We start from the raw sequence: 124,395 nt of genomic DNA on the forward strand, positions 1-124,395 counted from the left end.
CCCCCCGACTGACCACTAAACGGTCAAGTGAAGTCATAACTACATAACTGCTAGCTCTGGTCAGGAGTGCTTGCAGTTAAAGGGACATTTGCAAAACCCAGGAGACCAGCAGGGCCACCCGGTGCTGCAAATGATGACGGCTCAGGGGGCCCAGTGTATTGCAGGAGCAGGCCATGGGGCCCCCTGATGCGGCGGGCCCCATAGCAGCCGCTATGGCTGCTATAGTGGTAGTTATGCCCCTGGTCTCCTCTTTCCTTCACTCATTACCTGTAGTAATGACACCTGTTTAAACTTGTTATCAGTATAAAAAGACACCTGTGCACACCCTCAAACAGTCAGACTCTAAACTCCACTATGGTGAAGACCAAAGAGCTGTCAAAGGACACCAGAAACAAAATTGTAGCCCTGCACCAGGCTGGGAAGACTGAATCTACAATAGGCAAAGCTTGGAGTGAAGAAATCAACTGTGGGAGCAATAATTAGAAAATGGAAGACTTACAAGACCACTGATAATCTCCCTCGATCTGGGGCTCCACGCAAAATCTCACCCCGTGGGGTCAAAATGATCACAAGAACGGTGAGCAAAAATCCCAGAACCACGCAGGGGGACCTAGTGAATGAACTGCAGAGAGCTGGGACCAATGTAACAAAGCCTACCATCAGTAACACACTACGCCGCCAGGGACTCAGATCCTGCAGTGCCAGACGTGTCTCACTGCTTAAGTCAGTACATGTCCGGGCCCGTCTGAAGTTTGCTGGAGAGCATTTGGATGATCCAGAAGAGTATTGGGAGAATGTCCTATGGTCTGATGAAACCAAAGTGGAACTGTTTGGTAGAAACACAACTTGTCGGGTTTGGAGAAAAAAGAATACTAAGTTGCATCCATCAAACACCATACCTACTGTAAAGCATGGGGTTGGAAACATCATGCTTTGGGGCTGTTTCTCTGCAAAGGGGCCAGGACGACTGATCCGAGTACATGAAAGAATGAATGGGGCCATGTATCGTGAGATTTTGAGTGCAAACCTCCTTCCATCAGCAAGGGCATTGAAGATGAAACGTGGCTGGGTCTTTCAACATGACAGTGATCCAAAGCACACCGCCAGGGCAACGAAGGAGTGGCTTGGTAAGAAGCATTTCAAGGTCCTGGAGTGGCCTAGCCAGTCTCCAGATCTCAACCCTATAGAAAACCTTTGGAGGGAGTTGAAAGTCCGTGTTGCCAAGCGACAGCCCCAAAACATCACTGCTCTAGAGGAGATCTGCATGGAGGAATGGGCCAACATACCAACAACAGTGTGTGCCAACCTTGTGAAAACTTACAGAAAACATTTGACCTCTGTCATTGCCAACAAAGGATATATAACAAAGTATTGAGATGAAATTTTGTTACTGACCAAATACTTATTTTCCACCATAATTTGCAAATACAGTAAATTCTTACAAAATCAGACAATGTGATTTTCTGGATTTGTTTTCTCATTTTGTCTCCCATAGTTGGGGTCTACATATGGTGTCAATTACAGGCCTCTCTCATCTTTTTAAGTAGTGGAACTTGCACTATAGGTGACTGACTAAATACTTTTTTTCCCCACTGTATGTATATATATATATATATATATATATATATATATATATAGCTAATATGGTAAAGCGAGTCCTTATATACAAGTCAGAAAGTCACTGAAAGCTGTAAATCACTTTCTTTGTAGATGGCGTGAGTGTTTTCAGGGTCCTATACAGATCCCAGGGTCCCAGGGTCAGAAAGTCACTGAAAGCTGTAAATCACTTTCTTTGTAGAGATGGCGTGAGTGTTTTCAGGGTCCTATACAGATCACACAGGGTCCCAGAAAAATAAAATTAAGCCGTCCTCACCTGGTGCCCAAAGGAGCAGCTCATTATGGTACAGGGAGAGAGCAGCACAGGACATGTAGTATCAGCGAGGGGATACTCGACAGCCAGTCACTGCATCCACTTCAATAATACTGGGGTTTTACCAGTAAAATGGGCACACTCATTGGTCGGTCATCTAGGTTTTTTTTTTTTTTTTATTCATATAAAAAAGACACATGCATATTTTGCACATCTTCCACAAAATTCATACATTACATTCCCTCCATCCTGGGGAGAAGAGACAAAAACAAAAACAAAAAACAACAAACAAAAACCTACCGGGTGTCGCAGCAGTGATCTAGTTTTTTACACATGCTGCAGATCCTGACTGTATGTTGAGTTAAACCTTAAGTTATGATGGTCCAAAAAGAAACATTTTATGTTGAAAATATTGTATCTTGAGGCCATTGTAAGTTGAGGGACCACTGTGTATATATATATATATATATATAAACCAACAAAACACAACAATCACTGAACTCAAGGAGAACAGTGAAAAATTCCAATGGAGTACTCATTTACGAGTCTCCATTGATTGTCCTATACAAAATTTAAATATGCAAAAAAGAAGTCCGTGGAGCCTCAGTTACGAGTCTCAAAACACGGGAATAGCCAGATATCCCTCTCTCCAGAGAAGGAAGCCCATTGCCAAGGGGTGCCTCCTAGTGGGGAGAGCACCAAACCACCCTGATACGTGGTCCTCACTCTGTTGCGAGCTTTAGGACCTAAATAGGGAAACACCAGGGTGGCACCTGTGAGTCAAAGTCTAACTCTGTGGCGAGTATAACGACATAAGACAAGGGTTACCAAGGCTAGACATCCATCCACAGACTGCAGTTTCGGGGTATTTGCCCCTCGTCAGTGTGGAGCAGGATTCTGGCTACTGGGGCAATGATAAATAGACCAACAAAACACAACAATCACTGAACTCAGGGAGAACAGTGAAAGGTCCTAAAGCTCGCAACAGAGTGAGGACCTGAGGGACTACGTATCAGGGTGGTTTGGTGCTCTCCCCACTAGGAGGCACCCCTTGGCAATGGGCTTCCTTCTCTGGAGAGAGGGATATCTGGCTATTCCCGTGTTTTGAGACTCGTAACTGAGGCTCCACGGACCCCTTTTTTGCATATATATATATATATATATATATATATATATATATATATATACATGTATTATGTGGGCTTCCCTCTGTGCATCAGTATACTAGTCAGGCTCCCCCCTATGCAAATCCCCCTCCAGGTAATAGTAAAAAAACAAAACAAAAAAAAACATACCTGCTTCCGTGCAGCCCCCAGACTTCTGTCCACATCCGTGCTCTGCAGAGAGCAGCCGCTAGAGTGATTGGTAGAGCTAGTAGTTGGTAGCTCCTCTTCGCTTTATCAGTCAGGGCCGCGGATAACACTCTGGTGATTTTTTTCTTCAAATCAACAGGTACTAGAAAAATGTATATAGAGTTGTAAATTACTTCTATTTAAGAATCTCAAGTCTTCCAGTACCTATCAGCTGCTGTATGTCCTGCAGGAAGTGTTGTATTCTTTCCACAGTTCTCTCTGCTGCCACCTCTGTCCATGACAGGAACTGTTCAAAACAGGAGAGGTTTTCTATAGGGATTTCTGGGCAGTTCCTGTCATGGACAAATGTGTCAGCAGAGAGCACTGTGTTAGACCTACAGCAGAGAGGATAAACTTTCAGAATAAGTGACTGCTGTCTCATATCATAAACTGCAGTCAGTGGTTTGTTTGCTTTTTACCACCAGATGAAATGTATCAAAATGAAGAAAAGAACTTGGCTCATTCTCATCAGAAAACAAGTATTCGCCATTGAATATTTTCCAGACAGCAAATAAAACATGGGATATAATATTAAATTACAGATAGAAGACCAATCAATGATTCCTTATGAATAATCCTAGTATCACTTCACAATAATGTTATTTGGGGTCAACAGCATATTCTGTTGCACACAAAGTAAGCTTAACGTGTCACTGTCAATGGTAAAAACTTTTGACGTCATTGAGACATCAGGCGGCATTTGCCTGATCATAGAATAGTCTATGGGGCCGACAGAACTTCAAGTGGGAGCACGCACAGAGTCTACTGGACATGTCAATTCTTTGGGCAGATTCTGCTAGAGGAGTCCTATAGAAGTCAATGGGGCTTGAATTCTGTTCCCATTCTGCCAGAGCTAAATAGGCAAGGAGTTTCAAGCAGAAACCTTTCCTCTTCAATTCCTCACCTATTCCTCAGTGCACACATACCTGAAGGGAGAGGTATGCATGCTGTGGTTCAGAATCACTTCTGTGGCACTTCAGCTTCCAAGGAAAAGTTCTTAACCCTGCAAATGGCCATCAGCAGATTCCCCATATTGTGTGCGTCGTGGATTCAATTTGAACAGCACCACACACATTAAAGTGCCAGCAGCCGGTACAATGAAAGGCAGCAGAAATCGCGCTGCTGTCAGATCTTAACCCATTGAATCAGGGCTGTGGAGTCGGTAAGCCGCAGCTCCGACTCCGACTCCTGAATTTTATCAGGACCGATCATATACCAGGGGAGTTGTTTATCACACTGGCTCAGCAGCTTCTCCCTAATGTCCTACATGATCCTGGGGCGACTTCTGAGGGAATAAAGGAATACTGTATATAAAGCAGCTTCTCCTGTGTGTGCAGTGGATGCAGCCAGTCTCCAGCCTCCATGTCCTGAACTACTCACTAGACTAGATGAAGCAGGTGGTCTTTTCCTGCTGACAGTCTTCTATGTTTCTAACTAAATATTCACCATGCACACAGAAACACTGCTAACAATGCCAGATACCTGTAATATAAAGGTCAGGCATAGTGATATACAGGGGTCACACATAGTGATATAGAGAGGGGTCCCACATAGTGATATAGAGAGGGGTCACACATAGTGATATAGAGAGGGGTCACACATAGTGATAACACCACACTGAGGACAGAGGTTACTGCTACACTACTTGTGTCTTCTCCTCCTCCTCTATATTACACAGGATATCTTCATATTACACTGCTGCTCATATACAGTCATCCAGCATCCAGGAAGAGAACAGCACAGATCCCCCCCCCCCCCACACACACACACACAATGGTCTCTTCCAGCTCAGAAACAAACTGCCAAATAGTGACCGACAACTTTTCCATGACCCCCCTTATGTAATACGGCCAGTGTCCTATTACTGATATATTTCCCGACCACCCTTATGCAATAGGGCCAGTGTCCTATTAGAATGTTGCTCATGATATACTGTATATCCATGAGCAAAACTTGTAAAATTCATATCAAAATTCATTTCTACATTTTTTAAAGATTTTTTTTAAAGCTGGATTCTTTTTTCTGGTACTTTTTTCCGACTCCAGCTAAAACTAGCTCCGACTCCACAGCCCTGCCTTGAATGCTGGGATCTTTAGCAATCATGGAACTTAAGAGTATCAGTGATAAAAGTGGTACCTGCTGCAGAAAGTGTAACTTGGTAGCTCCAGCATAGGTAACACACAGTAGCAAAGGGGTTTATCAGTAACCTCCCCCTCCACACACAGCTCCGCAGGTGCTCGCAAACCTGCTATTGCTAGTGCTGGCTGTCTGGAGCAGCTATCGGTGAAGGGGTTAATTCACAGGTCAGTAAGAAGCAGTGGTGGACAAGCACTGCAGGAGAGCTGGAAAGCATCCGACCACCAGCAGAGTTGATCAGTTAGCAGTGGGTTAAAATGAGAGGGCTACCTAGCCAGTACTGTATCAGTATGGGTACACAGGGGGCTTCTATTACCAAATCTTGCTTGTTTATCGAGTAACATTTATTTTTTAATGTTAGCTTGTTTTGCAAAACACTCTCAGGCCAAGTTACTTGTAATCCGAGGTTCCACTGTATTATATAATGTAAGAGACTGTTCTGTCATACAGTGACACCTTGTGGTTATATAATAAAATAGATCATTCTATTGCATTATAAACTGGCACAAGGGCATGCAAAACAGCAGTGTATAAATCTTTGCGAGACTATAATGATACAGCCGTGCAACTGTCAGTATAGTCCCTTGAAGAGTAAAACACTTTAGTCTCTCGTCGCATCATATTGACACATGATGCCGGGAGTTCAGATAATCCAATCCACTGCACACCCTCTGTATATACGACATGTGCAAGGAAGGTGGATATATCATTAGAAGTATGTGCAGGTTTGCAGCTAGCACATCATTTACTAGACACAAAACAACCAGAATGAAAAAAACAGCATAAAAAACAGTGACAACTACGCAGAGTATACAGAGTTTCTGGCTTTACTTCTACATGTATTTATTTTGGGGCTTAAAACTTGTAAAAAATAACACAACTGCATATATACCATAAATACCGATGTGTGATACCCTACCTGAGCAAGGTACGCCTGGAATTAATGGGATATATAGGTATTGAAATGGGGGCATATTCCATAGAAAAAGAGGTGTAGTTCTTTCCCCGTTCAAGATAGATGTGGAATGAACATTAGGCGTACCTTGCATCGGTAGGGTATCACACATCAGTATTTATGGTATATACGCTCACTCCACTGAGCACTACAGCAAAATGCTGTTCATTCCGGGTCTATCTCACTAATAAAACCAATTAAAACCATACTTTACATGTTTCCCCATAGGAAATAATGTTCATTCTATTTGTTCTTGCTTTTAAATATGTCCCCCTCGGGCATACCCTTCGTAATTGCCCCCCAAAATGTTTTAGCACTAGAGATGAGCGAACCTCGAGTCGATCCGAACCCGAACTTTCTGCATTTGAAGTTGGCTGCTGAAGTTGGATAAAGCCCTAAGGCTATGTGGAAATCATGAATATAGTCATTGGCTGTATCCATGTTTTCCAGACAACCTTAGAGCTTTATCCAAGTTCAGCAGCCCCAGCTAATCAAATACCGAACGTTCGGGTGGACTCAAACTCGAACCCGGTTCGCTCATCTCTAATTAGCACAGGAAAATTGTGCTATTTTTGAATTTCACTATGCATGTAAATTTTTCTCCAGTTTCACAGCACATTTTATGGAAAAATTGTGTCATAGCAAAGTACAATGTGTGTGCTAAAAAATTAGGGCTCATAAGATAAGATAGTCCCAGTGGCGTAGCCACCACGGTCACGGCGGTCGCCGCTGCGACCGGGCCCGCCGCGAAGGGGGGCCCGCGGGGCCCCCCCGATCAATCACTCTTGTGACCGCAAGCATTGTTTTGTTTGTGGTCACAAGAGTCCGGCTCCGTCTTCCCCCGGCTGCCGGGGGTGTCGCGTCTTATCCCCGGCAGCGCGCGCATCCCAGAGCTCCCTGCGCGCCTTGGGCCCTGACTTCCGGTTCCAGCGCCCAGGGAGCTCTGGGATGCGCGAGCTGCCGGGGATAAGACGCGACACCCCCGGCAGCAGCGGACAGACCAGGAGGAAAGAGGATCAACGTAGGAGCGCGTTGTCAGGTGAGTTAAGTTTTGTTATGTTTTGTTTGGGGGGGGGGGGGGGGAAGAGGGGGGCATCTATGAGGGTGGGGGGGGGAAGAGGGGGGCATCTATGAGGGTGGGGGGGAAAGAGGGGGGCATCTATGAGGGTGGGGGGGAAAGAGGGGGGCATCTATGAGGGTGGGGGGAAAGGGGACCATCTATGAGGGTGGGGGGGAAAGGGGACCATCTATGAGGGTGGGGGGGAAAGAGGGGGCATCTATGAGGGTGGGGGGGGAAGAGGGGGCCATCTATGAGGGTGGGGGGGGGGGAAGAGGGGGGCATCTATGAGGGTGGGGGGGAAAGAGGGGGGCATCTATGAGGGTGGGGGGGAAAGAGGGGGGCATCTATGAGGGTGGGGGGAAAGGGGACCATCTATGAGGGTGGGGGGGAAAGGGGACCATCTATGAGGGTGGGGGGGAAAGAGGGGGCATCTATGAGGGTGGGGGGGGGAAGAGGGGGCCATCTATGAGGGTGGGGGGGGGACCATCTATAAGGGAGGGGGGGAAAGGGGACCATCTATAAGGGAGGAGGGGGAAGGGGACCATCTATAAGGGAGGGGGGGAGGGGACCATCTATAAGGGAGGGGGGGGAGGGGACCATCTATAAGGGAGGGGGGGAGGGGACCATCTATAAGGGAGGGGGGGAGGGGACCATCTATAAGGGAGGGGACCATCTATAAGGGAGGGGACCATCTATAAGGGAGGGGGGGAGGGGACCATCTATAAGGGAGGGGGGGGAGGGGACCATCTATAAGGGAGGGGGGGAGGGGACCATCTATAAGGGAGGGTGGGGGGAGAGGGGGCCATCTATAAGGAGGGCAACATGGGGGGAGAGGAGCCATCTATTTGGGGGGGCAACATAGGGGGAGAGGGAATACACAGAGGGGGGCATATATTATTAGGGGGTCATAGAGTCAGGGCTACCCACTAAATGAGGGTGTAAAGGGGCCAATACAGATGTGCAGTGTGTATATAGATGAGGATGGTGACAGAGTGAGGAGACTAATGTGTCTGTCTGGCAGATTCTGTGGATTTGTGGCTCGGAGAAGTTCTCATAACGGCCCAGGACGGATGGAGAAGATGAAAAGGAAAGAACTCTGATCAGAAAAGACGTCTCCTGTGAGTCACCTGATATAACTGCAGTGTAATGTATATGGTGTATAGAGCCTGTGTAGAGCTGGGGCCACCTCTATATGACTGGATGAGGTGATTTAGTATTCTGGATTTGGTCAGTAACAATATGGTGGTGATGGTAGTGGTTGTGGTGTGGCGATAATGTTTCCTTCCTATATACTGGTATTACTGGTAATATTGGTCTCAGTATACAGGATTTGGTCGGTAACAGTATGGCGGTAATATGTACGGTGATAATACTTTCTCTTCCAATATGCTGGTGTTATTGGTAATATCTGTCTTGGTGTGTATGTGTGTGTATATATATATATATATATATATATATATATACACACACACACCAATAGCATCACTTGGTCGTGAAAGGAGGGGAGGGGGGGCAAGTTGGCCTCTCGCACCAGGGCCCAGGAGACATTAGCTACGCCCCTGGATAGTCCTATAACGTCCCACCATGGGGAAATTCAGTGTGTTGTCTGTAGGTGAAAGAAATGGAAGCGCTATGGCCACCGGGAGAAAAAACGAAAGCGCAAAGGCAAAAATTGTCTCGGTCCTTAATGGGTGAAAAAAAAACATGCAAAATATCAAACATACAAGTGAGAACCAGGGGTAATATTTGTGACCAATCACATCGCAGCTGCCATCTATACATGAGAAGCGCTCAGGACGGCTCTTTTCCCGTCTCCACACATCAGTGCCCGTCCCTGTTTCCTAACACCGGACACCCCCCGGTCACACGCCATCTCCCCACACCGGACACCCCCCGGTCACACGCCGTCTCCCCACACCGGACACCCCCCGGTCACACGCCATCTCCCCACACCGCACACCCCGGTCACACGTGAGGTGACCTGCCCGCTGTGTACGCCGGTTCCCCCTACCTCACAGCCGATTGGTTACACGCGCACATTAGGGGCGGGGCTAGTGGCGCGCCGCTTCCTGTGTGCAGTACTGCGGGCATGGCGGCCGCGGGTCCCGGGAAGAACCTGCTGCGCTTCATGAAGCTTGTGGGGCAGCTGAAGGTAAAACGGCGCCCAGCATAGAAGGGGCGCACGGGGGTGACTCTAATGTCGCATCCCACTGCACAGAATGCAGAGAGGGTGCAGCCTCCAGCACACAGCATGGTTCCCTGCTCTCAGTCACAGGATGTCCCTACACTCTGCATCACTGCTCTGTGGTGTATAATGCCCCTATACAGTCATGTGATCACATGGTGTCTGTACCTCAGTGGGGGCAGTAACTGACCACCATAATAGCAGGGTATGGGCAGCTAGGAGGTGCCCAGGGGGTGACACGGTTGGCTGCTGGCAGTGTGGGGTCGTGCACCTCTCTGCGCAGAAGAATGGACGTGTCCGCCACTTTTTGCTCCGTGTGAACGGAGTCTTAGTGTAAAATATTGAAGCTTATACATACTGCAGTATCTTCCTAGCTTCTCTGCGACATCAAAAGTTTTTTCTGAGAATCCTTAGGAGCATCACAGACCATATATTATGGTGGCACACATGGATGTAGGTACAAGGCCTAACATGCAGACTAGTGCTTGCAGTCCTGGTAATTCCAGACCTGAGTGGCCGCAACTCGTAGCTCTGCATGTACAAGCACCCTTAGGGTATGTTCACACTGAGTTCCGCGGCGGATCTCCTGCCGTGCTCAGTGTCCCGCTTTGAGTGAATGAGAGGGCGTGCACTCCTCCGCTGCCACCGCTCTCTGCTCAAAGAAGTGACACTGGGACTGTTTGACTGTGTGAACATTCCCTTAGGCCATGTTCCCTTATGCTGAAAAACACATTTGCTCCAGAAGAAAGGTACCCCAGTAGGTAATGTCCCTTGGTTGGTCCATCCCAGTAAAAGGTTGCTGGTATATGGGTTCGCACGTGATGTGAACGGATCCTGACTGATACCAATATTGTTAATTTGGATTTTAAATTTTTTTATTTTTGTTTTTGCAGAGGGTCCCAAGAACAGGGTGGGTATACCGCAAAGTGGAGAAGCCGGAGAGCGTGTCCGATCATATGTATAGGATGGCCGTTATGGCAATGTTAACAGAAGACAAGAAACTAAATAAGGATAGGTATGGTAATGTAATAGGTTTCACATAGGTTTTCCCGTTACTTTTAGCTGGGTTTAGGGACAGTTGTTTTGGCACACAACACTTTGGGGGAAATTTATCAAACTGGTGTAAAGTAGAATTGTCTTAGTTGCTCCTAGCAACCAATCAGATTCCTTTTTTCATTCCTTGGAAAATGAAAGGTGGAATCTGATTGGTTGTTAGGGGCAACTAAGACAATTATACTTTACACCAGTTTGATAAATCTCCCCCTCTGTGTCGAACTTTGCACCAAAAAAAAATTGCATTTAATTGGAAAAAAACAATTACCAGACACAATACAATTACATGGGGATTTTTGGAATCATTTTGGCACAAATAAGCACTTCGAAGCTGGAGGTTTACACTGCACTAAATAGGTGACAGCATGCTACACAAACAAACTTTGATAGACTTCATTTATCCCCCCTGGATGGACATCCATTACCATTGTATAAATAATACAGCTACAGTATATTGGCTGTTAAAACTTCCATTTATTTCTCAGTCCGACATGCATGGTTGGACGGAAAAAACAGGGTCACTTTTTTGTTTGGAGGAATCATTTGTTTTTCTTAGAGCTAAGTGGCATCACAGATATAAGGCAGCTGCTTATCCCTTGTTGTGTTAAGGCCCTATTTCACGGAACGATTATTGGCCGTTACATGTTGAAAGACAAGCGACTTATATAGCAGTGGTCTGCTGCCGTCGCTCCACAGAATAGGAGCGGCGACAGCAGACCACTGCTAAATCCTATGGGCTGACCGGACGATCAGCGATCACCTGGACAGCCCCCCCGCAGCTCCCCCGGAATCACCCGCTCGCTGCTGCCGCGTGCAATAGTTGCGGCAGCGAGCGGGGAACAAGGAGCAAACGAGTGCTAATAGCGCTTGTTTGCTCCTCACTGTCGGCCCGTGGTATAGGGCCTTTAGGGCTGTATTACATGGGCCCATGTGCAGTGTAAGCGAGCGCAGATCTGCTAGATTGGCGCTCGCTTATAGAGCCTATTACGCAGCTCGATAATCGTGCAGCACGGACTAAATATATATCTCTCAGAGGCTAGTGATTGGCTAAGTGGCCTTTTTAGAAGTGTCCGCATGAGCTGCACAGAGCAAGGAAAAGCCAGGAGGACACAGTGATAGCCTGGAGAGGTAAGTATAATCTTTATCATTTTCTATCACTTTCATGAGTTGTCGGCCGCACCATGGTGGACGATGAAACCTTCTGAAAAACAATGATCAGCCGATGATCGGCTCCTTATCATTATTACACAGGGTGGTATCTGCCCAAATTGGCCTGATTTGGCAGACAATCGCTCTTAAACTACCTTGTGTATACATTGCATATCAGTGGGGAGTCAGACACCAGGGGCCAAATTTTTACACAACTTTTATTTACAGGGTTTATCCTAGATTATCCGTTTATTCCCTTTTCTGCCAAAGGAAGTTTTACAAACCAGTTTATATGACAAAGAAGGTGAGGGACGGTCGATGGGAGAGTTTGAGGATGATATCAGCTAGGGCAATTATCAGCTGGACTGCTTGTTAACTGCCCTATGTAATAGACCACAGCTTTCAGTCAGCGAATAAGAAAGACTCCTTGGTTGACTGACCTTCAGGATTTATCTTTGCTGAAATATCTTCACTATCAATTACTGTCCCAACTAAATGGCTCTTTCAACAAGAGCAACATTTTAATAATTGATCGGGGGTTGTATTAAAAGGGTTATCCAGCGTTACAAAAACATGGCCACTTTTTCCCCTCTCTTGCCTCCAGATTGGGTGGGGTTTGGAACTCAGTTCCATTGAAGTAAATAGAGCTTAATTGCAAACCACACCTGAACTGGAGACGAGAGTGGGAAAAGTGGCCATGTTTTTGTAGGGCTGGATAACTCCTTTAAGCAGCCATGTGTCCATCTAATACAGCCCTAACCTTAGGATTTCCCTGATTTCAGGAGAAAAGGACTCTTCCTCTCCCTGTATGAATGCAAAACTATTGTGAACTGCAACACAGGTCAGTGGCAGAGAGTACACTGATCTTAGCTGTTTTCTCAAAATGTGGAGTCTGATTTATCTGAAACCACCACCTCCTACAGTCAGGAAGAAGCGCTGTTTGAGGTGAGGTGCTCACCTTTCCTCCTGAATGGTGCACCGCTTGCTGCATAGCTAATGAAGAGCACATCTATGGACATTGCTGTAGGAAAATTTCTAGGGAGTGATCCTCCTTATACAAAATGAATGGCTCATATCTAAAAAAAAAATAAATAAATACATAAATGAATACAAAATGCTGATAAGACTGTCACTAATATGTCTTACATATGTCATTGTGCGGAGAAAAATATTTTCTAGTTGGATGTTAGAAGTCTAGGTAGATGGCACACATTGGTTATTGATATATACAACATCATTCTAATTGCTGTCTTTCTTAGGTGTATAAAGCTTGCTCTTGTGCATGACATGGCTGAGTGCATTGTGGGTGACATAGCTCCTGCTGACAACGTCTCTAAGGAGGAAAAACACAGGCAAGAAAAGGTTAGTGTCTCTAGGGTTACCTAAAATATGGTTTGAATACAAATAAATGTATAGAGTAGATTTCTAGACAAGGCAGAGAATTTCTATACAGAGACCTGGCTTTGGGGGGAGTTACTGAGCATGTGTGTCCAACGTCAACCAGCTCAGTGGGAGAACGTACACATTGCTTTACACTATATGCACTAGATGGTGTCATACTATTTGTGATATTCGCCATTTCTAAAAGCGTCTTTATGTCTCCTTTGACGCCGGCTTATCCATGGAAAACAAAGGGGTCGTGAAAATACATCACACCTAACTCTTATCACCACCAACGTCATGTCTTTGGAGACTTGGGAGGGCCCACTACATTTAAACAAATTTTTGTTTGTAGTTTGATCATTGCTGCACTTACTCCAGAAGAACATCAATTAAATTCAAATGTTTTAACAATTAATTGCATGATAATCGACCCGAGTAAAAGGTCCTTTAAACTGAACCTGCAGCCCGATTTGATCTATAACAGAATCCGTTTGGTGCCACAAAACAGAGCCAAATGGTCCATTGAACAATAAATCCAGACAAATCCCAAGAGATCCGTCAGGTTCTCAGGTTTCCATTTATTCTGCAGGATATGAGTGGACAAAATTTAGGCTCCTTAACCTAGCTCCAGAAGAAAAAAATCTAAATTCTTGGCCACTAGGTGGCTTGCTTTCCAGCAATTTGCTGTTCACTGCCTGTTGTTAGTCTCAGTCTGTCTCTAGTAACAAAGAGAAAGACAGAAGTGGGGCAGGGCTTAGCTAGTGCCATATGCAAAATTGGTTGAGCCTGGGTTATGTACCTAAAATTTGTGAGCCATTCTGCCTCCTAAAGAGGATCCTTACTGTCCTTGAAAGCTGAATCAAGGCTGCTTTCACCTTTTACCACCCATATGTTCTATGCAGCTCTCCATTTTGTTCCTTCTGAGCACAGTTCTAAATGGAATCCCCACTCCCTATCTCACTAAAGCGTATCAGCAGCAGTTCACTGCTTGGAGTAAGTCCTTTACGCTGTAATGTTGGTGGCAGCAGAGAGGCCCATGTTGCCCCTTACTGCGACCAATCAAAATAAAATGGTGTATACATCATTCTAAAAAGTATACATTTATTCTAATGAAGTTAGATTACAAAGTAATATAGCTTTATGGTAGCAGTGTATTAAGAAAGAATGTTTGCTCTCTGGAGTTCCCCTTTAACAGTACTAATATCAACTAGTGACCACTCTGAAGGGTTAATCCACTGAAACCATGCAGTTAAAAAAAAAAAAAAGTTTTTGTTTTTTTTAATACCGCCAGTATTGAAGTATAGTGACAGATTTTTTGCTTTTTATTGCATCTGCACCTGACATATTTTTCTGTTCTGATAAGCAGATGCTTTACAATGTGGGAAGAGTGATTGTCAGGGACGAGGTGCAGAACATTGCCTCCTTATATAAAACTCTGTCTCTTTGGTGCTGCATGATACTTTTGTTAAAGAGAAACTATCATCAAGTTAGACAAATCTAACGTGCTGATAGCTCTCTAGTGGGCACAGGGCGATGATGATGAAGGTATGTCTCCTACCTTTATCCTCAGTGCTGTGCCCGGTAAGCTGTTTGGAGCACTGGGGGCTTAGCTACTGCCCCTCTGAGCACCGATCCGGTCGTCCACCCCATCAGAGGGGGATCGTTGGGGGGGCGTAGCCCCGCCCCGGGTTGGGGATTCTCCCCCCCCCCCCCCCCTCCCAATTGGTGCTTGCAGGGCCGGCCTTAAGGTAGATGGCGCCCTGTGCAAAACTTTTTTCCCGGCGACCCCCCCCCCCTCAAGGTAAATTAAAGCTCCTACAGCCTCCCAATCCTCCAGATCACATCCAACACCCATTACCTGACCCCCCCAGCCATGCACACAACTACTACTCACCCAGCTATACACACAAATACTGCCCCCACCAGCCATATATACAACTACTACTACCCCCTCCAGCCATTCACACAACTACTACCTTCCACAGCCATACACACAACTACTACCTTCCCCAGCCATACACACAACTACTACCTTCCCCAGCCATACACACAACTACTACCTGCCCCAGCCATACACACAACTGCTACCTTCCCCTTCAGCCATACACACAACTACTACTTCCCTCTCTAGCCATACATACAACTACTACCTCCACCAGCCATGTAGTACTTGTGTGTATGGCTGGAGGGGGAAGTAGTATCCAGTACACACACATGCACACCTACACATTGAATATACATTATATAACAGAACACACTAAAAGCACATTATATAACAGCTCACCCCCCCCCCATACACATTATATAGTTCACACATATTTAAACACACATTATGCATATATAAACCTCCAGTACACACACATGCACACCTACACATTAACTATACATTATATAACAGTATACACACCATGTAAATTCTATATACATATACTTGCACTTACATACATCTAGCTGGCAGCTGGTTGTGGATAACGCAGCAGCTAATGACTGGGCCCCTTCCTCGACCAAGCGATCCTATTGAAGGGGATATATATATATATAGACCAGTATTACCAATAATACCAGTATACAAGGGGGAAATATTACCGCCACACCACAACCATCACCACCACCACTGACCAAATCCAGTAAACTAAATCCAATAAAACACAGTACCAGATAACAAGCAACAAATAACACCGCCACATACTAACACCACTGCTGCTACTGAATAAAATCCACTGTACAGGGATCACTATCACCTCATCCAGTCATACAGAGATAGAGTCCGCCTTACACAGGTTCTATACTCCATATACATTACAGTGCAGTTATATCAAGTGGCTCACAGGGGACGACATCTATGATTAGAGTTGTTCCCTTTTCATTTTCTTCTTCTGTCCTGGGCCATTATGAGAACTTCTTCGAGCCACGCATCCACAGAATCTGCCAAACAAACATATTAGACTCCTCAATCCGGCACCATCCTCATCTCTATACTAACTGCACATCTGTATTGGCCCCTTTACACCCCTTATTTAGTGAGTAGGCTAACATGTCCCCCCATGTTGTCCCCTCTGCCCCTCTTACAAATGCCCTCCCCCCCCCTTCCCCGTTGTGTCCCCCTTATAAATGGCCCCATGTTATCCATTCCCTTATAAATGGCCCCCTTATGTTGTCCCCCTTTATAGATTGCCCCCTTATGTTGTTCCCCCCTAATAGATTGCCCCCCTTATGTAGTCTGTCCACTTATAGATTGCCCCCTTATGTTGTCTCCCCCTTATAGGTTGCCCCCTTATGTTGTCCCCCCCTTATAAATACTCTCCTTATGTTGCCCCCCCCCCCCCTTATAGATTGCCCCCTTATGTTGTCTGTCCCCTTATAGATTTGCCCCCTTATGTTGTCTGTCCCCTTATAGATTGCCCCCTTATGTTGTCTGCCCCCCCTTCTGTTGTCTGCCCCCCCTTATGTTGTCTGCCCCCCCTTATGTTGTCTGCCCCCCCTTATGTTGTCTGCCCCCCCTTATGTTGTCTGCCCCCCCTTATGTTGTCTGCCCCCCCCTTATGTTGTCTGCCCCCCCTTATGTTGTCTGCCCCCCCTTATGTTGTCTGCCCCCCCTTATGTTGTCTGCCCCCCCCTTATGTTGTCTGCCCCCCCCTTATGTTGTCTGCCCCCCCCTTATGTTGTCTGCCCCCCCTTATGTTGTCTGCCCCCCCTTATGTTGTCTGCCCCCCCTTATGTTGTCTGCCCCCCCTTATGTTGTCTGCCCCCCCTTATGTTGTCTGCCCCCCCTTATGTTGTCTGCCCCCCCTTATGTTGTCTGCCCCCCCTTATGTTGTCTGCCCCCCCTTATGTTGTCTGCCCCCCCTTATGTTGTCTGCCCCCCCTTATGTTGTCTGCCCCCCCTTATGTTGTCTGCCCCCCCTTATGTTGTCTGCCCCCCCTTATGTTGTCTGCCCCCCCTTATGTTGTCTGCCCCCCCTTATGTTGTCTGCCCCCCCTTATGTTGTCTGCCCCCCCTTATGTTGTCTGCCCCCCCTTATGTTGTCTGCCCCCCCTTATGTTGTCTGCCCCCCCTTATGTTGTCTGCCTCCCCTTATGTTGTCTGCCCCCCCTTATGTTGTCTGCCCCCTTATGCTGTCTGCCCCCCCCCCCCCCCCCCCATGTTGTCTGCAGATTGAGAAAAAACAAACACATAACTCACCTAACACCTCGCTCCCCCGCCACGGCTCTCGTCTTCTGCAGTGTCGCCCCCGGCCGATGCGCGCTCTCTGGGCACGTGTCCGGCACCGCATGCATCAGTGACCTCAGTGCGCCGGGGCTGGTACTTCCTCCATGTGCCGGAGTTACAAGGCCGCCGGCTGACGCTGAGGTCACTGATGCGTGCTCTGCTGGGGAATCCCCAGGGAGCATGCATCAGCCGTAGGCATACTGTCCTATCAATCTTGTGACCACAAGCAGCGGTCACAAGATTGATAGGACAATAAGCAGCACCTATGGGGAGAGGAGGCAGGGGGGAGCCCGGGAGGAACAGCCACAGGAGGAGGGTGCCGGGCGGCCAGCTAGGGGAGCGCTCTGCCTGTACAGGTCGCACAGACCAAAGGCCGGCCCTGGGTGCTTGGAGGGGAGGTAACCACAGCCCCAGTGCTCCCAACAGCTTACTGGGCACAACTAACAGCACAGGATTGGTGCTGAGGATTAAGGTAACAGACATACATTCATCCTAAGCAGGATGAAGGTATGTCTGTTAGATGAATCTAACCTGTTGATAGTTCCCCTTTAAAGCGGAACTCCAGCAAGCTCATAAAAACAATAAAATGTACAAAAAGCATATAGGGCCCACCTATCAACCCTCCACCTATTGTTTGACACCTTTTTTACTTGTCTACACTGCTTTTAAACACAGATTCAGACTTTTATAAATGATCCCTGTTGTACAGAATGGCATTCGGCCAGGAAACAACATCTCCCAGCATGCATTGGATCTCAGAGCCAACCGCCGGGTATCCGCCCCTGTCTTGTATTGTTTGTCCTCCACTGGCTTGATCATCTTCTGCTTTGCACAGTAGACACAGTGGGGGAGATTTATTAAACATGGTGTAAAATGAAACTGGCCCAGTTGCCCCTAGCAACCAATCAGATTCCACCTTTCATTCCTCACAGACTCTTTGGAAAATGTAAGGTGGCATTTGATTGGTTGCTAGGGGCAACTGAGCAAGTTTTACTTTACACCATGTTTGATAAATCCCCCCAGTGTCTATCTACCCTGTTTCTCCAAAAATAAGCTCTACTCTGAAAATAAGCCCTAGCTCAGAAACTCGGGACCTCAGGGTTTCCCTATGGTAGAAATATTAGTGGGCTGCTTGTGCCAGTAGCGGGTTACTAGTTTACCTTGATTGATGCAATCCTAAAACTCACAGTGGAACGATAGACTATATATGATTTAATCCCTTGATAGTTGTAATTGTTCATTAAGCAATTTATTTTTGTCTTCCTTTAGGATGCTATGAACTATTTATCAAATCTGTTACCAGATGATATGAAGAAGGAGGTGTATGAACTGTGGGAAGTAGGTGTGAAAAGGTCCCTTTTTTCTGTCTGCACACTTTGTTCTAAATTTTCAACTGATGTAATGTAATTTGTGAGCAATGACAGGGTGTAAAACCGCTACATAACTAACAGCTCAGATAAATACTCATTAACACACTTACAGTACAGTGCTCCCTCAACTTACAATGGCCTCTAGTTATGGGAAGGTCCTTCCTGAACCATTGTAACTTGAGACCAGACTCAACATACATTGTTACAGACAGTCCGGATCTGCGGCACATGTGGATAGGTAGATGATGGACCAATAAAACCCCCAGTATTAGTGAAGTGCATGCGCTGATTGGCTGTCAGGTAGCGCCTCCCTACAGTACAGTGTGATACTACATGTCCTGTGCTGCTCTTTACCTCCCTCTTTGCTCCTTTGGGCACCAGGTGAGGGCGGCTTCATTTTATTTTTCTTGGACCCTCTCGAAACTGTACAGGACCGAAGACACTTCTGTCTTCTGCACAAAGTAATTTACAGCTTCTAGTAGCTCTTTCTGACTTGTATGTAAGGACTTGCTTTATCTATATGAGTTATCGGCTTATTTTTCTTTAAATCACTATTTTTTCTCATTTTGGGATGATATTATGGGGGCTTCAGAACCAATTACCAGTTTTCCATAATTACTGTCTTAACATACAATGGTCCTCTCAAACAAATTACAGTGCTGCCTTGGATTACGAGCATAATTCGTTCTGGGACTGTGCTTGTAATCCAAATCCACTCTTAAACCAAAACAGATTTTCCCATAAGAAATCATTGAAATGCAGACCATTGGTTCCACACCCCAAAAAATGTTGTGTTTTTTTTAAATTCTGAACAACATGTAAAACAAATGAAACAAACATTCAGAAACAGCTGAATATTTCATATTATAAGCTACTGTATGGTAAAAGCAATCAGCATGTGGAGTACAATGTATAGCAAGTGGATAAACCTTAAAAAACAGCATCAGTTTGTCAGAGGTCTGTGTGGTCATATTACAGCAATGGGGAAGGGGTGTGTTCAGCATGAACCAATCAGGAATTGAGAATCAATGAGCTGTGCAGCCGGATAATGAAAAACCTTTCTATACAGCAGTGCGAATGGCTGAGTGTAAGTGCAGGCACGTTATAGCAGCAGTTTGTATAGCTGAGTGTGAGTTCAGGCACATTATAGCAGCAGTGTGTATAGCTGAGTGTGAGTGCAGGCACATTATAGCAGGAATGGAGAGGATGGGAAACACAAGGACTGACAGAAACTGCAGGAAGCACGATTCTACTATCGATTTTCGGGGCATATTTTCGGTTCGATACCAGGATTTCCTGGTATCCTGATACTTTATGATAAGCCGCGCAGATTATAATAAAGTACACAGCAGGAGACATGGCGGGCAGTGAGCTGAGTGCCTGTCATGTCCTCTGCGTATCCCCCCTGGTGTCTCCTCCTCAGCCCTCCGGCCCTCCCTCCCTCTCTCCGCTACAGCGGCGCTAGCTACAAATAGCTGGCACACAGCAATCGCATGTGCCGGCTGTGTAACTGTATAAATGCCGCTTTCACACTGACAGCGGCATTACCCCCCTCCTAACCTGCTCCCTATGCAGCAGGGGTCGGCTACTGTGTGTAGCAGACCCCCGCTACTAATTACTGCGGCCGGCAGTCATTTGACCTTTTAGTGCAAAGGTCAGAGCAGGGTCGGCGGCTGCAGAGGGAGAGTGGTGGGCGCTTTCTGAAGAGGGGACCGGGCGAAAAGGCTGGAGATGGGGGAGGCAGGAGGAGATGCGGCCACTACATCTGGCTGCAGAGGACTGTGAGGTAAGTGGGGGTGGGGGGCAGGCCTCTCCCGGGACAGACATCAGCAATGTAGGGGGTGAAGAGGGGGTCGGCCTGACTCTCACTGGGAAGGGGGGCTGCAGCCTGTAGAATACCCTGCTGCCCAAATCCAAGTCACCCTGCTGAGTCAGTGGTCACCATGCCCTGACAGCAGGAATAGTGCAAATACAGCCCCCATCATCCCCATGCTAGCTGATGTGTGTGTTACATGATTACAGCCCCATCCTCCCCCTGCTAGCTAGTGTGTGTGTTACATGACTACAGCCCCATCCTCCCCTGCTAGCTAGTGTGTGTGTGTTACAAGACTACAGCCCCCATCCTCCCCCTGCTAGCTAGTGTGTGTGTGTGTGTGTGTGTTACATGACTACAGCCCCCATCCTCCCCCTGCTAGCTAGTGTGTGTTACATGACTACAGCCCCCATCCTCCCCCTGCTAGCTAGTGTGTGTGTGTTACATGACTACAGCCCCAATTCTCCCCCTGCTAGCTAGTGTGTGTTACATGACTACAGCCCCCATCATCCCCCTGCTAGCTAGTGTGTGTGTGTGTTACATAACTACAGCCCCCATCCTCCCCCTGCTAGCTAGTGTGTGTGTGTTACATGACTACAGTCCCCATCATCCCCCTGCTAGCTGGTGTGTGTGTGTTACATAACTACAGCCCCCATCCGCCCCCTGCTAGCTGGTGTGTGTGTGTGTGTTACATGACTACAGCCCCCATCCTTCCCCTGATAGCTGAAGTGTTCCATGACTACAATCCCCATCAACCCCCTGATAGCTGGTGTGTATTCCATGACTACAACCATCATCATCCCCCTGATAACTGAAGTGTGTGTTACGTGACTACAACCCCCATCATCCCTGACAGCTGAAGTATTATTGTCCACACTACCTGTCACCTTCCTGATCACGCACGGTAAACAGAAAAAAACCCAGAAACCACCAAATTCAGTAACACACAAAAACAGGGTACTAAATAAAACTACAGATAATGGCGCAAAAATGCCCCTCACCCCCCAGCCAGACAGGCTGAGAGATAAAAAAAAAAAAAAAAAAAAAAAAAAAAGTGGTAGGAGTGAGAGAAGGGCAATTTATTCAAGCACATTTATTTTAAATAATGGAAGCTTTATTTTTAACGTAATAAAATGAAAGGAACATAAATTGGTTAATACTGACCTGACAGTCAGGTGGGGGGGGGGGCATTTCTATTCTTGTGTGTTTTTTTTTCTTTAATTAAGTATCGAATTGGTATCAAACATAAAAAAAAATGGTGGTATTGGTATCGAACTCAAAATTCTGGTATCGTGACATCACTAGAAGGAGCAGGGCATATGTGGTTACAGTATATCAGCACTCTCTGTCCAGGGGTTACAGCTATACGATTAAGCTATGAGCCAAGAGATAACCTCCACAGTCCTGTCCCCTGATGAAAGCCCCAGCCTCAAGTGGATCTTGGGTTGAGGTAGTCACAGCAGGGGCGGTCCTGGTCTCTTTCCTCTTCGCTGTCGTCCACAGCAGTGAATGAAAAAGAAAAAGGCTGCTGATGCACATGCGCACCAGCAATCTTTTCATTGGCTGGAGCGCATCACATGGCTTCCAGCTTGCTCAGCCCTGATTGGCATGCGCACCAGCAGCCTTTTCTCTACCATTCACTGCACCCGGACACGGAAGTGAGGACGATGGTGGGGACGCGGCCGGCGGGAAATTTGAACGGCGATGGTCACCGGAGGGATGGTAAGTATATATTCTGTTTGTGTCTGTGTTTTTTGTTTGCTTTTTCTAAATGACCAAGCCATTTTTTGGTTTTGCCTTTCAGTTTTTTCCTCTTTGTGTTTTAAAGGCAATACTGCTTTAATTTTTTCACCTACAGACCCACGTGAGGTTTTGTTTTTTGCAACACCAATTGTACTTTGTAATGACACTCTTAATTTTTCCATATGCATATCCAAATATGCAGCAAAATTGAAAAACAAACTATTTTTTAAAATTGGGGTGGGGTGGGGTTGTCTTTACACCATGTGATAAAACCGACGTTATCTCTATTCCTCAGGCCAGGTCATGATTACAACTTATATAACTTTTATTTTATTTTACTACATTAAAAAAAAAATTATAATTGTGCTTTAAATTGATCTATTCTGATCCTCATAATCTTATTTTTTGGTGTATGGGGTTATTTGAGGTGTAATTTATTTTGTACTATTTTCATTCATATTTATTAAAAAAAAAATTTAAATGTGGATGATGTTACCAAAAATCAGCAATTTTGTGTTTTAGCAGGTTTTTGCACTTATACTTACTGCATTTATCCATTATATCATTGATTACTTCAGTCTGCTGCAGAAAGGCTCGAGCCAAAGCAATCTCAGTAACTGAGCATGCATTGTTGAGCTTCAGTGTCTCCAGGCATGCACTGTAAGTGAGAGTGTTGCACTTGTGCCCGTGGCCATCTAAAGACTGGGAAGAGGTGTTGGAACCCAGAGCATTTCGGGGCCCTGACCTTGCCTCTTTAACTCTTTAAACAGGTCAGTCCTGTATATAGAGGCCGATACAGCTGCTGTTTTTGATCCACTAAATGTGCCCTTACAAACCATATGGTGTATATTCTGACTAAAAGCATAAACTGTCCCAGTGCATGGGGTGAGATAGAAAACAGCATAAACAAGCAAGGATTTTAATATTTATCTTTTAGACCTTACATTTTTTTTTTTTTTACTTCCAACTGGTCTCTAGAATGTATAAAGTGCCATTTGACATAAGGAATCATGACCCAATTCTCTGCACCAGATAACATGAATATAAAGTAAGGGGTAACTCACACACCACCAGAGAGCGCTGAACGTCTCCACAGGTCTCAGAATTGCCCCAAAGTAATTCCTCTTATGGAAGGATTGTTCAGTCTGTATGGCACTCATATATGATATTCTAATAATCTAGAGGCCACCATCTCCCCCGGCATTGTGGTGTACGAGGACAGAGTTGCAACCTGCAGCAGGTGAGTATGAATTTATTTTTTCCCTCTTCTGTTCTTACAGCCAGAAAACACTAATGATTTCCTGAAGCCTCCTGAAAAGCTTCCTCATCAGTGTTTCCATACTGTAAAATTGGTAAAAAGCTCCAGATAGGGACCAAGAATTTCCAAATGCAATCGTTCTGCTATTTATGGTTAGGCTGCGCAGAAGTGCAGACAGTAAAGCATTTCTGCAAGACCTGCCTCTCACACACATCCATATAGGATGGCCTGCCTCCAGCCAGTGTGTACAGCATTGGTGTTCACAGTGACTCTTGTGTCTGCTTAGTAAAGCAGGCTTCTCCTCAGTAGCTTTGCTATTTCTCTTTATCAGCCAACAGTTAATAGATTTTTCTGTTTGTTTGTTTTCGACATAATCTGTACTTTTGGTATTGTGCGTCCGATGCGACTTTTGTTCACTTTTTATTCAAATGTTTGTGGATGTGATGTGACCGAAAATCCTTCTTACCCCATTGAGCCTGAACACGACACCCTGAGCCTAAAGGCCCTATTCAACGGGCCGACTGACAGGAGCAAACGAGCGCTATTAGCGCTTGTTTGCTCCTCGTTCCCCGCTCGCTGCTGCCGCTATTCCACACAGCAGCAACAAGCGGGTGACTCTGGGGGGGAGTGACGGCAGCAGGTCATTGCTGTATCAGTCTTTGTCTTTCAACATGTTTGAAAGACAAACATTGCAACGATCAGCTGACATGAACGATGTCGGCTGATCGTTGCTGTCAATTCCATGGAACAATTATCGGCCGGATACGACCGATAATCGTTCTGTGGAATAGGGCCTTAAGAGAAAGTTTACGTGGCAGATAATGATGTACAGTTTCTTAGCATACATCACTGCCTACATAGCAAGGCCACTTCTATTTTTATGCTCTTTGCTCCACTCTGTTAGCATTTCGTTCACTGGCATTTTAAGTGTTCCGTGTATACACACTTCTCCAGCTTGATGAGTTAGCTACCTGTGACTGTCAGCAGCTTTGTCAAGAGAACAAAGATGTTCCCATTCCACTGTGCAGCATAATCTGCTTTTTATTCTGGAGAACATGTCATGGTTTCCAAGGTGACTCACTCTTCTTTTATGCCCGGATTCATAAAACTGTTCTTGCCTGCTGAGAAGACTAATCCTGGATTTCCATTTTTTTCAAGAAAAACGCCTTAAAGTGATACTGTCCCCTGACTCCATGTGTGGTTCTCTTGCACTGTCCACAAGCTTAGATTCTGCACATTGGATATATACAGTAATACCTCGGTTCCTGAACACCTCAGAGTTCGAACAATTCGAGATTCGAACTAAATTTCCCCCTGATGTTTTGCTCTGTACTCAAACATTGCTCGGTATCCGAACAAAATCAGGGGGATAACTGTCAGCTGAACTGATGTTCAGCTGCCAGAGGTGTTCGGAAACAGTGAGAGGCAGGAGCAGGCGGCTATTTAAACTTGCCGTCTTGCTCCTGCTCCTCTCAGCTGTGGGGGACACCCTGTAAAGAAGTGGGGATTCCCCTCATTTATGATGGGATTCCCCACTTCTTTACAGGGTGTCCCCCGCAGCTGAGAGGAGCAGGAGCACGGCGGCAAGTTAAAATAGCCGCCCGCTCCTGCCTCTCACTGCTGGGCGCCCTGTAAAGAAGTCAGTCGGCGGCCGCACTGCTCCCTGCACTGACCTGTCTCTCCACATCCCCCCCCCCCCTGGCCCGGAGCACTTTCTATACGCTTACCCAGCCTGTCCACTTCTATAACCTGTGGCGCGCCCATGCTGTTGTGCCCACGGCCCCGCTCACCAGCTTCTTAGCTTCTTGCTCCTGCTGCTCCCCGCCACCTCTGCAGACTCTCCTTCACACTGCAGAGGCTGTTTTGAGCAGCAGAAGCAAAAGGCTAAGAAGCTGGTGAGTGGGGCTACGGGCGCGCCGCAGGCTATAGAAGTGTATAGGAAGTGCTTCGGGCCGGCGGGGGGGGAGGGAATGTGGGGAGGAAGGTCAGTGCAGGGAGCAGTGCGGCTGCTCCCCGGCTTCTTTACAGGGCGTCCCAGCAGTGAGAGGCAGGAGCAGGCGGCTATTTAAACTTGCTGCCGTGCTCCTGCTCCTCTCAGCTGTGGGGGACACCCTGTAAAGATGTGGGGATTCCCCTCATTATGATGGGATTCCCCACTTCTTTACAGGGTGTCCCCCGCAGCTGAGAGGAGCAGGAGCACGGCGGCAAGTTTAAATAGCCGCCCGCTCCTGCCATTCGCTGTTGCGGGGAAAGTGGAGCGTTTTTAGGCTATGTGGGCCGGGTGCTCTGCACCTGACTCATGGAGTGTAAAAACCAATTAATCAGACTTGCATTGCTCCCTATGGGGATTTACAGCTCGGTTCTCGAGCTGCTTGGTTCTGGAACAGCCTTCTAGAACCGATTATGTTTGAGAACCGAGGTACCACTGTATCTGTCTTTTTTCTGCTGTAAAATCACTTCATTTAAATCTCCCGATAGAGAGATGGTCTAACTACCATGAAGATAAAAAGAAGCGATTTTAGAACAGAAAGAAGACACAGACAAGTTTTATGAATGTGGATGGTGCGGAGAACCACACATAGAGTAAGGGGGGGGGGGGGGTGGCAATATCACTTTAACTGTTAGAGAGTGTGTGTATACTATATATAATCAATAAAATGGGCTGTAGCCCACACATTCGTAAATTACCTGTTTCCTCAATGCACTGAAAATAAAGTGTTTGTACTGGATAACTCCTTCACCCGTGCTGTGGTCTGGCAACCATCTTCTGCTTTAAAAAGTAGCATTTGCCTTGGGCAATACTGGTGGTCAGGGAGACTAAAATTAAAGGGGTTGTCCGGTTAGGTAAAATACATTTTAAATCAACCCTCATGTTGGCCTAGCCTGTGAGATCTAAGGTGGTTACTCAAGGTTTGTTCAGCTGCAATCTTTTAGTCTCTGTACTGCAACTATTGGCATTTAGTCTCCGCTGCACATGCAAACAAGGGGAAATAAACTATAGATATATATATATTATTTATATATATATATATTATTTATTTTTATATATATATATATATATATATATATATTATTTATATATATAAAATAAAGCTTTCTAGACTGAAACATTACTGTGTTTCTTTGAAAATAAGACTTAGCTTCATTTTGCAGGCTTTTTGGAGTCTTGAAATATAAGCCCTAGTTAGTCATCTGACCACATCTCTGACACTGGGTGCTGAGCATCAGGCAGTCGGTGCCAGACTTGTTATGCTCCACCCCCACCTGCTCAACACAAGCTGCAGGGGAGGCAGTAAGAAGGTGCACAGTAGGGGGACGTTCAGTATGTGTGTGGGGTGGGGGTGCACAGGGTATGTGGTCCAACTACAGAGGTGGGAATTAATCGGTTCTGTCTTGCTGGGGCAGTATGGGGCAACAAATACTGGGGGGGGGGGGGGAGCTAGGTATGCAGGAGCATTATTGCTACTGCAGAAGGAGGATGTATACAGTATGGGGCAACAAATACTTAGGGGGATGGGAGCTAGGTATACAGGAGTGTTATTGCTACTGTAGAGGGGGGGATGTATACAGTATGGGGCAAAAAATACTGAGGGGGGGAGCTAGGTATACAGGAGCAGTACAGTATACATTAGAAGTATATGTATACAGTATGGGGGAAGAACTACAGAGGGGAGGGAGGTATACAGTATGGGGGACCTTACAGTATAGAAGCCTAACAACAGTGGGACATACAGTATGGCAGTTAGGGTAGGTTTACAGTGTAGGGGCATGCCATGCGTCTCCAATAAGATAAGTAAATAAATAAGATCTACATCGAAAATAAGCTCTAGCCCATTTTTTTTTCAAAGACCATATAAGACCCTATTTTATTTTCAGAGAAACACTGTATAGGAAAATAAATTTGCGGTACTAAATAAGTAGATCCTTGGCATGTAAGAACAGAATTAGTAAAAAAAATAGGCCATTATGTTCCATCCTTGAAGCTATATAGCCCAGATAAGCTGCCGCTGATACAGTGGTCCGTGTGGTCCTGATGACGAATAGCTGAGGTTTGTGACTAAGATTCTTTCCTTGATGTTACCAGCATGACAGGAGAAAGCCGGACTAAGTAATAGTGAAAAATTACATATAATTAGGTGGAAAAGGATTAATGCTGCCTAACCTTTGTAGTTTTTCTGTGTGAAATATTTTATGGTCAAGCAGCACTTAGGTTAGCTGAATTTCCATTGAAATAACTAGTCCATGTGATGTCTGACATCTGGATAATTTTCCCTTATACAGATAATCAAATTCACACTCCTTGTGTTCAAAGGGCCAAGACAGCAGTGTACCCCAAAGCTAGGAAGTGGTGTAAAAGCTCATGAGTGGGTTGTTCACTAGAATTGGGTATTTGTACTGTGGTGTATTGTAGGAGAGAGCTAAAAAAGACCAAAAATGAAGTAATAGGATAAAGTCATAGGGGAATATGATGCTAGCATCTAACTGTATGTGGTAGTGTTCATTGGTGTCTCTTGTGAGTATTAAAGGGGTTGGTCACTTTTAGAGTTGGCCTTAAACAAAATAATGTTGATGAATATGTTGCACACAGTGTTTCTAGGTCGTGGGGCCGTGACTTTACAGGCCCATCCAGCTAATCAGCTAATGAGACGGGACAGCGCTCCAGCTGCTGATTGGCTGAAAGTCACAGCCCCACGACTCCAAAGCGGATGAACGGCGAGACGGAGCACAAGGAAAGCAGCTGTGCTGGAGCCAGAGAGATAAGTGTTCTAAATCAACCCATCCTCGGGTATTTGTTAAAAAATGTCTCTTGCCCAGAGTATCCCTTTAAATAACAAAGCCCCACCACATTAGATAAATGGGGCCCATCCAAGGCTGCCAGGTAACCAGCCATGCCATCCCATCACAAAGCTGTAATTTCTTTATATAGCATATTATTCAGCCTGCTTTCAAAAGCGTTAAATAATAATGAAAACAAAAAACTAACTACCCAATTAAATGTGGGTGGAGTGCAAAGTAGGCAATGGCTCCAACAACTTGAAATAGAACAAGAATCTGAAAGGAATTACTGACGTAGCAGCAAGCATACAAGTGCCTGTCCCATCTTTGTAATTGCATTGAAAATTATGACAATAATAATTTACTCAGTAAAGTTGTAAGTGATGTAGGTCTGCTCCACATATGGTAAATCAGCTTGGTAAAGAAACCCATAAAGTTAAGGATAACCTATACTGTTCAGGAGCAGCACCAGGACCCAGTGGGCCGCTTCGGGACTGGTGATCCACTAAGGTCTAGGATAGAGTTGGACACTGTGGCATAAGGGACTCAAGATGTTTCATCTATAGGTATTATGGCGTTTTTCAGAATGCGCATCCTTTCCACTAAAAAGCTAATGGGGTGATGACAGCTTATGACGTAAACAGCAAAAGGAAACCCCTAATGGTAATGGATAGCAGCTCTCTAAAAGTCCGGCGGTGATCCTTGCAATGGATCAGGGTGGACAGAGCAACAGTACCATACCCCGAACCCCTGGAAGATGTGAGTTTCAAACTGCTGCCAGGATCCAGTCTCTGAACTCTTGATTGGGTCAGCCTGAGAAGAATTGTCCAGAACATCCACAATTTATTCATTTTTTTCCCTCTCAATTCCGCAACATATCAAAAGTTATGTTTGAGTGGAATACCCCTTTAACACTTTGTTACAATAAGAGATTAATTGTTTCATATCAATATAATCTGCAAAGAAACCAGGTAATTTCATCAACAAATAAGAATATGGTGCACCTGCTTACTTCCATCAGTGTTTGTCTGTTCTGAAGTGTTTCAGTCAGTGTTTAATTCTCTCCTGATATCTTCTATTCTTTAGCAAACAATCTGATGATGAAGCGTCACTAAAGAGTGTCTTAGATAAGCATTTTGCATCAGTCGTGCAGGATGTAATTTTATTGTATTGAAGTGGAATTAAAAACTTGCGCTCCATGCAGAAATGCAAGTTACAAAAAAAAAAAGTGTTGAATTTTGTAAAATGATTTAATTGGGGATTGTTTTAAGAAAACATTGTATTTGTATTATGTTGTTTATGCCACAATTTGTGTGTAAGATTTATATTTTAGTGTTGTGTAGACTATAACCATTTGTGCTTTGCACAGGAGTATGAGCATCAGTCCAGTCCTGAAGCAAAGTTTGTTAAAGAACTAGACCAGTGTGAAATGATCCTTCAGGCTCTTGAGTATGAAGAACTTGAAAAGAGACCAGGACAACTTCAGGAATTCTATGATTCGACTGCAGGTATGGATTATATAGCCAGTGGATTCAGCTTTTGTGGAATATATATTGCAGCTTGATTTTATTTTTACCCATAACTGTGCAGCAAAAGTGTCACTTTCGTTATAATGTTCAAAATCTAAATCAACAGTAATAGCAAGTTAGCAACATACAATCATTATTTTTGTTGTTGTTATCATACTGTAAAACAAAGCTGAACCAGAAATCCAGGTCCATTCTCCTGAAGGCAGATTTTCTGACTTGTTCTGGTTGAAAAAAACAGACTAAACACAGGAATTCTGGCCAGTACAGAGAGTCACGGCTCAATGTGTCCATCAATCACATGACTGTCTTCTCTCTGTAGGAGCTCAGATGGCCTGGGAAACACAGGACTCCCTGTTTTCTGAGAAAAAAACAGGAAGTGCTGTGTTTTCCATGATAACTAAAGAAAATAATGTAAATGGCAAACTTGCTATATATCACATCTACTGTTGATTTAGATTTTGAAATTTATAAGTAAAGTGACAGTTTAAAAACTACAATATATCCAACTGCATCAAATACAGTGGTACCTTGGTTTAAGAGTAACGTAGATTAAGAGCGTTTTGCAAAAAGAGTTCACAGTTTTTAAGAATTGTAACTTGGTTTAAGAGCATTGCTTTGGTTTAGGAGCTCCCTGTATTGGCTGGGAGGGGAAGCAGGGGAAGGGCATGGTCTGCACAGGGTAGTCTATAGCACTGTACTCTGACCCAGGAAGTCTCCCTCACCTTCCAAATCATAGCAGATCTTCTTCAGGCTGGGGCTTGTATCAGGGGACAGGACTGGAGGTAATCTCTTCATAGCTGTAACCCCTCTCTCCCCGGACAGGGAGTGCTGCATGTATGTGCCCCCATCTGTGAATATGCTGCATTGCTTAATCAGCTTTGCATCCCTTTCATTCTTATGGTACTTTTAGATTTAGATAATTTGCCCAATCGCATGATTATTTCGAAGTTACAATTTTTTTTTTAGACTGAACGATATATCGTACGGAAAAATCGTTTTGCGACCGCTTAAAGTGACACTGTCACCCCCTTTTTGCATTTTGACTGCTCTCCAGAGGTGTAAAGGGTAAATGTTACAGCTTTCATTGCTTATTTTATATTATACCTCATGGTGCTTGTTCTGGTAAAAAGTCGTTTTTATCACCTGTGGATTGGTATATGTGGGTGGGGCCTCGCGGCCTTTGTGCCACATCGCTCCACCTAGCGCCACTTAACCCCACCCCCATCCGTGCCATCCCATCACTGCATAGGCCCCGCCCCCTCAGAAGCCATTGGAAGGGCCAGCCTAAAGCGGCGATGACGTCACAGATGGGGCAGGGCTAAGTGGCGCTAGGGGCGGAGCGATGTGGCACAAAGGCTGCAAGGCCCCGCCCACATATACCAATCCACAGGTGATAAAAACAACTTACCAGAACAAGCACTATGAGGTGTGATATAAAATAAGTAATGAAAGCTGTAACATTTACCCTTTACACCTGTGGAGAGCAGTCAAAATGCAAAAAGGGGGTGACAGTGTCGCTTTAAGCCTTTCTCGCACATAGGTTAAATTGGTGAAAGACTGTTTACACGGAACGATCTACTCATTTTTTGCGAACGACCAACGTAGATTTGAGAACATGTTGAAAGATCAAAATGAACGATTTCTCGCTCGTCGTTTGATCGCTCGCTGCGTTTACACGTACGATTATCGTTTGAAATCGATCGTTATCTTGCAAATTCGAACAATAATCGTTCTGTGTAAAAGGACCATTAGAATCAGAGTGGGTCCTAGCTTTTTAACTGTTGTAATGCGATGGCATATCCTAGCAATGTGTCATCTCCTTGAGTTGGGAATACCCTAATTGTTATCTTTTTACCTTTAGGGTCCGTTCACACCTACAGGATCTGCAGCAGATTTGATGCTGTGTTCAGTTATTTAAATGAAATCTGCTCAGAAAATCAGCTGCAGATCCTGTAGGTGTGAACCCACCATTAATATACATTAAAACATGTATGTTATAAAATGTATTTAATTGCTCAGACGTAAGCATTGAAATTGATCAAAATGGTTATCTTTTTTGTTTTAGGAAAATTTAAACATCCGGAAATTGTTCAGTTGGTTTCAGCAATTTACGAAGAAAGAGACTGCAACATAGCGTCACAAGGAAGTAGCTCTCAGCTTTAATATATTTTATTTCAAGGCAAAAATAAACTATTTATCGTTTTATACCACAGAGTCTGTTTTTTATTTTAATTTTTTTATTTTGTTTGTTTTTGGGAACTTTTAGTTTTGGCTAGGTTAACACCATGTAAGAATGATGGCCGTCTTTCTTAACTGTTGTCATTGTTCAATTAATGTTCATTATCTAAAAAATTATGGACCTTACTTGCGCAATGGCGGCCCTGGTTATGAAAGATGGCATTCTTATATAATGTGAACCTAGCAATAAAGGGGTACTCCAGCGAAAACATTTTTCTTTCAAATTGACTGGTGTCAGAAAGTGCCAGATATTTGTAATTTACTTCTAATAAAAAAATCTTCAGTCTACCAGAACTTATCAGCTGCTGTATGTCCTGCAGGAAGTGGTGTATTCTTTCCAGACTGACACAGTGCTCTCTGCTACCACCTCTTTCTATGTCTGGATCTGTCCAGAACAGTAGCAAATCCCCATAGAAAACCTCTCCTGTTTTTTCCAGACTGGAATGTATACACCACTTCCTGCAGGACATACAGCAGTTGATAAGTACTGGAAGACTGGAGATTTTTTAATATAGTTTAATAACAAATCTCTTGCACCAGTTAATTTGAAAGTTGTTTTTTTTTGCTGGAGTACCCCTTTAAGTGTAAAGAGCTGGTGTTGTATGTGATGGCTGTATCAACTGATAAGTGTTATCTACACAGCAGGGAAAAGGTGTTTTTACTGCCAAATACAATATGAAGCGTTATCTAATAATTTGTAACCTTTCCACTAAAGCAAGGTTATCACAGAATCAAAAGTTATTTCTCATTCATTGGATAGCACCACTGTAGACGCATACATACTTATCTGTGCACATTAATGCATTAGAACTTTAAATCTAACCCAATCTTATTGGGCATTGGTTATAATGCTGGAGAAGAAAGTTGCTTTCATTCACTGAAAGAAAAAGCAATGAATGGCTTAAGGCCAATATATGAATTAAACAAAATATTGCTTAGTGATAGCACTCAAGGGTCGTAGAGTTATTACACTAATCCTCTTTGTACAAAACCATTCAAATCCTTTCTTTTTTTTTTAATCCCTAGAGGAAGAATATTTGAATTATGACAGCAAAATGCATCTATCAGAAACATTGTTTTAGGCCGCGTGCACACACAGCAAAAGCGGCGGAATGCCGCGAGCCTCCTTGTCGTAATGACACTCTATGGGAGGCTCGCGTGCCGCATCTCTCGGCGCTGAAGAATGAACATGTTCGTTTTTCGGCGTGGAGAGAGGAGCCTCCCATAGAGTGTCACTATGACAAGGAGGCTGGTGGCATTCCGCGGCGGACAATTCCACCGCTTTTGGTCTGTGTGCACGGCTCTGTGGCCTTAGAGTTGCATCTGGTGCTATCTTTTAAAACAGGTCACATAATCTCTCTCTTGCCAGGCAAGCTGTAAGGGTGGGTTCACACTGAGGAATACTCGCAGATTTTCAGGCGGATTCTGCACGGAATTCCGCCCGTAAAGAATGAACATTGTGAATGCACATTGGCTTTAATGGGCTTTCTGCTTATTTGTTCACACAGTAGAATTTCCACGCTGAAAATTCCGCCGCGGATCCGCTTTCCGCCTGAAGAATTCACATGTCAATTCTTTGGGCGGATTCCGCTAGAGGAATCCTATAGGAGTCAATGGGGATTTAATTCTGCTTGAAATTCTGCTCGAATTCCACTTACATTCCGCTCAAATTCTGCTCCTATTCTGCCAGAGCTGAATAGGTGAGGAATTTCAAGCAGAAAACTTTCCTCTACAATTCCTCGAGAATTCCTCAGTGTGAACCCACCCTTACACCTTATTTGTAACTGCCCACCGCTGACATCACACAGTGATCACCTGGCCAAGGGTGGGACACAACAGCTTCTCCTGAGAAGTATAGGGGAAATGAGACACTGTTTCATTTCAGTTTACTCTATCTAGGTAGATAAATACTCTTTATTGTGCAAATCAGAAATACAAGACAGCGGCGAGTACCTGGTAGTTGGCTCTGAGGAATATATATATGTAGCATCTCTATATCAGCAGGCCTTGTGCAGTATTCTTAGTGTACAGAGTTTAGTACCTACCAAAAGTAGTGCAAGGAAGGACAACAAAAGACATTGGTTGTGGGCATGCACTGAGAAATAAAAGGTAGCCTGTCTGGTACAATCCAATAGAAGTACTGTAGTACAAATTGCTGGAAAAGTTGCTAAAAGGAACCAAGGTTTAATAAAATAAGGTGGTTGCATGATCAGATGAATCACATTTTGTTTTACATTATATATGTGCATGGCTTACCTGGAGAAGAGACGGCACCAGACAAGCTGACAAAGGCAGGGTGATGCTTTGATCAATATTCTTAGGAACTTTGGGGACTTGTATTCATGTGGATGTTATGTTGCTACATACCACCTACCTTGACAGTGTTGCAAACCAAGTGCTTTCCATCATAGCAGCAGTATTCCCTAATGGCAGGGGTCACTATCAGGAGGATAGTGTGCCCTGCCACACTGCAAAAAAATGTACAGGAATTTTATACAATTACTTTTTTTTCCTCATTCAGCTGTGTAGCGGCGGCAGTGAAGTGAAGGGTAGCTGAGGCTGCAGTACACAGGTGCCGTTACACGGAACAACTCACTGTAGTGCATGTGAACTGCGGCTTATAAGTAATTTTTTTTCTTTTTTATAAAATAAATTTACAAATCTGTTTAACTATCTGACACCAGTTGATTTGAAAAAATGATAACCTTCTGAGTACCCTTCTAACCTCTTAAGGACCCATGACGTACCGGCACGTCATGGATCACTGTCACTTAAGGACCCATGACGTACCGGTACGTCCGCCCTTTAAATGGGCGCCGCGGCCGGCCGGGTCCCGATCGGGGGAGATAGCCTGCTATAATACATAGCAGGCCATCTCTCCCTGTCGGCATGGAGGGTTGTTAACCCCCCCCCATGCCGACGATCGCCGCTATTGGCTGATAAGCCCATAGCGGCGATCGGAACCTTTCCGGGCCATCGGTGGTCCGATGACCCGGAAAAAAATGGCGGTCGGTGCTGTCCGAGGACGGCACCAACCGCCATTACTGTAAAAAGTAATGGTGGTCACGGTACCACCGTCCCGATCGCCGTGAACGGCCAGCCGGCCGGCCGTTCGCGGCGATCAAAGTCCCCACAAGTAATAAATACCTGCTCCGGACCCCTCAGCTAGGTAGCTGAGGGGTCCAGAGCAGGTATTTGTACATTACTCACCTGTCCCGGGGTCCTGATCGTCGTCGTCCTCTTCATCTTGTCGGGACTTCGGCTTCTTCCGTGAGTCCCGATCGGCTTTTTCCGGCTCCAGCGTCGTCTTTTTTCGTATTTTTCCGGCTCCAGCGTCGTCTATTTTCGGATCTTGCGCTCTGCTGCCCCCTAGCGGCTGATAAGTGTAATACACGTATCAGCCACTACAGGGATGTTCAGAATGCAGTAAAAAAAAAATTTTTTTTCCCAAATTTTTTTTTTCTATTTTCCGCACCCTATCGCCGCTGAGTGTTGATCAGCATCGCACGAAAGTGCGCTGCTAATCAGCAACTCCTCCTTTTTGGCGTAGGGTGTTTTTTTTCTATATTCTACTGCCACGGTCTGCTGATAAGTGCTGAACATAAGTGCGGCATTTATCAGCAACACCATTTTTGGCGTAGGTTTTTTTTGTATACTTACTGTAAAAACCACGTAAAAAAACACTACATTACACCACACTACATTGAATAAAGTTTTACACTACACCACTACATACCCTATATACCAATCCCCATATAAAGATGGCCCCCAGGGTGTTTTCGGTATCGGACGCATACGTTATTATTGCCTCCGACACCGAAACAGCCAGTGAGGATGAATGGGGGGTCCTTTGTTCCTCCATTCATCCTCATCCTCCTCATCATCCAGTGACGTGTCTGGGAGTAGCGTAGCGTACGCTGCCCCCCAGACACGTCTTTTCTGCCAGTACCGTCCCAATAAGAGATGACGGTATGGCGTGAAATTCTACAAACTCTGTGAGAGTACCTCAGGGTACACTTACAGATTTAGGGTACGTGCACACTGCGGAATGGCGAAGGATAACCCTTCGTGCATTCCGCAGCTGGCACCCGCCGGCGGACTGATGCAGGGGCGCGTCTCCGCCCGTGTCATAGACTCTATCCTATGCACGGGCGGATTCCATCATCCGTCATTCCATCAACACGTTGGACGCAGAGCGGAATCCGCCCGTGCATAGAATGGAGTCTACGACACGGACGGAGACGTGCGCCTGCACCAGTCCGCCGGCGGGTGCCAGCTGCGGAATGCACAAAGGGTTATCCTTCGCCATTCCGCAGTGTGCACGTACCCTTAGAGTGTATGAAGGAAGGGACACTCGAATCCAGCCCCCAGATGCCCACTCCCCCCCCCCCCATCCTCGGAGTTAGTGGGGACATCGTCCGGGAACTGATCTTCCCACTGCTGGATAAAGGTCACCACCTGTATGGGGATAACTTTTATACCAGCACCCCCTCTTCCGGTCCCTCGCTGCCTGAGCTACTGTAGCTTGCGGCACGATCCGAACATATCAGAAGTAGTAATAGAGCCCTAATATTTAGCAGCCATGGAGCGGACCCAGCGCTTCTGGATATGTGGGACCCCGTATCGCACCAGGACAACATTTTCCAGGTGACGTCCCCCACACTGGAGAAAGGGAGACCCCAGAAGAAGTGCAGAGTGTGGGGTAACAGGGGGATCAGGAAGGACACCATTTTCCAGTGTGACACCTGTCCTGATCACCCCGGCCTCTGCATACTGGATCGCTCCAAGGCGCATCACACGTTATTGGGGTTCTACATTATCTAAATTCTGTCCCTTATTCCTATTTCAGGGGTCACGTTGATCCAGGGATTATTCTGATCGCCATTATGGAGTCGGGAAGGAATTTTTCCCCTGTGATGAGGCTACTGTCGTCTGCCTCACGAGGGGTTTTTGCCTTCCTCTGGATCAACACAGGTTGAGTTTGATGGACACCTGTCATTTTCAACCTTATTAACTAATAATTGGCCTAATACCCCCAAATAAATTAGAATTGTCCTTTTTCCCCAGCTAAGTAGGTATGGCCGCCATTCCCATTAGAGGATGCCATGATGCAATTACAAAGCCTCTGTGCGGCCAGGACAGTAGAAACCCCCCACAAGTGACCCCATTCTGGAAACTACACCCCATAAGGAATCTAACAAGTGGGGCAGCGGGTATATGGCCCCCTGGTGACGGCCACATTTGGGACGTGAAAATGAAAAAAATTGTATTTTTTATTTTCACGGCACATGTTCTACACATGTGCCCATCACTAGTGGGGTCCATATGCTCACTGCACCCCTTGTTAGATTCCTTATGGGGTGTAGTTTCCAGAATTGGGTCACTTGTGGGGGGTTTCTACTGTTCTGGCAGCACAGGAGCTTTGTAATTGCGACATGGCCTCCATCCCCCATTCCAGCCTCTAAATGGCGCTCTGTCCTTTTGGTGACTTGCCCTGTGCCCATATGGCAAATTATGTCCACATGTGGGGTATTTTCGTACTCAAGGGAAACTACCCTACACGTTTTGTGTTCATTTTCTTTTTTAACCCCTTGTGGAAATGGAAAAAAATCAAGGCTAGACCAACATTTAGTGTAATTTTTTTTTAATTTTTACTCTAAATCATTGATCTTGTCTTGATTTTTTCATTTTCACAAGGGGTTAAAAGATAAAAAAAAACACAATGTGTAGAGCAATTTCCCCTGAGTACGGAAATACCCCACATGTGGACATAAAGCGCCATGCGGGTGCAGGGTAAGCCTCCAAAGGGAAGGTGCGCCATTTGGTTTTTGAAGGCTGGATTTGGATGGAATGGATTTCGAGGGGCCATGTTGCATTCAAAAGGCCCCTGTGTTGCCAAGACAGTTAAACCCCCCACAAGTGACCCTATTATGGAAACTACACCCCTCAAGGAATGTAACAAGGGGTGTAGTCAGCATATGGACCCCACTGGTGACGGGCACAAATGTGGAACAATGTGGCGTGAAAATGAAATATTAAATTTTTTACACTATAATGTTGGTCTAGCCTTGAATTTATCATTTTCACAAGGGGTTAAAAGAGAAAAAAAAACACAAAATGTGTAGAGCAATTTCCCCCGAGTCCGTAAATACCCCACATGTGGACATAAAGCGCCATGTGGGCGCAGGGCAAGCCTCCGAAGGGAAAGAGCGCCATTTGGATTTTAGAGGTTGGATTTGGCTAGAATGGATGATGAACGCCATGTCGCATTTACAGAGCCCTTGTGCTGCCAAAACACTGTAAACCCCCCACAAGTGACCCCATTCTGGAAACTACACCCCTCAAGGAATCTAACAAGGGGTGCAGTGAGGATATGGACCCCTGGATGACGGGCACATTTGTGCCATGAAAGTGAAAAAATGAAAATTTTCACTTTCACGTCACATTTTTCCACATTTGTGCCCGTCACCAGTGGGGTCTATATGCTCACTGCACCCCTTGTTAGATTCCTTGAGGGGTGTAGTTTCCAGAATGGGGTCACTTGTGGGGGGTTTCCAGTGTCTTGGCAGCACGAGGGCTCTGTAAATGCGACATGGCCCTTGAAATCCATTCCAGTGAAATCCAGCTTCCAAAAGCCAATTGGCGCTCCTTCCCTTTGGAGGCTCGTCCTGCGCCCGCTTGGCACTTTATGTCCACATGTGGGCATTTCCGTACTCGGGAGAAACTGCGCTACATGTTTTGTGTTTTTTTTTTCCTTTTATCCCTTTGTGAAAATGAAAAATTGAAGGCTAGAACAACATTTTAGTGTAAAAAATACTTTAGTCTTTTTTCAAGCCATATTGTTTGGAAAATCTGTGAAGCACCTGTGGGGTCCAGATGCTCACCGCACCCCTTGTTACATTCCTTGAGGGGTGTAGTTTTCTAAATGGTGTCCCTTTAGGGGTGTTTTTTAGGTTTTGGCACCCCAGAGCCTCTGCCAACCTGAAGTGGTACAGTCAAAAATGACCAAAAATAACGGAGCCATTGAAATTCACTAGGCGCTCCCTTATATCTGAGGCTTGTGGTTGCGTCAAATAGCGCAATAGGGCCACATATAAGGGTATTTCTATAAACTGCAGAAACGGGGCAATCAATATTGGGGTGCATTTCTCTGGTAATAGGTTTATAATTATGAAAAATATTGGATTACAATAAAATCTCTGCACAGAAAATTAAAATTTTCAAATTTCTTACACACTTAGCTTTTATTTCTGTGACTTCCCTAAAGGGTTAAAAAACTTTCTGGATGTGCTTTTGCAGAGTTTAGGGGGTGCAGTTTCTGAAATGGGGTGCTTCGTGGGGCTTTCTAACACACAGTCCCCTCAAATACACTTTAAACCTGAACAGTTCCCTAAAAATATCTGATTTTGAAATTTTACAGAAAATTTGGAAATTTGCTGCTAATGTTTTAAGCTTCCTATTGTCTAAAAAAAATGAAATATAGTTTAATAAATGCCGCCAACATAAAGTAGACATGTTGCTAATGCTATTTAATATATAATTTATGTGGTATAACCACTTTCTGTATAAGCAGAAAAGTTTTAAAGTTGGAAAAATGCATTTTCTCACAATTTTTCACGCTATTTTGGGTTTTTTCATAAAGATTCGTTATAAGTATCGACTCCAATTTACAAGAAATGTGAAGTACAATATGTCACGAGAAAACAATCTCAGAATCAGCCGGATAGGTAAAAGCATCCCGAAGTTATTAATGAATAAAGTGACACTGGTCAAATTCATAAAATTTGCTCCGGTCCTTAAGGCCATTTCAGACCCGGTCCTTAAGGGGTTAATATCCTGTGTGAATGAAAGCTGCAGTCCTCCATCTGTCATATAACAAATCCCACTGATGATTAGTGCACCCCATTCTGGAGTACCCCTTTAAGGGTCATGCAAAAAGTCTCAATGAAAGCTAACATCTGACTAACGACTAGAAATGAGCAAACCGAGAGTACGCTTGGGTTCATCTAAACCTGAACTCTCTGCATTTGATTACCGGCGGCTGAAGAAGCTGGATGCAGTCCAGAAGCTGGATACAGACATAGGTCATAGGCTGTATCCATGTTTTCCCGGACTCCCTAGAGCTGCATCCAACTTTTTCAGCAACTAGTATTCAAATGCAGAGAACCGGAATGTGCTCGAAGTTCGCTCATCTATACTAACATCCCAATATAAATTATAACAAACTCAAAGATGACACACAGTGAAACCAAGAGATCTTTAATAAGAATATTCAATTTGTATACATAAAACTATTGACCTAGTAATTTGCTTGTCTATTTTATAAAATGCTTTTTTTTTTGTATCCACACTGACAAAACATAAGCATACTAAATGTCACGTGGTTCGATCAAGCAAAAACAACTCGGATCATTTTCAAGTAACTTGTATACAAACACGGTTTAGAAAGATCATTAACACAATTTCCATGTATATGAAGCGGTTTAAAAATGCTAAACTATATATGCTTTACATTATTTTGTCACATTTTTGCTTGTTTGGGACAGAAATATCCTATTAAGGGCCAGGTGAAGAAAATAAAAATTAAACACCCAAACTTTTAGAATATAATATCTTACATTTTATGGCAGGTTAAAGAGCTGTATTCATTGAAAAAGTAGTTTGCTAATAAATTCTGTACAGTACATAGTTGTGAAAATGTAAACTTGCTGACAATACATACTAATTTTGTATTTTTAAGCATAAAATTACACTGTCCATATTTCTAAATGTCCGATCAAGCTTGAAAACACTTTAAGAAAACTTTTTTTTAATGTAATTTAGTGTAATTTGTAATTTGGGCATTTTAAGCGTGGTGGTGACTTTGTTTCTGTATTGCTTTAATCTGTACTATTATTTTAGTGCAATTGCATTTAGAAATTGCATATTACATCCTGGCTGTGATTAGAAGAAATGCAAAGCGGCATATAGGGGGGAAAAGGTTGTTTCCAATAACAGGGAAAACTTTTGAAACGATGCCCAGTTGTGATAAGTTTTACAATGATGGCTGCAACCGAAATCTGCTGCCTTTTGAATTAGATGTTTTTTAATGATATCCCCGTGTGCTGTCCATGTGATCTGTGTGCCCCTTTTTCCTTAGCACTATATCTGGGTGGAAAGCTCAGTTGTGATCAAATGCTCACCAGACTACATTCCCCTACTACATGACCAGACTATATTTCAGTTAACAGAATGCGTTATTGTGTCCTTGGTCAGTGTATTCAGGCAAAAGGCTTTTACACAGGTCGAATATCGGCAACAAGCATTGTTAGAAACACTTATTCAGTCGATAGTCAGCCCATGTAAAAGTCTCAGCAATCTACTGAGGAGCGTGAAAATAGTTGCAGATCGGCTGATCGCATCTTTTGAGAAGCCATAAAAATCATTGTTTACCAGCCTGTGTAAACGGGATGTGCGACTAAAGTAGAAATGGACACACAAACGATACAGGGACCATTTGTGGGACCCAGACGATTAGAGATGAGTGAACCGGGTTCGGGTTCGAGTCTGTCTGAACGCGAACGATCGGCATTTGATTAGCGGGGGCTGCTGAACTTGGATAAAGCTCTAACGTCTGGAAAACATGGATATAGCCAATGACTATATCCATGTTTTCCACATAGCCTTAGGGCTTTATCCAACTTCAGCAGCCACCGCTAATCAAATGCCGAAAGTTCGGGTTCGGATGGACTCGAGCATGCTCCAGGTTCGCTCATCTCTACAGACGATCAATTTGCGTGTGCCATGTAATGACACTGTATGCGGGTGCTGATCTTGCTGTTCAGCTGTAGTCTGCAGCCACGGACGGCCAAAGATCTGCCAGTGTAAAAGCACCTTTATGGGCAATCCAGAACTCAATCTAGAGTGGACCAGGTGGCATGTTCTGAGGCATACACTGGGAGATCACATTCTGGGATCCTACTGTCATGTTTTTTAGCAACCAGTTGTAAACATGTAGTAAATGAAGACTGCAAATACTTTGATATAAAATAAGTTACTAGAGGGTTACTTGAGTAGCATTTGGAGTATCCCTTGCGGTCTGTATATTTCTTCCCAAAAATAGGAACAGAACTTTTCTGTTTTCATTTCTTAAAGGGAACCAATAATGCTAAAAATATTGTTACAGCTACTTATTATGTTTTGGGTGATGGTCACGTGATGACGATAATAGCCTCAGGTCAGGGGATAATGGGGGGAACTGACTACAGTTGTGGGCCATTATATATATATTGGATATAAATGTCCTGATCCCCGTATATGTTTGAATTTTTCATGTCTTATGCCTCTTTTGTGAAATGATATTGTACAAAAAAAAAATTGTTACAGCTCTAAATACACCCCTATATGCCCCCCAGCAGTATTCCCAGATATATAAGTACACACTGTGCCCACTACATATATGTCCCGAAAAACAACTTTGTAAAACTCCTATTTAGCCATGTGGGCATTTCAGAGCTCCTGGCAGCGTCACACAGGGGCCGTCCCTGAGTTCCAATGCTACCAGGGAAATGTGATTGCCGGTAAGATTTCCTGCCAGCCGTGACTACTTAAGAGCTCCGGAACACCCACACCACCAGATGGGTGAGTTTTACAAAGTCGTTTTTCGGGACAAATAAGTAACACGTTTACTTATATATCCAGGAACAGTGCTGGGGGGGTATATAGAGATGTATTTATAGCTTGAGATATAGCTAAGACATGGTATAAAATATATTATAGTAAATATTTTTTCTTTTCAACAAATAAAATTATATGCAGTGAATGAAAGTAATATATTCTTCGCTGGGAATGACTAAGCTGCTGTAGCTTTTTGTTAGACTACTATTTTTCTTAATTTTATTAAAAATGCTACACTACTTAAACGGTACGTATCGCTTTGTTAGCGTATCACAGTTTATCCTGCCACGCCAACAATATGATAGGTACCCAATAAAGAAATATCAGGTATTTTATTTGGAAATAGAATCTATTAAACCCTGACATTCTGACAAAAGTATACAAAATTAAAGAAGAACAATCACTATTCACAGTGTAAAAGGTGCCTCTTACCAGGCAGTGCCACCCACAACTGATCACCAAAAGAAAGATTACAATAATAAGACCTCTAATTTTTTGGCTGGGGGGAGTTTATAACCCACACATTTCACATATCTTCAACCACAATCAGTCTCTCATTATCTGAGGTCACAACCCCAAATACACTGTCAAAAATGGCCTGGTACTTTTTTTGTTAAATTTCTGGACACATCATGTGTAATATGAATGTGTGTTTGTTAGAGATGAGCGCAGCTTGAGCATGTTTGAGTCCTATCGTTCGGCATTTTAATACCGATGGCTGAAAAAGTTGGATCTAGCCCTAGGGAGCCTAAGGCTGTATCCATGTTATCCCGGACTCTTCTTCAGCCACCGGTATTTAAATGCTGATCGATTAGACTCGAGTGTGCTCCTGTTGTGCTAGTCTCTAGTGCTTTATTTCTGTATATATGTGGATTGAGATGTCATAAGTTGACAATGCGATAAGAAAAATCACAGGTGTAAACTGCAGCTCTGTTTCTAGCAGTAGAACATATTTAGTTTACAGTATGTAATTGTTCTTAAATGGGTTGTCCAGTCAGGCCAGTAAAAATAATAATAATTTTTTTTTTTTTTTAAGTGAGTTATTCCTCTGCCTGATCCCTTGCTACTGTTAATCTTGCATGATCTTCCTGGTCCCATTATGACACAAGGAAATTCCCTCTTAACCAATTCCCTAATCATTGCAGCAGGGACATAGTGAGCATTTTAATGGCAGCAGCAGGGCAGCAGCCAAAGAATTAACCCTTTTTTTATTAAACTAGTCCGACCCCAGCTTCCTGCTCTCCCAGGCAGCCAATTAGTGGCTGCGGCTAGGCAACACACTGATTGGATGGGCAGCAGAGCCGGAAGCCAGGACCCCATGCAGCAAGGAGACAGGTAATGTATGCAGACAGTGGGAGCCGGTTAAGGGAGCGGGTAAATTACTCGCAGCGGTCTGAAAGAGTATGTAGTCACAGGGACCTGCCAGGACCTTACCTCGTAGCGGATCTCGCTGCAAAACTCGCAGCGAGATTTCCACTGCGAGTCGTCCTGTGTGAAGGCACCCTTAAAGAAGGAATTTAAATGTCTCAGCCCACTAGAAAACGTAGCAAATTTCATCTCAGTCATGGATCTCACTTGCCAATTTTACATGGTCTACATTTAGAGTTTCTCATCTTAGGAAATAACATTTGCTTTTCCAGAACTTGGGATTTTACTAAGAACCATATGAAAGAAATCAGGAATATATATATTTTTTGTTGAGTGCTACATGAGAACTCTTTCTGTATAAGTAGACGTGAGCATCAGATGGTGGGAGGGCAGAAAAGAGCACTGGAGGGATGAGGAACACCCCCCTTCCCCCCCAGTGCAGCTAAGGAACTAATTTACAAATTTCTATCACAGAATTTTCAAGAATAGTCTACTTGAAACTAAATTAGCAAAGAGGCCTCTAGTTGTTTCTAGTCCATAATTGTGTATGATTTCAAAGTTATAATGGAATAACCTGATATAAATTATAGTTATAGCAGCAAGAAATGGGTTCTTTTGGATAGCAGTTTTATACAAGACAAACACCAACATCTAGTATTATTCCTTCTATTTAGTTAACAGCTATATGAAACTTGTATACACTGGCAATTCTTAGAAAGGAAGGATTGAATGTTTGTTCATTTTGCTTAAAAACTTGCATGTCTTACATACCTAGGCGTGAAAAGACAGAACAGATCCTAAAGGGGTTATCCAGTGCTACAAAAACATGGCCACTTTCCCCCTACTGTTGTATCCAGTTTGGGTGGGGTTTTGAAACTCAGTTTCATTGAAGTAAATGGAGCTCAATTGCAAACTGCACCTGAACTGGAGACAACAGTAGGGGGAAAAGTGGCCATGTTTTTGTAGCGCTGGATAACCCCTTTAAGGGAAACTATGAGCAGGTTCATGCTTACAAACCTGCGCATGTCTCCCAGTAGCCGCTTACCTCCTCTTTCCATTGTCGCTCTTCTTATTTCGGTAAGTCCCGTCGTCTTTGAGAATATTCTGCCCGACAGAAATATGTAAATTAGTTCCGTTGTTGCACTAGAGGTGATCATCGGTCCTCCAGTGCACCGTGCCCAGTGCTCACGTCTACGCCCCACTGTTTCTGCGCATGCGCCGTTCAAGGATAAAGACCCGTTTGCTTATACATTCTTGAATATGCATAAGTAGGTGTAAACATAGCAGGCGGTGGTCCGGTGGCAGAGCATTGGGGGCTGAGGAACAAAAGAGCTAATTTACATAGTTATGTTGGGTGGAATTCCTCAAAAACTGAGCGACATCCTGAGATAAGAAAAAACAGTCCCGGAAAAAAGAGTTAGGTGGCTTCTGGGAAATATCAGCAGGTTCGCATCCATAAACCTGATAGTTTCCCTTTAAAGGGGCTCCAATAACTAACATTTATCACTTTTCCACATGAGCAGTGAAAAATGCTAGATAAGTACCCATTTGTACCATTTTCCACTAGAGAGAGGAAGGAGTATGCAGTAAAGGTCAAGTAACCCTAAATGATATTTGTGGGAAAATCTTCAAAAAAATTAAAGATTATGACTCATTTCATGAGAAATCTTTTTGGTTTCGGGTTGGTCTATGTGTTTTACCTTGCATAACACAGAACTGGCTAGTCTGTATAATGTTGTTATATTGGGATTTCTGCTAGAATGAATGGAATCAATATTTTAATGAAGAGGCTTGGTTTCTGCTGGTAATTAGAGTGCTGACTCACCAAATGAACACCAGAGCTTTCATGAGTCATTGGGGATGTCTACAGATCACATTGCTTTCTGGATAATGACATTTATAAAACCATCCCCAATAAATGTGTGGACAAGTATTTGCCCCTTTTCAAGTGTCTGACATAATTTTATATTTGTCAGGGTGAGATGTGATATTGAACAATAGATACAGCTTAGGAACTATTACGGCATTCATTATAAGCAGATGTACAGGAGTGGTCTGAAAAATTATTTTTTTAATTTCTTATTGGACTTATCACAGCTACAGTATGATCTGTGAATTTTCTGCATAGTCTGAGGTCATATAAAATGTACCTACAAAATGCAGATTTTTCCCACTGCTGTTCTGCATCAGGTACAATTGCTTTAACATGACCCAAGGACAGATCATCGCAGGGAAGCCGATGCCACGGTCCATTTTTTGAACCGTGGCCTGGTTCCCGTGTACGGTGCCGCTCTATCCACGGGTACCGGGTCGGGCTGAAGCACTGGAGGCGGGCCAGGCCGCCCCCAGTGGGAGGAATCCCCCGCCCCTTTATGACACGGCTCCGTTAGAATCAATGGGTCATGTTAAAGTGAATGTACCTGATACATTTGCTTTAAGATAGATAAGTATTTGTTAGATATGTGATAGAGCTAGGTATATACTGTATTTAGATTGGTATGAGAGCTAGAATGATGGATACAAACATATAGATCAGTATTCCATTGACAGAAAGATAGATATGAGATAAACAAATGCTTAGATTGATGATATACATGGGATGGGATAGATTGATATCAAATTCAGAAAAAAAATATTTGTGATAGATAAAATAACTCAATAACTTGTTATGTATTTACTCAGGTTCCCATTATCTAATACTGGACTCTGTTTACTAAAAAAGGTTTCAGATCAGGAACCCTTCTGTGTGACTATTCTCTCCAATAATAAGGGTCATGTGGAAGGGGGCATTTTCTCGATCACATCACTGTTAGAGTTATTTTACAAGTTTCAGACTTAAATAGCAGCTCCGAGATTTGACATATTCATTTGGTTCATAACAAAGCAAACACCATTACCTTAACTGTAATAAAACAGAAACACTTGCTGTCTGACATAAACGTTTCATGACATGTTACTTTGCGTGAGGCGATGGGTTATGACCGAGCAGCTATTACTTTCCAGTAGGTTCCATCACTGTATCTCTTCCTCAGCTTCAGGCAGAAGGCTTCCAGCCAGTGAACTCTGGGCACTAGCGTGGGCGGTAGAGCTCAGCACCTCTTCAAAGCTTCCTTGAGTTTGATTTGTAGCTCCCACTTTAGCCTATAGTGTTGGTAAAAGATAGTGGGATTATCTAAAGATGAGGTGACCACAATCATTTATAAACCGATATATATATAGGTTGTAAAAATGTTCCCAAATCCCTCCCTGCTTTTCTGATCTCTGGGCAGTATCCTATCCTTGGCACTCTTTCAACTTTTCGTACTTGAACCCCTTAGTAATTGAGCCAATTTTCACTTTTGCAAGTTATTTCTTTCCTCTTTGTGTTTAAAAGTCCATAGCGCTTGTTTTCTTTTATCTACTGACCCATATAAGCTCTCATATTTTTGTAACACCAATTGTACTTTGCAGGCAGACTCTTTCCATAAAATATTATACCCCCCCCCCCCCCCCCCCAAAAAAAAAACAAAAAAAAACTATTTGCACACTTTTCATAGGGGTGGGGGGTGTTTGTCTCAATGCCGCTTGCCCTGTGGTAAAACTAACATGTTTTCTATCTTCCTCAAGTCAGTAAGATTACAACAATAGGACAACTATATAACTTATTTTTTATTTGACTGCTTTTAAAAACACTTTTTTTGTCCTTACGCCACTTACCGTGCTAGATTTTATCTTTTAATTTTATTAGTTTGGCCGATTCCGCAGACGGCCATAGCAAGGTAAGGTACTTTGAATTTTTATTATGAGTTGGAATTTTTTTTATTAATGAAAAGATTTTTCCTTTTTTTTTGTGTTTTTTTTTAACACTGATTTGTAGTCCCCAAATGGGTATCCTATAAGGAATACACTGATTGCTCATAGGGATCAATGCAGTACTGCATTGATCTATGTAATCAGCACTCGATTACTAGGGGCTGCTGAAGCCAGGACCAGTGTTGTTATGTCACTGAGGCCCCGCCCATTAAGTATAACAGATCAGCTTCTCATGATTGCATAGTGGGAAGCCAATATGCCACTAGATCACCATGGATCCCTTTTTAACTGCATTTAAATGCCACTGTCAGTTTTGGTTATTTAGCCAATGTGGCTGATCGGGCTGTGCCAGCCAATAGCCGTAATCCTTGGCTGTCGAAAGCAGCCAGAAGTGACATGGTACAGAGCGGGGTTATGTTGTAAGCCCTCTCTGCACCCCTTAGGGACGCCATGATGTACGGGTATATCATGGGTCCTTAAGGAGTGATGGTGTGTTTACACAGAAAGATTTATCTGATTTTTAAAGCCAAAGCCAGGTACAAACCATAGACAGGGAACAGGTCATAAAGCCACTCCTGGATTTGGCTTTAAAAACCTGTCAGATAAAACTGTCCGTGTAAACACACCATTAATGGAGTCCTTTGTTGCTCTAGTATTTTTGACAGCAAGATCTTTTTACATAATAAACGCATTGAACAAGAAAAATGTATGTATGTCGCTTGTTTCTCAAGCTCCCTGCCTAGTTAAATTTAGGAATACAAAGACTAATCACGGGTAAGTCATTGTGATATACAAATGCAAACATTGAAGGTGCATGCTATAGCTGGTGCTGCCGGGTGACAAAATAGAATCTTTTCATTACATTTCATGGTAGACGTAACAATTTATTGTGCAAAGAATCATTGTTTAAACCTAATTCTGTAGGAGCACTGGAAAATGTTTCCTAGGCAACATGGAAATCGTTACTGCTTTCACATTTGGTACTACTTTTTGTATTACATTTACGCTAAATTCATGCACATTTCCATACACCATCTGTCAGAAGATGAAGCATTTTACAGTCTGTACCTTTGGAGCTAATAGGGTTTACATAATTTATTTCCATGTGTTCTTTGAGATTCTGCAAAATTAAATTAAGAGACAAGAAAAGTCTAGTTAGAGTTGAGCGGAGAGGCCAAACTGTTCTGTTTCAGCAACGTTCTCCGAACCAGAATGCTGGGCATTTGACTCCTCGCGGCTGTAGAAGTTGGATGCATCCCTAGGAAGTCCATGTTTTCCAGGACTCTCTAGAGCTAAATCCAACTTCTGCAGCCTCGGGAAGTCAAATACCAAGAGTTCTGGTTCGGAGAACGTTGCTGAAACAGAACAGTTTGGCCTCTCCAGTCAACACTAATCTAGATGTATCGTCCTCTTTCCATGTGAAAGCATCTTCAATCCTGTGCTAGTAACTTAAAATATTACTTCACGTAACAGACTTAAAGGGATCTCTGCCACCTGGAGTTTAGACCCTACCCTATTCCTAAGGATTCCACCACAGAAGGGAATGAGATTGTTCTAGCTTGTTTGAATAAAGATTGCATCATTAAAACCAATAATCAAGTTTTTGTGCTAAACATATTTTTAAGAAGTGATATTGTTTAAATTTTTTTTATTTTACTAATTCCTTGCAGATTTCAGCCAAGACACTAAGCCTGATAAATAGACTAAAATTCCTTGTTCTGCAAAGAAATGTTTTCAGCAATCTTGTCATAATCATGACAGTCAGGGTACTATTACACCAAGCAATTTTCCGACGATTAACGATAAACGATCTTAAACGACCGCTAAGGCAAACGACCCGAAATCGTTCGCCCAAGTACACGAAACAATGATCGTTATTTATGATCATTCTTGCGGTCGTTTAGTCGTCGCTATTGGGTACGTTTCAGCTGTGAATTCTTATTCCACCGAACGATGTGCGAACGATGAGCGAACGATCAAACGATAAAAATAAGTCCGGATCTCTCGTTGGTCGTTTAATCGTTGCCTGCTATTACACAAAATGATTATCGTTCAAATCCGAACGATTTAACGATTTTTCGAACGATAATCATTCCGTGTAATACCACCCTCAGTGTGTAGAGAAGATGGACGGGATCAGATCGTTTGCGATAGGTGATGGTCACCACTCTTTCTTGTTCCCTGTCTGCACAATGACCTCTACACAAGTCACAGAGCAGTAAAATCCTAGGTGCATTGCTCCTTGGGAAATAGAAATATGCAAAAATGAGCCAGTGGAGCCTCATTTAAGACACGGAGCATGCCTACAAAAAGGGTTTCTGTACTTGCTGTAATAAATGTTGTTTACAGTGCAGGCAATATGGCTGCCCCAAAATAATGTACAGAAAATGATATAATAAAAAAAATAATAATTTAAATCTGGAAAATAACATATTTCAGTATCTGGCTCTAATCAATAAAAAAAATTTAAGACCTAGAATGTCAACAAGTAGGTAATCGATGCTCAGTTTTTAATAGGGAGAGTGTTATGTAGCTTTACCGAATCCATGGCAGGTGCCAGGGTCAGTTTTCTTCCCGGTGGTGGCATTCTAGTAAAACATATGTTTTATTCAGGCAGGGCCTAAAGCATCCTCTCTCTTCTTCATCAAGAAGAAAGATGCGCTGCAGGCCTAAGGCATGGATGCTTCAGGCCACGCCTCTTTGACACCACGCTGCCCGAATAAAATAACTTTTTTACTGGAATACTGGCACTGGAAACAAAATGGAGCCCAGCAGTACAGATTCGCTTTAAAAAATAAAACCCACTGTGATAAATGTTCTAGATTAAGTAACAACTGTTACTCATCTACTTAATCCTCTGCCACCTACCCAATGATGTTCTGGTGGTCCCCACTAATCTTTGTTTGTGTAGTGATGATGTCACATCTGCCTCCAACATCACCAATGAAGCCAATCTCTGGCCTCAACAATTGTGTGGCGTATGTGCATGCTATACAAGCAGGGAAGGAAAGCAAAGATGATGGAGACCACTAGAATATTGGGGCGGGTGCAGCAGGCAATTTGAATGAAGTAACCTTTGTTTGGTTTTTCTGCCCTGGGAAACCCCTTAAAAGGCCTTTCTAGATTCTAACCATAAAACAATGACGCTAATTTCTTACCTTCAATGTTGACACTGTACTCTCAACGCGTTCTTCAAAGGACTTGAATGTAGGAGAATTCCTGTATGGGCAAAAATAAAATTGAACAAAATAATATGTCAACCAAAAATATTTAGAAAAATATTGCTAACAATACTATTTGTGCACATATGTTTGTGTGGATTGTTTACAAGCCCCTTTATATTGGGAATCATGAAGCCTCTCTGTTGGTTAATACATTCCAATGTTCCCATGATGCTGGGTGGTGAGGCACATTCTGAGTTTATAATACAGTGGGTGGTCCCACTCAATGATTGACAGCTAACTGTGCATGTTTAGACCGAGAAGGCTGCCAATCACCGAGTAGAACTGCCTACCACATTGCTTCAGATCAGACATCGTGTTTATAGGGGTATTCTAGGGAGTAGTTGCTGATGAGTTATTCTCGGGCTGGTGCTCCCCCACCCTACCACTCTGATGGAGCCAAATCCTGCCTTGCAGTATTTCTGGTTTTGGTGCCAACACAAGGAATTGTCCCCTCAGCCAAACATTGGTTGAATCAGGACACTGCTCTGGCTAGTGATTGGATAAGCAGGCATCTGGACAGGGCTTATACAGAGCAGGGGCAGTGGGGGAGTAGGGAAGGTAAGTACAGTTTTTTTTTCTTTTTTACACCAGCATAATTATGAAAAAATACACCCCAAATACCCCTCGAACGTGACAATTTTCTTTTAACAGATTGATAGGACGCCCTAAAATAGATTACTGATTCTTTGCATAAAATTACATAATTGGAATATCATGATATAACTATTTATTTACTGTCATAATGTTATGACTCCTTAGTTCAGGTTGGATGTGCAGATTTCATATGTTTCTAATTGCAAGAAAACACAAAGCATGCCCACTATAAGGCCATAAAGTCAACTAAACAGTAATATCCAGACAAGAATGTGCAGAAAGTAATATTGATGCAAACATCCTTTGTGGTTACACCATTTTAGGCCCCCTTCACAAGGCTGTAAAATTTACCTGGATTTCTATGTTTCTAATCAGGAACCTATAGCATTCTATTGGGCATGGATACCCTTCAGGATTTTTTCTGAAGGGTGTCAATGCTGGAAAAGACAGGACATGTTTTGTCTGGAATTCTGGCACGGATGCCCTTATAGAACCCTATAGCCTGCTAAAAGGCTTCCTGATAAGTGTTTCCTGACCGTAAAAACGGCCACAGACATTTAAAGGGGGACTTGGTCTTAGTCTATTTCATTGCTAAATATAAAGCAGCATTCTTGTTTTTATGTTACCCCAGACCGCTATTATGTTGTCTAAAACTGTGGAGGTGAATGGTGTTATTACCATGTATTTCTGCTATCGCTGAAGCGGTGTTGCATAGTAATTGTCTGCATAGGGTTGTTTATAGAGTCACATTGTCTTTTTCAGCTGAGCTGTTTTTAGAAGATTGTGCGCCAGTGAGTTGCTGACATGTATTGAGGATTTACCTGTATGACTGAGCCAAATTACTTGTAACACATCACAACTGACCAGCAGGGTACAGAACACAATATTAAATGATGCTGTATATTCCTATATACAGACGCAATTACATAATCACCACTATATTCTGGTTGTGTTTTCTTTTAGTGTCTCACTTTCCAAATCAATGAACAGACATTTTCAGAAGACAGGAATATTTTTCATTCTTTAGGTTCAACTACAGCGCAAGTGGAATTGAAATGTTAATACGATAATCCTGGAGACATGGCAAATAAAGAAGAGATGATGTAATTACCTCATTGCTGGCATACTTATAGAGTGACGGATTGAATAGCTGCCATGTGAGGGCAATAGGGATAGAAACAGACAGAATGCACTCATAAATTTCACATTTTATGCCATTTCATTGAATCATGCAGCATGCAGATGTTCAAGGACATTTACAGTGCCTTGAAAAAGTATTAATTCTCCTTGTACATTTGCACATTTTTTCATGTTAAAGAGGCACTGTTATAATTAATTTACCTTTTAATCAACTGGGGTTGTGATCCCAAGCTGTTAAAGTGTCACTGTCGTGAAATTTTTTTTTGCAGAAATCAATAGTCCAGGCGATTTTAAGAAACTTTGTCATTGGGTTTATTATCCGAAAAATGCATTTTTATCATGAAAAAGCAGTTTGAAGCTCTCCCCCCTGTCTTCATGGTTCTCCTATGGAGAGAGCTAAAGAAAAGACCAAAACAGGACAACAAAGAGTTAATCTACAAATCCCTCACCCGTTATCTCTTCTGACCATCACCAGTGACCTGTCTGAGCTCAGATTACAGCTGTCACCCAGCTCCGTGCCTGTAATCCCCTGTTATCTGCTTTCTGCTGCCGGCTAACTCCCTCCTTCCTCCTCCCCCCTCCCCTCTCCCTAGAACAGACAGGGTAAAACTCCTGCAACAAGTCACAATTTTCAGATTTTTTGGAGTGGATGAAAAAGAGGAAGGAGGGGGGGACCTGGGAAAAGGCTTTTTACATGCAGATAATGGCAGATTTGGCTAATAAACCCAATTACAAAGTTTCTTAAAATCGCCTGGACTATTGATTTCTGCACAAAAAAAATAATATATATATATATATACGACAGTGACTCTGTTTTCTATGTTAAAATCAATACTATACATATGGCAACTAGGTGTCTCCCTTCACTGTGCATGTGTACAGCTGCTGCTCATCCACATTCAGTAGCAGATAATCCTGGGAGTGCTCACATTGTATGGTCAGCTCTCCTGCCACACAGCACCAAAACCTCTCCACCACACAGTGACATTATATTGACTGAATTGTTACATAAAAAAGAGCATTGTATCCTGGTAAGGTGATAATATAATTAGCAAAAGTTAATAATATAATTAGCCTAAGTTAAAGGAGAAGCCCGCGTCGAGCAGCCGGTAAGGGGGAATTTGATAACAAGTAAGAACTTACCTCACCCTGTGCCCACGGCGAGCTTCAGGACGCCCACTGGACTCCGGCCTGGCATCCGCTAGTGACTGGGACAGGGTGCTGCTCCAGTCACTGATTGGTTGAGCGGCCAGTCCATCAGCTGGGATAGGCATTTTCCCTTGAGTTGTGAAGTCATCATGACGCAGGGGAAAATGCCTTACGTCGGGGGTCCCGGGGCTGGTCCCACCACAGCAGGCACAGGGAAAGGTAGGTTCATACTTGTTATCGAATTCCCCCATGGCTCAAGAGTGTATAGTGACAAGAGAAAGCAAAAATTTTAAATTATGAACCACTGGGGATAGGAACTGTGAGTAAGTGATGCTCCTGAGCCCTAATGCAAATCTGGAAGGGAAACCCCCAGGTACTACCGTGTTTCTCGAAAGTAAAACAGTGTCTTATATTATTTTTTTGTCCGTAAAAAGGGCTAGGGCTTATTTTCAGGATAGGTCTTCCATGAATCCCATATCACATCATTATGCTCGAATCTTTTCCTGTATTTCATGGAGTAGCTTTTTCTTTTTGAATGTTGTCTTGGGGGCAAAAATGTACTATTACCCATAAAATATACCAGTTAGAGGCAAGCACGTCCATTCAAATGTTTGGCCCGAATCTGCAGACTTGGGATGCAGGAGGTGGCACTAGAGTGGTAGCTGGTAAGCGGTTTTTGCGCTGCCATGACAGGAGGTAGCAGGGCACTTGTCCAGGACAGTTGGGAGCTACGGTAAGCCTATTCTCCATGTCAGTGACATCACCCAGCGCCGGAGGTGCTGACTGTAACTATGGCTTATTTTTAGAGTAGGGCTTATATTTTAAGCCTACTCCAAATACCCTGCAAAACCAAGCTAGGGCCTATTTCCAGGACTGCTACTTTTTAAAGCCTCATTAGCTTTGCCCCTGAACCAAAAGTATGCTTGTGATGTGCCCCATAAACAATGGGTAAATAGATTGTTAGAAACAAGAGGTGGCATCTCAGTTAGGGCCCTATTCCACGGGACGATTATCGTTGGCATAATCGTTAACGATAAACGATCCAAATGACAGCTATTGCGAAAGACCTGAAATCGTTTACCCATTTACATGGAAAAATAATTGTTACTTATGATCGTTCTTGCGGTCGTTTTGTCGTTGCTATTGCGCTCGTCACTACTGCGAACGACCGAGCGACGTCTTATTTAATGCGAAAGATTTGCAAACGAGCAACGATAAAAATAGGTCCCGGTCTTATAAAACGATCAACGATTTCTCGTTCAGTCGTTAGTCGTTAACTGCTATTCAACCGAACAATTATCGTTTAGATTCGAACGATTTAACGATAATCTGAATGATAATCGTCCCGTGAAATAGGGCCCTTAGAGGTCTATAACTAATTCATATCTCTAACATTCGTGATTCTATATGTCTACGCAATCTTTCAGGAAGAAAAGAGTATTTACATGGAATACATTGACAGGTCCACAATAATATCAATTTGTGCTACTTTTTAAGATCTAACTTCTTTTTTTTTGTAACTTCTTACCTAATAGAGTGCGATCTGCAGCAAAGGAATAAAAAGCATTGAGTGTTATAAAAGTTAGGAGCCACAACACAAAGGAAATACACTTAATGGAAGCAGTGAGCATAAAGCCTTCAGGCTCAATCTTGCTTGATTCTTCATATTCACAATAGTTGAATTATGCAATCACATAAGTTCCCTGGGAGCTGATGGAGGAGTTTATTCTGAACTCTACATTCTGCAGTCACTTTACATTTTTTATGTAAATTGCTTGATATTCCAATAATTTTATTGGTATCTTTTAACATCGTTTAGAAAGGATGACATTGTTTTTTACACAATTAGAAAGGATTTTCTTTCAAATCAATTGGTGTCAGAAAGTTATATAGATTTGTAATTTACTTCAATTTAAAAATTTCCAATACTTATCAGGTGCTGTATGTCCTGCAGTAAGTTGTGTATTCTTTCCAGTCTGACACGGTGCTCTCTACTGCCACCTCTGTCTGTGACAGAAACTGTCCAGAGCAGGAAATGTTTTCTATGGGAATTTACTACTGCTCTGCACAGTTCCTGTCATGGACAGGGTGACAGCAGAGAGCACTGAGTCAAACTGGAAAGCATACACCACTTCCTGCAGGACATAAAGCAGCTGATAAGTACTGGAAGACTTAAGATTTTTAAAATAAAAGTAAATTACAAATCTATATAACTTTCTGAAACCAGTTGATTTTTCTGAAGAACCCCTTTAAATGGTTCAATATGACTTACTTCAAAATGAATGCGCAGCCATTGGCCTTTTTTCGGTAACAAAATGCATGACATATATAGAATGAGCAAAAAAATATGAGGCCTCTTGTTTAAACCTGCTACAATAGGAATAATATTTTTAAAGGGATGTAATAGATTGCTATTGTAGCTTGTAGTTAGAAATGTGCACATTGGAGAAAATAAATGGAAACTCTAATAAAGTCTGCTGGTGTATTTAGATGTACCCAAAAGTGTTGCACGCTGTCATTAATGCATTATAAACGTTTCCCTGCGCCAAAATTTCTCTCTTTCCAGCAGTGTAAAAGTGATGCGCCACTTTCGCACCAAAAAAATGCACCACTTATGTTTTAAGAATCCCCAGGTAATTTAACTCTGTTGGGTATGTGGGTCTTTTGATACAACTTCTGCCCTAAGTAGTATGGACCCAAAAAATAAAAAGCACAAAACACTGCAAAAAATACTGGTAAAAGTTACATTTACCCCCTCCCCATTATTTTAAATGTGGTTGGTTTACCATAACCACTTACATGGCCTTTTTTGCCGTAATAAAATGCTGATGCTGTACTGATGTAAGTACCTCATATCTCCTAATTTCTTGCCAATGGCACTTCCCACATTTGTTATTGCAGCAGAAGCTTTCATCCCAGCTTGGCTTAAGGTTTCTTGCGTCTTCTTGTATCTGTAATGAAATCGGTGTTAAAAAGAGTTCTGTAAAATCAATGGAGGTACCAGTGTGCACCTCTTTTACTATGGAAACATTATGTTTTTGAGCTTCTGCTTATAGTATATTGGATATCTTTTACATAGTTGGTACAGTTGAAAAAAGACCATCAAGTTAAAGCAAATAGGGGATGGATGGAGGGAAGGGGGATGGATGATTATACATTCTATATTTCTACATATGCATTAATGTTTTTTTTTGTCTAAGAACTTGTCTAAGCCGGTTTTGATGCCCTCTGTTTTCGCTGTGACCAGATGTTGGGGTAGATTGTTCTCATAGTGAAGATTTGTGGCCTCCGGAGACTGAACCTTTTATTCTCCAAGCAGAGGCAGTGCCCCCTTGTGTTTTAAGGGGGTTTTACCGGGAGCATTTCTTCCCCATATTTTTTGTATGAACCATATCTCCCCTTAAGGGTGCGTTCACACGTACAGGATCCGCGGCAGATCTGCAGCAGATTCCCAGCAAATTTGATGGTGCAGATTTGGTGCTGTGTTCAATTATTTGGATGAAATCCCCTGCGGATCTGGTACGTGTCACGTACCCTAAGGGTGCGTTCACACGTACAGGATCTGCAGCAGATTTGATGGCACAGATTTAGATCTGCAGCAGATCCGCAGCAGATTTCATGGACCAGATTTGATTCCTCTTCTGAATCTGCGCCATCAAATCTGCTGCAGATCCTGTACGTATGAACGCACCCTAAACGTCTCTTCAAGACTAAACACATTTAATTCTTTTAATCTTCCCTCATAACTAAGATGCTTCATTCTCCTTATTAGATTAGTTGCCCGTCTTTGTACCCTCTCCAGCTCTAGAACATCCTTTCTATGAATTGGGAGCCCAAAACTGGACAGCATGCTCCAGGTGAGGCTGCACCAAAGCTTTATAAAGCGGTAATATTATATCTGTCCCAAGAGTCCATGCCTGTCATATACATGACAATATCCTGCTGCTGTTCTGTAGTCTACACCCATGTCCTTCTCTACCAGTGACTTTCCCAGAGTGACTTTCTGACCTCGCTGATCGGCGCTCACTCGTGTCCTTCCACGGTCCCATATTGGGCTGTGTAAAAGGATCTTTATTCCTTTGTGTCTACCTTGTCCCTTTAAAACGGTGTAAAACCCTTAATATTGATAGCCCTGTCATGGAAGAGGAGTCTAGCCAGGTCTCAGTGACCTCAACTACGTCAATGTGTTCATCCAGAACCAATTTTTTTACTGCTCATATCCTCTCAGTAGCTGCCATTCTGTCATCTGTACAAGGTATATGGTATACAAGGTATACCATAAAGTATACAAGATATACAACAGTTCACCAACAAATGAGGCTGCAGGAGGCTGGCCACAGTCAGTGACCTTGTGATGCAGCACTGTGGGGACACAGGGACAGGTAAGTATAGATTCTTTATTATGTTCCCGCACCCCTCTGCCTGCAGCTGTTTTGTTTTATTTTGGACTGAATTACCCTTTATCTTACCCATTTTACTTCCAGTTATTCTCTTGATGTACAGAAACTCTTATAGCTGATTTTATAAGGTACACCTATACAGATCAGTCACTGGATTTATGAGTCCCTTCGTGCTTCTCAGATTATATATTTTAGACTATAAGCACATGGCATATAACATGCTACCTTTGCATAATAGCTAATATTAAAGTCTTTTAATAATGCATTTTCGTCAGTTTTTGATATTTTCTGTAGGAAATATTTACAGACCTTTATAATGCGAGAGATAGGAGAAAGCCTAGGGTCATCGTTTAGCAGAAAAAAAACTGTTCAGTTAGAAATGGATTTCTTTGTCTTTTGACCCCGAAAATTGCAGTGTAAAATTAAAATACTGATGCATCATGACAGTCCCAGAATACATCTAGAAAGGCATATTCAGCTTTTGTCAGTGTCCTTACTGTACATTACTGCACATGGCATATCCTATATGCTCCAAAGCAGTACGTCTCAACAACTTCAGGCAAATATTCTGGATTGACAATAAAAACAGTATTTATCGTAGAACAAAAGCTTAATTATATTCTGAAATAACTGGTTTAACTATATTTTACAGTCAGCGGCGTGCTATATACTAGTAGACTACTGAAATATAACTACAATTATTACCGTATTGCAATCAATTAACCAAATTTAGAATATGTCTGAAAATACTAGGAATACCAATCAAACAATAAGGGCCCCATTTTTTTGTGCCACTAAAATGTATCTCATATTGAAAGTTATGAGAGAGTGTGAGAGTGATAACACCAAATCTAGCACACCTGCTTTGCATTAACACCTGAGACCTTGTAACACTAGAGAGTCACATGACACCTGCGAGGGAAAATGGCTAATTGGCCACAACTTGGCCATTTTTACTTAGGGGTGTACTTACTTTTGTTGTTAGGGGTTGTAGATATTAGTAGGTGCTTGAAGTCTTCTATTCCTAGCGAAAATGGTAATGTCAGGACCCGCTGTCTAACATAGAAAGGTGGGGGCTGGGCTATGCGGTGGGATGGGAGCGTGAAGCAGGGCAACCTTCGGTAACAACTCTAGTGTGGGACAGGAGAGAGACCACCAGGACCATGTGACATGTAAATCAGCATCATCCCGGTGGTCTCTCTCTTATCCCTGCATCAGAGCTGTCATTATCTGTATTGTGTGGGCGGCCAGTAGATCTGGATAGACGACTCCTAGGGGAGCTGCACTTACCAGCTCTCCTCTTCTCCGTCAGACCTGTAAGCCCAGTGTCGGACTAGGGTTAGTGGGGCCAACCAGAGGAAATGATCCTTGGGGCCCACCAACATAGAACCAGTGAGACACGACATGCTGACCTGCTTCTTTCCTGGATTCATCTGTATCTGTGACAAATCCCTTTTGAACAACATTTTCAGTCGAACTAAAACTCTCAGAACCTCCTACATTTATAAAGCTCTCAGGGTATGCTGGGAGATGTAGTTTCTGAGAGGACAACACTATAATAAATCACTGTGTGCAGAGTCTCCTGGTGGCTGCAATCTGTGGGTGACAACCATCAGCCCTGAAGGTCCAGCAATACATCTGTCTACACTGTACTACAACTCCCAGCATATCCTCAGGGCTGCAGACTGTCAACTTGCCCCCCCCCCTTCCTCGACCAAGCGCATGCTATTGGTATATATATGGTATTACCAATAGCAAATATTACCGCCACACCACAACCATCACCACCATATTGTTACTGACTAAATCCTGTATACTAAATCCAATAAAACACAGTACCAGATTACAAGCAACAAATATTACCACCACATACTGACTAACACCACCACATACTAACTTACACCACCACCGCTGCTACTGACTAATCCACTGTACACAGATCACTATCACCTCATCCAGTCATATAGAGGTACCCAGCTCTACACAGGTTCTGTACACCAAATACATTACAGTGCAGTTGCATCAAGTGACTCACAAGGGAGTTCTTCCCTTTCATTTTCTTTTCCATTTGCCCTGGGCTGTTATGAGAAGTTCTCCGAGCCACGAGTCCACAGAATCTGCCAGACAGACATATTAGGCTCCTCACTCTCTATACAGACTGCACATCTGTATTGGCCCCTTATAGATAGCTCCCCCTGTATTGCCCCCTTATAGATAGATCCCCCTGTATTACCCCCTTATAGATGGCTCCCCCCTGTATTAACCCCTTATAGATGGCTCTCCCCTGTATTCCCCCCCATAGATGGCTCCCCCTGTATAACCCCCTTATTTATAGCTCCCCCTGTATTAACCCCTTATAGATGGCTCCCCCCTGTATTCTCCCCTTATAGATGGCTCCCACCTGTATTCCCCCCTTATAGAGGGCTCCCCCTGTATTACCCCCTTATAGATGGCTCCCCCCGGTATTACCCCCTTATAAATGGCTCCCCCTGTATTACCCCCTTATAGATGTCTCCCCCCCTTATAGATGTCTCCCCTTGTATTCCCCCCCCCTAATAGATGGTTCCTCCTGTATTCCCCCCTTATAGATGGCTCGCCCCCTGTATATTCCCCCTATACATGGCTCCCCCCTGTATTCCCTCTTTATAGATGGCTCCCCCTGTATTCCCCCTTATAGATGGCTCCCCCTTGTATATTCCTCCTATAGATGGCTCCCCTTGTATCCCCCTGTATAGATGGCTCCCCCTGTATTCACCCTTATAGATGGCTCCCCCTGTATTCCCCCCTTATAGATGGATCCCCCTGTATTCCCCCCTATAGATGGCTCCCCCTGTATTCCCCCCTTATAGGTGACTCCCCTGTATTCCCCCTTATAGATGGCTCCCCCTGTATTCTCCCCTTATAGATGTCTCCCCCCCTTATAGATGTCTCCCCTTGTATTCCCCCCCCCCAATAGATGGTTCCTCCTGTATTCCCCCCTTATAGATGGCTCGCCCCCTGTATATTCCCCCTATACATGGCTCCCCCCTGTATTCCCTCTTTATAGATGGTTCCTCCTGTATTCCCCCCTTATAGATGGCTCGCCCCCTGTATATTCCCCCTATACATGGCTCCCCCCTGTATTCCCTCTTTATAGATGGCTCCCCCTGTATTCCCCCTTATAGATGGCTCCCCCTTGTATATTCCTCCTATAGATGGCTCCCCTTGTATCCCCCTGTATAGATGGCTCCCCCTGTATTCACCCTTATAGATGGCTCCCCCTGTATTCCCCCCTTATAGATGGATCCCCCTGTATTCCCCCCTATAGATGGCTCCCCCTGTATTCCCCCCTTATAGGTGACTCCCCTGTATTCCCCCTTATAGATGGCTCCCCCTGTATTCTCCCCTTGGAGATGGCTCCCTCCTGTATTCTCCCCTTATAGATGGCTCCCCCCTGTATTCCCCACTTATAGATGGCTCCCCCTGTATTCCCCCCTTATAGATGGCTCCCCCCATCCCCCCCTTATAGATGGCTCCCCCCCATCCCCCCCTTATAGATGGCTCCCCCCCATCCCCCCCTTATAGATGGCTCCCCCCCATCCCCCCCTTATAGATGGCTCCCCCCATCCCCCCCTTATAGATGGCTCCCCCCCATCCCCCCTTATAGATGGCTCCCCCCTATTCCCCCCTTATAGATGGCTCCCCCTGTATTCCCCCCTTATAGAAGGCTCCCCCCCTGTATTCTCCCCTTATAGATGGCTCCCCCCTGTGTTACTGCCTTATAGATGGCCTCTTGCACAGCAGATTAAAAAAAATAAACACACAACTCACCTAACGAGCGCTCCCTTGTCACTGCTTCTTCTCCTCTTCTGCCCCCGGCTGATGAGTCGCTCCCTGGGGGATTTCCAGGGAGCCCACACATCTGGAAGCTCAGCGTGCGCCAAGGCCAGGATTTCCGGTACAGGAAGTCCCAGCGACGCACACTAAGGTTCCTGATGCGTGCGCTCCCTGGGAATCCCCCAGGGAGTGACGCATCAGCCGGGGGCTGGATTTTCTCTTGCGACCGCAAGTGGTGCTTGTGGTCGCAAGAGAGAGAGAAGGGGAAGGGGGGGGCGCGGCAGTGCAGGGGGCGTGCGCCGATGCGGAGCACAGCCCTTTTGTGGCTGGAGGCATAATACTGCCTCCGGCCACAAGAATGATTGACACCGCCAGGAGCCAATGGCTCCTGATGCTGTGTCAATCACATCTTGGCCCAGTAGGAACTGTATGCGCTCATTAGGAGTGCGAGCACATACAGTTCCGACCAGTTCTTCCGCCACCAGCTGTCAGGGCGGCCCAGCTGGGGCCACTGAGCCCAGCTGCCGGTCAGTTAGTGGGAGTGGGGAGGGCCCCCCCGGAGGATCCTCCGATCCTCCGGTGGCCCAGTCTGACACTGTGTAAGCCCGTGCTCTGTCCCTCCTGCCTGTGTAGCTGACCCCGAGTCTTGACCCTTCATTACTTCTCCCCGAAGTCATAGCGCTTTGTGCTTTGGGAGAGAGCAGGATGTGTCCTAGGCCCAGCCTGCTCTCTCCCTAAGCGCAGAGCAACATGGAAGGTCCGGACGGCGGGTTGGCTACACGGGCAGCAGGGACGGAGCTGACAGGTCTGATGGAGGAGAGAAAAGCTGGTGAGAGCAGCTCCCCCTAGCAGTCGTCTATCCAGGTTCACTGGCTGTCCACCCAATACAAATAATGACAGCTCTGGTGCAGAGATGGAAGAGAGACCACTGGGATGAGGGTTCACAAGTCACATGATCCCAGTGGTCTCTCTCCTGTCCTGCACTGGAGCTGTTACTTGAGGTTACCCTGCTTAACGCTCCTGTCCCTGCTGCTGCAGCACAGCCCAGCTCGCAGCTTTATGAGTAAGGGCCCTATTCTACGGGCCGATTATCGTTCGGATAGTCGTTATTGATAAACAATCTCAAAAGACCTCTATTGCGAACAACCTGAAATTGTTCACCCAATTGCACGAAACGATGATCGTTACTTATGATCGTTCTTGCGGTCGTCTTGTCATTGCTACTGCGAACGACCGAACAATGTCTTCTTCCATGCGAACAATTTGCTAACAAGCAACAATAAAAATAGGTCCAGGTCTCATTAAGCGATCAACGATTTCTCGTTCGTTGTTAAATCGTTAACCGCTATTCAACCGAATGATTATCCCTTAGTTCCGAACGATTTAACGACTATCCAAATGAAAATCGCCCCGTGGAATAGGGCCCTAAGACAGTGGGTTGTAACGTCACCATTTTTGCTAGGAATAGAAAACTTCAAGCTGTAGTAAATGAGGAATAAAGCACTATGGGGGAGATTTATTAAACATGGTGTAAAGTGAAACTGGCTCAGTTGCCCCTAGCAACCAATCAGATTCCATCTTTCATTTTCCAAAGAGTCTGTGAGGAATAAAAAGTGGAATCTGATTGGTTGCTAGGGGCAACTGAGCCTTTTCACTTTACACCATGTTTGTTAAATCTCCCCCTATATGTGCATTTCCCATAATTATGAAGAATTTGTATAATCTTTGTTGAGCAATAACATACTTTAATATATGTTTTGGTCGGAATTCTTCTTTAAACCTACATTATAGTTATAGTTGAATACAATATATTAGTATCATTGAAACTATTGTAAACCTTTATTTATTTAAGCCACCAAGATGGGAAATGATAGTTTGAGGGATGAATGAATAAACCACACATGTTCATTTCCATCTATTTCATGTTTCAGTTGCAATGAATTGCTGGCAAATGGAATACAATGTTGACTAATACCTCAACTGAGTTCTATAAATGTCTTTAGCGTATTCATAGTAGTTAGGAACCAATGATCCATTCTTTGACTTAATTATAGACATGTGATTCTGGCTGCCTTCCAGTGCTGTGTGCACATAGGTAGTTGTAGAACACAGGCGGCGGATAAGCCAGCTGTGGCATCCCAATACTTCATGCTCATTCTCTCAATCAATTAGCAAATTACAGGCTTCAATGATTTGTAGCCGTGATTTTCAAGGCAATTACCCTGGGGTTTAATATTTGTGTCATTACTCCTGTCTTTTTGTTTGGTTTATGAGTATATTGTGTAAATTTTTGAGTTTTGACGTAGTTTAGAAATACCAGTCCTCCATGTTGAATCACTTTTACTTAAATATTGAATAGGACCTATTAGATTTTTGTCTGGTCTATGCTATTTTTGTTCTGTTCTTCCTGGGGATAAGGCCCTCAATATCTGATCAGTGGTAGGATGACAACCAGCAGCCTCATCACTAGAACTCCTAGAAAACCCCTTTAAAATTTGGCTAATGCAAGGTGATAGGTTGAGGCTATGTTCCCACACAGTATTTTTTCTAAGTATTTTGCAACCAAAACCAGGTGTGGACTGACAACACAGAAAGGCTATGTTCACACACTGTTGAAATTGAGGGGATGGCCACTATTTAATGGCAAATAACAGTCGTTATTTCCAAACAATGCCCGGTGTTTTAAAATAGTGTGTGAACATAGCCTTTCTGTGTTTTCAGTCCACTCCTGGTTTTGGTTGCAAAGTACTGCACCATCAAACAATACTTCATCAATAAAGCCATAACAGCATAAAATCACAGCAGTCATACATTTTATTTTCTAGCTCTAGATGAGCGAATCTCAAGTGTGCTTGTGTCCGTCCAAACCCGGGCGTGCGGCACTTGATTACCGGTGGCTGCAGAAGTTGTAAGCAACCCTTAGGCTCCCTGAAAAACATGGATACAGCCATTGGCCACAGGCCATGTTTTACACAACTCCCTAGGGTTGCATCCAACTTCTGCAGCCGACCGTAATTAAAAAGGGGTTTGAGCATGCTCAAGATTCGCTCATCTTGAATTAGAACGATTCAAAATATGCGTAAAAAGTGTGAACCTTGTAAAAAATTAAATAAAATATATATATATATATATCACAATACATTAGAACCATTTTTTAAACAAACCTGTCCCTATGCATACTGTATTTATTAATAATTAAGTGAATTCTGTTCGAAATAAAGGAATGGCTGTTGTATCTTTACGAAGCAATGTTATAATTTCAACAAGGTATATATTAAACAGCAGGCCAGTCTTACTTATTGAGGTTGGATACTTACGCGGAATGGGTCTGCACATCGTGCCAGCTGCGACTGAAGTTCTGCTTCAGCTCATTCATCATGCTGACTCCCAGCTTATGCTTTATCTCTGCCAGGTGCTTCTCTTTGGCAGCTAACACCTGACGTAGAGTTACAATTTCATCTTCCAACTATACAAACACAGAAGTAAATAGGGTCAAAAGTAACAGAAACAGATTGATATCCAAATGTTGGTAACATATTGTGCCCATTAAGCAATATTAATTATATAAAGCTCATCTTGCATCTACCTTCAATGTTTTAACAATGCACTGTGTTGTAAGGCTATGTTCACACACAGGGGGACATTTATTAAGACCGTCATTTTTTGCACCCGGCTTAAAAAAGTCCCTGCAGCGCCGGTGGTTTGACGATTTCTGTAAAGGCAAAAGTGTGCGCATACAGGGAATCCTGGCGTAGTTTTCCTTATCATTTTTTCAATGGAAAAAATGATGAATTCAGCGGACCCTGGAGTCCCTGGTAGAAACTTATAATAATTAAAGGGATTATCTAGATTTAAAAAAAAAAAATTCCAAAATTTCCAAAATTTCTAATTCTGGAAAACCCCTTTAAATATTTTTAGGATCATTAATAATCCAATTGTAGTATAAGGATTGATCCAGAATGAGCACTACACCACTAATACCACCTGGGTATGTCAATAAAAAAATGGTAATGAATATACTCCATAGTGTTGTGATATCATGTGAATTCTTACATTTTATTCTGCTCCAATATACACATCAAACAGAGTTTGGAAGGAGCCATACAATGCAAGAATGTTGAAGGCCTCATACAGTCTTTGGAGTATAATAAAATGCTAATCCATTGTCCTTCGATATTTAACCAATGTTCTACCCCTATATACTTTACACACACACACACACATACAGTATATGTACCGTATTTTCTGGCGTAAAAGGCGACTGGGTGTATAAGACGACCCCTGACTTTTAAGAAGGTAGCCAGCGGTTTGCCTTATACGCAGGAAAATGTTAACCCCATCCTGACCGCAGCCCTGCTCCGGTCAGGCAGGGGTTAACTGCAGCTAAATAAATAAATTAAAAAAAAAACAGTAAACTTACTGTTCCTGGCACAGGCAGTGTGAGAGCTTTGGGAGAATGACAGAGGCTTCTGGTACTGTTCGGGAGAGCTTTGGGGGATCTCCGGTGCAGGCAGTGTACGTCACACTGCCTGTGTCGGGAACAGGCCCCAGGTCAGTTAAATGTTTTATTTTTTTTTAATAATAATCGCCCCTTACGGTGGGGATGCGGCCATTTTTGAGCCCCCCCCACCGTATGGGGCGACCATACCTGGCGTATATGACGACCCCCAGCTTTTTCGGGGTTAAATAGTCATCTTATACACCAGAAAATACGGTATATATGCCTACATATAGTTTTTATCATCTGTCATCTACATACAGTACTTACTAAAACAATAATCTCTAAACTCACTATTCAGTGATAGCAATAGTAAGCTTCGGATAATGATGCTGAATTGCAGTGATGATCTGGTAACTAAATTGCAAACATCTAACATTCGCAAGGGTCTGTCTGTCATAAGAAGATATAATAGTCTCTCTACAGCCCATTAAGAACAGCACACAGTAGCACACTCAAGATAATAACTTGAAAAGTGTATGAAGAATTCTACCCAATAACCATCCGTAGCAAACATAAATTTTCTTACACAAAGTTGAAAAAGGCTGAAAAAAAGTTGAAAAAAAAAAAAAAAAGTGTCACAGTCACCATGGATATAAGAAAGTGTTATGGTCTAATAATACCAAAGTTTAACTTTTTGTTCAAAATTCCAAAATGTATTTTTGGCTCAAAGCCAACACTCAGCATAACCAAAAGAACACCATACCCACAGTGAAGCATGAAGGAGGCGGCATTATGTTTTGGAGTTGTTTTTCTGCTAAAGGCTATGGGGATCAAACATAATGTAAAGTGAAACTGGCTCAGTTGCCCCTAGCAACCAATCAGATTTCACCTTTCATTTTCCAAAGAGTCTGTGAGGAATGAAAAGTTGAATCTGATTGGTTGCTAGGGGCAACTGAGCCAGTTTTACTTTACACCATGTTTGATAAATCTTCCCCTATGTTTCCACTGTGTTAAAATGAAGTCTACTTTTATTGGATGTCCCCCATTTAACAGCAAATGACGACTGTTATTTTTTAAAAAAACAGCCATTATTTATATAATAATGGCCGTTGTATAAAATAACAGCCGTTATGTGCCATGAAATGACTGCTGTCCAATAAAAATAGCTGTAATTTTGATAGCGTGTTAACATAACCTTAGTCTGCTTTAGTCAAAGAGGGAATTAGGAACTGTTCTGAATATCAGTCAATTTTGCCACAAAAACCTTCAGGCCATGTCTACAAATGCTGCAGATAAAGCGGAATTTCACTTTTCAGCAAAACAATAACCCAGTGCAAACCTCCACCAATGACCCAGCCAGAGCCCAAATTAAAAATCTGTGGGTGCCCCAAGTGCACTGAACTGTCTATTCTGCATATTAATAAAATACAAAAGTTAACGTAAACAGCTCTGTAGCTAAAGGGGAGAAATTTACATTCACCTCTCAACGTCCCTGGACCTATGAGAACATAACAGGAGGTTAGAGTCATTGCTACTCTGCACTATAAGAGTATGGAGCCAGGGCAATAGGGTAGTATGTAGAGAGGAGCGGCCCTCAAGCATGCTCGAGTCCATCCGAACCCGAACTTTCGGCATTTGATTAGCGGTGGCTGCTGAAGTTGGATAAAGCCCTAAGGCTATGTGGAAAACATGGATATAGTCATTGGCTGTATCTATGTTTTCCAGACAACCTTAGAGCTACAGTATAGCAAACTTTAGCAGCCCCGGCTAATCAAATGCCGAACTATCGGGTTCGGATGAACTCGAGCATGCTCGAGGTTCGCTCTTCTCTAGTAGTATGACATTAGCTCAGCGCTAATGACTGACATCAGGGATCATGCTGGTTTCAGTCATTTATCCATTTAAGTGCTGTGATCAAAGGCAATCACTGCATTTAAATGCTTCACTGACCTTTTCCATTTGTGTTCAGTGACTGATCGGCACCTACACTATGTGGTTGTATGGGCATATTTTCAGTACAATAAGGTCCTGGGAAGTCCTGGGTACAATAACGTCAATTGGAAGTTGGTTGGCAGTGCGTACACAGTATAGCAGGGATGGGAAACCTTTATCCCTCCAGCTGTTGCAAAACTATGGTTTTTATGACCTGCTTTTGCAAAATGTGTCTGTTTCTTTTATTTGTTTACATACTGTTTTATTTTCACTCTGAATTACAGGGGTATTTAGCTTTTATTGTGTGAACCTAGTTTAAGGCTATGTTCACACTACGTAAAATAACGGCCGTTGTTTTCAACGGACGGATTTTTGCAGCCAAAACTACGGCCGTAGAATTACGATCGTACGGGCTAGTTGTGAAACTACGGCCGTTGCTTAATTTTGATTCCTAGCATGATTATAAACGGAATGAAACAGGTCATTTACTTTAAATACTGTGCACGGCCCGAGAAACCACTCCGAATTTTTTTTACATCAAAATCAAGTTTAATTCGGCAGATATAAGTTTTACGTTTGCGGCCGCATTGAAATCCACAGCCGTTGTTGCAGTATTACCGGCCGGAAATAATTGACGTTTATTTTTCACGGGGCCGTATAAATAACGGCCGTTATCTGATACGTAGTGTGAATTCAACGGCCATAGTTACATTGCATTGCAGTCATTATATGGAACCTCAAAACAACGGCCGCAGTTTTGCGCCGCGGACAACGGCCATTATTTTATGTAGTGTGAACATAGCCTAAATGTGTGTATATAGATACAACCACATTAAATTATTTCTATTAGTGATGCGCAAATAGTGAAATATTCGATATTCATTTGAATATTTCCCCGATATTCGACTATTCGATTGAATATTCGATCCCATTAAAGTCTATGGGAACAAGTATTCGTTTATTGAAAAACATCTATTTGACCACTTGGAGGTCACCAAGTCCACAATGACACCTCAGGAAATGATGCCAACACCACTGGAATGCAACTGGGACAGCAGGGGAAGCATCTAGCACCCCCAAATCTCTGGTAATAAAGTCACAAGTCGATGTCATACAGGTAAATTACCTGGTTATTAAAGGGTGTATGAATATTTTATAGGTACAGCTGGTCGGCTGTATCATGTAGCACGTAGCACTTGGTAAACAGAGTGCCTTATAGTAGCACAGCAGCCTGCTTGTACCACCCTGTGTATTTATGAATGACGTAGCAGCACGTAGCACTGGATGAACACACGTACTACTCTTTTTTTTTAGATCTAGCAGTCTAGCATGTATCAGCAGCACAAAGCACTTGGTGAGCAGAGTGCTTGCACTACCCTTTGTATTTATGTATGATGTAGCAGCATGTAGCACTGGATGAACACACGTATATATGTTATTGGGTCATGTGACTATGCCATCCAATCATTGTTATTCTCATTTCTCGCGATGCTTTATACACCAAGGGGCTGTGGCAGCCTCCCTGCATGTTGATTGGCTAAAAAACAGGGAAGCTGGGGGATTTGAACGCTCATCAAATATTTATCGAATATTCAGCGAACTATTCGATAATATTCGATACAATCGAACACCTTACTATTCGATCGAATATCTATTCGATCGGACAGTATTTGCTCATCACTAATTTCTATTTATGTATTTGTCCACCCTCATATGTTCACACACTGTCAGACTGACCAACGTTCTTATTTGACAGCTGTCATTTAATGGTAAATAATGACCATTATTTTGTAATAACGGCAGTGTTCACCCATAGTAATAATATATTAATATTTGGTCATAAATTTGAGTAAAAATAAAACAATGTGGAAAAAAAAAACACTGTGTGTTGCAAAATCAGGTATTAAATAATGAGCATGTTCATTATTTTAAAGGGGAATTTTAAAAATGGAGCAGTGCTCCCGGCTGAAGATTATGTCAACTAGCAGCGCGGGACCAGCGCCGAGGAGGAATGTAAGAGACATACCTTACTCCTCAGCATCCCGGGTGCTATAGGGGGCTATCAGCAGGTTAGATTCGTCTAAAGTACTGATAGTTCTCTTTTAACGGTAGTAATTGAATACGGACATTATTCCATACTCTATATGCACTGCTATCCAATTTCTTGACTTATGACTATGTTTAGAGGATGTCTTTTTGGCAGGCCATCATTTTGAGGCAAAAGTACAGCTGTACTTTTACCTCAATAAAGACGAAAACAACGCTATGTAAACATAGCCTATAGGTTATATTACAGGAGTAGAAAGTAAAAGTATTCTTCTTGGTCTGATTTAGATTTTTTTTACATGCAAGAATTACTTGCATTGTAACAGGGGGGTGTAGACTTTCCACATCCACTGTGTTGGAAATATTCTAGATTTTACATTTGTTGTTTGCTTAAAGGGGTAGTTCAGCAAAAAAAAAAAAAAAATCTTTCAAATTAACTGGTGTCAGAAAGTGCCATAGATTTGTAATTTACTTCTATTAAAAAAATGTCATGTCTTCCAGTACTTATCAGCTGCTGTATGTCCTACAGGAAGTGGTGTATTCTTTCCAGTCTGACACAGTGCTCTCTGTTGCCACCTCTGTCCATGACAGGAACTGTCCAGAGCAGTAGCAACTCTCCACAGAAAACCTCTCCTGCTCTCCAGACTGGAAAGAATACACCACCTCCTGCAGGACATACAGCAGCTCATAATTACTGGAAGACTTGCGATTTCTGGCACCAGTTGATTTGAAAGAAAATTTAGTTTGCTGAACTACCCCTTTAATTTTAAGCAATCATTATGGGAAAACAGTTATACAATTTTAATCAAAGTAATATATTCCTACATTGGTTGCTTAGTAAGAATGAAAAATAAAATAATGTGAAAATTACCTTGACCAGTTCATTCTTTAGCTCTTCTTTCTCTTCCTCCGATATTATTTCTGTATAGTCAATGTCAGCTACAAGTTCCTCTTCTGTTTCCTGCAGTGGCTGAGTATCCAGGAGATCTGTAAAGATGTAAGCATACCAAAACCATTTAAAACCAGTAAAAATGAAGTGACACAATCACATGTTAATGGTTGCAGGAAAATATTCTTGTGAATAAATGCAAAGGAAAATGTGGAACATGAAAATCATATGCTGCCCTGTTGGTCCTCAATTATAAATAATAGCACATGCAAAAGATGACTGTACTGCACTTTACTGACCGACCAGATCTGTGCACCCACCACTAAACTTTTCATCAAATTTAGATGGACTTCTATAGCAGTATATGAGCCCATCTCCTGCAGCAAGGAGAGGGATGGGATGAATAGCACTAACAGATTTATCTGACAGATTATTGAAACCAAAGCCAGAAATGGATTTGAAAAGCAGAGAAATCTCAATCTTTCCTTTATGACCTGTTCTCTGTTTATAATCTGTTCCTGGCTTCGGCTTCAATAATCTGTCGGATATCTGTCAGATAAATTGGTCTGTGTAAACACACCATTAGCTTTGCACTTCTCCCATCTTGTTCTAGCAATTGGTGGGATCAAGCACTTAACTCAGACTCTGGTCAAACCTTTTGACTTGTCTTAGTTTTATTTTTATTTTTTTTATTTTTGAAATGACGGTGACAGTTTTGTTAAGATTTTTTCACAGTATTGGTTAATAAAGGGTGCCCTATCAGTTGCATGTTTGCATTCTTACAAGTACAGGTTTAAATCCACTATCAATGCAACATCAAAATCTGCTGTGAAGATGATTCACCCTCCTAATTCACACAGTTGTTTTATGTATACCTTATTACCGCTAGGGTGCTACGAGTGAATTTACAGAAATAATTTTATGTGCTTAGATGAAGTTTAAGTGCAGTTCAGAGCGGGTCTGCTGTCTTTTCTAAAGAAGTTTAGGTCGGTACCATATGTGAGTATAACCTCTGAGACAGAAGTCTGTAGTATGCAACTCCCGCCACTAGATGTCACTGTTCTACTGTACAGCTGACAGCTAAGAGTGTATAAGGGTTAAAGGGGTAGTGCGGCGCTAAACAATTATTCACTAAATACACACATTACAAAGTTATACAACTTTGTAATGTATGTCATGTTAGTGAATGGCCCCCTTCCCCGTGTTTCCCCCCACCCACGCTAGACCCGGAAGTGTAGTGCTCTATACTCACCTGAATCGTGTCGACCCCCGTCCGCCATCTTGTGACAAAGATGGAATTTTCGGGCGGCCGGCCGAACTGCTACGACCGGCCCTCGTGCCGGCCACCCTCTGCCGCGTCATCAGCTGCTCAGCCGCGATTGGCTGAGCATTACTGTGCTCAGCCAATCGCGGCTGAGCAGCTGATGACACGGCAGAGGGCGACCTGCACTAGGGGCGGTCGGAGCGGTTCGGCCGGCCGCCCGAAGATGATATTGTCACAAGATGGGTCGACACGAATCAGGTGAGTATAGAGCACTACACTTCCGGGTCTAACGTGAGTGGGGAGTAATACGGGGAAGGGGGCCATTCACTAACATAACATACATTACAAAGTTGTATAACTTTGTAATGTGTGTTAGTGAATAATTGCATACCGCCGCACTGCCCCTTTAGCTGATGTCTCTATTATTGATCGTGTATTTCCTGCCACTGAAATCTTCTGATTTCTAGTAACCAATCCCTAAGCTAGCTACCTCAGTAGTATTCATATATCACAGAGGTTATTCTATGCTTGTTCCCCAATCAGATACCCTCCTGTTGATATATATATGTAGCGGGGTGGGACTAATGGGTTAAGTTTTTAGTTTGTAGTGTTACCAGTGTATGAGAGAGAGTATCTTCACAGAGTTGCTGAGCATGTTCTTCCAGGCCCTGGCCTGCCACCAGGAGCCATGTGCAGGACCTTTGTTATTTCTTTCTTATTTCTGCGCGCAGAACTGTGGTGAAGGATGGGTCAAACCTATTCACACTGGGGGATAGAATTGTCTACTTCTGCTACTTCGGAAAGAATTTTAGAAGTAATTGAGGTACCACACTAGTCAGTAGTTTAGTTACAGTAAGTGCAAAGGCCGAGTCTCTACTGCAACTTGCTATGTCTCTCTTGGATCTCCCGGACAACTAGCTCTCCCACTAGGTGGGCCTAAACTCCCCGATCGTGTGTTGTTCGCACCCCACATGGTAGCGTAGGCAGATGTCTTTTCCTGTGGATTCAACACTTTTCTCTAACAGCCCCAGCCGAGCCACTGCGCCCAAATAGACCCCGGATCGATAGCCATCAGTATCCTAACTTAACCTTGCTACACAGCTACAGTCTGTCTCAACTAATGTTAAACCTATCTCATCTAACTGTCAGTATATTGTTAGGTCTATTCAACACATTTACTATATTCTCAAGTGTATCTAAATTCAACTTCAGTATTGTCTCAAGTATATTTCAAGCAGCTAGTCTATTACAAGTGGATTCCAGTATTACAAGCAATTATTGTCTTCTAAGGATTGTCAAGTTTTTATCAGTGTTTGTGGACTTTGTATCTCTGCCTAAAGTGTGTGAAAACACTAGCAGTGTACTACCTCCCCAAAGGAGTGATTTTTGCCTTGAACAAACAATTTTTTTGTGCTGTCCTTCAGAGAGTTATGCTGGGTTTACACACAGTGATAATTCGCTGATCGTACGATGAACGATTTCCAAGTAACAATTTTTTTTTATAACGATCAGAGTTTAGACGGAACGATATATCGTACGGAAAAATCGCTTTGCGATCGCTTAAGCCTATCTCGCACATAGGTTAAATCGTGAACGACTGTTTACACGGAATGATCTGCAAATATTTTGCGAACGACGATTTGAGAACATGTTGTAAGATCAAAATGAACAATTTCTTGCTCATTGTTTGATCGTTCCCTGCATTTACACGTACGATTATCGTTTGAATTTGATCGTTATCGTGCAAATTCGAACGATAATCCGTGTAAACGCAGCATTACAGTAAACTATTTTTCATCACTTGTTGAACACCTGCAGCTGTGCAAGACTCCCTACTCTACACTGAAACAGCAACTACAACTCCCAACAACGTGGTGGTTTCGAGCTAGCGTATCCAGGGGTGGCAAGCTTGTCCCACTCCTGGCTCACCGTGACAAGTGCCCATGTGGTCCTCCATCCTCCTCCACCATCCGCCCCCTGGGTCGCTGCACCTTCTTTGCTGCTGCATGTGTTGTATGGAAAGGATTCACCTTCCAGTGGGATTGGACCAGAGACATCAATTTGTTGTGGCACTTTAGTGCCAAAATGAGTCCTTGTCTTGACCACGTGTCAACAAAACAGGCCAGCCTTGCTTTGGGCAGCAATAATAATCAATATATAGGAAATAATTTCCTTACATGATAGATTCTGGCTCTGAACTCAAGCTGTGACCATATTTTCTTCATTAATTTCTAATTCAAGTGTAAGATAATGCATATTGAAGTGTTTTGCTCAACTTTACTGTTTAGATATGTTGTGCCCCCCACCCACAGTAGTATATTGAAGGACTAATGTAATTAGGAACAGAGGCTCCTAGTGTGTAAAAACACAAGCAACACAAAGAATATAAATGTCAAAACTAGAACTCTTCATGTTGAGATATTGCCATGTGTACATTCATTTACAAGCAATTTTACACAAATAATATTCTTAAGACATACTTAAAGGGCTTATATTCCACCTACTACCTAATTCCAGTAGAAAATCCACTAATCTAAGCAAATATGGGTAGCACCCTGCCTGTCCTTTTCTTAAGGACTAAGCCCCAAAAGTAAATCTGTACATAGAGTATAAATCTGCTCTCTATGCTATGTGTACATGCAATAGATTTTATGATCATCATAGGTAAATATGATGGTAAATAGGTAAATTAGAAAAATTCCAGAGACAATATGGACATTTCACCCAAGTGCCAGGACAAAAAGATTCAGTCTTCATGCTATAGCATCAGCGCTGTATAAATCTGTACATCCATGGAGGCTCTCACCTTTCACCCATTTGGCGGCGGTGACATAGGCGCCTACATCACTTCCGCCCTATGGTTGGAGGATTAGGGCTTCCATGGAGGTTCTGTTTAGGATCCAACAATAGTCAGATTTGAGTATGCCCGATTCGTGCCTATGTTGCGGAGTAACACCTGATTGCAGCCATTGCAAATGACAGTCAATCACCCCTAGCAGTGATATGAGGGACACTAGCAGCTCAATGATATGTGCAAAGCAAACTGCTGCCACATGTGCTGCCTCTCATGGCTTCCAACTGGCAAATGGCTTCCAACTTATTGTTACACTTTCTTGGCCTGCCCAGTTCGTCTGGGTTCACACTGCGTTTTTAGCATACGTTTAACAGATCTGTTTTTTTTTAACAGACAAAAAAATAGTGTCAGCAACGTTTTTGCGTCCGGCAAAAAAACGGATCCGTTTTGATCCGTTTTTTTTTTTATAATTGAAGTCAATGGAAAAACTGATCAAAACGGATGCACACAAATGCATCCATTTTTGCAATCCATTTTTCATCCGTTTTTTTAAAAAAACAGATGAAAAAAACGGATTGCAAAAACGCAGTGTGAACCCAGCCTTACCAGATTTATTGGCATTTGACTGGACAGGTAACCGTAATTTCTAGGGACGTAAGGTATAAATTATATTTCTGCAACGGTATATATTCCTAAATCACAGTACATACATGAACCCTATAAATTCTCACCATTGTATGTCTCCGGCTGAGCGCTGTTGCCCGTTTGTTTAAGAGATCATTAGGGTTTCAGCAACCAGACCCCCACAATCAAAACTTTTGTCACAAGTTTTTTAGAGACTGTTGCCAATGTCAACTACATAATTAAAGCTGCACAATTAATTATACTATGTAAGTGATGAACATTAAAAATGGAGGTTCCATTGTTAACCTTCATTTATACACACCCAACCTAATCTGCACCTTGCATGTGACCTAAAATAGTTTAGTTGTATCATGCCGACCTTGTTATCCATTCTTCTCACTGCCCGTCTCTGTACAGAGCCTCCTGCCAGAATAAATTCAGTAATTAGCATAATAACTCATCGAGCAAAACTCGTCCAAAACAGATTTTTCTATGCCCGCTGTTAATTTTAATCTTCAATTTGCTTCTATCCAGATACAAGAATTGTACAATTACAGTACAAATGCTTTTACTGTTGTAGTCATGACTTTAATTTGCTTTGCAATATGTGAAGCTCAAGCTGAAGAAGTCAAATTACTTGCAGCAATGCTTCAACACTTCTGATGTATCAGACATAACATGAGAATAGCTGATTTCTATTAAACATGTTCTTAAATTTTTTTTCTCATTTTTATGACTCAAAATAGAAATTGACATTGAAATCGCTTGCTAGGGAATAACTTTATGAGCAATTCTCTGTCATGAGGCTATTATCAGAATACAGACCACTTTAATCAATAGCTTATTTAGCTGCTACAAAATGTATCATGTTGCCTTTTATAATTAAAGGGATTCTGTCAGCACCCGGGCCCTATCTGAGGTGCTGTAGCTGGCAGTCTCCTAGTGAGCATGTTGCCTTTTGGTAATTTGTCAGTGCAGTGAATTATGTGCAATCTCTGGTCTTCTACTATATTGAGGAGTCAATGAGGAGTTGTGGCTCAGCGTTTGTGCTGCACTCTGGCACACCTCACCACTCCTTTCTCCTCCCTTTTCTTCATGAATAATCAATGCTGACGGGCCTTCTGCTTACTCACACTGTCATTCATTATTGGCCAACAGAGGACTGACCTACAATCAGATATATTTGAATCTCCTAGCCTGTGTTGGAGCTGTGGTCTAGGGGTAAATGACCTCTGTAGAGACCAGCAACAGTTATTTTCTTTGGTTCAATTCTCCTGATGGAAATGAAATATATATATATATATATATATATATATATTTTTTTTTTTTTATTCCCAATCGAACCTGGGGGGGAAATAATGATATTAGCCTTTAAGCAAGGGATTTACACCTAGAGCACAGATCCAACATAGCTTGGCTAGAAGATTAAACTATATCTGATTGCAGATCAGTCCTCTGTTGGCAGATACTTACAGATAGTATGAGTTTGCAGGAAGCTGGACAGCACTGAATATTTATGAAGGAGTCAAGTGTTCTTTGACTCTTCATTAAAGTTGGAGACTCAAGATTGAGCTTAATCCACTCCACAGACAAATTACCAAAAGGTAACATGCTCACAAGAGGACTGCCAACTATAGCACACTGTCAGTATCTCGGGCAGGGCCAGTGTGCTGATAAGAGTCCCTTTAAAGGAGAATTCTGGATAGGGACATTTCAAAACTGCTGGAGAGGGGTGGGTGAAAAAAAACAACATGCACTTACCTCCACGGCTCCAGCCCTTATGTCCGCTATCCTCTTCTCCAATCCCCTGGTCCTGGGATGCTTCCTGGTCTAGAGAGACCTGGGACATGACATTCCAGGCTCAATCAGCCAGTCAGCGGCTGTAGTGGTTTCCTGTCTCTGCCGCTGACTGGCTAGGCGGGCCTGACACATCACATCCCAGATTTCACTCAGGAAGCGGACAGACCAGGAAGCGGCCGGGGACCGTGGGATCGGGGCAGAGAACAGTGCATACTGCTTTTTTCACCTACCCCCCTTCCCGCCAGTTTTGAAAAAGTTCCCTGTCCAGAATTCTCTTAACTCTGACATACCAACGCTATGTTTTAATGCTTTTTTGCACAAAATTTTATAATGGCCACTTTGTCTGAAGAATCCCAGGTTATGGCTCTCCTCATTAGCAATATGACTGATATACCTGCAGTAGGGGTTATATAGCCTTGTAATATTGATGGCCAAGCCTCATGCTGCGTTTACACGGAACGATTATCGTGCGAATTTGCACTATAACGATCAAATTCGGACGATAATCGTACGTGTAAATGCAGCGAATGATCAAGCAACGATCTTTGAACATGTTTTCAAATCGTCGTTGGTTGTTCGCAAAAAAATTGCAGATTGTTCCATGTAAACAGTCGTTTACCGATTTAGCCTATGTGCGAGATAGACTTAAGCGATCGCGAAACGATCGCAAAACAATTTTTCCGTACGATATATCGTTCCGTCTAAACGCTGATCGTTATTAAAAAAAAATCGTTACTTCAAAATCGCTCCGTGTAAACCCAGCATCAGGGTAACCCATCAATAATAAACCGATGAAATTAAGAATCCTGGAACTCACTTCAGTTCCACATAATCTATTGAAAGGGAGTAGAGATGAGTGACACTCAAGCATGCTTGAGTCCAATCATTCCACATTTGATTACCGGTGGCTGAAGAAGTTGGATATAGCCCTAGGGAGTCCTGGAAAACATTGATACAGCCATTTGCCATAGACTGTATCCATGTTTTCCAGGTTTCCCTTGGGCTGCATCCAACTTCTTCAGCCACCGGTAATCAAATATCAAGCAACATTGCAACATTGCAGCAACATGTGACACCAGTACATAGAGGAGACAATAGCAGCTCCCTGTGGATTGATCTTTTCAAAAGGTCACAGAGCGCGCTCAGTAATTTTTCAAATTCACCTTAAGGGGACAGAGTCTGTCTATTGTCGTCTATGTCCACAAGTCTTGTCACTTGTCACAGTAAAGCATGTCACTAAATGCCTATAGTAACCGCCCAGGCAATATGGCAGCCCCCATAACAAAAAAAAATCAGAAAATAGAAACAGATTAGAATAAAATAACAAGATTTAGCATCTGATGCTAATCAGTGAAAGAAAATTTAGGTGACACATTTCCTTTAATTCTCAGACTATGACATCATGTTAGTGTTAAAGGGGTTTTCCATAATAGCAGTGGTGACCTGTAACTGTTGCTCAGCTCCTGTACACTTGAATGGAAGCTGAGCTACAGTTACTGGTCGCCATCGTTACACTGTGGATAGAGACAAACTCTATTTTCTACTTGTAGTCTAGGTGCCAAATTCGGTTGCTTATCAGGATAGCACTTAAGTCTATTTTGGCCTTAAAACCCCGTTATCTTTAAAAAAAAAACAATTGTAAACAGAAAACGTACAGAAAGTTCATAAGTCTCTGTAAGAAGAATCACAATTTATTCTGTACATAAATTAAAATGTAACAAAACAACCATAATAAATGAGCAATCTTATAGTCTCTATTTAGGCATGGCTTTTTTTATCAAATGGATTTAAATTCAATTAAAAATGCTATACCTAAACCCGGTTACAATTTGCTAGGGTTGAATGTATAGCTACAGATACTGGGGCAAGAGAGATAAAGATGCAGAAAATGTAATGCAGATTTCTGGACAGAGGATACCCCCAGAAGGTGTTAAACTATATCTAATAGGATGAGAAGTAGAAGGGAGGGCTAAACTCTATCCCTTATTCCTTTTGTTCAGAAATTCCAAATGAGCTTCAAGATTGAACAGCTAGTAATGATTATTCCTCTACTTCCTACAAAAAAAATGTATACCTAAACAATACACTTCAGAAAGTCAGAAAACACAATAAAATGACATAAAGTAGAGTAAAATTATGCACACAAGGGTATTGTCACAGAGATGTAAACATCATCCAATATGCATCATTAAATCACTGTATATAGTCATCATAAATTAAAGGGGTTATCCAGCGCTACAAAAACATGGCCACTTTCCTCCAGAGACAGCACCTCTCTTGTCTCCAGCTTGGACGAGGTTTTGCTGCTCAGTTCCATTGACGTGAATGGAGCTTAATTGCAAACTGCACCGGAACTGGAGACAAGAGTTGTGTTGTCTCTGAAAGAAAGTGGCCATGTTTTTGTAGCACTGGATAATCCCTTTAAACAAATATCACTAGGTGTATACCTCTCTGGATATACAGTGTGCCTATGTGGGGACCTGAACCAAGAGTCCAAAAGATATACAGTGATACCTTGGTTTAAGAGTAACTTGGTTTAATAGCGTTTTGGTTTAAGAGCTCACAGTTTTTAAAAATTGTGACTTGGTTTAAGAGCATTGCTTTGGTTTAAGAGCTCCCTGTACTGGGTAGGAGGGGGAGTGGGGGAGGAGCATGGTCTGCATAGTGTGGTCTACAGCCCAGTACTCTGACCTAGGAAGTCTCCCTCACCTTCCAAATCATAGCAGATCCACTTAAGGCTGGGGCTTGCATCAGGGGACAGGACTGTGGCAGTAATCTCTCCATAGCTGTAACCCCTCTCTCCCCGGACAGAGAGCGCTGCATGTATGTGCCCACATCTGCCCTGCTCATTCCTTCTTGCTCCCTGCAGTCTCTGTCAGCCCTTGTGATTCCCATCCTCTCCATTGATGTACAGTAACTCATAATATCACATATTCTGCTGTTTCTGAATCTTTGTTTCATCTATTTTACATGTTATTCAGAATAATAAATCATTATTTTCGGGGGGGTGGAACCAATTGTCTGCATATCAGTGATTTCTAATGGGAAAATTTGCTTTGGTTTAAGAGGGGATTTATTTACTCTTGAAAACGCGTACTGTTATATTGAAAAGCCTGACAGTAAAGCTGTTATATTTTTATACTACAGGGACTATGTCATCCTCTGTTTGCCCCGGCACATATACACACGCAACCGTACACCTAGGGTTATTTCTCCTCCTTCTGTGGGTGGCAGTACCAACAGTCCGGATGGGTCAGCTGTAACTCAGGACTGCCGTGGCAGGCTACCGTCCATTTGGGGAACACTTCTGGCCTTAGAAAACAAACAGGTACCAACATCACACCTGTGTGCTGGACTAGCACTGGCTTCACAACAATTACCACCACTGGCCGAGTAGTACAGACGAGTACCACTATTCCCTGGTCACAAAGTTCAAGATACTGGAAAGCTGGGTGACCACATCATACTAAGTATAAGATTGTGGGAAAGCTGGGTGACCACATCATACTAAGTACAAGATGCTGGAAAGCTGGGTGACCACATCATACTGAGTAAAAGATGCTGGGATAGCTGGGTAACCACATCATACTGAGTATAAGATTCTGCAAAGCTGGGTGACCACATCATACTGAGTAAAAGATCCTGGAAAAGCTGGGTAACCACATCATACTGAGTATACGATACTGGAAAGCTGGGTGACCTCCATCATACTGAGTATAAGATCGGTAGAACGCTGGCTAACCACATCATACTGATTATAAGATGGTGGGAAAGAGGGGTGACATCCATCATACTGAGTATAAGATGGTGGGAAAGAGGGGTGACATCCATCATACTGACTACAATACAAGATGCTGGGAAACTGGGGTTTCGTATTTTCACCAACGTTTTTATCAATTTTTTTTTCTGTCAAAATGCCCCCCTACCCTCCCCTGTGGGTAAAGGCAATCCCCCACCCATAGTTAATTCCTCCATTTAGAATACCTCCCTCCTGTGCGCATCCCTGTTAGTAAAAATAATACTCCTGTATATACTGTATGTCTCCTTCTGTATATATACTGTATATATCCTCTATGTATGCCTGAGTAGGTCTCCTCTGTGCAGTTATTACTTGGCTCCCTGCAGAACACTTCTGGTATTCAGGTTCCTCTAGCCAGATACAGGAGTGACAGCTGGGAGGAGAGAGCGGCCTACAGTGGCCAGAGGAAGAAAGCATAGCAGTTTAATTTTAACTATATGCCTCATAGGCTTAGTTAAGAGCATAGGGGTCAGCACAGGGGGAGGGGCTTGACATTGGGGGGGCTTCAGTGGCAGCCCACAGCACAGACCAGCCCCTCAGCCCTCTTAGGTGGCAGAGATAAGCATGCTGAGTGTAGCAGCTGCACGGCCCTATATTGTACTGAGGAAGACTGGCCCAGGGGGCAGATGCTATAATAGGCCTGTACTCAAACTCAGCTATGCACACTGCTGCTATAATGTGCCTGCACGTACACTTAGCTAAACACACTGCTGCTATAATGTGCCTGCACTTACACTCAGCTATACACACTGCTGCTATAATGTGCCTGCACTTACACACTTACACTCAGCTATACACACTGCTGCTATAATGTGCCTGCACTTACACACTTACACTCAGCTATACACACTGCTGCTATAATGTGCCTGCACTTACACTCAGCTATACACACTGCTGCTATAATGTGTCTGCACTTCAGAATAAAAAAAAACTTTTTTTTTGGGGGGGGGGGGGGGGGGGGGGGGTGTGGAAGCAATTTTCTGCATTTCAGTGATTTCTTAAGGGAAAATTTGCTTTGGTTTAAGAGTGAATTTGGAACAGAACGAATTATGCTCTTAATTCAAGGTGCCACTGTGTATATATGAGTATGAGTATTCTCTCTCAAATCTTAAGTACTATTCTTCACACTAACCCCAGTAGAGTACACTACTACCTTGGCCAAGGCCCCCAAGACGGTCCCTGTACCTACTTTAAAGTGACTGTACCACCAGGTCCAGGCTGAAGCACTGGAGGCAGGCCGACCCACCCTTAGTGGGAGGAAACCCTAGCCCTTCTATGATAGGGTTCCATTGATTCTAATGGAGTCACGTCATGGAGGGGCTGGGATATTTAGAACGTTCAGTATGTTGCAGTATTATATTCAGAGGGTATTTTTAGGAGGTACAGTGTTTGGCAATATTCACAGGGGCAGTGTGTGGCACCATCATATTCACTGGGTGCAGTATATGGCAGTATTATACTGAGAGGGTGCGGTATCTAGCAATATTATAGTCACTGATATCATTGTGTAAAAGTAAATTTTGGGCCAGGCTGGCACCACTTCTTAGCCCCCACCCTATGCTACAGACTAGCCTCTATTAAATAATAATTATACCCTACCAACAATATAGTTAGTGAAGACAGAGTAGATGGAGAGCTGGGCCTAGATTATAATACTGGGGGTGGAGCAGCAGGAGGGGTTAGAACAGTCACTAGTGACAAGAGGAAAGGGAATATGGACAAACATATTAAATGTATGTATACTAATGCTCGAAGCCTCACTAATAAAGCTGAGGAATTAGAACTCATAATGGTTGAAGAGAAATATGATATAGTGGGGATAAGCGAGACCTGGCTGGATGAGAGTTATGACTGGGCTGTTAATATCCAGGGTTATAGTCTATTCAAAAATGACCGTATATGTTAAATCATGCCTTAAGCCCATTCTGCGGGAGGATATAAGTGATGATAATGTGGAATCTCTTTGGGTAGAAATAAGGGGAGGGACGAAGAATAATAAAATTCTTATAGGAGTGAGTTATAAACCTCCAAGTATAGTGGAAGAGTGAGAAAATCTTCTTATAAGACAAATAGATGCGGCAGCGAAGCAGGGGGAAGTCATTATTATGGGGGACTTTAACTACCCAAATATAAACTGGAAAGCAGAAACCTGCAGCTCCAGGAAGGGAAGCGTGTTTTTGGAAATAGTAAAAGATAATTACCTTTCCCAACTAGTACAGGAACCAACAAGAGGGGGGGCACTCCTGGACCTAATCTTAACCAATAGGCCAGACAGAATATCAAAAATAGAGGTGGGGGGTCACCTAGGTAATAGTGACCATAACATAGTAAGTTTTCAATTATCCTTCAATAAAATAATTAGCAGAGGGGCTACAAAAACATTAAATTTCAGGAAGGCTAATTTCCAAAAACTAAGAGAGGACCTTGGAAACATAGACTGGGACAATGCCTTCAGAAATAAAAGTACACAAGAGAAATGGGACATATTTAAGAGCATCCTGGGTAAATTGTGTGAACGGCACATACCATATGGGAATAAACGTAGTAGAAATAAGAGATATCCAATGTGGTTAACTTCAGCTGTAAGGGGTGCAATAAATGATAAGAAACAAGCATTCAGACTACTAAAACAAGAAGGTAGTGGGGAAGCATTGAGCAACTATAGACAGAAGAATAGAATGTGTAAAAAGCAAATAAAAGAAGCAAAAATAGCAACAGAAAGAAGGATAGCCACAGAAAGTAAAACGAATCCCAAAATGTTCTTCACCTATATAAACAACAAAAGACTTAAAACCGAAAATGTTGGTCCCCTCAAAAATAATCTGGGTGTAATGGAGGAGGGGCAAGAGGAAAAGGCCAATCTTCTAAATACATTCTTCTCTACTGTATTCACAGAGGAGAATCCCATAACAGACGACATGACGAGGGATAATATAAATCCTCCCATAAATCTCACCTGCCTAACACAACAAGAAGTGGGGAGACGCCTTAAAAACATTAAAATCCATAAGTCACCGGGCCCAGAAGGTATCCATCCTAGAGGTTTGCAAGAATTAAATACTGTGTTAGACAGACCGTTATTCTTAATATTTAACCCTTAGGGGACACAGCCAGTTTTCATTTTTGTGTTTTCGTTTTTCCCTCCTCGTCTATATAAGGCCATAGCGCCTGCATTTTTCCACCTAGAGACCCAAATGAGCCCTTATTTTTTGTGCAACTAATTGTACTTTGCTATGGCAGATGTAATTTTTGCCTAAAATGTGCCGGGAAACCAGAAAAAAATTATATGTGTGGTGAAATTGAAAAAAAAAAATTTTTTTTTTATTTGGGGGGGGTTTGTTTTTACTCCGTTCGCCCTGGGGTAAAACTGACTTGTTATATATGTTCCTTAAGTTGTTACGATTACAACGATATGTAACATGTATAACTTTTATTTGATTTGGTGGCTTGTAAAAAATTAAAACCTTTTAAAGAAAATATATGTTCCTTAAAAACGCTCCATTCCCAGGCTTATAGCGCTTTTATTCTTTGGTCTATGGGTCTGTGTGAGGTGTCATTTTTTGCACCATGATGTGATCTTTCTATCGGTACCTTGATTGTGCATATATGACTTTTTGATCGCTTTTTATTACAATTATTCTGGATTTGATGCGACCAAAAATGCGCAATTTTGCACTTTGGGATTTTTTTGCGCTGACGCCGTTTACCGTGTGAGATCAGGAATGTGATTAATTAATAGTTCGGGCGATTACGCACGTGGCGATAGCAAACATGTTTGTTTATTAATTAATTAATTTATTTTTATTTATAAAATGGGGAAAGGGGGGTGATTCACACTTTTATTAGGGGAGGGGGTTTTGTGTTATTAAAAATACATTTTTCTTTTACTTTACACATATACTAGAAGCCCCCCTGCACTCTGATCTCTCATAGAGATCCATGCAGTATAGTTATACTGCATGAATCCATGAGATCGGTGTTCTATTGCTTTTGGCTGCTGCAGCCAAAAGCAATAGAATGCCGAGCCGGGATCAGCGCCATTACGGCGCAGACCCCGGCCCGGGATGGATGCGGGGATCGCCCCCCCGCAATTGCGCCGCAGGGGGGCGATCCCCCCACTAGACCACCAGGTATGGAGATTAGCAAGTATTTAGAAGCAGCTGTCAACTTTGACAGCTGCTTCTAAGTACTTAATTAGCGGGCACGGTGATCGGACCGCGCACGCTAATAGCCGCGATCCCGGGCTACATGCGGCACCCGGGATCGCGGCAGTTCAGAGGGGGGTCGCCGCGCGACCCCCCTCTGAACTCCCATAGCGGCACGAGGACGTTCAGTAACGTCCTGGTGCAGCTATAGGTTAAAGATTCTATTACGACAGGGATTGTTCCACAGGACTGGCGCATAGCTAATGTGGTACCAATATTCAAAAAGGGGTCAAAGAGTGATCCTGGAAACTACAGGCCAGTAAGTCTAACATCTATAGTAGGTAAAGTATTTGAGGGGTTTGTAAGAGATGCTATACTGGTGTATCTTAATGAAAATAATCTTATGACGCAGCACCAGCATGGATTCATGAGGGATCGGTCCTGTCAGACTAATCTGATCGGCTTCTATGAAGAGGTAAGTTATAGATTGGACCTGGGGGAGGCTGTCGATGTTGTGTATCTGGACTTTTCAAAGGCATTTGATACTGTGCCGCATGAAAGGTTGGTCTACAAAATGAGGATGCTGGGACTCGGGGAAAACGTATGCAAATGGGTAAGTAACTGGTTGTGTGATAGAAAACAGAGGGTGGTCATTGATGGAACATATTCAGATTGGGTTTTAGTTACTAGTGGGGTAACACAGGGGTCAGTGTTGGGTCCACTTCTTTTTAATATTTTTATTAATGATCTTGTTGAGGGGCTACAGAGTAGAATCTCCATTTTTGCAGATGATACTAAACTGGGTAAAGTAATCAGTACAGAGGAGGATAATATCATATTACAGAGGGATTTGGAGAAGCTAGAGGCTTGGGCGGTGAAATGGCAAATGAAGTTTAATGTGGATAAATGTAAGGTTATGCACTTGGGCCATAGAAATAATAAGTACAGTTATGTGCTAAATAATAAAACACTGGGTAAAACTACTTCCGAAAAGGACCTGGGGGTATTGGTGGACAGTAAACTCAACTTTAGTGATCAGTGCCAGGCAGCAGCTGCCAAGGCTAATAAAATAATGGGATGCATCAAAAGAGGTATAGATGCTAAAGATGAGAACATAGTTTTGCCTCTTTATAAATCACTGGTCAGACCACACATGGAATACTGTGTACAGTTTTGGGCACCGGTATATAAGAAGGACACAGCTGAACAGGAGCAGGTGCAGAGGAGGGCAACAAAGGTCATTAAGGGAATGGGTGGGTTACAGTACCAGGACAGGTTATCAAGCTTGGGGTTATTTACGCTAGAAAAAAGACGTCTTAGGGGCGATCTGATCACAATGTACAAATATATGAATGGACAGTACAGAGATTTTTGTAGTGATCTTTTTACTCCTAGGTCTGTAACCATGACAAGGGGGCATCCTCTCGTCTAGAGGAAAGAAGATTTTATCATCAGCATCGACGCGGGTTCTTTACTGTACGAGCGGTAAGACTGTGGAACTCTCTGCCACATGATGTTGTCATGGCCGATTCATTAAATAAGTTCAAGGGAGGCCTGGATGCTTTTCTTGAACAATATAATATTACAAGTTATGGGCATTAGATTTCCGGTGATGCTTTGGTCCGGGGATTGTTCTGATTGCCATTGGAGTCGGGGGGGAGTTTTCTCACTGTGGTGGGGCGATTGTCGTCTGCCTCGCGGGGGGTTTTGCCTTCCCTGGATCAACACAGTAGAGTTTCCCTAGGTTGAACCTGATGGACTCTTGTCTTCTTTCAACCTTATTTACTATGTTACTATGTTACTATCATGACCCTTACTGAAATCAATAAGTTAAAAAAAAAACAGAACAAGGTTGTGTAGGTGATAGTACTGTCCTGCCTGATCTGACATTAGGTGCTGAGAGATGTGGCTGCTCACTGAGCAGTATATAGGTGACAGTACTGACCTGCCTGATCTGACATTAGGTGCTGAGAGATGTGGCTGCTCACTGAGCAGTATATAGGTGACAGTACTGTCCTGTCTGATCTGACATGGTGTGCGGAGGGATACAACTGCTAGTTGGGCAGTAGAGTTGTTGGGGTCGCTGACTATTGTGCTTGTATGTCATTAATAGGAATTATATCCACACATGATACTCAGCAGGTGTCGTATAGTGGCCTTTAGTCCTGTTTGCAGTTGTGACTCTCAACACACAAAGAATAATACAGAAAAGTGTATTGGGAGAAAATACGGTATTTTCCGGCATATAAGATTTTTTTTTTTTTTATCACGAAAAATCTTCTTAGAAGTTGGGTGTCATCTTATACGCCACATATGGTGGGGGAACTAAAAAATGGCCGCATTCCCATCGTATGGGGTCCCCGAAGTCTCTGTCATTCTCCCGATGCTCTCCTGGCAGCCGAGCATCTCAGAGCTTCTCCGATGAGACGCTCGGCTGCCCGGGAGAGCTTTGAGGACTTCCGTCCGGAAACGGGACAGGAGACGCGTGGCTGCCGGGAACGAGTCACAGGTTGATTGTTGATTTTATTTACTTTAGCTGCAGTTGACCCCTGCCTGACCGCAGCAGGGCTCCAGCTAGTAAACCCTGCTGGGTTCAGGAAGGGGTTAACATTTTCTGGCGTAGAAGGTGAACAGCCTGACAATCTTCTTAAAAGTCAGGGGTCGTCTTATACGCCCAGACGTTTTATACGACCACTCATCGCGCTGAGAAGTTCAGGTGGATTCCATGGCTCATACCTGTTCACGGCGGCGCACATATCCGCCCATGCCATAGACAATATTCTATGGCTGGGCCGATTCCGTGTTCCGCCGAAAGAACTGACATCTCTGTTCTTTCTGCGGACAGCGGTATTAGCCCGGCCATAGAATGGTGTCTATGGAGCCGGCGGACATGCGCGGGAATGGGTATGAGCCACGGAATCCGCCAGAATTTATCAGTACGGATTCCGTAGTGTGAACCCACCCTTACTTAGTTTTTTTCTTATCATTATTAGATTTTTTTTTTATGTCATAACTTCCTGTCTTTTATAAGTCCTTTTTTTTATTCGATTTTTTTTTTTAGATTTTTTTTTTTTAAGTGTAAACAGTGAAATATTTATAGTCTCCCTAAAATTTCAATATTAGTGGAATAATGATTTGTTAAAGTGTCAGATATATGTCAAAATATGTCAAAATAGATATATGTCTTACACACATCTGCACCTCTCCCAGCTTGTTCTCCTAATCGGTATGAGTCTGAACACTCGGACGAGGACCGATCAAAACTTCTATCTCTACGACATGTCAAAAGTTTTTCCGAACGACAGGTGCACTTTTCACAAAGTGTGCAATAGTAAGAAATGAGATGGAAAGAACCCAGTCGTCACAATTCCAATACATAGAGAAAAAAAAAAGGCCTTCCATGTTTGGGACTCAAAGAAGTCCTTTGATTTATTTTTATGTTTAGTTCAAGTCCAGGATGTAAAACAAATGGCCAAAGAAACCAAATTAAGAGTATACAGTAAGCTGTAAATGGAGAATTGAACAAGAATTATTTGTGCAGCCTTTCTTTTAATTGCAAACAGTCTTGCAAAGAAAAAAAACTTTGATTGAGAGTAGTACTCTGTAATCTTTACACTCCTAATGTTCTTTGTCTTTCTCTAAAAACGGTTCCTGCCAGCCTATCTTATGTAAATACTCGGCTTCTAGCTGAATAGAAGAATGAAAGTGTTTTGCTCTATAGAAGCTTACAATAGTCAATTTTCTTGATGCCCTACAATAAATCTCTAAATTGTAAAATGTTGCCTCCTACACACACTCTCCAGCCGCTCTGATACTTTATGTTTCGCAGGTTCCAGTGAATGCTCAGCAGCTGGATGCCTGGAATAAAACTCACCTGCTGGAGGGGACAACACAATACATAGCTATGCCTTACTTGTTTATCATACATTACAAGACATTTCAAGGGAGAATTTAGGTTGGATTATTAAAAGATTAAATTGAGAGCTTTTCATCCTTGATGAAATTAATTACACGAACAGTACCACACACATTGTTCTTGTATATGTATACACAGTGCATTTTATGCTAGCAGAGAGGGGCACTAGAAGAGTCTTGCTACTTACTACTTGGGACTTAGTTGTTTAAAAAAACAAAACAATTAAAAATATGAATTCCCTTTGTAATACACACTTGTACTGCTAACAAATCTGGAACATAGCCGGAAAGAGGGATAATGGTAGAAAATCATATCAGTTCAATAGAATACTACGCCACTCCTTTAAGGTCCTATCAGCAGGAAAGCAGTAGTGTAACTAGGACCATGGCTACATAGGGCTAGTCATCAGGATTCAAGACATACATTTATGTATCTCCATAGTCCTCTCCATTGGAAGGATATAGGCCATTTTGTTAATATGTATATGAGGCTTAAAGGGGTTATCCAGCGCTATAAAAACATGGCCACCTTCCCCCTACTGTTGTCTCCAGTTTGGGTGGGGTTTTGAAACTCAGTTCCATTGAAGTAAATGGAGCTTAATTGCAAACCGCACCTAAACTGGAGACAACAGTAGGGGGAAAAGTGGCCATGTTTTTGTAGCGCTGGATAACCCCTTTAAGTGCCCAGGGGGTGTTCCCAGTACAGCAAGAGCCCAGGTAAAAGTCCTATTACATGGGGCGATTATCTTTCAAATGTGGCAGAATTGGCCAGATATTGCTCGGCGTAATAAAGACAACAATCAGATGATCATCGGCAGATTGTTGTCTTTCAACATGATAAAAAAAAATTGTCGGCTGCCGACTGTGCATCACTATGTGTAATAGTGATACACAGCCAATGGCTGATGAAAAAGTAGAGAAAATAATAAAGCTGATGTTTACATGCCCCCCCTGTGCCCCCTGGCTTGTTTCTGTGTTCCCTGATGACTGCAGCCTCTCCTAACACCGAGGCATTTGTCAGCAGGGAATCCCAGAGACAAGCCAGGAGGACACCGGGGGAATGTGGACAGGTAAGCTTCTTCATTTTCTTTAGTATCCTTTAAAGCAAGAACTGCACAGACATCTGTAAACATATATATATATATATATATATATATATATATATATATATATATATACACACAGCCCTTGCTGCGCGATCATTGAGCTGTCTGAGCATGTCTCTGATACAGCCCTAAGTCTACCCATGTCCTCCTTATATAGTGGCTGTCAGTGGTAGGCAGATGCAAGCAGTCCAGAGGGTGGTGATAAAGAGGAGATAGGCTGGACTTGCCTGGGTTCTTGCTGTAAAGGACTGGCTTACTTTTCAGTACTTGAAAGCACTATAGAGGTGTATTTAAAAAAACAAACAAAAAAAACCCAGTCCAGAATCATTATGACTATGAAATGTATTAGAACATTGTTTTTACATTAAATTATTCCCTCAAGACAAAACTTACTAAGATAGTGTTATCACTAATAGTACAGGCTTCATAATGTTTTTGCTTGTTTTACTCCTGATGTTGAACAGATGTTTTACACATGATGTTGAAAATTAAAGAACTACACAATGTGGTATTGTTTGCAGCTTCCCGCCTCCTACCTCTCTCCCACGACAATACATTGTCTTCAGTCTCAGGAGGCTTGGCTGGATCATGTGCCCCAATTTAAGCCATATCCCCTACATGATTTAATCACTTTTGACCAGTCCCCTACAGCCTACATTATCAGCTCCTATATATATATATATATATATATATATATATATATATATATATATATATATCTTTGGTCACTGGGACATTTACAGCAGAATAATTTGTGTTTAAACGATGCTGCGTTGTGCTTAACCACAAGCTAATGCCACAAGCAGTGGAGCAGACAGGGAACAGAGCACATTTTGCAGAACTGGCAGGAGTGCTGAGGGAAGGAAGTAGACAGGGTGGGAGGACTGTCATAGAGAGCTGAGGGAAAGCAGTCCATTCTGGGAATTGTAGTACTGGGGAACTGCTCAACCAGGATGCACAATGATTATCTGGCATAAGAAGAGGTCCACAAACACAGAAAACAAAAAACTGAGACAGACAGGTAAGCAATGCTATATGCTATTTCTTTTTTTTCTGTTATCTGACATTGGAATATACCTTTAAAGGTGTTATCTTGCTTTAGAAAAACATGGCCACTTTCTTCCAGAGAGAACACATTTCCTAAGTTTAGGTGAGGTTTTGAAACTGAAGTGAATGTAGCTTAATTGCTAACCACAGCTGGACTGGAGACAAGAGTTGTGTTGTCTCTGGAAGAAATTAGCCATGTTCAGGGGCGGATTAACTTATCCTTAGGCCCCGGGTTGTTCACCAAGCCTGGGCCCCCACCCCACTTCAACTATGGCAGCACTAGCGTGGTGCTCAGAGTAAAGAATAGATAATGCCATGATGCCCTGATTTGTGCAAAATGGTGGTAAAAAAAAGCTGCTTTTTTTTTGCAAATCATGGCAGAAGTATAACCAAGAGACAATACACCAGCTAAAGTATAATGTTTTGGGTGGCCATGGACCCCCCAGGAGCTCAGGGCCTCGGGCTACCGCTATAATCCGCTACTCGCCATGTTTTTCTAATGCTGGATAACCCCTTTAAGACTCCTCTCCTGAATCTTTCAAAGAAAGCCTACTAGTCCGTATAGCTGGTTAAGTTTGGGGTAGAGAATGACAACTAAATCCTCCCCAAATTTCCACCTCCTTGCAGTTTGATCACAGCAGACATTATCCTATATCCTAACAGAATGCTATGGCATAGCAGTGATCAGTGTATGCAATAAAAGTATTGCAGGTAAAAGTCCCACAGGGGGACTTAAAATGTGTAAAAAAATAAATAAAAAGTTTTTATAAGTACCCCAAAGCCCCTCTCCCAATAAAAGTTTAAATCACCCCCTTTCTCATTATATAAATAAAACATCTAAAAATAAATAAATAAACATACAGTATATATGCTAGCATGCATAATTGTCCAAACTATTAAAATATAACAATAGGGCCACTTTGTTAATAATTAATTACAATTAAAAAAAAGGATTTAATAAAATAAAAAATAGAACATTAGAGAATCTGTTTAAACCTGCATATGGTTGTGTTCGTACTGACCTATAGAATAATGGTATTATGTCGCTTTTACCATATAGTGCATTATGTAGACACAGGAACCCCCCAAAAGTTACCATATTGCATTCTTTTTTTGGTTTCACCAATTTATATCTTCATAAATAATATTTTTGCAGTTGCTTTCTTCCAAATATTGTGCTGTGAATGATGACCAGTCATTTTCACCTTGGTTTCATCAGTCCTACAGATTTTGATTCACTATTGTTCTGAACTTTTCTGATTTGTTCAGATGTAACTTTGTAAGGGGTTTCACAATACTTAGAAAATTTCCGCTGTTCCTTTACCTTTTCATGGTGATAATAACAAACGTGTTTGTGCAGTGTACATATTTGCATTTTGCTTTTCCACTGTGTTAGACTTGATGAGACTCAGCTTAAATAGCAGGGGAAAACCAAATTGTGCTTCAACAGAAAAGAGTTTAGAAACTGCATGGAGAAAGTTTAAAGAAGGGCAACCAAACATGCAAAGTTTTGCCTACGTGTCACATTGTGTATATGTGTGTGCATAGGAGTGTAAATATTTGTATATACAGTATAGTTGTGTGTATATGTGCCATTTTGTGAATACATTCATGTACAATGTAAGTGTGTATATCTCAATGTATATGGCTGTGAACCTCACCTTTCTCCCCTGACTTTTCCTACATATTATCTTCACTCTGCACTTACAATCTTACCCACATAACTGTATTGTATATTGGGTTGAAGGTTAAAAAAAAGCATTTTGGAGGATTTTCATGTTTACGCCATTCCCCTTTGTTAAAACTGACATGTTATCTATGTTCCTTAAGTCAGTTTGATTACAACGATATTTAACTTGTACAATTTTTTTTTTACCTGACTGGTCTTAAAAAATAAAACCTTTAAAAAAACTAAATGCTTTTAATATTGCTCTAATACCATCTTAATAACTCTGTTATTTTTTGGTCTATGTGCAGTGTCCCAGAGCGGGTGTTCCACTGCCGTTTGGTGTGTGTCGGTCAGTAACTATGGTTGTGTCTGCTGCTCTGAGACTGAAGGTATATTCTGCACTCCCACCACCAGATGTCACTGTGTTTTATGTACTGTGTGGCACAGCTGAAGGAGATTGTTTACAAAGGGTTAACTGTTTAACTGTCTAATAGTATGATTATCTGTGTCTATTCTACTGTTGTATGGGGTGATTTCCCCCAACCAATCCCTAAGCTGGCTACCTCATGCTATCCCACCAATCACAGACCAAAGTGAGAGCCTTCCAGTTTCCAGCATTCAGGGAACAGTTTATACCCTGAGGGAAAACTAGTCAGCTAGTCCCAGTTAAGACTTCTCTGAGGGAGGTTCACAGCAGAGGGAGCTCCTGCTGAGGTTTTTATCTAGGGCCTGGCTGAGGCCAGGTCCCCTGTGCAGGACTTCAGGTCAAACGATTCTTCTTTATTTCTTCTCATACAACCCCATCTTGGCTATGTCTGGCTAAAAAACACAGAGAAGGCTGAAGTGAACAGGGTTCCTGTTTCTATGTCACTCTGTGCCCACAGACAGCAAAAGTTCATACCTGTGAGTGTAGATACTCTTTCTCTAAAGCCCCCACAGCTAAGTACCTTAGGGTCTAGGTAGAGATCCTCATAACCCTGAAGTAGCCCTTAGCCCAATGCTCTCCTCCTAAAGCCACCATCCAACTAAGTTCCAGTCAACTAAGCCAAGCTAAAGTAACCCAGAGACTTTTCAAGTACTATAAACTATTAGCCCTCCAGCAAGAAGCTGAGACTAACTATTTTTCCTCCAACGAGCAGTTGTGAAAGGAAAGTATTACCCAAGTATCTTGTTCAGGGATTCTTGTGAAGAGTTTGTCTATTCCTATCTGAGCCGAACCAGCAAGATGCTGAATATATTTGTTTGTATTGGAGAGTACAGATGAGTGAATAGTGAAAAATTCGATAATTCAATTCGAATAGCTCCCGATATTCATATATTCGAACGAATATCGAATCCCATTATAGTCTATGGGAGAAAAATACTTGGGACCTGGAAATCAATATTTGACTACTAGGAGGTCACCAAGTGCACAAATCGTACGTTTTGGTCTAGCGGTACGCACTTGCATAATATTAGCATATATATTTATATATATATATATATATATATCTTATTATAATATATAATATAATATATATTAAAATGAAAGAGCTGTTTAACTTCTTTACAGGATACAGACTGCGCAAATCAGTAGTAGCAAGATAACAGGTATTATCCCGCAATCACAGTATACAGCCGTATACTGGACATATAATTTTTTTTAACAATAATAAAATGAAAGAGCCACTCAACTCCTATACTGGACGCAGACTGCGCAAATCTGTAGTAGCAAGATAACAGGTATTATCCTGCAATCCCAGTATACAGCCGTATACATTATCAGTAGATGTCTGAACACACTGCCTGTCTCACAACAGCTTTTAAATATATAGTTTTTATACTTTTAGCCCTAAAAAGCGCTTTTGGGGGTCCCTTCCTACCTAACTTCACCTAAAAGCTTTCTCTCCCTGGTATACAGTATGTCCCTCTCTAGCACCAATCTGGAATCCACTATTCCTATATTCAGGAGGTGACATAGTTTAGCCAGCCAATCACAGTTAGTTTTTTTTTTTTTAAGTCCTGCCTATTCCTAGTGCCTGTCCCTCCCCCCTGCATGTTTATTGGATGGAAAGCTCCAGTGGGGGTGGGAGGGCAAATCGAATTTTTACTGTGCTATCATTATTCGAACGCAATCAAATAGCACGAATAGCGTACTATTCAATCAAAAAGCTATTCGATTGAATACTATTCGCTCATCACTATTGGAGAGAAGACTTTATCTTGTATGCTGCACAACAAAAAAGGATTTCTTCGGTAAACTTATTCTTGTTTAAGTTCACCAGAGACCCTGGGGGAGATTTATCAAGCTGGTGTAATGAAAGGGGCAATCTTATTGGTTGCCGGGAGCAACTAAGACAATTCTACTTTAGACCAGTTTGATAAAATACCCCCCTCTGTGTCTTACTGACACCTGCACGAACACCTGCAGCAATTCTAACTAAAAAGTATGTGTTGGTACATCAGGGGTGGGCACATACCACTTCTGGCCACGGTGACAAATGCCTCAGGGGTACACCACCATCTTGTCCAGCTATATTACACCACCTGGCAACCCCTGTTCACCATATATGGAGCCGTGTGATCTGTTCGTTCTATCAGTCACTTGCTTGTGTAAATGCTTTTTATTACAATTTTTCTGGATTTTATGTGACCAAAAATCATCAAATTTGCACTTTGACTTTTTTTGCGCTTATGCCGTTTACCATGCGAGATCAGGAATGCCATAGTTCGGGCTATTCCGCATGTGGCGATACCAAATATGTTTTTTATTTATTTTATTTTTATTTATAAAAAGAAAAAAGGGGGGGTAAACTTTTATTGTGGAATGGGATTTTTTATTAATGAAAAACCTGCCCCCCCAGATCCCACAATAAGACCCACGTATCAGGTGCAGCGCCCGGGGTTGAAGTAGTGCCAATGCTGGGCCCCCAGACACTGAGGGGCCACTTAAGGGAAAGGGGCAGTCAACAATGTTCAAGAAAAGAGTGGAGGACATTGAGGGACATAAAGTCCGACGTTTTTTACGCCGGGCTTACAAATGTCCCCGCAGCTCCGGACCTCAGGGGATTTATGTAGAGGCGCATAAATTTTGAAAATTTTGAAACCTATGCCAACTCAGAGCTAGCGTAGGTTTCAGTATCATTTTTCAACCGGAAAAATGATAAATGCGGTGTAACGCCCCCTCTCCCCTAGACTGGCGAAGGTGGTGCAGATCGGGCAGATGTGAAAAAAATATTCGCAAAAATACCATTTGTGAATATTTTTATGCCAATCTGCCCCATCTGCGCCTAAAAAAGGCATTTACGCCTTTTCATACATGTCCCCCATTGTCTCTAACCTGTGATGCTGAGGAAGTTATGACTCCACTACTAGAAGGCCTAGCGGATACTTAGACCCGGAGTGGACTCCATGGGCAAACTGTATTTATTCTGATAAGTTTAGGTGTTGTAACAGCTGCCACGGCTGTGTTTTTCCCGTGGCGAGAGGTGTCTTCACTTTTGCCGCCATCCACCTCACTACCCAGGCCTAGGTTCCTCTGACATGGCAGTAGGCTCTGCTCCTGTTCACCACCACCATGCCTAGGCATGTGCTATTTTCCACTTCATTACTAATTGTGCCCACATGTGGTGTGTGCGCACCCTCTCCAGATTTAAAGGCACAGGATCCCAATTTCTCCCCACCTCTTCCTGTAGTCTGAGACTATTTAAAATTTTTACACACTTCCTATGTTGAGGTCCTTTTGGTCCTGCAAAGGCTTTCCTGCATTTTATGCTGCAAAGCATTCCTGTATTCCTGCACCTATACATACCCTGCCTGGTGTTCCCATACCCTCTGTCCTGGTTCCTGTGTTCCCACTGTGGTGTTCCAGTGTTCCTGCTGTCTGGTCCTGCACCCCCAGAGGGCTCCGGGATCCTGTGCATTCCTGCCCTGTGGTGTAAACCTGACCTACCTGTGTTATTCCCAGCACCAAGTGAGCTTCACCATGTGGCCTGCACCTGAGTCTGTATCCTCTGCATCCCTCGCCTACTCCTGTCACCTGCATTGGCTCTGTTCTCTGTCTTAGTGGTTGCTAGTACTGTCAGTTCGCAACTTGGGTGGTAAACACCCTTTGCCATCTGGTCTGGTCGGACCAGCTGTCTCATGTCTCAGCCTTATCTCAAGAAGTAGTATCCTCCGGAAAATCTCTGCCATCAGTATCTTCTGAAGAATCTTCTGCTAGAAGGCTGGGAAGGTCGTCTAGAGCAGTGATTTTCAACCTTTTTTGAGCCGCGGCACACTTTTTATACTTAAAAAATCCCGGGGCACACCACCAACCAAAATGGCACAAAATGACACTAAAACAGTACATATTATACATATAGTTAATAATATAGATTCTAAATGTATTTATACTCAGTGTGAAACCTGGGCCTGTTTTCTTTTCCCCCCTGTGCTTCTCTCCTGTGCTTCTCTCCACCACACTTCTCCCCCATGTTTCTCTCCTGTGCTTCTCTCCACCATACTTCACCCCTCCTGCTTCTCTCCTGTGCTTCTCTCCACCATACTTCCCCCTGCTTCTCTCCTGTGCTTCTCTCCACCATACTTCTCCCCCCTGCTTTTCTCCACCATACTTATCTCCTGTGCTTCTCTCCACCATACTTCTCCCCCCTGCTTCTCTCCTGTGCTTCTCTCCCCCCTGCTTCTCTCCACCATACTTCTCCCCCTGCTTCTCTGCTGTGCTTCTCTCCCCCATGCTTCTCTCCACCATACTTCTCCCGCCTGCTTCTCTCCTGTGCTTCTCTCCACCATACTTCTCCCCCCTGCTTCTCTCCTGTTCTTCTCTCCCCCATGCTTCTCTCCCCCATGCTTCTCTCCACCATACTTCTCCCCCCTGCTTTTCTCCTGTGCTTCTCTCCCCCTGCATCTCTCCTGTGCTTCTCTCCCCCATGCTTCTCTCCTGTGCTTCTCTCCACCATGCTTCTCTCCCCTGCTTCTCTCCACCATACTTCTCCTCCCTGCTTCTCTCCTGTGCTTCTCTGCTGTGCTTCTCTCCCCCATGCTTCTCTCCTGTGCTTCTCTGCTGTGCTTCTCTCCCCCATGCTTCTCTCCACCATACTTCTCCCGCCTGCTTCTCTCCTGTGCTTCTCTCCACCATACTTCTCCCTCCTGCGCTTCTCTCCCCCATGCTTCTCTCCACCATACTTCTCCCCCCTGCTTTTCTCCTGTGCTTCTCTCCCCCCTGCATCTCTCCTGTGCTTCTCTCCCGCCTGCTTCTCTCCTGTGCTTCTCTCCCCCATGCTTCTCTCCACCATACTTCTCCCCCCTGCTTCTCTCCACCATACTTCTCCTCCCTGCTTCTCTCCTGTGATTCTCCCCCCCATGCTTCTCTCCTGTGCTTCTCTCCCCCATGCTTCTCTCCTGTTCTTCTCCCCCCTGCTTCGCTGCTGCTGTCCGCCTCATCTACTGGCCGCCCGTAGGGCCCGGACGTGCTCCTCCAATCAGTGGAGAATGGGAGCGTGGTGCACTGCGGCGGGCCGTAGCGCACACGTTGATTGGATGCGTGCATCACGGCCCGCCACAGCACATCACGCAACCGCCCACATTATAATCCCCCACTGATCGATGCGCATTGCCGGGGAACAAAACACAGGGGCACCATAGTTTGAGGAACTTTCCCGGCGGCACACCCGACCATGTGTCGCAGCACACTGGTTGAAAATCACTGGTCTAGAGGGTCCATGTTAGGAGTCAAGAGGGGCCTGGGCTGGGAAGGACATTGGGGGGGGGGGTCTGCATTAAACATTCAGGCCATGCTGTTGTAGTGTTCAATACCCAACATATCCTTAGATCTGAAAACCTGCAGGAAACTACTACTCATTCAATAAAAGTTCTCTACTGTTAACATATGCTGGGAGTTACAGTATACTGTAGTTTAAAAGTCATTTATCTAGAAGGGATTTTTATGCAAACTTGGGGGCTGAGGCGGGCCCAGGTTGGTGAAGGGTGCCAGCTTTCACATTAGGAAGCTGGTCTTAGCTGTACTAGAGGGCTGGGAAGGGCCTTGGCTGGAAAAGGTGCCAGGAGGGTCCACGTTAGGGGTCGCGAAGGGCCTGGGCTAGGACGAGCACCATGAGTCCGCGTTGGGGCATGCCTGAACTAACATAGTAACATAGTAACAGTTAACAACGTTGTAATGTGGTGTCCCACAACAAGTGTTTTTGTCTCTCCTTTGAACCTCTCAAAAAGCTTCTAACTTTAGGTTAGGTGGTGATGAACTTATTTTTAAAGTTTCACCACTAGATGTCAGTGTTTTGTATCTCTATCTCTTGCACAGCTGAGGAAGGTAATAGGTTCCTGTTTTATGTGTGCCATGTGCTCTTATTGACCTATGGGAGGTGCTCTTCACTTCTAACCAATCTCTTTTCTTCTTTCTTATGCACATACTCATCCCCACCACTCACAGGGTAGATTACTTAGCCCCTGTAGTTACTTGGTGGAGGAAGTGTAGTCAGTTCTTGTCAGATTCTCGTGGGAGAAGGACACCCAGAGAAAGCGCCCCTGCTGTACCCAAGCCAGGGCCTGGCTGGCGCCAGGACCCTTGTCTGGGACCAGTTGGGTCTAGTCTAAGACCCGAGTGTAAAGTAAAGTTGTGGATGCCCATGGACGGATTCGGGACCCTGCGTCCATAACCTTGCAGGAAAAAAAGAAAGCGATAATAAGAAAGAAAGGACTCTGGAGATTCCGCTCCTGGCTGAAACTAAGGAAAGAGAAGTCCAGGACCAGGAGTGAAATAATACAAGAAAGGGAAGAAAAAACCAAGCAAGTCAGTCTGTGGCTAAACGGGAGGATAGAGAAGATCAGAATAAAACAGCTTAAAAGCCTAAAAATGCGGAGGAAGATGTCCTGGCTATGCTGCGGATAAGACCAGGACACCAGCCATAGACTCAGCCTGTCCCTTATACATGTATATACCAGCAAATAAATCCCATACATGTAAATCTTGATGACTTCTTGCCATTTCTTTTCCTATCACACCCTTTGGGTTAGATCACTGTATTCCTGCATATATTACTGTTGTACTATTCTCTTGAGTGATCGGCACGTGTCCTCTGCTACCATATTAGATAGCGCGTTTATGATCCTATTTGTCAGCTACAGGTTATGCCCAGCATGTATCCCCTGAGGAAGCCACTATAGCTGATGAAAAACATGTAGGAAGGCAGCAACGGACTGGGGTACTTTACGCCCACCAGGAAATTTGACTCTAGTGGCGCACCCTGCATACAACAGGTATAACCACATTAAATTTAACATTACTCTAGGGACTTTGCACAGTTCTTTGTATGTGAAGAGCAATGCCAGCTCACAGGTAGACACCGCCGACGACTGGGCCATTGGAGGATACTCCAGTGGACCCCGTCTCACGCACACTTGGCGTCTGGACTCCCAGACAATGATACAGCTGCTGTCATTACCGAACTTGGCCCCGGGAGAATCCCTCGACTCTGCTGGCCTGCCACTGCGTCAGTGCTGGCATCTGACTGGGCCCCTCACTTACCCAGTCAGATGACAGTGTTCAAGCTCTGACTCCCAGGGCCGGGCCGACACGTGTCTCCTCTTTGGAGCTGTATGCGCTTGCACTCCTGATGAGCGCAATAGATGCAATGTGGTAGAAGACGGCAATCTGCAGGTCTAGTGGTGCTTGTGGTTGGAAAAATCCCAGGACAGCTCCAGCTTCATCAACTGATGAAGGCTACTGAGCCAAAATGCATCCTCCTGCTTGTATTGCACCATTAAAATTAGCATTTCACTATTTGGTGTGAGTCGGGATTAATCTTTCTAACTACTATATAGAGGCACAGAAGGGCCTGATCACTATAAGAAGGAATGTAGGGGTCCTATCTTTTATATGGAGGCACAGAGGGGCTTATCAACTATATAAGGGCACAGGTAGGGGGCACTTTTGACTATATGAGGGCATAGAGGGATCCTAACCTCAACCCAATATACAGGAACAACATCATTACAATAGAAAGAAGTCATTTTGAACAGTAGAACAAAGTAACAAAATAATTAAGCAGATTCTCTAGGTTTGCTGTGAAAGGTACTACTTTTTACACTATTATGTCTGCAAGCATATACTTATTCATATATGAGTCATACTTACTGTTCACTTATCTCTAATCATCGCGTAAGTCTACCCCTATGCATAAAACTACACCTCTTATACCCCATTTTTAATTTTTTTATGTTTGAGGCAGATAATGTGTGTGGTACCATTGCCTTATTTCAATATGGTGGGCCCCAAGAATTATTTCCTCTGGTGGGCCCCAGGTTCTCTAGTCCGACTATGCAAGAGGAAGTAGCCTGGACAGGGCAAAGCTACCAAGGAAGGTCTACGTATCGTATCTCACAGTGCAGGTAACTGGGACATCCCCGGGAACTTAGCTTCACCCAAAAAAAACATGACTGAGGCTTGTATCACCCTATTAGGACGGGTCACTCGACACTGTAGGACACAAGGTGGTCAAACTGAAGTCTATACATGGGTACAAGTAAAGTATTCACTCTACAAAGTATTCTCTCAAAGTTCCAGAAGAATACATTACTACATTGGGTTAGGACTCCCTCTACAAACTATTCTCCTGTACTCTCCTCTACTCTCAACTCTCCAAGCACCACTACAACTACCTCTCTTCTACTTAACTTCTCCAGCACCTCCCAAGCACAAACGTTCAAGCACTAAAGTCTATGTGAGGATTTGAACAATACTCTACCAAAGAATATTGTACTACTGAGAGACTTTACAGTAAAGTTGTTCTATTTTTGATAACACTGGGACTCTGTCATCCTTCCTACGCACCAGCCCCCATACACACTAACCGCACACCTTGGATTATTTTTCCCTGGACTGTGGGTGGCGGTACTGATAGTCCAGGTGGGTCAATTGCCACTCAGGATTACCGTGACAAGAGCCCAAGGGACCCATCACAACCCAGCAGGTCACCAACATAACCAAAGCAGGTACCAACATCACACCTGTGTGCCTGACAAGCACTGGCATCATGACAATACCATCTTTGGCTGGGCTGACACAACAGTACCTGTACCTGCACCTCACCACAGACAGAAGACAAAAGTCCACTAGGTTCAAACTAGAGAAACCCTACTTTGTAGATCCAGAGGAAGGCATAAACCCCTATGAGACAGATGACAATTGTCCCATCACAGCCAGAAAATTTCTTCCTGACTCCAGTGGCAATCTGAATTATCCCTGGATCAACATATTACCAAAAATCTAATACCCATAACTTATAATATTATATTTTTCAAGAAAAGCATCCAGACTAGAGATGAGCGAACCTCGAGCGTGCTCGAGTCCATCCGAACCCGAGCATTCGGCATTTGATTAGCGGGGGCTGCTGAAGTTGGATAAAGCTTTAAGGTTGTCTTAAAAACATGAATACAGCCAATGACTATATCCATGTTTTCCACATAGCCTTAGGGCTTTATCCAACTTCAGCAGCCACCGCTAATCAAATGCCGAATGCTCGGGTTCGGATGGACTCGAGCATGCTCGAAGTTCGCTCATCTCTAATCCAGACCTCCCTTAAACTTATTTAACCCTTTAATGACGGAGCCAGTTTTAATTTTTGCCCTTTCGTTTTTCCCGTGTTTAAAAGCCATAGCGCTTGCATATTTTCACCTACTGACCCACATGAGCCCTTAATTTTTGCAACACCAATTATACTTTGCAGTTACAGACTTAATTTTTCAATAAAATATGCTGCGAAAACAGAAAAAAATTATTTGTGCAGTGAAATTGAAAAAAAGGTGCAATTCTTTATATTTTGAGGGGTTTAGTGTTTACACCGTTCGCCCAATAGTAAAACTCACATGATAGCTATGTTCCTTAATTTAATATTAATTTATTTTTATTTATAAAATGGGAAAAGGGGGGGTGATTTAAGCTTTTATTAGGGGAGGCGATTTTTCATTAATAAAAACACTTTTTTTTTTACATACAGTAATTAGAAGCTTCTTCTATATACACAGCACTGATCTCCCATTAAGATCTATGCTGTGTATATAATAGAGTAATGATCCATCAGATACACTGATTGCCAAGTCTGGATCAGCGTCATTCCGACACCATATGCCATTTCTCTGCACAAGCCTCCAGCTTCTCCAAATCCCTCTGTAATATGATATCATCCTACTCTGTGGTGATTACTTTACCCAGTTTAGTATCAAGTTCAAAAATGGAAATTCTACTCTGTAGCCCCTCTACGAGGTCTTTAATAAACATACTAGGAAGGATGCTGGACGCAATGAGTGTTAGGGGGCTTGGGTAGGCCTGGGCTGGGAAGGGCGCCAGGAGAGTCCATGTTAAAGGGTTGGGACAGACCTTGGCTTGGAAGTATGCCTGAAAGGTCTGCGTTTGAAAACTGTGGAAAGCCTGGGCTTGGAAAGGTGCTGGGTTGGTCCACATTAGAGGGTTGATGCAGGCCTTGGCTGGGAAGAGTGCTGGGCAGATCCAATTTAGGGGACTGGGGCAAGTCCACATTAGGGGAAGGTGGTGGACCTGGGTTGGGTAGGGCAGATGGATGGTTCTGAATTAGGGGACTGGGGCAAGTCCACATTAGGGAAATGTGGCAGACCTGGGTTGGGTAGGGCAGATGGATGGTTCTGAATTAGGGGACCTGGGCAGTCCTAGGCTGGTCTGCGTTAGGGGGCTGGGTGGCAGGCTAATATTATTAGGATAAGCAGCGCCAAAATAAATGTCCTTCCCCACCCTGGTACTACTAGGCTGCTGCTGTTTGTTTACTTTTTTACCTGGCTGGCTATGAAAAAGAGGGGAACGCTACGTAGAGTTCCCCTCTTTTCCATAACCAGCCAGTGAAAAAAAACAAAAAACAAACAGCAGCAGCCTACTATTACCAGGGTGGGCAGGGATACTTATTCAGCACTCATGGCGCTTCTTTTTTTAATGTGAAGGTGAACCAGGCACCCACCATTACAGGAGGCACCTGGTTAAATGATTGAGTCTCCCATTAATTTCAATGGGGTTTGTTACTCGAATAACAAGCAATAACAAGCATTTTAGTACACGCTCAACACTAGTATACTGTTTACTGTGTGGATTCAGTCAGAACAGCATTAATTGTAATTACAATGACTAATCCCACTAAATTCCCACATTATTTCTTCTTGTAGCTTATTGTTCCCCAGCACTGTGTTCAGTGTATATGTGGTATGTTGTCTACTGCAGTTCAAGTGTTTACTTCTTTGGTAAGTGACATTTTAGCAGAGCCATGGATGGCAGCGCTGATTCCAGGTGGTGAATTGCTAGAGATCAGCCGCCTACTCTAAGTCTTAGGAAAAAACATGCGAGTAGGTGTCAGTGTTCTCATTAATTTCTTTGCATGCTTGCAATATTATTACTGCTTGTGTAGACAGAAATGCAGTGCAAGACTTCACGCAGATATGTAGAAAGGAATAAATAAAAGATATTGTCTATTAGACATCAGTTACTTAAATGTGAAGCGGATAATTTACACAGACACTAGCTTAGAAAGTTACAGTGCCCATATATATATATCACCTGGCAGTCATCCCTCACAACTAAACTACACACTACACTAGTAAGGGGCAGTAAAATCCTGCATAAATAGTAACTTTTCCTAACAGTGCTATAAGAAGTATTTGCCATATCTTCATTATTACAGATATGTCATGCTGAACGGCTTCTGATCTTTTCATGAAGTTTTAAGGAAACATGAATAAAAGTATTTAAGGGTGCATTCACACGTACATATCTGCTGCAGATCTACAGCAGATTTGATGGCGCAGATTTGAAGCTGCAGATTCAATGCAAAGTAATACTGGGTTTACACGTATTGATAATTGGCCCGATCGTACGATTAACGATTTCGAAGTAACATTTTTTTTTTATAACGATCAGCTAGTTTAAAAGGAACAATATATCATACGGAAAAATCGTTTTGCGAACGTCTATCTCGCACATAGGTTAAATCGGTGAATGACTGTTTACACGGAACAATCTGTGAATTTTTTGTGAAGGACAAACGAAGATTTGAGAACATATTCAAAAAACAAAATAAACGATTTCTCGCTCGTCGCTTGATTGTTCGCTGCGTTTACACGTACGATTATCGTTCACATTCGCACTATAATCGTTCCGTGTAAACGCAGCATAACTCTGGGCCATCAACTCTGGCCCAGAGTTTTTTATACGTTGATGCCCATGGGGATAGGAAGCACAATATAAGTAAGGGTGCGTTCACACGTATCACAGATCTGCAGCAGATTTGATGGCGCAGATTTGAAGCTGCAGATTTAAAGCAAATCAATTCTAGGCCATCAAATCTGCTGCAGATCCTGTACGTGTGGTCAAAAATAACTTTTTTTATACAATGATGCCCATGGGGATAGGAAGCACAATATAAGTTTTCTATGTCAAATTTGGAGAGCGTGTTCGATCTAAAAGAAGAGATAAAGGTTCTCCTCAACTTATTCATTATATTTAATAAGAACATGTCGGACTCTTAAGCATTTTAATTTTCAGGCATATAAAGAATTCAGCATAAAACTGGGACAGACAGGTGAGGATCCTACTGCAGACTGAGGCAAAATTGATTGAAAACAATTCTTGGAGCTTTGTTGAACCATTGTTAATCTAATCAAGTGGTTTCCTAAGTGTCTACTGAACTTAAGCATGGATTTCCCAGGTTTACACCTGTCAGAAGAAGAAGACCCAACACAGCTACCAAGTAATATGTGGGTGGAGACACTATACAATAATAAACTACAGGATCCCTGGTTTATGCTGGTTAGTAGACATGAGCGAATGTCGAGAACTGAACCTGAGCATGTGGCATTTGATTACTGGGGCTGAAGAAGTTGGATGCAGCACTAGGGATGGAACATGGATACAGCCTATGGTCTACGGTTGTATCCATGTTTCGCAGGCAGTCTTAGGTCTACATCCAACTTCTTCAGCCACTGGTATTTAAATGCCGCACATGTGGTGTACTCGACCGGTGACGTCACTTCTGCGGTGATTGGTCAGATGTATGGTACAGCTCAGACGGTGATGGTATTGTCGTCACGCCAGTGCTAGCCCAGCACACAGGTGTGATGGTAATACCTGCTTTGCAGAGGATGGCTGGCTGTACTCCCCTGAAATGGTTGGTGACCTGCCAGGCTGTGATGGGTCCCTTGGGCTCTTGTCACGGTAGTCCTGGGTGGCAATTTACCCAACCGGACTATCAGTACCAGTACCCACAGAAAGGGGAAAAATTACCCAAGGTGTGTAGCGGATGTGTGTAGGTGCTGGTGCAGAGGAAGAGATGACTTAAAAAAATAGAACAGCTTTACTGTGCAGTCTCTCAATAATATAGAACACTTTGGCAGCAAATAGATAATCTTTGTACAGGTAATAGTGCTCAACTGGGTCTGTGCTGCAGAGATACTTGAAAGTGCTGATGATAGTAGAAGTAGATGTAGCGGAGCTTGGAGAGTTTAGAGTACAGTGGAGCAGCGTAGAGGAGTTTGTCAAGGGAGTCCCAACCCAAAGTATTATTGTGCTCTGCCGGAACTTTAGAGAAATACTTGAGACCTGAGAATGAGAAGTTTACCTGTACCAGTGTTTAGACTGATGTCTGACCACCTTCTGCCCTACAGTGTCGAGTTTCCCATCCTAATAGGGTGATACAAGCCCCAGCTGTGGTTACCTGGGTGAAGCTAAGTGTCACCAGGTGTCACCTGCACTGTGAGATAGAATACGTAGACCTTCCGGTACCTGTTTTATCCAGGCTAGTTCCTCTTGTAGCTTAGAATACTGCCCTGCACTTTCTAGAGTGGCTCTCGGTGTGGTCTGGGTTTATCCCCGACTTTTCCCTTTTGAGTGTCTAGCACTGCATAGTAAATATAGATAGACTATAAGAACTGAGTGTCTCTGATTGCTTCATACACGTGTGTAAGTTAGACTGTCCCAGACAAGGGTTCTGGCAGAGCCAGGCCCTGGCTTGGCTACAGCAGCGACATCTGCTCTGTGTGTCCTCTTCCACAAGAATCTGAGTAAGACTGACGCTACACTTTCTCCCACCATGTGACTACCTCTTACGGGGGTGATTATAAGGCCCTGTGAGTGGTGGAAAGGAATGTATGCAAAGAAGAGAAGGAAAGTAATTGGCTAGAAAAGAAGTGTATCTCTATTGGGCAATAAAAGTACATAAAAAAAACAGTAACCCTTTGCTTACTTCAGCTGTGCAACAGATAAGAGCATACATAGAAAACACTGACATCTAGTGACGAAATACTAAACTACCTCCATAACCACTTAGCTTTGAGTAAAAGGCTTTTGCGACAGGAGTGACATAAGAGACACCCGTGGTCAGGCAACACACATACTCATGTCCCCCCCCTCCCCCAGTCTCAGGTTGTGTGTGGTATTATAATTCAGCACCATTTACATCAATGAAGCTGAGCTTCAAAACTGCACCCAAACTGAGGACAGGAGAAGTGCTGTTTCTGGAACAAAACTGACATGTTTTTTATTGCCTGGATGACTCCTTTAATGCCTGGACAGCTAAAGATTTGGCTGTCCAGGCATGATGTCGTTCTGCAATAGCTGGAGGGCTGTCAGTCCATGGACCCTGTTGACTGAAACAAACCACCATATCATGACTAAAGAATTTTTCTGTACAGTAAACAATGTCCAGCAGAACAGGAATTACAGAGCATTCACAAAATTGAACAATGCACGCCTCACCAGACTGGATCTACAAGTCTGAAGATAATCAGAAAAGAAGATGTCTCCAACTTAAATTGTGTGCATACAGCAACCAGTTATTATTATTGTACACCAGATAGGTGAACACGATACTGAGAAGACTCAGAATAAGCATCGATTAATTTAAATTACTTATAGTTAACACTTTATTATAGTCACCCATTTGTCCTGTTTCATCCATCTGAATAAGATAAAATCAGCATAAAGACTTCTAGCTATGACTTGGCTCTGCAAAGTGCCCCCCCCCCCCAGCCAGCCATATTTGCCCCCACAGATCTAGGTTCTCCCACAATGTCCCGCAGATTCAAGCATTTATGACTGCCATAGGCACTGGGCTGTCAGTAAGACACTATTACTTATGTCATTTCAGGCATTATTATGCACTTACATAGCAAGTGTGTTGAAAAAAACATCTTAGTCCATCAAGTTAAGTAAACCTTTTCATACCAACTAACTCAAGAGATTCAATTCTCCATAAAATGCAAAAAAAAACTAAAACAAACAATCTTATTGACCCCTGCAGGCAATTAGACAGATCCAAGTGTCCTGTGGATCAACATTCTACATTAATACCAAGCCCTGTATATAGTAAGATATCTAACCCTGTGGGCAAGATCAATGTTTTGCAATGGGTCATGTATGTACAGTACTAGGGCATCAGCATGTAGCTGAGTTAGCAATCATTAGATGCACCATTAAGAAGATATTAAAATTACTATTACATTTTAGTATTAGTTCAAATATTATTTTATTACTTCCGTGTTTCTCTGAAAATAAGACCTAGCTTCATTTTGTAGGCTTTTTGGGGTAGGCTTGAAATATAAGCCCTACTCCAAAAATAAGCCCTATTTACAGTCAGCTGACCAGATCCATGACACTGGTTGGCTGTGTATCCGCCAATCGGTGCTAGACTTATTATGCTCCTCATCCACCTGCTCAACATAAGCTACAGGGGAGGCAGGAGTGAAAAGAAGATAAACAGGAGGAGACACTGAATATGGGGGGATGGTACATGGGCCAACTATAGAGGGGGAAGGGAGGTATAAAGTATGGGAGGACAGTATGGGGAAAAACTACAGAGGGGGAAGGAGGTATACAGTATGGGGAGGCCTTACTGCAGAGCGAGGATGTATACAGTACAGAGGGTGGAAGGAGGTATACAGAATGGGCCTAACTACAGGGGAACTTATGTATTAGAAGCCTAACAGCAGTGGGACATACAGTATGGCAGCTAAATACCATATACAATGGGGCTACAGTGTAGGGACATACCGTGTTTCTTCAAAAATAAGACCTGCCCTGAAAATAAGCCCTAGCCTTTTTTCAGTGAAAAAAATATATAAGACACTTGTCAGGAATGTGCAGTGAGCCTGCTGTGAACTGAGTCTATTTTTACCTTTTATCTGACACACCCGCTTGCCTATCAGCCTCCTGGCAATGCAGGAGTTACACTGCTCGCTGCTAGCCTTGATCGCTGCAGCTGAGCAGTGTTTTTTTATTGACATATTCCTCTGCCTGTCCGGAACCATGCGCGTGAAACGCATAGGTTGTTTGTAGCTTACCACGACATGAGCTTTTTTAACCTTTTTTGATATGAAATAAAGTTTGGGAATTTTTAACTGCGGAGTACTGGGACCACCACTTTGTTACTTTCATCCTGAATTGGCAGCTGGCCTAAGCCGTACTCGTGCACTCTATTCCTTATTTGGGATCCTCTTACATCCAAGCAGGAGATAAGCTGATTATGACCATTTTTTGTTATCCAATTATTCCTTGCTGGCTATTAGTGTATACTAGTCCCAGCTCCCCTTGTCTCTATCCCTGCGTTCCCTGCCTTAGCCTCCCTTGCTGTTGCCCTGCCTGTTACCTGACCTTCTGCCTGACCTTCGCTGCCCGTTGTTGCTGACTTGGCTTGTTTACTTCTCTATATTGTGTTTGTCTTTCTGCGTTTTTTTTTTTGCACATATACAGAGTAGCGACCGACTCTGTGGTTGTCCGTGGCCGTTTAGGGCCGTCCGTGGCAAGTAGGCAGGGAAAGTGGGTAGCTTCAGGGCCCACTGCCTTGTACTATCTCCTTTCTCTCAGCTTTCTGACAACCCTGTCTTATTTTTGGAGGAACACAGTAAAGGTATGTTCATGGCTGTATCAATGACTGGCAAATGTCAAACCTATATATTATATTTGTCATTCATCACAAAATTAGATCACATTATAGTATCACTCCTGTGCATCAAGCTCGATGTCTGGGGGTTATGCTAGACTCAGATCTATTCTTCACTCCCTATATTCAAGCTCTTGCACGCTCCTGTCATCTACATTTCAAAAACATCACTAGAATCCTTCCATTTCTCACCACTGACACAGCTCAGACTCTTACTGTCGCCCTGATCCATTCTCGTCTTCACTACTGTAACTCCCTACTAATCGGTCTTCCTTTCTCTAAGCTCTCCCCTCTCCAGTCTATCCTTAACGCAGCAGCCAGACTCATCTTCCTCTCCAGCCATTACACTGGCGTCTCCCCCCTGTGCCAGTCAAGGCACTGGTTAACCATTAAATACAGAATACAGTTCAAACGCCTCACCCTCACCCATAAAGCTCTCCACAACTCTGCCCCTCTATACATCTCTCTCATCTTCACCTACCATCCTTCCCGTGCTCTGCGTTCCACCAATGACCTTACATTAACATCTGCCATAATCAGAACCTCACACTCACGCCTCCAAGACTTCTCTCATGCTGCACCAGTTCTCTGGAATGCCCTACCCAAAGACCTCAGACTCATTCCCAATACTCACAATTTCAAGCGTGCCCTGAAGACTCATCTCTTCAGGCGCGCTTATAACATTTCCTAATCTCTTCTCCCTCTCTGCTATCCCTTCTTCATCCACTCTTTAACCTTCTTGGTGCCAAGTATTTTCTACCTGAAAGGAGACAATAGCGTTTCACTCGCTCGTCCAATCTCCTATAGGCACTTTAATGAATCCAGGTACTACGATGTCTTGGTCTCTTTTATCCAGGCCAAACTGGAATAAATGGAAAAATGACAAGTGTGAATTTACTAATGGAGTTCACCTATAAAACACTTGGTGGTGGCTTGTTTTCTTTTAGCTAATTGCGGACCTCAGAACATGTTAGAATGTCCAACTGGTCCACATATAACTCTTCAAAGGTGTTACCTTATCCTTGGGTGCCAGTTCAACGGTTGTAGACCTATCTAAAAATCAAACTTATTAATCTTTATAGAGTCATCTTTCATTTTTACCTTTTATTTTAATTACTTACAGCATCGACAAACCTAAGATGGCCCCACATATTAGAAGGTCAACTGATCTTACAGAAATGAGTGTGTTTATACAAATTCTGCATGAACAACTTATCAATAGTGTTGAGCCAATCTGTTAAAATGTTAGGTTCAGCAATGTTATCCAAACCTCAGCGTTTGAGTCCCCTTGGCTGTCGAAGTTAGATTCTACGGATCTCTGTTAATCAATTATGTAATGTAAAAATATTGTGTGTGTGTGTGGGGGGGGGGGGGGGGGGGGATTATTGATCATCTCTGAGCCCAGTGTACATTGGAAAAAAGATTTAGATATTTGTTCAAACCAGCTAGTTTATGCAAAATTGTGGGAGGGGGTGTGGCAAGAAGGCGTAAATCATGATGAAAATATTTCAGTGACGGCCATAAAGCAGCCACAGATTCATCAGGTTTATTAAGAGGTGTGCGACTCTCAAAAACATAGTAACATAGTTAATAAGGATGAAACAAGACAAGGGTCCATCAGGTTCAACCAAGAGAAACCTTACTGTTTGATCCAGGGGAAGGCAAAAACCCCTATGAGGCAGATGACAATTTCCCCATCACAAGGGGAAAATTCCTTCCTGACTCCAATGGCAATCAGAATAATCCCTGGATCAACGTTTCACTGGAAATCTAATGCCCATAACTTGTAATATTATATTTTTCAAGAAAAGCATCCAGGCCTCCCTTGAACTGATTTAATGAATTAGCCATGACAACATCATGTGGCAGAGAGTTCCACAGTCTCACTGCTCTTACAGTAAAGAATCCACATCTGTGCTGATGGTGAAACCTTCTTTCCTCCAGATGTAGAGGATGCCCCCTTGTCATGGTTACAGACCTAGGAGTAAAAAGATCACTACAAAGATCTCTGTACTGTCCATTCATATATTTGTACATTGTGATCAGATCGCCCCTAAGACGTCTTTTTTTCTAAACTAAATAGCCTCAAGCTTGATAACCTGTCTTGGTACTGTAACCCACCCATTCCCTTTAACCCCTTAGTGCTGCAGCTAATTTGGGGTTTAATGACCAAGCTATATTTAAAAAATCTGACCTGTCTCACATTTGCGGTTATAGTGCGTTAATGCATTAACGTATGCTAGCGATTCTGAGATTGTTTTTTCGTGGCATAATTTGGTCAATATCTTGTGTGATTTTATGTTAAAAACATCAAAATATCATTAAAAATTGGAAAAATTATCATTCATTTCTCCTGTTTTTAACCCTTTTCCGCACAAGGACGTAACTGTACGTCCTCGCGCAGGTGCGGGCGTTCAGAGCGGGGCCCCGCGGCGACCCCGCTCTGAACCGCGGCGGTCCCGGGTGCCGCTTGTAGCCCGGGACGTCCCGGAGGAGCGATCTCCGCCACTAGACCCCAGGGAAATGCTGTATCCGGTAATCGGATGCAGCTGTCATGTTTGACAACTGCATCTGATTACTGTATTAGCGGGCACGGTGATCGGACCAGGCCCGCTAATACAGTAATCAGATGCAGCTGTCAAACATGACAGCTGCATCCGATTACCGGATACAGCATTTCCCTGGTGTCTAGTGGCGGAGATCGCTCCTCCGGGAGAGCGATCTCCGTTACTGAAGCCGGCCGGGGACCGCTCCAAGATGGCGCCGTCCCCAGCTCAGCACTCGTTTGTTTTCAGCTGCAGCAGCCAAAAGCAAACGAGTGCCGATCTCATTGATCTCAATGAGAGATCAAAGTATATATACTAGAAGTCCCCTAGGGTGTTGTCATTAGTAAAAAGCCCCCTCCCCTAAATAAAAGTAAATAAATAAATAAATAAACATGTTTGCTATCGCCGTGTGCGTAATCGCCCGAACTATTAATTAATCACATTCCTGATCTCGCACAGTAAACGGCGTCAGCGCCAAAAAGTCCCAAAGTGCAAAATTGCGCATTTTTGGTTGCATTCAATCCAGAAAAAATGTAATAAAACGCGAACAAAAAGTCATATATGCGCAATCAAGGTACCGATAGAAAGTAAACATCATGGCGCAAAAAATGACATCTCATACAGCCCCATAGACCAAAGGATAAAAGCGCTATAAGCCTGGGAATGGAGCGATTTTAAGGAACGTATATTTGTTAACAATGGTTTGAATTTTTTACAGGCCATCAGATACAATATAAGTTATACATGTTACATATCGTTTTAATCGTAACGACTTGAGGAACAAGCATAACAGTCAGTTTTACCCCAGGGCGAATGGCGTAAAAACACATTCCCCCCAAATAAAAGAAATGCGTTTTTTTTTTTCTATTTCACCACACTTTGAATTTTTTTCTGGTTTCGCAGTGTACTTTATGCAAAACTTCAGCCTGTCATTGCAAAGTACAATTAGTGACGCAAAAAATAAGGGCTCATGTGGGTCTGTAGGTGTAAAAAGGTATATCTGGCCATCCACCTGGCTTCCAAGCATGCATAGTAATCTGACAACCATTCTATTTAGCTCTTGGAAATACACAATAATCCTGAGAACAATCCAATCCTGCATTCCTCTCCTCTGTAGAACATATCCTTTCAAAGAAGGAGACTGGGGAAACACGGTTTACTTATTCAGGGTGAAGGAGTAGTCACACATCAGTAGAATTCTGTCCGTACATGGGCGGCATTTTGCAGACTGGACCTCAGAGCTCCTAAATTGTTTAAAAGTTTGCACTAGTGTACTGACACAGCCGCGGGTCTTCATCCAAATTCTCTAGCCAATGGTATTTAAATGCTGAACAATCGCACTTGAGCACGCTCCAGTTGCGCTCATCTCTAGAAACATGCAATAGCCTTAAGTAACAACATTGTGGAAGAGTATAGAAACTGGGAGTTGGGTGAAATCTTTTAAAAATGAAGATCAGATGCCAAGATGTCTATATACAGAGCAGTAAGTCTGTTGATGCTAACACCAGCAGTCAGCATGAAGCATAACATTTACATTGCTAAAGTACTATTTTCCATTTTAAATCCATTGAGCCATATCTTTTTGAAATGTATAACCCCTTCCAAAAGAAAACCTGTCATCACCTGCTGCCTGAACCATGTGTCATCTGGTGGTCCCAAGTGGCTTCTTTCTGTCCTACTGAACTACACCCAAAAATAACCAAATCTGATGGGGGCAAGGAGAAGCTGTTAGGGACCACCCTAATAACTTGTGGTTCGGGCGAGCATAAAAGTGATGACTGATCCCCTTGTTTTCATTTGATACGTCATTTAGAAAGTACAGCTCCTGCAAACATCAACTTTATCTGGGACTGCACAGCCAGGTATCACAGTTACCTATTCACTTACAGGGAAAATGTACAGGCACCCAGAGATTTGCTGGTGAAAGCAACTAATGGCTGGGGGCTCCCGAATTAGGACCCTTAGCACCCTGCTTATGCCAAGAGGAATATATTTGAAAAGGTATTAAAAAAAATCCCGGCACTCAGCAGTCTTGCTGATACATGTAGGACGCATATCAGCTGTCAGGCCTTCAACGGGTCAGGTAGATGATAAAGGCTTAGGGCCCTATTCCACCAGACGATTATCGTTCAGATTATCGTTAAATCGTTCGAATCTAAACGATAATCGTTCGGTTGAAATGCAGTTAACGATTAACGACCGAACGAGAAATCGTTGATAGCTTTATAAGACCTGGACCTATTTTCATCGTTGCTTGTTCGGAAAACGTTCGCAAATTGTTCGCATTGAATAAGATGTTGTTCGGTCGTTCGCAATAGATACGATCGCAATAGTGAAGAAAAATACGATCATATACGATCGATCGATTATCGTTCCATGGAAATGATTGAACGTTTTCAGGTCTTTCGCAATAGCGTTCGTTTGAGATTGTGAATCGTTAACGATTATGCGAACGATAATCGTCAGGTGGAATAGGGCTCTTAATAGACGAAAAGCGTCCTACATTTATCTGTGATGCACTGTAAATAAACTTCATGAGATTCAGCAAGACTGCTGAGTGCCGGGACTCTTTTCAGATATCTATATTGTTCTACAAGCACCACCGTGCGGAGTGTTTGTGGAGTGCAGACACCTACATGCACAATTATATTTGAAAAGGGGATTGTCTTTACTTGACGACACAATTCATCAAGTGTCCATGTGTACCTATTTACATGTATTTTACTGGTATTCGTTTAATTTTCCAGGGAACACTAAAGAGGCATTCCCATCTCTATATTTATGGCATATCCACAGGAGATGCCAATGCCATTAATGTCTGATAGATGCAGACCCCAACTCAAGACTGAAGTCCCCCCAGCCCTCTCTTGCCTGCTTGCAGCAGCTGGAGGTGATTTGGGAAGCCACATAAGTGGAACACTCTATTTTATCACATTTTGCATAACTCCCATTGACGTGAATGAGAGTAGCATAAACAGTAGAGATGAGCAGAACTGGAGCATGCTCGAGTGCCATCGTTTGGCATTTAGACACTGGCGGCTGAAGAAGTTGAATGCGGCCCTAGGTAGTCATGGAAACAGCCATAGGCCATATCTCTTGGGCTGCAGCCAAATTCTTCAGCCACCGGTAATCAATTGCAACATGCTGGAGTTTTGCTCATCTTTAATATACAGCATGGCACTGTGAGCTATGCAGTTTACTTATCTCAGTCTGCAGCTGCAGTGTTTGCTGTTTGCCATTGTCCTCTGCGCTGTTTGGAGTAAAGTTATATAAGTAGTTACATACAGTAGTTAATAAGGTTGCAACAAGACAAGATTCCATCAAGTTCAACCTACAGTATAACCCAGCTGTGTTGATCCAGAGGAAGGCAAAAACCATCATGCGGCAGATGCCAATTGCCCCATCACAGGGAGAAAATTCTTTCCTGAATCCAAAATGGCAATTAGAATAATCCCTGGATCAATGCTTATAATACATTATCAGTATCAAATAATGTACAATAGGAATTCCCTAGTGGGAGTAATAAAATGTCTGCAAAATTAATAAGATTATTTAGTAGAAAATAACCCCAAAACATTGTATTGTACATACAAGACATTACAAAATATGGCACATATTAGATCTCTACACTACAGTTACAGCCTGAAGAATTCATTTAATAGGTTATTTAGTATGAAACATGAACAGTATAACATTTTTTCTTCTATATTCAGGCCACAGAAAATGATATATACAGTAATTATATATTGCCCCAAGCTGCGCTGAACGTCTGCCTCATAAAACAAGGCCTCACACAGCTACGTCAATGATGCTTTTAGCTGTAGTAAGGTTAATATGAAAAAATGTATCTCTTCAGTAACGGTTATTAGTGAGGTTGAGCGAACTTCAAGCATGCTTAGGTCCACCTGAACCCAGCCATAGGCTGTATTTGTGTTTTCCAGAACCTCCTAGGGTTGCATCCGACTTTAGCGGCCATTGGAAATCTAATGCTGCACGCTCGGATTTGGATGAACCCGAACATGCTCAAAGTTTGTTCAACTTTAGTTATCATCTATCCTGGAAATAGGTGATAAGTAGCTGACTGGAGGAGGACCACCACCAAATACAAGAATGGACGTCCATTGTTAATGGAGTTTATGAAGCAGAATTTACCCATGTCTGTCAGCGCATCACTTGAGTCCATGGTAGTTTGGGGTGTTGCTTAAACCAATCTTGAGCCATACTGGGTGAATCTTCTGCATTGAAATTTTTGGAAAGGACTGTACCTCTTCTATGTTCTAGATCAGTGGTTCTCAACCTGCAGCACATGTACCACAGGGGGCATGCATTTGCAGGTTAAGGAGGTACACAGAATTACCTTAAAAAACAACTCTTATTTGGCACTGGAACATTGCTGAATGTAATGTCCCAAAGCACCAATTAACGCTAATATGGAGGCTGCCTGATACTCATCTATCTTCTCTCATCAGTGTCATCAGCCTCCACCCCACATGTACTGGACACTGGAAAATGCCCTGGCTACATGGAGCATGCGTGGCTACAGAAGACATACCTGGCTACATTAGGCACAGCTATGTATATAGGGGTCTCCCCAGGCTACTTAGGGGGGAATAGCTGGCTACATGGTGCATACCTGGCTACAGGGGTAACATTAATGGCTACAGGGGCATTATTACTGACTACATGGTGCATACCTGCCTAAAGGGGCAACATTACTGGCTACAGGCATATCTCTCTACAGGAGGTGTACCTCGCTACATGGGGCATATCTGGCTACAGGGGGCACATTATTACAGGGGATATCTTGCTACATGGAGCATATTTGGCTACAGGGGGCATATGTGACTACAGTGGACATACAAAGCTATAGAGGGCATTGTATCTGGCTACATGGAATATTATTACTGGCTATAGGCCACATTATTACTGGGGAAGGATGAATTACTAATGGGTACAGGATGCATTGTTATGGGCAACAAGGGGCATTATTATTAGGGAAGGGGGAATTATTCATGACTACAGAGGGCATTGTTAATAGTTACAGGGGGCAATGTATCTGGCTACAGTTGTACTATAGCCTGCTACAGACGGCGTTGTGAATGGCTACAGGTGGCATTATTACTGGGACATACAGATCAGTCACATTGTTACAGGGGAATCTGATCTGGGAAAGGGGCTGGTAATATAGACTTTAAACAGAGCCTATGGCCAGATTTAGGGTCCATTTACACAGAAAGATTATCTGCCAAAGATTTTAAACCAAAGCCAGAAACAGACTATAAACAGAGATCAGGTCATAAAGGAAAGCCTGAGATTCCTCCTCTTTTCAAATCCATTCCTGGCTTTGGCTTCAAATTTTTGGCAGATAATCTGTCAGATAATCTTTCTGTGTAAATGGACCCTCAGTCAACATTTATATGGGGGTATTCAGGTGAAGCATCTGGGGGTACTTGGCCTAAGAAACACTGTTCGGGACCCTCTCTTCCCTTGTCTTGCAAAAATTGATGCAAACTACTAACCGAACTACTGCCATATGATAGTGGCCTAAGGCCTACAGCCTAGTGGCCATGTGTAATCTGTCATGATGGGAAGTTTCTCTCCTTGGCTAACTACTTAAGAACTGACATAATTTCTGAATTCCTCTTCCTCAGGAAATCTGCCATACACTTACAGATATAGAGAAGAAGCTAAGAATTCTGGTAAACGTCTAACCTGGAATCCCTGCTGGAAAACTAATGTGCTGCTCTCTTCCATGGAGTCAGATTTGTGAACTGCAATTAATGGTGCACTGAATATTGCTGCACATCAATTGTATTCTGCATATTTATGCAGTTCTGTGACCTACAAACTCAGGGACTAGAGGTAATCAGATAATAAATACTGCCACTCACACGTACATTCTATCCACCGGCAACATACAAGCGGCACAATTATTAACCCTGTCTGCTGTTATCAGTCTCATAACCTACCTGGGAGAAAAGCTAGAATACAATATTTAACAACTCAGGTGTGTCACATGCATGGAAGTAATGTGGTTAGCAGTGTAGCCTTGCAGTGATGGGGTCCTGGGTTCAAATCCCACCAAGGAGAACATCTGCAAAGAGTTTGTATGTTCTCTTGTTCTATGGTTTCCTCTATAAACAAAATGTACAGATAGGTGAATTTAGATTGTGAGCCCTAATGGGGACAGGGGACAAAATTGACAAACTATATAAAGTGTTGCAGAATCAGTTAGAGCTAAACAAATAACAACTTAAAATTATAATTTTATAAGATATACCCCATAAATAAGCTGGAATGGTACTTTGCTTTTTTGCTATGCTGAAATCAAGGACCTCTAAAGATTAAATTACATTCAAGACCATTTGAATTATGTGAATGGTGCATATTGGTTTGATTGGTAAGTAGATTGTTAGATAGACAAATATGAGACAGAGAATTATGATAGATAGATAGATAGATAGATAGATAGATAGATAGATAGATAGATAGATAGATAGAAAGAAAGATAGATAGATAGATAGATAGATTTTAGAAAGAGAGAAGAAAGGAACAATAACAGGTAAACTGATTTCAGTTGGGAGACATTGGACGAATGGTTTGCTAGATCTATAGATAAGTAGATTTGATACGAAATAAATAGAAAATATAGTAATAAGTACACAGAGACTGGATGGATAGGTTTAAGACAGATAGATAGAAAGATAGACATTAGATAGGTAGCTAGAATGAGTGATGATCCATTATATGCACTTGCAAGTGCATATATATATATATATATATATATATGTATATATATATTACAGTTGTGCACAAATGGCTTACATTACTAGAAAACCTTCAGGCAACAGTCCCTTGTATTGGGTTATAGCACCCATTATATCATGTACCCCAATGTGAAGGAGTAAGCAGTGAACTTCATTCACAACAACCTAGAAATGTTTCTCCATACAAGTCGGCGTGAGGAAGCGGCATGTTATACAAACTGTGAAATGTGTAACACAGAAGCTGTGACAATCTAGTGCCACCAGTCATTGTGTGCACTTGTAGAGAGAAGAATACTATTGCCAGCACACATGCCAGGTGTCAGACAATTGGAGATGGCAAATACAGAAAGAAATGACACTGACTGACCTGGCTGTCGCTTGTTTTCCATGCTGGGTTTCTATGTGCCTCAAGCCGTATGTGAGGAAGCACACATAAAAACCAGGGCTGAGACTTGCTATTGTATCTTAGTACTAGGCAGTGATCTCTGGATATCAACAGTGAGCTGTCAGCTCTCTCCCTCCCACTCCTGGCTGGGTCTACTCCACCTCTCTCCCCTGACATCACTTCATAACACACACCCCCTGAAAAGAGTAGCTGGACTTGTGCGGGGATTAACCCTCTGAAGGCGAATTCAAATACACCATTGCAAGCCCTTCATGAGAGGTTTTATGTCATGATAAAATATTCTGCTCTGTTCAGTATATAGTAATTCACTATGCCATAGAATTATTATACGTTTATCAGAATAATATACTCTATACTGTAAATGTGGGGGAAATGGATGAAGGACTCAAGATGGGTGCTAGTAATAAATATAACCCTGAATATGCTGCCCACATTGCATTCATACTGAAACTGAAGACCTACAGCTAAAGAACGACCCAACTTCATTTCTGTATGGCGATGGGTATGATGAGGAAGATGAGATGAGCGAAGCTCTAGAACGGTCTGGTTCATCCAAACCCAAACTCTGTGTTTGATTACAGGTGGTTGAGGAAGTTGGATGCAGCCCTAAGGAGTCCTGGAAAACATGGATACAGCCTATGGCCTGTGACAATACCCATGTTTTCCAAGACTCCCCAAGGCTGCATCTAGCTTCTTAGAAGGTATACAAGTAGACAACTTTTTATACTTGGGACTTATAGTTCGTTTCAAAAAGGGATTTCGGCAATACCCAGAATACTAAAGAGAATGTCCATTGCCATGAATACACAAGTTGAAACCATTAAGTCAAATATATGCTAAGAAAGAAGAGAAGACAGGAGAGAGAGAAGGCATCACGGGCAGGTAGAAGGAAGGAACGAGGAAAATACAAACAGAGTAGTCAATTAGTAGATCTAAGCCTATCACCTAAAGTAGGGTCAACTACATCCTTGTGGTTGGCATCAGGAACCCTGTAGAACAGCAGAGATCCTCCTGTGGAAACGATCCACTCGGCCTTATCTCTTCTCCCTGCTGCCGGAGGACTGAGTGTGAGTGACGCTGTGGCACCCTCGATCCTGTATGCAGATATAACTAAGCGGTGAGTGCTTCAATTCCTATGTCTGGACATCTCCCACTGCTGCCACACAAGTTTTGCCGCCATTTGGTCTGCGGGGCTGGGTGGTGTATGACTGTTGCTTTCCTCTGACCCCTATATTAACCCCTTCACCGACAGCTGGAGCAAGCAGCCAGCACTAGTACCAGCACCAGCAGGTTTGGAGTCACCTAGGGAGTTGTGTGTGGGGGGAGAGTTAACTGATTAACCCCTTCTTTACTGACAGTCTTCTTTATTGATACAGAACACTGTACCTACCTTATTATTGGGTTGTGAAACGAATCCTCTGCACTTCAGTTATCTCTTATGGGAAAATTTGCTTTCATATCCAAGCGATTTGGATTACAAGCATGTTCCCGGAAGGAATTAAACAGTACTCGTAATCCAAGGTTTCACTGTACTATAATATATAATAGGTCCACATAATATATATAAGAGGTCCACATAGGAGTTTCTTTACCTCGAAGATGTCAATTAATCCATTGAATGTAAGGTAAAATTAGAAGAAAACAGACATAAACTTGGGAACATTGAGATGAAGGTGATTATATAAGAGGCTGCTGATAATCTAACAAAGATCTATTATAGTGAAATCAATAGGCTACCAGTTTAGTGATACAGACTAGGCCAGACGTACAGATTAGCCAGTAACTCAGGATTGTACAGTGCCGTCTCTCTATTCCAGGTATATTTCTATCTCATACATGCTAAATCTCCGTTTGGATGGAAGATGAAAATCATGCAGTCTGACAAACAGGTACAGAGGATGATGATTGCTGCACTTCCAGGCAAAGGCATATGCATTCTGGTAACCATAGCAACTCGTCCTCGCCATTATAATCATTTGCTACTCTATCTGCCTACACACATATACTAATATCATTAATATGCATTAATAAATAATGCCCTTTTCAGTTACAGCAGGGTTCAAGGACACGAATGACGCTGTCTGACAACTGTAAAGCCATGCCATGCTGCTTAATGGACAGTTTATATTAATACAAGTGAGGGGAAGACACTGATTTAGCATCATGTAAGCATGTCTATGTATATATAGTCCAATGGAGGCTTTGCAGTTCTGTATTAAAAAAAAAAGCTGCTCAGGTCCTGTGCCAGTGACTGTTGGCTCTAGGGTTAATACTAATAAAGTCTCAGAAGATTTAGAATAAATACCACACCTCTATCTATCTCTAGTTATGTTCACATGTCCTTTTTGGGCCATTTTGCTCCAAAAGGCCACGTTTTATTTAGATGGCCCGCGTTGCACACAATAAAACTGCATTTTGCACTTTTAATCCGTGGGAGTAGTTCACATTTATATGTCCTTCTGTGAACACCCTGCATTGGAATCCTCTTTCCATTCTACCTGCGCCCGCTATATCCTGAGAATACGAGGTCCTTGGGTCTTCTGGATCCATTACTGCATTTAGTGACATGCTTTACATCAAGACTCATAGACATGGACGACAATAGACAGAGTCTAACCCCTTGAGATGAATGTGAAACATTACTTAGTGTGCTCTGTGACCTGTAAACAGGCCTTTCCACAGGGATGTGCTATTGTCTCCTCTATCTACTGGGGTCACATGCAATGCTGTACAGATCACTTTACAGTAGCTTCCTCATATCACCACAGAAAGAACAAGAAGTCTCAGCTTAGTTTTAGCCCAAGTGGTGAGAATGTAAACTGCAAAATCTTCAAAAAATTCTTTAAAAATATGTTTAACATAAAAACATTTTTTAAACAATGTTATTTTCTGATGAAACTTTCATGGAGATGGGGACCAGGTTTCCATTGGCCCTGCATACAGAATAGCGAGGCGTATCAGTGTTATGGTTCACGGAACCCAAAATACACAGGCAACAAAGGTATGTTCCCGAATGGAATATTATCATATATCCAGCGATGCTGCCAGCTTGTTAGGTAGTCAGGAGTGAGAAATTTCCTCAATGACCTCAATCATCACATTGGGGGACATTTATCAATGGGTGTAAAATGTACACTGGTGTAAGCTGCCCACAGCAACCAATCACAGCTCAGAGGAGCTGTGATTGGTTGCTGTGGTCACTTAACACCAGTGTACATTTTACACCCGTTGATAAATCTGGGCCATTATGAAGAATAATATTAGGCTTGAAATGTGTAGAATACGCATAAATATACAATAAAACCTTAGATTACAAAGAGACAAACTAACAATTTTTTAAAAAGTGTAACTCTGTAAATGAGCAAGGTTTGGTAATATGAGCCACCTATGTCCCCATCCTGATAGTGAACTGAGCAGAAAGCCGCTCATTTTAACCCACTTCTACCTGATCAACTACCTGATTGGGGGCCCTCTGGCTTTCCTTTAGTGCCTGTCCACATCAGGGACCCTGTAGAAAAGCTGAGATCCTCCCTGGGGCGAACACAGACTGCAGAGGGCCCCTGTGCAAAAAATGTGTTTAAGCCCCCATAACCTATTTGTTTTTCCACCTTTCTGCCTTAAAGGCGCACACATATGTATGCCCAGGTATCCGGTACATGTGTCCAGGTTTCTTGGGAGAGCCCTACAGCACAGATGCCGGGGCCCACTAAAGGACTGTATTGCAGTCTGTGCAGGCCCCAGTGTGGGACTGGGGTACCTGTGGCCACCAATAGAACTGTGTACTAGATTGACTCCTGACGAAGCCGCAATGTAGCGGCGATACGCGTGGGGTATTTCTTTCTGCTACATGGGGACCTGATATATTTCAAGGGTATGACTCTTATGATTGTTCTGTGATACTTTGACATATTTTTTCTATGATCCTTTGACTACACGGTTGTATATACACTTTTTTCTTTTTCCCTTTTGAGTCCCATGCTTGTTGGGCATTTTTTTGGCCCAGATAATTGTAGCAGTGCAGTCCTACCTTTATTCACAGGTACTGC

At 43.0% G+C, this 124,395-nt stretch overlaps 2 protein-coding genes across 3 annotated transcripts; one reads left to right on the plus strand and one right to left on the minus strand.

The window, feature by feature from the left end:
* The first annotated feature begins 9,410 nt into the window (after window positions 1-9,410).
* HDDC2 (HD domain containing 2) lies at window positions 9,411-32,047 on the plus strand. Its single transcript, XM_069973663.1, has 6 exons — window positions 9,411-9,525; window positions 10,452-10,573; window positions 13,020-13,122; window positions 18,623-18,691; window positions 29,683-29,821; window positions 31,908-32,047. Exons 1-6 carry the CDS (start codon window positions 9,463-9,465, stop codon window positions 32,003-32,005), a joined length of 594 nt encoding a protein of 197 aa, XP_069829764.1. The 5' UTR covers window positions 9,411-9,462; the 3' UTR covers window positions 32,006-32,047.
* A 14,111-nt stretch (window positions 32,048-46,158) lies between these two features.
* On the minus strand, window positions 46,159-120,448 carry TPD52L1 (TPD52 like 1). 2 transcript variants are annotated; one of them, XM_069973664.1, is made up of 6 exons: window positions 120,311-120,448; window positions 71,510-71,625; window positions 65,537-65,685; window positions 56,853-56,954; window positions 51,055-51,115; window positions 46,159-47,245 (listed from the first exon to the last, which is right to left on the minus strand). In XM_069973664.1, exons 1-6 carry the CDS (start codon window positions 120,330-120,332, stop codon window positions 47,117-47,119), a joined length of 579 nt encoding a protein of 192 aa, XP_069829765.1. In that variant the 5' UTR covers window positions 120,333-120,448; the 3' UTR covers window positions 46,159-47,116. The 2 variants fall into 2 exon arrangements, with proteins under 2 accessions (XP_069829765.1, XP_069829766.1); XM_069973665.1 differs by lacking the exons at window positions 71,510-71,625; window positions 120,311-120,448 and adding an exon at window positions 67,428-67,461.
* Window positions 120,449-124,395: the final 3,947 nt, after the last annotated feature.

Source organism: Dendropsophus ebraccatus, chromosome 6 (genome assembly GCF_027789765.1).
Source record: "Dendropsophus ebraccatus isolate aDenEbr1 chromosome 6, aDenEbr1.pat, whole genome shotgun sequence".
NCBI lineage: Eukaryota > Metazoa > Chordata > Amphibia > Anura > Hylidae > Dendropsophus > Dendropsophus ebraccatus.

Bases quoted from the DNA above. Each gene is read 5' to 3' on its own strand.
- HDDC2 (XM_069973663.1), top strand. From the start codon at position 9,463: ATGGCGGCCGCGGGTCCCGGGAAGAACCTGCTGCGCTTCATGAAGCTT. The intron at 9,526-10,451 runs GTAAAACGGCGC...TTGTTTTTGCAG, and splicing joins AGCTTGTGGGGCAGCTGAAG to AGGGTCCCAAGAACAGGGTG. The intron at 13,123-18,622 runs GTTAGTGTCTCT...GTCTTCCTTTAG, and splicing joins AAAAACACAGGCAAGAAAAG to GATGCTATGAACTATTTATC.
- TPD52L1 (XM_069973664.1), bottom strand. From the start codon at position 120,332: ATGGAAAACAAGCGACAGCCAG. The intron at 65,686-71,509 runs GTAATTTTCACA...GTGTTTGTATAG, and splicing joins TAAAGAATGAACTGGTCAAG to TTGGAAGATGAAATTGTAAC. The intron at 56,955-65,536 runs GTAAGTATCCAA...ATTTCATTACAG, and splicing joins GATGTGCAGACCCATTCCGC to ATACAAGAAGACGCAAGAAA.